Genomic DNA, 144,179 nt, shown 5'->3' with positions numbered 1-144,179 from the left:
GAACTGATAGTATTATATTATGTGTATTCAAAGCCTGATGTATCTTATTCCTCTGTGCTGTGGACCTCCCTTGGTGTCCAAAAACGATTAAACACGCATAAATTACCCCCACCGTTGCATTGGGTGACATGCTCCCTCACCATAGAGTTTTAGGCATTGTAGTTTGTTTAGAAACAGCGACATTGAACATGACTCAAAGAAATGAATTACAAAGAAGTTGTAACTAACCCTTCTGTTTAGTCGTAAACAAAATCATCTCTGGTATCTGGCTCACACAGAACTATTCCCCCGAGACCAATAATGTCATCGCTGTTATTAGTGTTTGGAGCCGTTTCACAACTAACTACTGTGCCACAGCTACAGGGCTGAAAATGTATACTTCAAATATAATAGTCGTTTAGAGAATACATTACATGTTAAAAAATCTGAATGTGAGATGTTACGTTAAGTGTTATATCTCAGAATAATAGTTGGAGTAGGAAAAATTCAACCTGGCTGTGTTAAACTGAACTTAGCTCCCAGTGTAGTGACAATCTCAATACTCATATTGATAACTATTATTCCATAACCTAACTTTTTGTGGAAATCACCCTAATCATACAAAAAGCTGTCACTGGTCATGGTCACTGCATGCTTGCATTTGTGCCCCACCCATCTCCACCAGTGATGACACACACACACAAATCTTGAAGCTTGATTGTATAGGACACCATGACAGCACCATTTTTCATTTTCACGAGGTACAGATTCTTTCAGATTCACAGCTGGAAGCCCTACATCAATTTTGACAACCATCCATAAAATGTATCTGTAAGAAATATACTGTAACCTTCTTTCATTGGCTAATTTACTGTAAAATGAACAACTACAAAAATTGTCATTGGATGATGTGATGCCTCCCTCCCAGCTCACTGTTGTTACTGGATAATATTATTATCATTATTATTTGGGGAAAAAATCATTTGAACAGCAGAATGTAAATGACATTTTAGGGTGTTTTTCTTTTCTAAGCCGAACAACAGATGACAGATTGATTTTCTTGTGTTTCATATCAGAATTGAATAAGACAATCATTAGTTTTCAGTGGTGGGTGCTGGCATACTGCAATGCCACACCTGTCCTCTTCTGCATTCCTTGACAATAAATATGCTTCACTGATCTACATACCAGTTGGACCGTTTATAAATGTGCATGTGTGTATGTGCGTGTGGGTAGCTGTGAGCATGTCTGCACACTTTTTCTGTGTCATGATAGTTTTGCTTCATTTGATGAGGTTAAGATAAACATTGAGATCCATCTTCTACAAGTGCATACACATGCACATCTGCACACTGCACTCTCTCTCTGTCTTGTCTCTCTTTTTCTAACTACTGTGGAAAAGTTTTCTTATTGGTGCTTTCCACCATTCTAGCCCTCGGGCATCCAACAGGTTGCAAAACAAAATATACTGCTACCTACAGGGACACAAAGGAATCTTTGTCCAAATAAACCTGCACTCAGACTCATCTGCATGCCAGCTATACCTTGCAACATAATCACTTTAATTTCAGATTACTCCCCTGGGTCTCCTCGGGCCCTTTTCTTTTCACACATTCATCAACCAGCGAATAAAAATAAGCCTTTTATTGGCAAACAAGCTGTATAAAAGCAATAACATCAATCTAGCTCATTTTATTTGGCTGTTTCAATCTGTTTTGTTTTGGGGGGTTTTATGGTTTCTGTGAAATGAGTGTGGACTGTTACCTTCTTCAGTAAGCGGATACTCAAGCAAATCAAAGGAGAAATGATGAGTCATACCCACTAAAAGCAGAGAAGCCATACTACTCTATTTGAATCAATAAACAAGATTTTACACATATTTAATCTCTTGTTGATAGTCATTGTCTGTCAAGTTAATGTCAAAGTAATATCTTAACAAAACAAAGAAATATCAAAATTGTCAGAATTTTGGGACTTATGTGAATATAAAATCTAAGCCAAAGTCAAATTTAGGGCTTAGCTTATATTTTTAATTATGGGGCATTTTTGTGTGTGATTAAACAGTGTTATTACATTCACATCACATCACAACAATAAACAGAGATATTTATACTGCAGACACTTTGGCCTGATGGTGACACTGAAAGTCAAAGTCTACCCCCTGGGGATCATGAATATACAGTCAATTTCACGGAAATCTGGAGATTAGAGTATAAGAGTATAATAATAATAACAACAACTTTAACCCTTGGCACTGGAGCAGAGTTACAATTTTAGTCCAGAAAACATTGATCATTAGTCTCACAGTACGCACAAAATACTGAGAAAGTAAAAACACAAATGAGTTCTTCCAACAACAACAACAACCATAAAAGGTATTTCTAACACTAAAAAACTGTGAACACAGAGGATGCTGGTCCACTTGAAAAAGAAAAGTGAATGATATTGCCTCTGTATTTTATGTTAGAAAGTAAAAAAGTCTTTCTGAACATTAAAATGTATAATGTCTTATCTAAACCTGCATTTAACTGTAACTTTCAGGCACACAAATCAGACCAAAAAACTGTTTATTGCAGACATTTTATGCAATTGGGGATCAAATCAATGCCATGCAATTGGTAAAACACTGATTCTTGGTCAGTGGTTAAGGTTAGGGTTAGGTTACAGTTAGGCAAGTAGTGGTTACAGCTGCAGACTATGCAGAACATATCTGTATAGCCTGCTTAGTTTTGGCCTGGCTGGTTATATAAGTTGTGTTTATTGGATCGAGGATGAAAGTTCTGTGGGTTTCTACGACTCTCTGACCTCATATCCTGACGTGAAGGTATAATTCCTGTCCATCTGTCACAGGACTGTGGTGCTCTTTGACACCACATCAAATGAAAGGAAAAGGATATAGAACAGTTTTGTACGAGGGCTGTGCAGGGACCCTACATGCCAAACGCTCATTATTTTCCAGCTGTATTGTATTCCTCCTTGAATGCCAGTTACAACAGATTCGAAAAGTAGGGTATGAAAAGCAAATCTCCCTGAACAAATAATCGATTTCAGTGGATCTAATCCGGTCAAATATAAAATAAAACAAACATTTTAAAACACTTTTTAAACCTTTGATTAACTCATTTAATGATTCACTTACTCAACAATTCCATCACATTAAAATATCGCTTTAAATATTAGTCTTTTTTTGCAGATGAATTATGATTAGAGCATGCTGCTGCAACAGAGATGATCCATGATGCATTATTCAGTTTTATTGCCCAGTCCGTCAAAGCTGTGGCCATTATCAGTGAAATGTGGGAGGACAAATCACAATCACAAATCATTCTTGCCTTCCATTTTTCAGACTTTTACTGAGCTTTGCAGGAAAAGACAAAAATAATTTACTTGGTGCCAAAGACAGACATTGCTCAGGGAGTGTAGTGTTTTTTAATGTGCCGCACAAAGTCAGAGTCCTTAAAAAGCCAGTTCAATCAGCAGAGACAAGTGAATGAAGCAAAAAGAGTTGTTTATCATACAGATGATATGGATGATTGAGTGTTGTCAATAGTCTTTGGCTTTTAGACTCTACAAGGAGATTTTGAATGGAGGGACATCTGTCCTGAGCAGCAGCAAGATAGATCCACCCATAGAGTCCAGACACTGGCGGTGGCTGATGACTGATGAATCTGTGAAGACTGGGCAGTGTTGTGGAGGCGATGAGGTATGTAAAAGCACCAAAGCAGAGAGGGAGAATACTTTTTTTTTTTAAAACAGCTGCATTATGATAGGCTGACAATGAAGGTGTGTCACTGTGCTATTGATTAAATGTGCTGCAGGTGATGTGAACAGTTTCTGTCTTAATTGATGCCCAGGGGCATGACAGCAGTGAGCTGTGTGAGGGATCAGTATGACCGAGAGTTTGAGCAATAAAACTACAGGCCTGAACATGTAAAAAGAAACTGTCGCTAAGCTTCATTACTCTTGTTTCCACTGTGGTGCTTCATATTGTTTCTTTTGGTAGTTTTTTAACTTTTTCAGCTTACTTCATCTCCACTCTGCAATTCTTTAATTAACACAGGTGGAAAAAGAAACTGTTGCTAAGCTTCATTAGTCTTGTTTCCACTCTGGCGCTTCATATTGGCACACATTATCTCAAGTAATGGTTCGTAATATTCTTATTTTTATTTATTACTTTTTTGGTGACATATCAAAAGAAGGGTGGTCATTAAATGATCTTATAAATGGAAGAGAGGCACCGGTCTAATGGAGCAGAAACACCAAATCCATTGACTTGACATCTGTCAACAGATCCCATTAAGTTTCTAGTGCAGTGAGTGCAGAAGATGCTGCTGCATGGTGCATGATGGATACAGCACGGCAAGTTGATGGACCAACCACTGTATCTGAATTTGCATAATCACAACTCAACCGCAGCTTTATGCAAATTAGGTCCATCCGGCACAATGTGGCCAGCTAAAGAAACTCAGGTCAAACTAGGCTGTGCTGATCAAATATGCATCAACGTTCTGTTACTGCATTGCCTATTTCTCACCTCAAATGTTTTCAGAAGCATACTTTAGTGTACGGTTTAGCTGTAAAATAAGATTATTTGTAACACAGGCGCCATGTTTAAAACAGCAGAGCAAAAACAAACCACCGCCCTACTCGCAGCACATTACCCATGCACCAGTGTGTTAAATGGTCCGGTGCGTCCAAATGGGTCCTCGCTGTGAGTCTGTGTGTCTTCGCTATACCAGTTAAACAAAAATCGTTGTGAAAACAGAGGCAATTTAATTAAAAAACACATTTAAAAAGTCTACATGTTACAACTTTTTTACTTCCTCTCATGAAGTTTGCAGGGAAGCTGTTACTCAATATAGGGCAGTCATGTTTTTCCTTCGAAAAATACATTTTCCCACAGCATTAAAAAGTTGAACAGTTCCAAAGTTACAATGTAGAGCAGTATACATTCAAACATCATATAATTAACTAATATTTTCCAGAAACAAAACAACAGACATGTGACGTGGTGGGACAAAATAAGATGAATAAAAAGAGGTGGTGACAGAACACATATATCTTACATCATAAAAGGCAGATGTGGCAGTGTGTGTGTGTGTGTGTGTGTCTGTGTGTGTGTGTGTGTGTATGCATATTTTTATGTGTCCTCTTTAGAGTGGCAGGGGACCATGTGGAGCATACCAGCAGAGTGATGAAATATTTGCTGAGAAAAAAAATAAAGCACTTCCTGTTTGAGGTGGGCAGCTTGCACAGACGGCTTCCTGAATGTCAGAGCCCCTTTGGCCAGGCTGAATTCCAAACTTACAGGAACATTAGATGGAGGGAAAAGGTCGAACAGAGTGCCATCCATCTTCATCACGGAGCTGTGAGGCGTTGTAACAAAAACAAACACTGGATTCATAAAAACAAAGGGAGAGTCTGGTTTTGCCTCAGTGAAAGTGGACTGTGTGACTGGCATCCATGTGTGTCCAGGGGCTGGCGGCTGAACGCTCCATCTTCACGGTCCATCAAGAGCCTCTGACATGTGTTTTGAAACATGGTCCTTCCCCTCTCTTTAATATTGTGATTGCAACATTAAAGTAGAGCTTATTTTTCACATTTCTGTTGTTTAAAACATATCTGTAAGCAAATCTGCATACAGCTGTGCGTGCAGTTTATGTGATGGATAATGTCTGAGTTTATTATGAAACAAAAAACTGTAGGACTTGGCTGAACTCCAGTCATCTCATTTTGGTGTGAGCGTCTACAGAGTCCACCTGCTTGTTTTCACACACTGTTGGAGAAGCCTGTAACTCTATAAGATAAGTTTGTTTAATGTTACCACAGTTGCCACAAGCTGATAACAGCATCATTATTGGAATAACACCATAAAAATTCCAAAATTCCATTTGGGTCTTCTGTAAAACTGTGTTCATTACATCTCTATATTACCTTTTTCTCCTGTGCAATTTAATACCATCATTGTATTTTCACAATTTCATTTTGTCCAACACAGGTGTAACCACTAACCTAGATTCTAGTATTGTGCGTGAAAGCTAACACCTAACTATAATAGAGACACTAATGCTATTGTTAACCTTGCGTTTTTCCTGCTACTGTATGACGAGTCAATATGTTCACAGTGGGAAAGGCTTGGTAAGCTTCAGTATCAGGCTTTATTTGTGCAGAGCCTCTTACAGGTAAGTGCAACTCAAACATGCTTCACAGATGACTGACAAGCGGATAATAATACCCAGGAAATGTCAGTAGTAAAACAATTTGACACAAACATGAGTACATGAGAAATAAAACTGATAGAAATGTAATACAACCAATAAAACATAAAAATAAGAACAAGCAACAACGACTAAAAGGAAAAATAAAAGTGTGCAAATGTGGCAGGAGCAAATGGAAACAAACAATATCAGTGCATTTTATTATCTTGACGACATGAAGTCATTAAAAGTTAGAAGAACAATGTTAAACGTATAATTAGCTCTCTGTCATGTTCACACTTGTTAATAGAAAAGTGTGCATTTAAAGGCAGGAGATAGATGTGTATCTGCAAGTTTACATCCCAGTCTTTTCCTTTTTTCTGTTTTTGTTTAATATTTAAAGTCAATGGTTCTTTTAAACACACTTTTGTTCCTGTTAATACACGTGGGAATTTTGTTGTTTGTTTCTTTTGGTACTTTTTACATTTTTTTAGATTACTTCATCTCCTCACATTATATAACTAACTCTCAGAACTATGTGCATAATAATAAATGCAGACAATTGTTGCTCTGTGAATGTTTTGGTTGTTTCTACTCCAGCTTCTCTGGCATCACTTTGTCTACAGTTGAGGTAAATCTTATCATCTGCTGGTTACAGCTACTGGCAACAACTCCCTTAAACTCCTCTTTTGGTTACTTCTATTGCTGCTGATTCCTGCACCTGTTATTTATCTTTTTACTTCATCCAGCGTGGTGAGTCAAAAATGAGCAGATTACCGTAACATAACCAGCTCTTCCCGAAGAATCTTTTAAAGTCACAAATGAGTCCAATATGATCATTTCATACAGATGATTCTCACCAAGTTTCTTGTTGAGAGATTTTTATGGTAATGGCAACACTTAAATGTTACCCTTCTTGTATCAATATTTCAAAATAAACCACTTCCTGTACTTTCCCCAATTCATCAGTTGTAAGTGCTGAGCTATAAAAGTTAAAGTGGCACATCTTGCCAAGTGTCCTTGGCATTAGATTTGCTGTCTTACCATTTCCATCCTGTATGCTGACTTGTTCAACACAGGTTTAGTTGTCTGTCTGTCTCATTTGCACAACAACAGATGATTTACTCGTTACACTGTCCACATGCTGCCAGTGAGCACTGTTGTGTCTCCAGACTCTTCGAAGACCATCACGCTGGTTAAACCCACAGTGTGAGTTATCATGTCATGCGGCCTGGCTGACCTTGCAGCGTGACCGGGGGAAGGGAAACTTCAATATTATTAGACATTGAAACATGCAGTAACATAATATGAATTTGCAGTAATTTGTATTGAAATAACGATTGCAGTCTTAATGATATTTTTTTTTTGGCCTGGTTTGTTTTTTTAACAAGGTCAGTTTGTTTTTGTAAAGGAAATTGTAAATGAAGTCATTTGTTTTTCATCCATCTTTCATTTCAAGCAGTGGTCAACACAGTGATTGCCTTCTGCACCCACACAGGTCAGCACAGCTCAGGTCAAAGGTCAAAACTTAATGTGCAGAGTCATAATACACCACATACACAACAACTTTTCTGTGATAATTTGATGAATCCTTTAGGTTATACCCTTGTGAATAGTGATGATCAGAGGTTGGGGAAAACTTTCTCATACACATTTGAATTCTTCTGACTGGTTTACATTACAGTGCATGTATACAGACCTAAGAAAAAAAAATCCTAAAATATGAGTTCATGGGTTTCTTTAAATGTAAAATCACTGGCATCTATATACTGTCAGTGGTCACACAAACTAGGACATGATCACCAGCAGCTGCCCTGTATCTGTCAACTTTTACAACCTCCAAATGCTTCATGGAAGATTCATGTTACACCATTTTTCTCACATCATTGGCACTGAAGGGTCATTAAATTTCATGTCAAAGATTCCTATTAACTCCTGTTGAAATTATTCCTCAACTTAACGGTTTGTTTGTACAGATGTTTTATGTATGTCTGGGTCAAGAAGACAAAATGCACCCGATGATCATCAGAGGAGTAAATGCCAGCTTGCAAGCTCTCTCATGGCCTACTTTCTTTATCGCCAGTAAATCCTACAAGAGCGACTGTGGACACTGCCACGTTTTTTTTCATTTCCTGGCAGCTCAGAGTTTTGTGGTTCATTCCAGGGCAGTGAGACATATTCGTGTGGCTTGGGAATAGGTTTTAACCAGATTTCTTGTAATGATTGATAGTACGATGACATTATTTGTACACAGGGATATGTGCCACTACTGTAAATCAAGTTATCATGTCTAAAAAGTTCATGCACGTCACTGTTGAGTTTTTGCAGAACAGAAGCTGATGATGGGGGGGGGGGATATAGTATGTGCTGGCTAATTCATCTTCTTATCCTGAAGACTGTCAATTTCTGTGACATTGCACTTTTTTCTTTTTTTTTTGGTTAAATCCCAGAACCATCACCAACAAACTTTACTACTACACTGTACTATTGAAACCTACACTTCAAGTCTTTATGTGTCATTTGGTGAAACGGAAAAATAAATGACTGTAGTACTTTGAGAGATAATATGGGATTTTTCAATGAGCTCTATGCACTTTGAGAATCTTTATCAGAGCCCTTCAGAAGCTGCATCCTGAGACTTTTGTGCATTGGTTTCATCTTGGAGCCAAGGTATCCTCTGGGTATTTAGTCTAACATCTCCCTATGTCTCTTCCATTAGCACTGTGTATACTCAGCCTCCACCTAATAATCACTGCAAAATTACATTAAGGCCACTATGGTCACTCACCACCCCATCCCACCACACCACCACACTCATCACCACAAATCAAATATGCAGCAGACCAATGCACAAAGCACACATTATCTGGGTCACACTTGAGAGGAAAAATGATCTGGTCGGATCTGTGAATATATCCCTCGTTCACGACTTCAACGGGATTACATAATCTTAAGTAAATCAAGAGCTTGCTGTTGTTCTTAAAGGCACCCCTCACTGTGCTTTTTTATGAAAAGCAGAATTTTTCAAAAAACTAAAACAGATTGTGATTGTGTAAAAAAGCTCGGGACATATTCTTCTTATCATCAGCATGTGTGATTTTTGCATATTCATCCCATTGTGTTTTTGTGATTCACTCACTGTTAATAAAACCCAGAGGGATACAGTACTGTGTGTCCTCTCAATGATTAGAGCAAAGTTCTTCAGTCCAGTAATTAAAGTCTATCTTGCACTCAGTCATTCAATGTCTTCATTACAGGCTGCTGACTCAGTGTGTATCCGTTCTCAGTTTGGGCATCTAAATATTTCACCACCAATTTTTCACTGGCCAGTTTAAGCCAAAAAACAACAACAAAAGCATTGTCTCTCTACATCTGGCTGCACAAAAGTAGAAAAGACAACCATTTTCTAGACAAGATAATAAATGGCTTCTTTTGGGATCTGTTTACTGGAAAATGTGATTATATAAAAATTATGAGGGAGCTGAAATCTGTGAATATCTATGTAGGTATATCTCTGCCTGGCTTACTCTTTCTCCAAAAAGGGTTGTCATCATGTGTGCAATGAAATATCCTCCTATCTCAAAGTTTGTGGAGATAAAGGAGTAATTCAATATTTTGGGTAACATGTCTTTTTAGCTGAGAGTTGGATGAGAACATTGATACCACTCTCATGTTTGTATGGTAAATACGAAGCCAGGAGACAGTTAGATGAGAAGATTAATACCACCCTCACCCTTGAATGTAATTTTGTTTATTCCTCATAAAAAAACTGAAACATCAAAACAGGGTTAGGGTTGTAGTTGGTTGCCTGGTAACAAGACGTCAGGAATAAGGTGCTCCAGCTGTTCGTAAATCCATCACAAAGTTTGTGGGTAAAACTAGCCAGTAAACATTTTAGGAATATGTAAACTGGTAAATAGGAAGCATCATAAGCCCTAAAATAACTTACAAAAATAACAGTTTTAGCTGCTAATCCTCGTGAATGTAGGTCCGATTTTGTTTTATTTATGTCTGAATAAATATTAATTAGTAGTATCCATGCAGTTATTTGACCATCTAGTCCAGTTAATGGCATGTAGTTTTGTGATTGGAGGTGTTATAATGTAGTTTGAACTGTGAACTGTGCTGGTTGCCATGATAGCTGGAAATACAGCTTCATAATATGAAATGCAGACCTATTCCTTTTAAGGTCATTTGCTATGAAGACACTTAATCAATCTTCCCATGCATACCACTCTATGGCACAAAGTGAGCCCTATTCCATGGAAGCCTTATATAAGGCAGGTGAATGAAAACCAGCTTCCTTTTGACATGTTGCAGCGTCAATGTTTCTGATCTGTGCGCTGTTAACACGTGCACACACACAGTTAGGACCACCCACTACTGTCCCTTTTGAGTGAATCGTTTCAAGGAATGTGTATATTTATCAGCAACAGTGGAACGGAAAGCTTTGCTCCCTAACAGGGCTTTAAACAGATTAATTGATAAACCCAGACTTTATAAATGCTACAAACATGCTTATATAATAATAATTAGTTTGCACTGTCGACAAATAATTATGAGATCCTTGCCTTGGGTAGTGATGGATGTGGGCCCTGAAAGATAGAGAAACAATATTGCACCATCAGGCTGCAGAGGACTCACAGACATACTTAAACTTACTATGACTGTATTATATGTCTGTATTTTCCTTTTTTAATGTATTTTTTAACTTTTAGTCAAACATTAGATGCTCTTTCAATGCACAGGTGAGTTTGGTGTTTCCTCTGCTGAACACTGATGCCTTGAAAACATGAAATAATGCTGTTTTTAAAATGTAAGTGCTGGTAAGCTCACTCACTAGCTGTTCTCCTGCATTTTCGGTCTTTATGCTAAGCTAAGCTAACTGTCTGTATTTTCTTATTGTTTTCCTTTTTTTAATGTTTCCTCTGCTGAACACTGATGCCTTGAAAACATTAAATAATGCTGTTTTTAAAAGTCTCCTCTAAAAGGAATAGTTTGACATTTTGGGAAAAGTCATTTTTATGTTGTGTAAGTGCTGGTAAGCTCACTCACTAGCTGTTCTCCTGCATTTTCAGTCTTTATGCTAAGCTAAGCTAACTGACTGCTATCTGTAGCCTTATATTTAGACAGATATGAGTGGTAGCTCATCTGACTCTGTGCAATAAAGCGAATAAGCATGTTTCCCCAAATTTCACACTATTCTATCAAATATTCATTATGAAGTATAATGCGAAATATCTAATGTGGTTTACTGTTTGTTATATTTCGATCCTCCTTCTTACAGTTGGAGTGTTTCATAGCCAAATTATGGAATAAAGAAAAAAGAATCATGAGTACAATGTATACAAATATTTGCGGAAACCCAAATTATAAGATTACTACAGATATCATTTATTTATTATATTTATCTTGTCCATTTGTACAATAAAAATTTGAGGTCAGGTTGGCTACATTCACTAAATATCGGCTTTAGAGAAACAATCCAACACAAGAGCTAGGACTGATCTTATCATTACAAACCTCTTACACTTGAGCCATATCACTTGGAATTACTAAAGTGATGAAATGTCTCAGATGCTTGAGCTCCTCAACGAGTTGTTGATTTAAAGGGGAAAAAAAGAAAAAACAATTTCAACAGCTGCAACTCATATCAACAAGTAACGAAGCAGAAGAGGCAGAGTTCAGGAAGAAGAAGAAGAAATGTGGAGGATATGAAGATGGAGAATCAGCAGAAATGAATGCATGGATCATTAGCCTGGGAGTAAATTGACACCATATTGGACAAGCTGGACAGACAGATTGAGTTATTCTATTTGGCAGAAGACAGCACTTTTAATTTAAGCAGGAACTCAGGAAATTACCCCTTTACTTTAGACAAAATGACTTTCATCTGGAAACATTCTTGCTTCTTTTGCTGGTTAACATTTAAATACCCAGCATCATGTCTTCCCCATAACTTATGAGAGGGTTACGCTAGTTTGCTGACTGAATGTTAAAATACTTTATTTCTCTGGCAGGTTCTCAGTTGGGTAAAATAAATAAATAGATCTATGTTTTCACAGGCAGCATCTTTGTCATTTTTTTTTTATAAAAACGGTAACCTGCCACAAAAAATCCGTGAGAGGTATTTGCCACGGTAACCAGTTGAGACATGAAAGGGAATGTATGCTTTGGATTTATGTTGCATAGGAATGATTGTGTAAGTTGAAAGTTATGTTCTGGAGACGTTTCTGCAGAGATGAACAGATAAAGAAAAAAAAGCGGGGGAAAGTGGAATAACTTGTCATGCAATAGCGAAAGACGAATTCAAACTATTATCTGTGTGTGTGGGGTTTTTAAGTCTGTGTTTTATTTCAGGTGTATATTAGTTAAGCAATCTAATGAGCTGGATGCTGATGTAACATACAGATTCTATTAATAAATCAGGTTATAAATGCAATGCTTCAAATATAATCCTTCTAGTTAAAGCTGCAAAGACTCACATTTTTTCATCATCAGTAGTTCAAATGAGTGTGTAATGAAAAATGGGTTGCTTCTTGTGGCAATCTTCCAACACTTAGTTTTGGCTTCAAAACTCTCAGATTAACAGTTTTTGTCAATTTCACAGAAATCCTTAGGGAGAAAATTTCATCTGAATTCTGCTGTGATATTATTTTTCTTTTCATAGTGAAAAATGGGTCTGTGATTCATTTTGAAGGTTTACATAATAGCTGTAATTTAGGTGGTTATGCTTATAATTTAAACAAGACTGGATCACCTTTGTCTGGAAATATAAAGTGGTTATGTTTCGTTTAAAAATTCCAAAAATATTTGAAAGGGAAAATATTACTGTAGCCAAAAAACATGCAGTGGATTTGTCTTGAGTTAAGTAATCAGAAGAAACTTGTGTCTGGGATTTGATGTTATTACTGTCTCATTATACTGTACTTCTCAGAAGTGAGACAACGGTTCTGTGCTCTAAATAATTTAACATTGTGCTGCAAAGAAAATGTAAAATATACTTAATATCAACAAGTTCCTGTTTTTGGTAAGAGGATTTTTGTCAGGCAAGCTGTTACACTTTTTTCCACTTTTTAAGCTAAGTTAAGGTAACTAATTGCTTGTGTTACTTCATATTTTCTGTACAGACATTACAGTGATAGTAAATTTCTCATTTGCGATCAAGCAAGGAAGCTAATAAGAATTTTTAACTCAGACTCTAAACATCTGTTAAAGACTGTTAAAACTTGAACAGCAGCAACTCCTCCCCCCTCCCTTCCCCTCTCCACGAACATGAACTGCAATAGTTTCTGATATAGTTTTCTTTTTCCCTGTGGGAGCGGCTGGAGGTGGAAGCCATGGCCCACTTTTGTCAGTCATTGTCAGTCACTACTGTCTGTTTACGGCTATCTCCGTGGGATCATGGATGTACTATAATGCCGTGGATCCACAACAGACTCTCTTCCGGGTGGGGGTGCGAGCGCGATTACGTAATGCGGAAGGGGCAAACAGTCAGGTCGCTCAGCCAATCATATCATTTGGACCGAATGATATGATTGGTCAGAGTTTTCACAAAATATGATGACAAAAGGGAATAATGATTAGTTTCTATGCCTGGTGGATCTCTCTAACATTTTAGAGTGCCATTACCTTATTAATAGCGTTTTAACCTAAACAAAAAAACGTGTAAAAATGTAATTTACCACACTATTTTATCACCAGGTATCAGTAAATTGAGGACACATTACAGATATTGCATAGTTGTCATGTGAATATAGTGTGACCAGCAGCACATAAAAAAAGACTCTGATCCGAGGAGCATCACTGCCAAATCTTGCAGCATAGTCTTGTCAGCCACTGGTCCTTGTTTCCGTGGGAAAGGAGTCAGAGCTACACAGCACTCTTCATGACCTCGACCGGACTTCGTCTGTGATCAGGATGTAAGCTTTGGTGTCCCATCCTGACCAGGAACTCAAGGCCAAATAATTAGAGTGTGATCTATTGAAGATAAAAGTTTTCCCAGAGAAAGTGGGGACATTTAATGCTTTAATAACTCCACTGTGGCGAGTATGTTTATGGGCATGTGTGATAATTCACTCCTCTTTATTTTGCACCACTGCCCTACTTTGTCTCAAGAGGAGTGAGAATCTGTGTGGGATTGCTCCTTCAGATTATCCAGCAGAGCACTTTGTTTGTCAGGAGCTGTTGAAGGCAGTCTGCCATGTGTAATGCTGCTGGAATGATGGATCAGGAGACAGCTGTATTGTTGCACAGGCACAACTTTAAAAAGGATTTCCTAGCACTGTTGGCCATATGCTGTCCCTGTGCTTTTAAACACTGCCGAGTAGTATTTATCTTAACTCTATCATATGTTTTTTTGTCTTATCATGCACATTTCCAGGTCTATATATATTTATACTCTGGGCTAGGTGCTCTGGTTCAATCAGCAGCGAAACTGTATATGCACATGAGGGTAAACAATGCATGAATCCATTTCCTAATATTGCATTTCCTGAAATACTGTAATGGCTGTTTGCAAAGGATTTGCTGTGTCATGCTGGATGAATCTGTACATTTCTGAATGGGAATCAGTCAGTGTTAGGGGCTGTATCATACACATTTTGAGGTTTATGTTTATATTTGTTGCTGTACTAGAAGATATTTGCCTGATTTACAGGAAAAATCAAACTCCTTATTCATCTCATATTCCTTTATGCAGTCCCTCCCTCAATTCAGCCTCTGTCTGAAACAGGTAGTTTCAGCTCCTGTCTCTTTAAGCCCCGCCTCCCGATGAGCCCACTCACTTCTTATTGGCTAGTGTCCAGAGATACATAAACAAATAGTAGTAGTACTAGTATTAGAATGATTTCACTTCTTTTTCTTGTTCTTAACTCAAAATATACATTTCTGAAACACATCTGTACATGTTTGGAGCTGAATCCTAAACAACCTTAGTGACAAAGAAGACAGAATGGACGTATGGGCGTGAACAAACAATCTGAGGCCATCACAAGGATAAGTAGAGAGGAAGTGTTGCAAACAAAGCCAAACCATTCTGAAAGTTTTGCTTTCGTCATTCAGGGCAGACTGAAGCCCTGGATTTTGACATAGAGGGAGCATTCACCCCACCTCAAGTTTTAGAACTTTGACTATGTTTATTATAAATATCCAACATCATAACAGTATACAAATAACAGAAAATCAACAAAAGCATGATAAGTCCCTTTTAAAACCTCAAACTGTTTCTTCCAGGGAGAGGTGCTTCAAAACTTCCATGGTGTTCATGCACCAAGCATGAATTAAGTGTGTTTACTTGGCCAAGTTACCCAAAGATAAACCGTTGCTTGTCATAATTTCCTAAGAGATTTATAGTATTTCTCTTTGTGGTTTTAATCAATTTTAATTTATCACTAGACGAGGTGTGAGATTAGAAGATTTGGTGGCTCTTTTAGGGGCATCAATATGACAAACTGCACATAGCTGCCCACTAGCTGCTCCCATGTGATGTTAATATGCGTCCTGAATTTGCCCTGACGATTTCAAAAAGCATTTCGAAAACATTCCCAAGGATGCCTGTCCCTTGGCCTTTTAAAAGTTGGCCTTACTTGGTTTTGTAAACAGTCTGCCTAAAAAACGCTGTGGGCTTGGAAGGAGGATCAGTAACATGCTGGCATCCACGCTAGCAGAAGACAATAACACTGGCCAGGCCTGACCGCTAGTGCCACACAGCCCAGAGTACACTTAGCAGACACACCATGGTTCAGGTTATGTTGAGATGTTGAGATATACACAGACATACAGAGAGTGACCTCTGACAGTAAAAATGTTTCAATGTTTAAACTGGAAGGTCATGTTTCAAATAAATATTTCTCTTGAAATTGGAAAGTGTCAATTACGCCAACGACAACACCATGAAATATCAGCTAATGACTATATATGTGTAATAAAACTGGAGGTCTTTAATGAGGACACAGAGGTTATTGCCACTGTATTTTGTCGGGGACCTGAACCGCGATTTAAAGTACCACCTAGTGCTTTTTTAAAAGGCGGAAAGTAATATTTTTTTGATTCAGTGGCCTTGAATTTTACAAAGACAAAGGAAGAAATACATGAATAAGTAAAACCATTTAATGTAATAGTATTTTCCCAGGCATAGTAGAGAACAAGAGTTTATACCTGAAGTTATGTTATTACAGAATTGTTGACTCTCTCCACAAGTTCAAACATCCACTCCTTGGTGTAGTCTTGTGTCATATAATTTAACAGTTTTGCTTGGCGAAGAAGAAAATATTAGGGTGTTCCTTCCTTTAATAGTCCCTCTGGGAATAAGAAACTGTAAACACTCAAGACAGTTTATTGGGAGACTTTTTAATTTAATTAATAAGCCTCCATACTTTGCAAAGCATAGAGGTGACTCAGCTTCTTACTACTTGGCTGGTTGGGCAATATCACCAGAGTTGACACAGAGGCTCTTCATTGTATTTGGTTAAACCCTTTAGCTGCTTCCCCTCTTTCTCCACAGCTTATGCAGCATTTCAGGGAAGGACACTTTTACCACTTTACTTTTACCATATATTCAGTCATAATGCTCACTCCCTTCAAAGAAACACTTTATTTTAACCACTATAGAACATTTATAAGCGGTAAACAATTATTACATGGTTTATAACACACTATAATGAATGTAAGCAGATATAAGGGCAGTTGTGAAGTATCCCTAATTTAATGGCTGTAATCATATCAAATGTCTTCATATTTAACATTAATATGAATTGTATAGACGTAAGCATTTATTTAAAAATACTTCCTCATCACTCTCTGTGACTGGTTCAGCTAAAAGTTCCCAGAGGAAAGACGTAAGCGGACCTAGAGTAAAGAATGTTTTTATTCAAACTGCTGTTTCAAAAGTCAAGAATGTAAATTGAAGCTCAACTTGACTTTTTTAACATTTATAAACAATGTTAATTCATATGTGTAATAAATACAGTAATAAAACACTGTGAATCTACCTGTATCTCCTTATTATTATATTGTAGTGTGCCAATAACAATTAAGCAAATGTTAAAATGATGTTTGTAAGTGCTAAAGAAAGGAATAAAGTCAAATGTTACTGTTGTCATACTTTAGCCATGGCTCCCTGCAAAGAATCTGATGGGGTTTTTTTTGTTTTTTTTTTTATCAACCATGGTTTTGGCTGGTAATAATTCACTTAATTGCTAACATACAGTATTTCAACATCTGTATATACTATGTATTTTAGTACATACAAAACTCCCGCCTCTGTTTATAGGTAATCAAAGTAAAAGAAAATGATCCATCACATTTACAGAAGGTTTCATTTACCCATTTCAATTTTCCACTTCCCCTCCTAAGTGGGGAAAAGTTCAAAACAAAGTTCACACATTCTTACTGGCATTATTTTATTATTTTCCTGAAAATATAAACTGTGAAATGATGTGTTTGTGTCTTATTTGACTCATTTATGTGTTTGTTTGACATTATTGTTTCGGTAAATGTTCGTTTTTCTGTCCAGTGATGCATGTGCTTGTCCAATTCGCTCAATTAACTTTTCAAATACTAAATTTCCAGTAAAGACCATTTCCAGACAGGCTCTATATTCAGCATCACAGCTCTGCTTAGATGTGAGTGCACCTGACCCAGATGTCAGGCCTGACCTGCTGTGACATAAATAACAAATTAAATAGAGACCTTTCCGCTCATTTCTGATTATATCAGCTTTGTGAATGTGTTAAAGAATCTCTAAATGTTTGTCAGACTTGAAATGGGTAGGAACAGTTTGAGGAAATGTAATTATAAGTCTGAAATACCTGGGAATGAAAACACATTGCTGTTGGTTCACTGGAAATAGATTACACATTTGCAAAAAACCCTGTAAAAACCCTTTGAGGGAAGAAAGATCAAAGTGATGTGAGGTATGTGTCAGTGTTTCAGATTCCCGTATTCATATAATTGGATTTACAAATGAAATAGACTCATTTTAGATCAGCATGTTGTTACACAGCTCAATATTTGTTTGTTTGGATCTCTTTTAGCTAATATCCCAAGAATCCATCTTAAAATCACAATAAAACTTTTTTCAGAATGCTAAATATACTATAATGTTTACACGTTATTATATTACACTTGCTTATACACACACACTCAATTAAACTTAATCATACACAAATACACAGTATGTACACATACACAGTTTTCAACAAAAGCATCTGCATATATTTAATCTGGTGAATAATCTGATCTGTGTACTGTAACATGATAAGAACATACTGTACAGTCCGCAACACTTCAAATATTAGTCATAATGTAAATACATTACTGTATTAAGCTCCATTGTTTGATAGTACTGTAAATAAAGGTAGGTAGGCCTACTCGATTCTGGTTTTATTCTTGGTAATGCGTCATGATTTTTATCTGTACTTCTTATATTGACTTTGGGTGTATGTCATTCCAGTTCCAGTTTGTCTTCAATACTTAGTGGTCTTCATACAAATTGTGTATCTGAATGTTGTCTCAAATTCTTTAATTTCCTCCCAGCTGACTCTTCATAATATTAAACTCAAATGAGCATCTTTTCTAAGAGGGCTGTGTGGATTTAAGGTACCAATACACTTCATCAGGAGTCACTGGTCAAAAAGCTTCGGAACCCACCCCTCCCCCCATTCACTTACTTGAAGGGGTCTGCATTGGTCCGAGAACTTCTGACTATCACGCTCAACCTCACACAGCGATTTTGTGAGGATGTGAGAAGGGTAGGGTAGGGTTTGAATCTCTCTCTTAAGTTCCTGTTTTCATTCTTTACACAACAATCTTTGACACTTCTGGTGTTTTCGACGAATAGCAACACTATGAATATCTTCCAGGAGAAGCTGTCTGAAAATGTCTTCTTATATTTAAGCAATCACAGCATTTTCCCTTCATTTCTTAATGTAGTCCTCTGGAACAGATGTAAACACTGCTGATTTCCAAAATGGGTGGACAGCATGTCATACAAAACAATTATTTTCTAGCAAAACAAGGTCCAAACCTCTGTGTAAAATATTTGGCTGTTTAGCTGGAAAAATGCCTTAGTGTTAGCTAGTCTCTAATGTAGTCTATCTGCTGCCATGTGGTGAGCATGCTGCATTCAGTCTGAGCTTGTCTTCTGAGAATAAAGACGCCTTAGGCACCTGGAAATTATACTGATAAGAGCAATTAGCTAGTTTTGCTAAAATGTGCTAACAGACCATTTATCGTAATCAAGTAACATTAAACATTAGACTTAACAAAATATTATAAGACTGGTCCCCGAGCAGAGGAGAGAAGCAGCTGAGCAAAGTATCAATCAACACCCACACAGACATCTAAGCAACCTTAAGGCTTCAAATCTTGTTAATGACGCAATCATTTCCAAAATGACCATCAGCACACTTATAGGTATTTAGAGATTGAGACCATAACGACTTATTGAAAAAAATGATGGACTTGGTATTTCCAGAGAGAAGTTGACGCTGTTTGAATGAGACATCTAGCAACTATCTGTGACATTGTACTTAAAGGTTTTTGCCACTTGATCATCTACACCTCTCTAAAACAAAAACTTGAATTAGAATTTATTGCAGTTCTGGTGTAATAAAGTGCATTAATTTGAGCTAAGTTTACAAAATAAACTAGTGCATATTGTACTTAACAATTGATTGATTGACTTTATTCGAGAATGTGCATATAATACTAAATTTCATCAGGATATAGCAAAAGAAAATAATCTCTGCAGTGACTCTCAGGAACTTATCTGAGATGGGATCCACTCCAGTGCTCAGCATAAAACTGGGACAAATAACATAGCAGAGTACATAAAAATATGTTAATGTTTATTTAATGTTGATGGCGATCAGTTGTTACCATTGTAACAGCAGTGCAGTGTAAATTAAACAACCTATCAGTTTAATTAATACCTATCTAAACTGTTTCATAGGGTAGGTCAAAGTAAAGTCAGCCAAAGGAGAGTGGGCGTATAGTGTGGTCAAGACCTTTGGATGAACATCAGTCATCCTGCTGGTGGATAAGGAGCCAGATAAGAACTGATTGGGCCTCTAAACTGACAGGAACCAGAACAGAGAGCAACATAGCAAAGAACAGCACAGTATGGAGACATGTGAGGGTTTGCTCTGTTCAGCACAGAACATCTTTCAGCATTAAAAGACAGGACCACAGGAAGGGCTGTGCTGATAAACAGGACGTATTTTGCATTACACTGGAAATTATTAGTTGTTGTGCTATAATCCTAATAATGGATAGAGCATTGAGCTGATTTATATTTAATGTTATATTGCATATCATCATTTTAAAAGGACTTTCATTATGTCTACCCCTTTCTGTAATTAATGTTAAACTATATGTCTGGCTGCATTCATTGGTTTCATAGTCGTGCAGAGCAAAGTGCACTGGTAAATATGTTTTCCATTTCTGTGGTTTGATGTAACGGGAGAAAACTCTGACATGTAGTCTTTGTGTTTTCCTTCAGTTTGCTTACATCACTAAGCAGAGTTGGCTCTATTAAGCGCTCTAGCACAGTGTGATGTCGGGAAGGGAGCTGCCATATGTGATATTATGCTGCAGGTGCCAAGTATATCCAGTCAAATGGTTTCAGTGGACTTAATGTAACCCACTGTTGTCTTAATGCTCTTGGTGAAATGGAAACAGTTGGCATGCAAAGCAAACAGAGACCACATGTAGATTCAGCACATGTGCACATACAAAAATGCACAAATTCCTTACTTTAACACAAAATGTAACATCAGTTCTAAATGCCTCTCTTACTTTATATATTAATCTTTATATTAATCTTTATTTCAAAGGAAAAGTCTATGGAGCAAATCGACATTTTGGGAAATACATTTGTTGGCGTTCTTGCTGAGAGTCACATGATAAGATCAATATCACTCTCATATCTGTATGAAACTACATCCAGCTGTCAGTTGATTTAGCTTACCATAAAGATTGGAAATGGATGAAATAGTTAGTCTAGCTTTGTCCAAAGGTTAAAGGATACAGCTGGCAATTTTCTATATTTTCTTTGCAATAAATATCATGTGCAAAAATCAACAACAAACGGATGTACGTCAAGTGATCAAGTATTGTGTGTGTTTATCCAAAGTCTGAGTACAACATCAAGAGGTTGTGATATGTAGCACAACAACCAAAGCACTGTAAAACTAAAACACAGATGGTGTCTGTCTTACAAGCAACTACTCTATCTGAAAATCACTGTTATTAGTCTTGGAGCCATTTCTAAAGAAAAACTCCCCCATGACCGTTATCTTCATGGTGAAAGAACATATCACCCAGTGCAACAACATCGTACATTAACATGTTTCTAATTCTTCAGATACACACAATACCTGTAGATTAATTCATCGTTAGTTTGGCTCTGCACATGAGAATTGTTGATAATAAATCATCAGCCTTATCCTTCCTAAAAACCGGCCTACTAACACATCTAAAGCTCACGTATTAAAATGTTATAATGCAGTTTAAGTCTTAAGTCTAAGTGTCAATATGGTGGTTTTATGGTGGGTTATTTGCGTCAAGACTCCAGGAAGTGACTGCTTTAGGGTAGCCAAATCTCACACTCATAACTCCCTGTTAAACCACACTGTCATGTTTTGATACTTCAGAATATACAAACGAGATATAAGGTGTTAGTGAGATTCAGATGTGCCGGCAGGTGGATTTTGTACTGCTGAACAAAGCCAGGCTAGCTGTTCCCTCCTGCCTCCAGTTTTTATGCTAACGTAGCTAAGCTAACCAGTGACTCGCTATAGTTAATATTTACCATACAGATGTAAGAGTGATGTTAATCTTCTTCTCTAACTCTTGGCAACAGAATGGATAAGTGTTTTTCTCAAAAAGCCCAAAACTATTCCTTTGACCTTCTGACCTTAGAGAAGTGGCACGAAACAAAAATGTCTTCACTTCCCAAAACTGTGCTGCACATGTCAAAAACTTTAATTGACCCTTATTGAGACAGAAGTACAAAAAATAACATATCCACAGAGGAGTCAGCAGTTTCCTTCCTTTGCAGGTGTCATTTTTGTTATGTTGTAGCACTACAGCACCACTCTCTGGTTGTATTTTGATGTCCCACTACAGAAGTTCAGATAATAAGCAGGACAACCAAACAACCAAGACCTCACAGACTGCACTTCTCTGTGTTTTTCCTAATTTGCTCAAAGGTCACAGCCGAAACCTCTACTCAGTGTGTACTTTCCAGGTGAAGACAAGTTTGAGCAGTTTAAGAAAGAATCAGAGAGGAAGTGCATGTTGTAATGATCGTGGCTTCACCAGGGTAAAGCCAGTGATGTGATGCTGACTCAAAAGATTAAGCACAGAGATAGCGAACAGAGCTTTCGTGGGCGGCCGTTTAAATGTTCTAACGGGTAGCTTTACCTGTGAGGGATGCGGGATGTTTATTTAACAACTTGTGCTCACCTCCACAAAGTTTAGTCATTATGATCAATGCCCACAACAGTAAGAAGAAAAGCTGGCAGTTTAGGAGAGGGCGTAGTTGTAATAACATCCTCAGTGTGTAATTCATTCAGATGTCACTTCAGGACAAGGTTGTATAGTGGAATCATGTTTCAGGTGTTCACTAAGAGTAATATTTTGGAATGCTAACATGTAAAAACAGGAGAGCGTAACTCATGAAGTCATGGAAAACACATTTTGTTAACAGTGTATCCAGTGTATGACAAACTGTCTAGAGTGATAACCAGGTTTTCTCTGCTTCAGGAGGAACACCTTTGTCCCTTTAACAGTAGCAATCAGTAGCAGTAACATCAACACTGATAACTTAAAACTAAAACATTGAAAGTGACTAAACTACGGCGTGCCACACTGCCAAGAAAAAGCAGCACAATGAAGTCAGATAATCATAATCAGATTCTCTACCCACATCTTACCAAAACACACATTTCCAGAACGAAACTAAATTTACAAAATTACAAACAGAACTAATATACTGTCAAAACTACTGAATAAACTAAGGTTATGTGTGCTATCATTTATCTGTTTCATGAAGGCCAACATCAACTAAATGAAGAGACAATATAAACTTTATTTTAAGGTATGTGATTGCAGTGGGGTTACTGATATTTAACAAACAGACCCAAAAATATTCAAGTAAAGATGTAGATACATTTATTGTCCTATTTATTCTGGCATGATATCTACAGGTGCAATGACAATTATTGTGCACTTGTGGATTTTGGACTCCATTTTTCCCCCCACTTTGCTCATTTATATGATTTGGGTTGCGAACTGGAACAGTCCTTTAAAGATACAAGCGGGGTTGTATCTTTAAAGGGCTGTCTTATATGATTAACAGCTTGCAATGTTGTGTAATTAAGCTAATATCCATGTATAGCCTTGGGCACGTTGATGTATGCTAGTTTGTTATATAGAGATGTTGTGTTTTCTGGATTTAGGGGTTTTCTACTGTGTGTTGTCCTTCCTCTGTTCCTGTACTTATTTTCCTCCTTTGCCAATCTACACACCTGCCCCGTATCTAGCCGTGTCAGTCCTGCCCCGCTCCCTGTGTTTTCCCTAACTAATTGGCTTCCTGTCTGTTATCCTGTTTCATCACCTCAGTCCCCTCTCCTGAGGTTCTCCACCCATCTCCCCACCTGCACCTCCTAGTACTGGCTTTCTGTACTGTATTTGTTGGATCCTATGCTCTGGTATGTTTTGCTTTGCTTTGTTATGTCTTGTTTAGTTCTGTTAAGTCCTGTCTGTTTTAAACTGTTTTGCTTTGCTGGCAACACTTGTCGCTGTGCCTGGACTTGGGTCCACTTGCCTGCCAAACCGTAATTATAATGAATAAAAACACAGAAAAAATTACAATGTTAAAATCTGTTTTGACATAGTTGATGTGAATTAATGCAGGTGAATAGTAGCAGTGACATATCTATAAAGTGACAAAGTGGAAGAATTAATGCAAAGTATATCAAAAAACTGCAGAGTGGCTTTTCTAAGTAAAGGGAGGAGTATAGTATAATCAGGAATACTGTTTGTGGTGTTATTTCAAATAAAGTTTTACAAAAAATGTAAGCCCTAACACTTTATTGATAAAATAAGAATGGGATTATTTTGCCATGTTCTCTATTTTACCACAAGGGGGTGCTGTCAGTCTAATAATATCAATGCCTCTCTTGCAGGATACTGGACAACTACCCATAGAGTCTCGACTAAAAGAAAATCTCTGATGCATTAACAACAGATGACATTATGAAACATTTTCTGCTGTATCATCCTAGAATTTAGTCTCCACGTCAGCAATGCAGATTTTTTTCTTTCTAAATATAGAATCCTGGCATCTGGATATTGCTCAACCACCTTAAATCAAATTGCCTCCTGGGATCATTACCAAAAAGCAATTGCACCTCACTACTGCCAATAATACCTTTTCTTTTCTCAGCCTCAACAGGAGATCACTTAGTAAAGTGCAGATTAGAGGGCTGTGTGGAGAGGCTATTGACTTTGTAGTGAGTCCCTTTGAGTGCCAGCCTTAAAAAAAAAAAATCTGACAGGCTTTATATCACACTAACAAAAGGAAAGCTTCTAGTGTTAAACAATGTACTGAATATTCATATGTCAATCTGTTTATTTTTGAATACATGTACCTAACAGCTTTGTCATGCAATAAAATGTGCTACGTTACATTTTCTGCAAATGGTTAATATACTCTAGAGCCGGTTTGGCTGTTTTAAATCTAAGCAGCCATGTTACATGCCCAGCAGTCGTCTAGCACAGACACAACAGGGTTCAGCTGGTTCAGACAGGCGCGTGCACACACACATACGCACACACACACACACACACACACACACATATTGCTGCTGTGCACAGACTCAGCTTGTCTGCAAAAGCAGGTCAGACGTTTGTATTTTTTGTCCGGCATTTTAAAATGATATGATACCTATTCATAATGTTGAACAGAATAACTTCTGGACAAGAATGAAGGGTTAAAAAAGAAGATTAAACATAGCTCTGTTATGTCATAACTGAGCATGTACATCTCTCTGTGTGCTCATATGAACTTCATTGATTGAACTCACTTCCCGTCTGCCTCTCTGCTTCTGTCTCTCCCAGTTCATTGCATGTTCAGACACCCACCCACGCACACACACTCACAAACAAACTGGTGTGACACATTGGTGTTGTCACCTCAGCAGGGTGCAGACTGGCCCAGAGAAATACCACCAAGATACCAAGCTGGGAAGAGCGAGGGACTCCTCAGTGACGGCGTGCAGTCAGTGCACCTGTACATCCCTCTCTAGGATCTTATTTTGTCCTTGACTTGACATCAAAACCTACAGTAATTTTAAGATTAAGTCATGCATGTAGACAATTTGTTTTTTCATTTTCCTACTCTCTTCGGAGGTTTGCTCTATTTTCTGTATAAAACTAATTTCTGTATAAAACATTTACATGTGATGTTGAGGTTTAACTGAATATTGCAGTACCAGAACAGTACATCTGTTTTCTGATTGCAGTTCACAATCCTCTGCACCACACCAACCAAGACACTCTTTCTTGCTTTCAATCATTCCTCTGATTTGTACATATGTCATAAATGTCAACAACAGCCCAGCAGGTGTAGCTGTTAAAGATAGCAACATGGATGTGATGGAGGGGTTCTTGTCAGTGAAAACATCCTTTACTCACTGCAGACACATGCCATTAGAAGTAGAAGTCATGCATTTAAAATCTTATGTGAAAGTATACCTAAGTATTATCAGCAAAATGCACTTCAATTGTCAAAAATACTCACATTACAGCAAAATAGCCTATATCATTGTTATATCATTGCATATTTTACTTTTGACTGATGCATTGACATTTAAGCAGCATTTCAATGTAATTTTAACTAGTTTATGCACTGCATGGTATTAAATGAAGTGGCATGAACAATCCTGACTGAAATGTAGTGGAATAGAATTACTAAAACCAAAACTGAAATACACAATTGCAGTAATTGTACCTCAGAATTATACTTTTATATCACTGGTTAGTGCACAACTGATCCAAATACCGCCTTCATTTCCTGAACTGAATAACATATAACTCATGTTTATACAGAGATGCATTGTATACAGTAAAGACCTTCCTCAAGGTGAAAACATTTACTTGTCAAAAACATGTTGGCTGCGTTTCAATTAGCTGTGCTACTGTTGGGCCCTGGTTTTGTAGATGCTGGCACTAGAATAGCCTTCTAGGTTATCTAAATAGTATGTATTATATTAATGTTATTAAATGTACCTGTGTTTTTACTACTATATCAAAGTGTGTAACTGGAATAAATATAGTAATATTTCCCTGTTTTCCATCATGCAATTACAGCATGCCATTGTGTGCCAACTGCGCACAGGAGGAGCCTGCAAGATGCAGCCAGTGGAAAGATGTTCTACCCACAAACCCACTCTCTTTGCCATGGTAATAGGGTCTTAATTGTGGGCCTGTGCCAAGTCAGTGCAGATGGCCGTCTCCGTACCAACAAATCATGAACTCAACCCTTTAGTATTATATGTAATTATGTTGCTTTACAGGTATATATGGCATTTATATTTTTCTGTCACAGGAAGTGCCCAGTAACCATGGTAGGTATTTTGATGCAATCTGATAACAATAATGTTATTTTCAAATTGATTAACAGTAAAACAGATTCATCAATAATACAAAATATTTTTCGAGATATAACACATAATAAAACCATAAAAGAAATAAAACCCCAAAACAAGTTAAAAACAGAACATTTTAGGAAAAGGTTTCTGATAAAAAGTTAATTAAAGTAATAATAGTATTGAATAGTATTGAATAATAAATACCCTGAGATGTTCAGGCAGGGAGTTCCAAAGATACAGAAAACGCTTGCCCACCCTGAATAACAAAGTGACTGGTTGGATCAATCAGGAGACCCTGCCTGAAGATCTCAGGCTGCAATGACACCATTTAAAAACATAACTAAGGGTCTGATCATGCAAAGCAAAACCTCAGTGATGCCAATTTCCTGGAGTTTGTTAAAAGCATGGCAGCAACATATTGAATCAGCTGGATGCGGGTAGCTGACATTTAGGCTGAAGTAAGGAATAGTGCAGTAGTCCGACTGTAAAAACATAGATTACTGTCTCAACAGCTACAACTGTTTTAATCAATTTGTCACAATTTTAGCAACTGTCCTCAGTTTAAGGAAACATGATTGGACTATCCTGGATATTTATTTTTTTATTATTTTTTTTCACGGGTATTTTCGACTAACCTGGATATTTGGTTGTCTAACAAGAGATGCGCACACACATACACACACCAATATCACCAGGTTTAAGGGGAATATAAAGTTGTGCATCGTCAGCATATACATGCAAATGAATGCTGTGTTAATGAAATATGTGGCCCACTGGTAGTATGTAAAATAAAAATAAAAGAAATGAACCCTTCTGAGACTCCAAAGGTTAGGAGGGCAGCGGTGAAAAAAGCCCTTCCAATTTCAACAGTGTCCTTTCTATCACAAAAGTGGTACCAAAACCAAAAGTCCTAGTAAATTTGAGAGGTTTACAGCATCAAACACAGAACCCATATCAAGCAAGAACACTAACCAGTGTCTACAGATGGCAGTGAATCATTGGCCACCTTGATGGCAGGAACAAAGGAACAAACGCTATGCAAAACAGTATACAAAACAATGGAAAAGGACAACCTCGGAAGTCGTTTGCACTTTGCTGACAGGGACGTACCTCAGTTAGACTGAAAAACACTCATACCAAGGTGCATCATATCAAATTTAATGCAAATGAGCAGCATTTGTCAGCTGAAAGAGGTGTGGCTAACAACACTTTGATATGTGAATTTTCAAAGCAATATGAGAGTACAAAGAGCGCTCTGACACAACAGGTGTAAAAATAAACTACCCCATTATTTAATATGTAAAGTGCAACAGAACTGACAACATCTCCAAATGGATAGATAATTGGTTAGAATGATAAACAGTTCATTTGAAACAACCAACAGAGATGTGTAAGGCATATACAGTGCATATGGGATTGAAATTAGATTTAGCCTACTGTAATATAAACCACTTCAGTAAAGTTATCATCAACCTAATTCCATTTATTTTTATTGTTCTGTTTATTTACTGAATAATGTGTCAGTTTCCAGACACACCCAGTACAGTACAGTACACAGTATATCTAACTTCTTTGTGGTATTTATATGTGACCTGAGGCATCACAGGATTTGATGTTTTGTAAGATCCATGAGGATTTAGGGTTTCTGAATTATTAAAATCCTTCCACGTTCATTTTTGAGCTGCCTGTCAACACACACACAATAAATGCATGTGTGCAGGCAAAATCCTGAAGCAGTCTTATCTATCACTGCTCCTCCCAAAAACAACATGTATGTGTATGCTCCAACACACACAGACACAACATGTTCACCCCATCATTGTCTGTGTCTGGAAGACTTTTGGTGGAAGCCTTTTGTATTTTTAATGCCTTCCTTCTTTCAGGCTGCATATAATGAATGTTTGATACAACCTCCCATGGCCTTGGGAGAATATGACCGAGTCCAGCCCACCATGCCACAAAGGCCCTGAAATATTCACATCCAGCAGCTGCTGAGTGGACTCCTGTTCCTGATAGTCTTTTTAAGTCAATATAACACACCTGCAGTGACCCCATCCATGAGACTGTATCACATCAATAAGGGCTTGCCAGAGGGAAATCCAGCCAGGTTTTTTGTTCTTGCAACAGTTTTGAAGTATGTCTGCTTTCACAGAGGGCAAAGTTTCAGCTGCTAGACTATCCTCACGGGGAAGCTGAGCATCTTTTATGTTCATATCATAAGACAGAGTGGCTTGTTATTCACTGCCAACTATATTTAACATCTACACATACTGTACACGCACATGCTATTTCCTTTCCTTTAAAAGATGACAGACTGGAATCTTGTGATCTCTGTTCTTTTCATTTGCTATTCATTTGTAGTTGTCCATCGTTAACCCCCACCTGATTTGATATTTCTTTCTTCCAGCTGAAATCATTTAGACTTTTCGAAGCATTCCACAATCAAAAGGGTTTCTTTTTAGTTATTCTTCAAGTGAATCTCTTGAAATGAAAGTGAACCGGCACATTAGACTGTCAGGTATCGACCTGAGGGAACTCAAAGATGGAAGACTGTGCTGTCGCTGTTTCATTCATATATTTATCAAAGATGGATACTGTGATAAGACATCCATATCTATAGTATGTGTATGTTCTCTACATACAGAATGAATGATACTGGTTAGGCTAGAAGACAAACTCTGTGCATATGGGGATATATGAATGGACAATGCATGCATCCCTTTCTTGATATTGTACTATATAAACTGTGTAAACATATACTACCTTAAAGAGATAGGATTGTTTTGATTTGCTGTGTCATGTTGGAAGAATTTATGTGCTTGTCTGACGAATTGAGCATTTAGGATCCATCTATCAATCAGTGTTTAAAGGGGACGAATCATACATATTTACATGGTCTATAATAATAACCTGGAAAAAACTCATTGGCCATTTATGCAGCCCCTCAGTTCAGTCTCCGTCTGTGACAGGTGATTTTCGCTCCTGTCTCTTTAAGCCTCCCTCCTGATGAGCCCAATCTGTTCTGACTGATTAAGTCCTTGAAGCTTCCCCTCAGCTGTAGTAGGTGCTAGGATTTCACTTCTTTTTGTTGTTGTTTACTCAAAAAGGAAAATTCCCAAATACATTTCTACATGTTTGATTTGAAATATGCAAGTGAACAACATGAACAACCTATGGAACAACCTTTATAACAAATTTGGCCCTTTGTGGGCATGTGTGAACAATCTGACTTCATCACGTCATAACATTGCCAACAAAGTGGTTACAGCAGGCTGAAGCCCTGGCTTTTGACTTGCAGGGAGCATTTTTAGATATGTTTACCTCAAGTCTAACTTTGACATCCAACATCATAACAATATAAAAATTACAAATAGACATGTCACTTTTATAAATGATGCTCACATATTATGATTATGAAGAAAAGGTGGTTGAATCTAGTCAAAAAGAATTTCAATTTCAGGAATAATGATTTTAAATAAGTGAGGTGATGATTAATGATAATTATTTTAAAACATGTTGTCAAAATTGGAAAGAACCTTTGTCTCCCCTTAATCTACATGTATGTTATTATAAACTGTATTAACTATATTCCATTATAAGATTTTCTCTTAATTACTTGGACTGCTCATACGCTGAATTATTATGTATCGAATATCAAATCAAATTAAACTTGTTTGAATGTTTATGATGCACAATGGCACCCTCAGTGCAAACCTGCACTACAACATAACATGTCACACAGAGTTTATAAAAGCTTAATAAAAGTCATTAAACAAACATGTGAAACCAGAAGCATGAAGGGTTATAGGGCTGAATTAGACTAAACCTCTAAACCTGATCTTTCTTTATCTGAATAGGTGGTCTAAGGGTAGATGGTGTGGAATATTTTAAATGATGATGTAAATGTATCATTTTCAGCTTATAACTGAGTTATAATTAGGACTTTTGTGTCTGATATGTTTTATTTGTCACAAGAAAATATTAAATTGCCCAGTTAAAATTCTTAAAATTAGCCCATTCTTAGTGTGTATGCTGAAAGCTTCAGATTTCCACATCACATTTGTGTATCATCATGATGGCATCTTGGACCATGACTGGCTTCCAGACAAAATGCTGCTTGCTGGCTCACACCATCCACTCAGATTTAATGTAGGCACAATGAAAATTTGCCCTTTCAGCAGATGTGAAAACAAAACAAATCTCTAAAGACATATTTACAAGACAATCATGCTCTGTAAAATATAACCTGAGATGATTGAGTTTGAATGCCTATGAAAACCATTGAAAAGCAGAGCACACAGTTAAAAGTAACTTATTCAGAAGACAGTATCAATACAAAACAACTGATTTTATATGCAAAATTATTACACAATACCATTTCTCATTGGGAGGATGTTCATGGCTTTACCACGAGTTTTTATTTCAGTCTGAGATGAAAAAGAGAAAGTCAGAGTACCTGCTGCGTTACAGTCCATAAAACCGTTCCTGAACATGGATTACTTAATTACATACCTCTGAGTACCCCTAAAAAATCTTAAAACCAAGTCATTGTTAGCAGGTGGTAGTATAGGATTATTTCTAATGAGCAATAGGTCAAAAATATTTTCCAAGCTGTTGCTTGTAACGAGATATTTGAATATGTACAACACAAAGCATCAAATCTCAGTGACTTCCGGAGGCGTTTGATTCGTTGCGGATGACATCAGCTGTGGAGTGAGTGTGCGAAAAAACCGGGCGCCCTCTCCTCTCCCCGGTTACCGAATATGACACAATGTCTGCTGGTATAAAAAGCTAGGGCCACTCCTATCAAGGCTTCACTTGTGTGTCTGGAGACCACTCTGGTGCTCTCACTGCTGCAGCGAATAAAAGGGAGGAGGCTGCTGTTACTGCTGCTGCTGCTGCTGGGATCCTGCGCGTATTCAGGAGACAGAGAGTGAGAGGAGAGGATGGCCACCCTGGTAGAAACTGCAGATATGGAGACTTTAGGCGGTCAAAGCAACACCGGGGCATCTCCGACATCCTCGAGCCCCGCGCAGCACTTCACTGACAGCAAATTCTACTTGCTGGTGGTGATCGGGGAGATCATAACAGAGGATCACCTCAAGTGTGCCATTGCGGACATAGAGAAAGGTAAGATCGAGCTTCGTGAGGTGGATGTAGGCCACCGTGGGCTGAACTTCACATCTTTATAACAACTTGAACAGATGTATGGCTTAGAAGTTCGCTATATAGCTCTTTTAAGTTACATAGGATGTTGATGCACCTGTTTGTAACGCGAAACTTTACGCATTTTGCGTTATGCATGAGCCAATTACGCATAGGCTATTAAAGAGTTATTAATAGGCTAATGGCTTGAACTTATTTAATGAGCAACTAGAAGTGATGTTGTTCGTAATAGAGCTATTGAACAGCCCCTCCCAGTAACATCACCACTAGCTGTCGCCACATCTGGCCTCGAAAACACGCACAGGTACTTTCCTCGCCATCCATCCACTGTGTTTATGAGCAGTATAGCTCAGTATGAGTGTTTTTTTCTCCTAGTTTATTTAATTATGCCAATAGGCCCAGTGTTGTCATTTACACACACGTGGGCCAAGTCCTCTAATAAAGCTGACAGCAATGATTCAGCAGTAAATCTGGACTATGCGTCAATAATGCAGCGTATCGCATTTCTCTGGCTCCGGTGCGGCTGTGTTTTTTTCTCTCCTGCGAGGTTTATATTCAGGTGCGTCAGGCTTTTTGTTTCAGGAGAGCAGCGGGTCCCACGCATCAATTTACAATCAGGAGGAGAGGAGAGAGGACGGGGTTTACAGCAGCAGCTTCTCTCCTTTTGTGTTGTTGTTGTTGTGAAAGGAGGCCTGTCTATGCCGACAAATCCGAATCAATACCCGCACTGTTCCGAGACTAGAATGGCTGCTTGTCTTTAATAATGGGATAATATCTATTTATTCTCTTTACTATCCTGTGAGAATATTTCTCCCTCATCATCATCACCACCACCACCATCATCATCATCATCATCCCGCATCCAGCTCTCTCATCCTCACACCGGCTGGTGGGCGTGGTTCGGTCCGCACTGCGGTCCCTACGGAAAGCCACAAGGACCGATTTTCAAACAGAACAGAGCGATTTAGAAGCACCACAGCTGCTGTAGTGGTCTGGCTCCGTGGCCTGAGTGTACTGTTTGTGTGAGAGGAGAAGGAAAAGCAGATTGTGGCGCAGTAACTGTGTGGATGTGAAATAGCTTAAAAGAGTGGGTTTTTTTCTTCTTCTTTTTTTTTTTATTTTGCAGGCAGAAGGAAAACACATCAGGATTTCCTTCTGTTGCCAAGAAAGTGGCTTTGACAGAGGAAATGTTGGCTTTTATATATTTCCTGCAGTTTTCCTCACTGACAAAAACAAGCACATATTGAGTGTGACAATGTGTTGAATGTGTAGAAATGTTGCTTTGTATAGAGAAATATGTCTACCACCTGATTGAATTTAACCTGTTGGAGTCACAGTCCCTTTCACGTCCCTTTTATTATATGATTTTTCATCGATTGTTAAAATTGGGAGTTCAATCTTGACCTTGGAAACATTTTCACCTCAAGGTTCATTTAGTTGCTATACCTCTTGTGGAGTTGTTTTATATCACAGAATATTTTTCAGAAGATAAAGTTTTTGTATAGCTATAGCTTTATTTTCTGTTTTTGTTCTTCAAATCTACATGTAACATTACTCCTGTTTATCATTTTACTGTCTTCATAAATACCCACGTTAATCATTTAAGAGCCACACCCTTTGTTTTAAGTTTAGACGTTCTATTGTTATCACCTTTTTTGGTAAGAAATAAACTTTTATGTTCAGCTTGGTGTGCAGTTTACCTCAGAGGGGAAAACAACCTCCTTTTCCCCAGTTTATGTCGTCCCCTAAATTCACAAAGCCCTTCATTAGGCCATTACTTCACATAATTATGGAGAGACAGATACCACCATGACTCAGCTCAATGGAAGCTACCAGTGTGTCTGGCCTATGGCAAAGCAGTATCAGGGCTATAGATATTTCCTATTATAGATTACTTTTCTCATGCCAAAACAGTAACAAGTCTATTCATGTTGACTCTAAGATTTTCCAGTGAGCCGCAGGCAAAAGATCAGTGATATAGATGTGTGGGTGAGAGTGAGACTTTGTACATTTGCAATAGTTTGGACCTGTTGCCAAGTTCTCCATGTGCAATACCCACTGCGTGTATTGATACATTTTCAGACAGTGGAGCTAACATATGTGTCTTTTTGCTGTTGTCTTTTCTTTTCTTTGTTCTTTTTAAATTTCTTGTTGATTTGATTTATGTGTTTCTGTTTTGTTTTTTTGTCTTACAGGGATCCGATCTTGGGATACCAACCTGATTGACTGCAACCTGGACCAGGAACTCAAGCTGTTTGTCTCCAGACACTCAGCTCGTTTCTCTGCAGATGTCAAAGGTAAACTGGGAATAAAATCCTCAAAATTAAAGCAACGTAAGGTAATGGCACTCTAAAATGTTAGAGAGATCCACCAGGCATAGAAACTAATCATTATTCCATTCTCATATGGTTCTGTGAAAACTCTGAACAATCATATAATTTGGGCCACGGCTTCCACCTCCAGCTGCTCCCACGGGGAAAAGGAAAACTATATCTATATCTTCACTATTGTAGTGCGCGGAGGGGGTGGTGGTGGAGGGTCTGATAATGTGGGGGTGGGACATAGGAGGGAGGAGGGGTTGTTGCTGTTCAAGTTTTTTCAAAACGCTGTGTGAAATGCAAGAAAGGTAAGAGTCGCTTTAAACAACCTAATACCATATTTGATGATGCACTCCGTGATGGTTTTTATTTTATCATAAGACATCACTATTGTAAAGGTCTGGTTATGAATAGGCACAAAAACACAGGTTAGGTTTAGGGGAAGATAGTTGTTTGGGTTCTTTATTTTTTTAAATTTCAGATTAGTTGATAGGGACGATGCAAGTTGATATAGTACCACTTCCACTCATTAATAAGTTGAAATACTGATATTCTGCATACAGATATTATAGCTATTACTAGTTTCCAATTCCATTCCATAATTAGGCTTTTAGTAATAGAAAGAAAGAAAGAAAGAAAGAAAGATGTTAAATATTTAAATGATCACTCTGTTAAGGCCAGAGAAACATTGGCATGGATTTAAGTTACTATGTCCTTAAAGTTAAAGACTTTTGTTGCCATTTCAACAATAATAATCATGGGGTTAAGGTCAGGGAACAATTGTAGTTACTGTCCTGACATGCAGCTGTAAATGAGACACTAACAGACACACAGGAATGAATATTGGTCTCCTGTGGAAAAGTCCACTGTTAGGTTCTACCTTCCATCCAACAGTCCTCCTCCAGATGAAGTCATACTTGGGCAACTGATATTACAACCTTTTGTTTTTTTGTTTGTTTTCTTTTTTTCATTTTTCTTTGGAGGATAGCCTCAGTAGAACATTTCTGTAGCTGATTTTACTTTGATTATTAACATATGTTCCCAAAAGCTTTCATTGCAATCTAAAAAAACCCTGCAACACACACTTATCAGCAGCAGCATCGCAACATCACAGTCAACCCTTACTTCCCCTGCAGTATACTGTAAGTAGCACACAGCTTTTATTACCGATCCCTGGATACGCCCTGTCAGCATTTTGTTGCATGGTGCTCCTATAGCTGTATCCGTTGATAGTCGAGATGAAGGAGCGGCTCTACAAAGATGGAACAGATCCAGGGTGGCAGGACATGTGGTCTGCCAGTGGGCAGTATGGCCTTGACGGTCAGCAGCAGTTAAAGCCTCTGCTTGGATCTGCTCCATATTGGATATGACCAGCAGGGTTTCATATTTGGTTAGATTGACAATAGATTGATCCGGGCAACAAAAGCTGCTGCAGATTAAATCAGGCAGTTTTATTTTAATGCCTCATGATTCCTATGCAAGTAGTATTGTAGTAGCATGTAGTAGCATTCAAAGAGACTCTTAATCCCTACTCCCTTTTATCTCACCTTGTTTTGGATTTTCTCCCATCCTCCATTGTTCTCTCCCTCTCTTCCTCCTGTGTGCAGTTGCCTTGCAACCCAGTAGTAGATGCACAGTTGATTTGGGAGTAATTAGCAGTGTAGAATCCCCAATGGCAAGTGTCTGTTCATGAAAGTAAAGAAGGGAGGGGAACAGAGAGGACTCAGGGAACAGAGAGGGTGAGGGGAAATGACTGGAAGAGGAGGATGAGAGAAAGGCAAACAACAGGAGCAAGGGAGGAGGGGGATGAGCTAGGAAACAGCAAAGCATATGTTAGGAGAAGAGAATTAGGCAAGGATTGATGTGAGTGGTAACTAAGGCGCGACACCGAGACAGAAATGCAGTTCTGATAAGAGAATTACTGAAGTTAAGACATTGAGAGTCGATGCTGCGTATGCGGTACAACTGGAATAATGTTATTTTATATTCAATGCCTCAGGCTTGCCAAGTGCTTCTCAAGGGTAGCATTTTCATTGTGTTTTGAACTTTTTATATATGAACTGCCTAATGAAGGACTTCCTGGAAAACTACAGTATTTGCCTTGACATTGACTAAGACTTTTGTGTTTAAAAGATGGATTCACAATTTTTCAAATCTGTCTTAAAACAACAGTCAGGTGCCAAAATAAACATTTGCAATTTTTTTCCCACTGAAATCCTTCCTTCTATTCATACTGGCCATTAGAAGATCCCTGCATAATGCACTTTCAAAGTAAGTGATGGGAGACAAAATCCACAATCTGTGCAAAAATACATTTGAAAGTTTATTTGAGGATAATATGATGTTTCAGCTTTCCACATTGGTAAAATAAAGTCAACATCTTTCAAAGTCTTTTTAGAGCCAAATTCCCTCTTTTTTATCACAATGTTTCCACTGCAGCTGAACAGGAAAACACTGTCCATCGAGACACAAAGAGAGATATTTTTAACTAAAAAGACTCTAACTGTGGAAGATATCAATTTCATTTGACTAACTCAGAGAAATGAAGTCTTATACTACCTTCAGATAAACTTTTACAAAAAATACATTCTCAAAATGAGGACTGTGTATTTTGTCACCTATCACTTTCTAAGCACATTTCGAAGGCCAGGATGAATTAGATGAAATGATTCTGAATGTTTTTCTTTATGCTGTAACCATTCCTGACTGCTGGTTTAAGACAGACCTGAAAACTGTGAACCTGTCCTTCAGTTACCCTGCATACAATTACAATTGTTTTCTCATCTTAAAGGTGTTCATATAAAATTGACAATAACCTGGCTCTGTATGAAGGTAATGAAATCCACCTACATATAACATCTCATAAGCCTCTCTTTTAAGCTAAATTAACACATTAGCTATATCTCTTCTATTTAATCCTGATGATACAAAAACAAAGTCCAAGAACCATGTGTTGTGGTTTTATGGGACGTAATGTGAATGGGCATTTCACAAAATATCATGAAGCACACAATCACTGTGTTTTTTCAGGATAAAGATAATGGATTAGGGAGCTGAACTGCTGGCTTTATGTACAATACATCTCATTTCAACATAAGCATGTAGTAAAGATCAATAAAATCAATAAAACATCTTTATATGGAGGGCCATGTTAACTGAACTTTCCAGCACATGTCACATTACTGCAACGTAACCAATCTGATTCAGCCTCGGAACATTTAAAAAGCCCAAGAAAAAAAAAAACTTTTATATGTTTAGGTTTTTATGTTTACAGTGCATTCATTGGTTTGGGCTGAGTGCTTACTGGAAAACACTAACCAGTAGGTGGTATTGGGCAGAGGAGGACAAATGCAATTATCTGTCTGCTTGATAGATGACATGCTATCCATCATACTGCGTTAGTGCATATCCACACAAACGGTAAGGCTGGACCCCACAGTGAGGAGGAATAAAAAGGGAAAAAAGAGGCCAGACAGGAGACCCCCGTTGTGTCTCTTTGATGGATATATGATACTTCTGGCTACATATTGATTTCCCAGAACTCTGCCTTCACTACAGACGGCACTCAAGCCTAAAAAGCAACTGGAGAGTTAAAAGGCCGTCCCTAAACCCACAAATCCATTATTGAAGACAATATTTCAGCTTGTGATCAATAGTAATTAAGACTTGTGTTGACTTTCATGAATGAGTTTGTCTGAGATAAAGATCCTCCTGATAACCTCAACAGTTTTTACAAATACGATAGTCGTTTTCAATTGATGTCTACAAAATGGTCTGACCTGACTGGTCAGTTCTGTAGCTGGAAATCAGAAGATTAATCGATCAGTCATGCATTATTCAAGCTGGATTACCCCTCATATTTGTAACTAAGAGACATGCCCCGCCCCCCAAATAATAACCCTAACCCTAAGATTTTATGACTTTAGAAATAGTTGTCTGTTTTCATTCTATTGTCTATTGAGTGTTTTTACCATCACCATCTATCACCATCTTACCTTACAAGGCAACTGGATTCACAAGACCAGGCAAAATTCCTCATAGGATGCTGATAACTTGAAGCCAGTGATCTTATGAATCCAGCTGCTACCCCTCTCTTGTTTAAGCTTACTTGGTTCCTTCCAGCTAGAGAACACCATGTAGTAGCAGTGAATGTGAAGCTAGTATGAGGCTTTGGCCATCAGAATGAGTCAAATAAAGTTGATATCTTTCGTCTTTTTAGTGCCAAAATCCTTCTTTTGGTTACAACCCTTCCACTGCTGCTGAACAGGAAAACACTGTCTGTCTGTGGGAGATACTCACTTTGTTTTGATAACTCTGGCAGCTGAAGCCCCATATTATCTTCAGCTAAATACATCTTTGCGTAAAATGAGGACTGTCGATTTTGTCCCTCATCACGTAGACTGAAAACACATTAGGAACTGATCTTTTAATGGCCAATATGGACAGGGGGAATGGCCACAGCAAGGAAAACCTATTTAAATCTTTAATTTGGACACCTACCTGTTGTGATGAGACATATTTGAAAAAAATGTAATAGGTTTGGTTACTTAGTTTAGTGTGAACATTAATTTAGGCTTTGTGAAACTGTGCCAGGTCCAAAATATTGACTGAATGCCTCCTCAATTATAATGTCATCACTATTGCCTTTCTCCTGCCAGGTTGTCATTGGGGTTGAGAGGTTACTTCCTAACGATAATGATTGTAAAGGGTTTAAAGCCAAATGTCACCACACCAGTGATTGACTTTTCTATGAGTCAACCAGCTTAACAGCAAAGTCAGTGCCATTAAGTTCCATATGTATGCTAGTTCCCCTTTTAGTCCAGTTGTGTGGGGACACGGGAGAAAGTGACATTGAAAATTGTGCTCAGGGGCCCCAATCTTTGGCACTGAAAGTCACAGAGGGTCAATTATTCTGTAATGGTGGAAAGGGGATTGACAGAGAAGAAGGACAGATTGGTGACACATGCAGGGGATCCACCTAAGGAGCTAAAATTATCATCCTTATGTTCAAGGTCTTTTCTGATCCAAAAGGAAGGAGGCACCAAATGTAGTTGTTCCACTGATCTATTCTTGGTGCAGTGCCATCCACATCGATGTTCCCCTGTCTGGTTCAGCCTGTGACAGGCAGGCTATACCAGTCTTGCACTTTCTATTCAGCCAGAAGGAGAATGCTCAGTGATGCATGTTACATTACCTCGTCTCCTGCAGAGAGAGAGACACAGAAGGCGTTAAGGATTTTTATATTGATCAAGGTAATTGTCAGGGTCAAGCAAGCTCCAGTGAACAATCTGTCATTTTTTGACGAGGCAGCCTAGACACACAGCAATTTGGATTGGGTGATGGTGGTGCTAATGGTGGCTGCTCTGTGTTTCATGTAGGAATTGCAACATTTTCTGTTTCACCAGACAGAAAAAGGCCAGTACTGTGTGAAGGGTGTAACCCACAGGGAGACACAAAGAGAAACAAGATGCCTTTCTATTACATTAGCAATTGCAGATATGGCTTGTTTACAGTAGCATAAGCAGGAGGAACAATAGATACATGATTGATAGTTCTCCCGTTTCACAGACCACTGAGTACTGTTTCCTCAGTGTTGTTAGAGGAGCTCTGGTCATCAGTTTAAGACTGCTGCCTCTTCAGAACAAAGCTCAGCAAAGCTGGTTTCTCCCAACTGGGATTTTGATTATCTTGGTATGATGCTGACACAGATATCTACTTTCAATTGCTAATAAAGTGCATATGCAAAGGGAGTAGGCTTTCATGAGGAGCTGAGACTTGTTAAATATGATGCCATAAAGGGAACAAAAGGTGCAACACACTGTCAAGGTCAGTGAAAATGAAAAATCAAGGCATAAGATTTTGGTCGTAGTGGTAGTGATATGAAATAAAACTAATGCAATCACAGCCTTTTTCCCTGTAAAGCATATCACAAAATTGTCACTCAACACCATCATTTCATTTCATAGGAAAACAAGTAGACTCAGAGGCTAAATTGCTGTTAAAATATACATATATGTATTTTTTGTGTTTGAATTTATTTTTTTGCTTGACACTTTAATGTCAAATGACTTCAAATCTGTGGCACCTTCATTTATTGTGTTGCTTAAAACAGACCTGTTACCTGTTACATTCACTAGTGGTCATTTTTGTAAATCAATATTTAGTTTACTGTTATTAATTAAAAACTTGAAACTTGAAAAAAGAGAGAGCTAAAGATATTTTGGTGCAAAACATGCAGAAAAGAAAGAAGAAATTGCAAAAAACCTCATCTATAAAAAAACACACATCAAAAGGATGATGCCTTTTTCTCATTAAAGTACCTGTCGTGATATTAAATTTATATGAAAGCTCAAAATAAAAGTCATACTGAAAATATTTTTCCTTTCGGATAACTAACTCCATAAAATAAATGGAGTGCAATATTGCAACTGCTAAAGGGTTGACATGTGGCTAGAAAATAACGACACTAAGAGTCATTATGTCTACCTCCACTAAACTCCCCAGAATATTAGAGGCTAATAGTCATACTGTGTGCATGCCGCTTCACTATTAACAGCACTGAATGAAAGACTTTTTCCATATGGAGTGACAGCCCACTGGGAGTAGGAAGCAGCCGGGTTAATGGCTATGCTCCATGATGAGAATTTGCAATATGAAATATGTATGGAGGAATTGGCCCAGCAGCCAGATAACTGCTGCAGTCGCACATCTCTGGGGATGAAGCACACTCTGTCTTCGAAAATTATGCTTCTGCATTTAATGATATCCAAGCAACACTGCATTGCCCTCTGAACCTGACATTGAACATATCTTGTTTTTGTTTTTCTTATTCTAAGAATCCTGGTGGCAGTATTTTCTTCATTTTTACCAGCGGAAATGTATCTAAATGAACAAATTCACACGTGTCTTCTGTCACATTTGTATTTTTAAAATATTAATGCGATAACAAGGAGAAGAAACGAAGACACACTGAGTTTGATGTGTTGATGAATCATGATGCTCGAGATAACCTGTCAGTACCTCCTTAGGGAAAGAATACCTCCTAATACACAGAGACACAAAAAGTCACACAGTGGGATCAAAGTCATTATCATAATCAATGATCTAAAACCTAATACGATTGATTAAAATCCTGTCACACGCCACTGCTCACGTTGCGTGTGGTAGACCAAACCATTCTCCATTATACAGAGACCAAACATTTGCAGGTCTTACAGTTAAGCAGACGATCATGATGTCTCGTCTCATCTTTTTTGTCATCTCATAGGCAGTCAGTCCAATTAGAGAAGTCAAGGTTTATTTGTTTTTATATCTTTTATTTCTGACATCTGACAGTTATACCTAGTCTTGTTTTAAAGCTGTGTGATCTTCTATACAATGTACAAATATGTTAAAAAAATAGTACATCTTGTAATGATTTCTAATAAGCTAATAACACTGCTATAAAGCTGTATTAATTAATATTTTTATATTTCATATACAGGGGCTTTACAACAATATCGTTGCATGATTTAGAGTTTAAAAAACTTGACAAGCCGTTTTGGCTCATGTCTCTTTAAGGCCCCCTCCCTATGAGCCCATTGTGATTGGCCACAGTCAACTTCTGGTGGTTTTGCGGTTACGTAAACAAACAATAGTTGTCAGATATCAATTATTTTTCTTGAAATGTAAACTTCTCAAATACATCCATTTATATTTGAGCCCAAATCCTATCCAAAATACAGAAGTGGACAACATGAACAACCCATGGAACAACCTTAGCAACAAAGGCTACAGAACAAATGTCAAAAAATCTGACATCATCACCAGTTTTCAGGAGCACACAGCTGTGCTAAGAACCAGACAGCAGACAGTCAAAGTTAACAATGAGAATTTAGCAGCTAATGGCTCAAATATTTCCTTTAAGAGCAGCTGGAGACACTAAGAAAGATAAAAGTGAATACTGTCTGGATGTTTATTTTTTTGGTGGCCTAATATGTTTAACATATCAGCTTTACAAGGTGATAAAGTCATTGTTTACAGCATTTTGTGTTGCACTTAGTGTCCACAAATCAATTGTAGAAGATTTAAGTTCTTGTGATTATCTCCAGATAGATATTTCAGTTTCAATAAATTAATAAATAATAAACGAATACAGGAAATATATTATAGAATTTAATTAAGCTAAAAAAAATCCTGACTATAATTTCAAAACACAGCGGTATGGAGATAAGTTTAACACCGTCTCATAACAAAGAAAGATGGAGGAGGAATTTAATCTTGAAAAAGGTTTCAATGCCGAGTAGTGGGATTCAGGGTATAAGGAGGTTGTTATACTCTCATCTCTAGGGATTTCATATCCATCTCAATGATAAAGACCTTTACCCGGCAGAGACCATTAACATTTACACAGCCATATTAGAACTGCCAGATCGTCTGTGTTTGATGAATCGGTTCATGAATTTGCTGAGCCCTGCACCCTTACAGGAACCAGAGGAGCTGAGAGTCATTACGACTTTGTAATCAGACATAATGAGGAATGATTCCATCCAAACAGAGATTAAATTCAGATCTTGTGTCAGTGTACAGATCCATACTGACTAAAACTGAATAGAAAAGATGTACCAGGTTTTATAAAATTGCTGTTTTCCACTCACAGTCATACTTACTTATAGTAAGTGAAAAAAAATTAAATAGTAAGGAAAATTACATACTAAAAGTGTACAAAATACTATGGTAGTCAACAGGAGTACACAAACACATATGAGAATGCTTCAAAAGAAAGTGAATATTGTATGCTTTTCTGTATTTGTGTTTTATGTGTGTGGTTTTGAGTTCAAATAATTAACATATTGTGATATTTACTTTGGTCAAAGTCATACTAGAAGGACAGAGGTGAAATATGAGGATATTTGATATTCTTTGTGATGCTGATGGTTTGAAAAAAAGTGAAGAATGGCAGGTCCAGACTGACCAGAAATTACTCAAAGTCAAAGTAATTCTATTTGATTGTGCAATGCATCATGTCTCCAGAGAAAGATTTGTTGAGTTTTCATGTATTCATATTTGAGGCAGGGCATGTATCATATTTCTTGGTATGATTAAATTATGTGTCCATTAACTTTTTGAGTTTTTTTCTTTTTTGTTTTACAGGTCAGAGAATTCTTCACCACAAAAGTAATGTCCTGGAGACGGTGGTACTCATCAACCCTTCTGATGAAGCAGTCAGTATTGAGGTAAAATGATAAGTCATTCTATTATAACCTCTGTTATTCTCATAAGCATTTATTTTTTCTAATATTCTTCTATTAGCGAAGAATGACTAACAAAGATATTTGTGAAACTTGAAAAGGATTATTATTACGCCTTGATAGTCCACCATGTTTAGCCAATTATCCATCCTTGTAATGTGAACTGCTGATGGTTGGAATAATTAGAAACCCAGGGGACCAGACTAATGCTTAATTTTCTCTTAGAATAACAAGTGAAGCCTTTTACCTTTTTATTACTGCGGTAAACCTTTGGCTGCATATTGATATCAGATATGAGCAAACATGACGCAAAATGTTCTCTTCTGTAACTACTTCTTTTCAGCATTGCCTCCAACCACCAGCCATGACTGCAGTCAATCTTTGCATTACTATCTCACAGCACAGCAGGATTGACCTGGCCAGCCGCCCAGAACAGCTGATGTTGCTAAAGTGAAAAAAAAACAAAAAAACAACAGAAAGGGCTAGGAAGGATAGAGGGATAAAAAGGAAATTTAGAAGAGCGGATGGCAAGAGAACAAGTCAACTAATTAGCTAATGGATTAGAGTGATGTGAAACTGATGATATTTCAAATACACTGAATCATTAAGCTGATTGCTGCAGCAGTAAAGCATTGTATCCCCTGTTTCCGCATATATTGACTGATATAATTATTTTATATTTTTCCTTTTTTTTAAGCAGTTGCAATAAATACATTGTTTATTTTTTCCAACTTTTCTTTGATTTTTTTTTTGGTTGTTTTTGTTGATTCAGTTTCAGCCTCTCTGTTATACGAAATGCCGTCATTTTCTGCTTTTCATTTTCAGTCTCGTTTGATGATCTCAGACTCTGCCAGACACAAACTTCTGGTCCTCTCAGGGCAATGCTCTGAAAACACTGGCGAGCTAATTCTTCAGTCTGGATCTTTCTCTTTCTCCAACTTTATAGACATATTTGCTGACCAAGAGGTGAGTCAACATAAGGTTTGCTTTTGCAAGCACACTAAATTTTCCACATGACCTATGATGTACCTATGATTATATTTTCCACATGTTGCTGCCATGAAAAAACCAAAACAATTTTGGTGGTTTACTTTAATGGAAGGCTTCCATTATCTTCTAATTAGATGAGGATATTTTAAAACCCTTTCGTGACATGTTGAATAAATTAAACAGGCATAGTGGTTGCACTACTGAAAATCTACCATTAGACTTAAGAATTACTGACAGACATACTACAGACATACATATATACATATTGAATAATTGCATTGTATCATTCATTTCATTACTGACTCCAGTAAGTTAAAAGTCACTTCACTTTTCTTATGTCCAGATTGGTGAATTGCTCAGCACTATTCACCCAGCAAACAAAGCCAACCTTACACTCTCCTGCCCTGAACAAGGTGACTGGAAAAACTCCAACTTGGACAAACACAACCTACAGGACTTCATTAACATGAAACTGAACTCCACCCTCATACTCCCTGAAATGGAGGGTCTCTCAGAGTTTACAGAGTACTTATCTGAATCAGTAGAGATCCCATCTCCTTTTGACATGTTGGAACCACCAACCTCAGGCGGATTCCTCAAACTCTCCAAACCCTGCTGTTACATTTTCCCCGGTGGTCGTGGTGACTCCGCTCTCTTTGCTGTCAATGGCTTCAACATGCTGATTAATGGTGGCTCGGACAGGAAGTCATGCTTCTGGAAGCTGGTGAGACATCTGGACCGGGTAGACTCCATCCTCCTGACACACATCGGGGACGATAACCTGCCAGGCATCAATAGCATGCTGCAAAGGAAGATTGCAGAGCTTGAAGAGGAACAGTCACAGGGTTCCACAGCCAACAGTGACTGGGTGAAGAACATGATTTCACCAGATATTGGTGTTGTGTTTGTGAATCTTCCTGAAAACCTGGATAACCCTGAACCCAATTACAGAGTGAGGAGGAATGTTGAGGAGGCAGCATTCACTCAACAGTTCCTCACCAAGCTGAATTTGAGGATAGAGCCTTTGCAAAAACCTGTTGGAAATGCTATAGAACCCATCATACTTTTTCAGAAAATGGGTGTGGGGAAGCTTGAGATGTATGTTCTTAATCCATCAAAGAACAGCAAAGAGATGCAACACTTTATGAAACAGTGGACAGGTAGTGAAAAAGACACCGCTTCTATTCTGCTGCCAAATGGAAAAGAGTCTGAATTCCCCGTCTCTTACTTGACTTCAATCTCTTCACTCATTGTGTGGCACCCTGCAAATCCATCAGATAAGGTTGTTCGTGTTCTCTTTCCTGGAAATGCCACCCAGCATCACATCTTTGAAGGTTTAGAAAAGTTAAAGCATTTGGACTTCTTGAAGCAGCCAGTTGTCACTCAAAAAGCGATGTCCTCTAATATGCCATCAACACCGACTCTAAAGCAAGCTAAGATGAAACACAGAACAGACAGCAAAGAGAGTTTGAAGTCTACCCCGAAACCATCACCAAGCAAAAGCATCAGGAAGGATTCAAAGGAGGAAGCACCAGAAAAGGCAAAAACAGATGCAGAATCCTCCCATGAAAAAACACAAAAGACAGAGAAAAAAGAAAAGGCCCCACTGAAAAGGGAAAAAGCAAAGGCACATGAGAAAGAATCAAAAGCAAAGGCAGAGCAAACCGCTCAAAATGAAACCCCAGAAAAAAAGAAGCCCGAAATAAAATCAAAATCTGAAAAGGAAAGGATTACAAAGAGGGACACCAAAGTATCTGTGGAAAAGAGAAAGGAGGTTAAAAAAGAAGTAACAAAGAAAGATGATACACCCAAACACGAAATTAAAAAAGAAGACAAAATGAAGAAAGAGGAGGTAAAGAGAGTTATAAAAAGAGACATCAAAAGAGATTCTCCTCTGAAGGAAAAGAAGGAAGAAAAGAAAGAGCTAAAGAAAGATGTGAAAAAGCCCTTGAAAGACATAAAAAAGACATCCACTGCAGGTGAGGAAAAAAGTCCAAAACCAAAGCCCCTGAAAAAAGACGATGCCTCAAAGAAGGACGCAGCAATCCCATCAAAGTTAAAAGAGAAAGGAAAGGTGATAAAGAAGGAGACAAAGAAGGAGACAAAGGTGGATAGTGTTAAACTTGCAGCTACTGCAGCTACTGCAGCAGCTGTAGCGGCTGTTGCAGCTGTTGTAGAGGATCCAGAAGTGGAGAGATCTCTGATGTCCTCACCAGAGGACCTCACAAAGGACTTTGAGGAGCTCAAAGCAGAGTTTGTGGAGGATGATGCAACTGTACAACAAATTAAGGAGGAAGAGTCTGTGATGATCCACCATGAAGAAGTAATCCAGACTAAAGAGTCACCTGAGGCATTAGAGTCTGTGGATGAGGGTATAACCACAACGGAGGCTGAAGGAGACAACGGAGAGACTCCAGATGAACAGGTTCCTAAGGGAAAACTCAATAGCAGTGTAAGTGAGAAGTTTGAAGATGAAGGCACTGTAATGGAAGAGACATCCGAAGGAGGGGATTATGAAGAGAAGGGAGAAATAGAAGAAGTTTATGAACCACAGAGAGTGGAATCAGATAAAGAAAAGCTTACACCCACTGAAGATAAACACATTGATGAAGTTAAACCAGGAGATAGTGCTAAGGACAATGATGATGTGACAGATGAAAATGCAGAAGGTCAGCTTATACGTGAAAGAGAAACTGAGAAACAGAAAATGTTTGTATCAGCTTCACCCAAAGTGTCCTCGCCAGTTTCCCCAGCTGCATCTATCCATGATGAAATGATTCCAGTTGGCTTTGAAAGCTCAACAGCCTCAGATGACGAAAATAGAGATGAACCCCATGAGGATTACACCATCACCTCTGCCCACACTCAGTCCACCATTGAGATCTCAAGTGTGCCTACTCCTATGGATGAGATGTTAACTCCAAGGGACATTATGAGTGATGAAATGAATATGAATGATGAGACTGAATCTCCATTACAGGATGTTGGCAGGTTTGGTACCTCACTATCTGGAGAGTTTGATAGGAAGAGGATCTCTCCTCTTCAGGATTTGGTGGGATCAGATCACTCTCAAAGTGATGCAACAGAAGGCCACGACTACAACCACTCCGCTTCCACGATATCTCCCCCTTCATCACTAGAAGAGGATAAATTCTGTAAGGAGTTTCCCTGTGAAGGGAAAGCTGAAGGGTTTGCTACTGCTCAAGATACTACTGAGAAGTTTGATGCGGACTCAGCTAGACTCACTTCAGCTTCCACAACATCACCTCTTGTACGTTCACCCTCAGTAGACAGGAAAGACATGTTTGATTCTACATCATTGTTTGCTGCTCCAATAGAACTGTCCACCACTCTGACAGGGAGCACCAAAGCAGCAGCTGAGTCCTCAATCAGCCCAGATGACAAGACATGGGAAGGGGCAAATTCTCCTCAGTCATCTGGTCACACACCTTACTATCAGTCTCCAGTAGATGAAAAAGCAGGAGGTCTACCACATTTGTCAGAAGACAAAGCACGGGGTCCAGTAATTGTGGAGGTCACAAGTGATAAAGAGGACTCCTCCAACAGGGTTACCCCAGAGCCTACTGAGCCAGAACCAGAGAGTTCCTTCCCAGCAGAGAGAGTAATGTCCCCTCTCTCAAAAAGTCCCCCTCCAACTGAGCCTGAATCCACAATGAAGAATGAAAAGTTATCCTTTGATATAGATCACAAGAAAACTGAGGAAAACATCCATTCAACACTAATGACCAAACAGGAATCAGACACCAATCCTTTCACAGCATTCAAAGAAGAGAGTAAAATGTCCATTTCAGAGGGTACCACCTCAGACAAGTCAGGTACACCTCTGGAGGAAGTGGTAGCAGAGGACACATTTTCACATTTAGCTTCAGCGTCCACTGCCTCCTTGGCCACCAGCTCCTTTCCAGAGCCCACCACTGATTCTCCTTCCCTCCATGCTGAGGTAGGCTCTCCTCACTCAACAGAAGTAGATGACTCTCTGTCTGTCTCTGTGGTTCAGACCCCAACCACCTTCCATGAAGCCGAGGGATCACCATCTAAGGAAGATAGCCCCAGGCCCATGTCCATCTCCCCAGACATCTCACCAAAGACAAAAAGTAGAGGACAGATGCAAGATACAAAATCCCCAGAGCACTCTACTATGTCAATAGAGTTTGGCCAAGAGTCCCCTGACCACTCCTTAGCCCTCGACTTTAGTAGGCAATCTCCAGAGCACCCATCTTTGGGAGGCAGCTCACGTGCTACGGAGAATGGTCCAACTGAGGTTGACTACAGTCCCTCAGATGGAACTGATGGAAAACCATCTAGAGAGACAATTTCTACAGTGGAGAAGGCGTTGCTTTTTGAAGATAGTGATTCAGCCCGTGCCACTTCTGCAACGCCATCAGATGCATCTCAGTCCACTCCCTCTGTTACAACCCCATGCCAAATGGCAGAAATGCCACCTGGTGTGGTTGAGCAGACAGAAAGGTCTCCGGTCACCCCAAAAGCAGCCTCTCTCACCCACTCTCCCCATTCCAATGAGTCATCCCCAGTGCTGGGAGGTCCCCCGGGTAAAGATAGCACCAGCCCAATTTCACCATCCATGGAGAGCATTGCTTATAAATCTGACACACAGCAAAAATACGACAAGTCACCCTCACCTCCTCAAGCCACTTCCCCATCATCCTCTTTTTCATTTTCAAAAGAAGGGACTCTAGCCCAGGCAAAGGAGACTAATCCCTTTAAATGTGAGGATTTTACACTTGAAGCAAAATCCCCTGTGAGCCCCAAAATTCCTTCCCCAACATCCCTACCTCTCTTCTCTGATCTGTCTAAGTACAATTCTGCGTGTGGCTCCAGGGACCCAGATTCCACAAAGAAGAGTCCCTCAGCTCCATCTAGGACAGATGTCGACCTCTGCCTAGTCACTTCATGCGAGTATCGTCACCCCAAGACAGAACTCTCCCCATCTTTCATCAACCCCAACCCTCTTGAATATTTCATCAATGAAGAGAACAACTTGCAAGAGGGGAAGCCTCTGGCCAAGTTAGGAGGAGGGCCCCCACCACCAGGGGGTAAGCTGTCTGCCAAGCAATGTGAGGAGACCCCACCCACATCCATCAGTGAATCTGCTCCCTCTCAAACTGATTCAGATGTTCCACCAGGGACAGAAGAGTGCCCCTCCATTACAGCAGATGCTAACATTGATTCTGAGGATGACTCTGAGACTCTGCCTACTGATAGAACCCTTACCTACAGGCATGCAGATCCTCCTCCAGTGGCACTCAGGGATTCTGCTCCATCTTCAGGCCACCACGATGTCTGCATGGTAGATCCAGAGGCCCTTAAAGCGGAAGAAAACCTTCATAATGCTAATGCAGATGGAAAGACCAAGAAGAAAAAGCTCTTGAAGAAGTCCTCCTCTCCAGCCAGGAAGACTGGTCTATCAAAAGTGAAGGACTCAAAGACGGCCTCTCCTAAGAAGAGTGTCGGAGAAGGGAAAGATGCCAAAAATGCAACCAATACCTCTGCATCCAGAGGTGTAAAAAGTGCTACATCAGGTGAGTACTATTTACTAATTGCTTCATTTATATTGCTTCTTTCCTGCATATTATTTGCTTATATTTCTGCCTTTTTCAGGTACTGGCAGTGGAAAGGTATCAGGCGGGGCAGCTCTGCCCAACTGTCCTCCCATGTACATGGATTTGGTTTACATCCCCAATCACTGCAGTGCCAAGAATGTGGATGCTGAGTTCTTTAAGCGTGTGCGATCTTCTTATTATGTGGTCAGTGGCAATGACCAGACAGCTCAGGAGCCCAGTAGGGCTGTTCTTGATGCTCTATTGGAAGGAAAGGCCCAGTGGGGAAACAATATGCAGGTAAATAACCAGTTTTTATATGATAATTATATGCAATAATATGATACTATTTATCTATGCAGAGTTCCATATGCATTCTGTATACATTGCTCTTTGGACAGAAATATTATTTGTTTTATTTTGTTTGACATGAAAACAGTGAGGTTACACCTTTGACCTTCAACTCAAGACTTTTGTCTAATTTTGTCTTCTATACTTAATAGGTTAATAAGTTATGAACTGATTCTGCAGAGTTTAATTAAAACATGTAAACCTGAATAAACCAGCCTAAAATCATGGTCCTGCCATTGATCTAAAAGAGTGATATAAATAACTTTTGTTTCCATTTCTCCGTGGATCCATGGAAGTAATGCTGAATTATTGCTGGAATCTGTGTGCACCCACATTATAGTGCCATTTCTCAGTCAAATCTTCAAACAGCTATGAAATGTGTATAGGTTTTTTTTATATATTCAAGAGGCTACTGCCATGAAGTTATGAGATGTGACATTATGTGATGTGATGTGATTATGATGAATGATCAAGAAACTGCATGATCAGCATGACAAGACATCTGGAGGGAGGGGGAGTAGGAAGAGGAGGAAGAAACATAAGAATAACTTTTGTTGAAAAATGATTTTCTGAATGCTTGAGCTGAGGAACCTCTTTCTCTCTGATTCCAGGTTACCCTTATTCCAACCCATGACACTGATGTGATGAGAGAGTGGTACCAGCAGACCCACGACAAGCAGCAGGAGCTGAACATTATGGTCCTGGCTAGCAGCAGCACTGTTGTAATGCAGGATGAGTCATTCCCGGCTTGTAAGATAGAGATGTAGGCCTGTTCAGCAAGAGATTGTGGATCAGGACACCTAGTGACTAATAAGAGAGGGATCACTATTTGAGGAACAAAATAAATTTATGTAGCATAAAACCTAAGCATACACTTAAAACACTTATATGCTAAAAATTGATACTCCTTGTGTACTAAACCCCAAAAGATAAATATCTGCAATGAGGACTAGCACTATAACAAATTAGCTTTGAGGGGCTCCTTAGTGTTTTTTAGAGTAGCCATTGAATGAAATATATGAAGTAACACATCCTTAACATCCTCAAAGTGTTTAGGTATAAATGGATTGTACTGGAAGGAAATTAGAAACCAAAAAACCAGCCTAGCTATGATTGTTCAATTATACCAACTCTAGAACAGCTCAAGTAATGATGTTGTTGATGTGCTGAGTTTCTTTTACATCCCCACGTCAAACTATATGAGAGCTTTTAATCAATTTTAGTACTTTAAAGGAACAAAATGTCCCCTCTTGCGGTATTTTCTTACATGACGGCTGTTACAGTATCCACACCAAAGGATAAAACAACATGATTTCTGTTCTTGCCTTATAGGTATGTCAAAATGAATGTATAAGAACTGATGCAACTAGCAGGCAGGTAACTCAACCCCAAAAGGACTGTTAAATGGTTACATAGTTGAATCATGGTGAATATAAATTAGTTTGAAGGGATACTCATCGTTGATTAGCATTAATATGATGTCCATATTCATTCTGGGCAAAACAGAGTGCCCTAACCATTGTAAAACTGTTCCTTATGGCTGGGTTTTATTTGATTGACAAAGGGTTTTTTTCTCCATTTGGCCTGGTTTACGTTATTGCTGATGTATGAATATTTATTTACTATATTAACTTATTGTGCTTTTTGTGCCCAGATAGCCTTTTACACTGTTCAAAAGGATGTTTTTCTCTTTTTTTCAAATGCCCTCCCTTGCCTGTGTCTCATCTGTAAAATGTTATCATTTTCCACAATGTAAGCTTCTATTTTTGTTTGTTTGTCGATTGAGTTTCATTTCAAATTGCGTGTTTTATTTGAGTTATTTCAAAAAGAGACAATGACGTCTTATTTCTTATACCTCTTTTTATGTAATCATTGAGCTATGGGGGAGTTAGCCTTTTCCCATTGTAAAGCTGGTGAAGCAGGATATTTTCATAAAACTTAAAATGTCTTGTTTTTCTAAAGCATTGTACTATAATTATAAATAGCTTTGTGGCCAGTGGAGTGGTTGGAAGACATGTGCATGAGTTATGACACAGTAGGATTTTCTTTTTTTTAAGGGGGATTTTGCTCAAACTTGCATTAAGGAACAACAGGGCTATATAGTCTAAATAAATAAATGTAAGGAGCATTTTATTATTTTTGCAAGTTGTGCCATGACATTGTATACTACACTAACTCCAGCGGTGCCCATGCACTGTATACGAAACTTGATTCTGAGAGCAGTGCAGTGCAGATTTTCAGGTTGATGTGAGCATTTAAGGGAGGCTGAAAATGTATTGTGATATGAGAGTTTCTCTTCTTCAGGCAGGATGAAGGATGAAGAAACAGCTTCTAGTAGAGGCGTAGTATTGAAAGGGGCAGCACACAGAGGTGCAAGTGAATGACTTGTGTGTTTTAGATGAAAGTATGTAAAACGAATACTAGACACTTTAAACACAAACATGACACATACCAAACAGTACAGAGGCCACAGACCAACTTTGACAGACCAGCTTCTGGACGAACATTTAACAAATCACCACTCGATGATTACAGACTTTGGTAATTTGGGTTATTCAATCGACTCACCAAACTCACCAGGCATGTCTTAAATGACGTAAAGTTTTCATGACACCACTATAGACCAGTTTTCCATCAGGGGAAACAAAATAACACCATGACCATACTATCAATAAACAACAAACCTACGAACTTTGAACCGACATCTCTCTTGAATTGACATCTCTCCTTTTTCTGTCTTCTTTCTCTATCTTCTCTTTCTCTCTCTCTTGTCTACTTATCTCTGCCTTTTTCTCCTCATCTTTCTCTTGGGAGATCTTTAATAACGTTTGTCTGCAGCTGTATGGTATATTTGTCTTGTGATCTTGCATCCTTTCTGCCCTTTTCCCAAACTCATATGTAACCTATAGCAATTAGTTTCAAGTGAAAGTATTCCTTAGTGCTTTCTGATGTTTGTGTGCAATATTTCCTCTACCCATATGGAGAATCTGATGTAAGAGGAACCACTACTAAAGAACAAACATTCAAAAAACAACCACAATAAAATCTGTTGTGAGAAATAAGGATTTGTGTCTTTGTCTTCTAATCTACTTATAGAACCCACTTCCATGATGTGGGTTCCATGATGATTCCATGTATTATAAAGCCTGTGTGTTATTTCTCATAATATCATAGTGATATTGAAAACAATGCAGCCTTGCTTTAGGTTGTTCTGTTGAGCCTGGTTTGTTGCACAAAAACTGTAAAAGTCCAAATATCTCCCTTAGAAGTGACCTTATAAAACCAACTTTACTAGTTTCTAATCATAGTCTACAGCCACACTACTGCAGCTAATTTGAAACTTCCAACATGAGATCATTTTCTCTTAAATAATTTAAGTTTCAAAAGAAGCACCATATTTATTACCCATGCATGAGGGCCCCTGTTCAGCAATGCTTTCATCTAAATGCTAACATGCTGATGTTTGGCAGGTATTATGATTTTACCAGGGTTAGCTAGTTAGCATGCTAAGATTTGCTAGTTAGCACTAAACACTATGTACAGCTGAGACTGATGGGAATGTCATTCATTTAGCAGGTATTTGGTCATGAACCAAAGTACTGGATAAATGTTTTACCTGATGATGGCGCTAGATGGAAAGTCAGGAGAAATTATTATAATTCACCCTGAGGGTGACATGAATGTCTGTATGTACATTTTATAATGTGACAAAATTCCTTGCAGTAGTCATTGAGACATTTAACTCAAACACAACCAACCAAGAATAAAGATCACAGGACCACCAATATCATGAGGCTCCATCCTGTGGGAACCAGGATTGTCAGCACAAAATTCCCTGACAGTCCGTTGTTTTTATATTTCAGTCTGGATCAAAGCAGTCAACCAACTGCCATTGCCAACCCTACAGCCACTAAACTAAAATGTTTTAACAGACTCAATGTAAATTCGGATGGTCATTATGGTTCTTTTAACAGAAATTCAATAGTCAAAGAATTTATGTTGTGTTCATGGCACAGAAACAACTTAAGTACTTGCCTTGTATTCTCAGTTAAACCTGCCCCATATATTATTGTGGACCAGAATACAGTAAACCACAGTATTTGGCTTATAGCCAGCATCTCTAGCTGGCCAGATACAAACTCCCCGGTTATAATGATAGAGAACAGAATACTGACTGCCAAGTTAATGTCATGTGCACATGGATGATTGGCTATAGGCGATAACGTTGCCCAGGAGGGAAGTCATTTCTTTTGGCCTCCTTGGTGACAAGTGTCCCTGAGAGCCAGACAGGACAGACGGAGGGATTTATGTTCCTACAGAGAGATACGGTAAGGACAAAGACTGGAGGCTCGGTTTTTCCTGGTTTAGTCCAAGTGATGTAAGTGTGTGTTAAACAAATATGTGGTCTTCTTTCAAATATAATTCCTCCTTGGAGAAGCAGAAGTAAGAAATGAGCAAGGGATATTATAACACACTGAATCATTTATAATAATCCCTCTTAAACTTTAAAACATCACAGAAAAGTAGAGGAAAATATTATCATGTTTGCATATTAAGAGCAGCTTAACTAAGTGTCTGTAATAATAATAATCTCTGGGTTTCAATATCTTTTCTGTGTTTCATCTTAGCTACTCAGGCTCAGCAGAGAGCCACAATCCAGCACCTTTGAGGCACCTCAATAGTATTAATCAATTAATCAATCAATCAATCAATCAATCAATTAATCAAACAATCTTAATTTGTATAGTGCCAAATCAGAACAAAGTCATCTCAAGGCACTTTACACATAGAGCAGGTTCTAAACCGTACTCTTCAGGTAGTACTAATTCATATTTAGGTGTGGGTACCAGGAGGAAACACCTGCAAAGGCAGAAAACTAATTTCTCCCATAGCGGCTGAACCCAGGACCATGCTTGTGAAGCAGCAGTGCTGAGTCACCATGTGGCCAAATTACTGATACTAATGGAAAGGAAAAGTAAAGCAAAAAAAAGAAAAAAACATTCCAAATAAATAAAATATATGCAGTTCATAACAAATGAACTCATCTAAAAATATATAAGGATATCTAGAACATGCACTGTGTCAGAGGGAAATGAGAAAATCAGAAAAATAAATTTGTTTTTGAATGCAAAAATACCCTGTTGAATTTAAGGTCAAACTTCCTAGAGATAAAAATGCTTGAGTTTAAAATGAGCAAATTTCTCTTCCAGCACGATGAATTTTACTTGCTAAGATGTCTAAAAATAAGTCAGGCTGTCTGACATGATAGCACATAAAATCTTGAAATTAGATCAAAAAGACTAATTTCAAGCAATCTAATTAAGCCTTGTTAATACAAAATAAGCCTTTTGTCACTCAAAACAAGCGTCCTTTTTTAAGATCCAAAGTGCTTATAATGACATTTCTGAAATTCTTGTTCTTAGGGGGCTAAATTAGATCACATGTTCTTGAATTAAGAAAATATATTTTCATTAACAAGGACCTGGAGAAAGATAGAGCAATTCACATGGTCGTTTCTCGATAACTGGTTTTTAACAACTGCTTTAAAATGTTCTGCGTCCGTGACTAACAAAGTCATCAACATTCATAAACCAAAGAACTGATGCTAATGTTTCCCCAGGGAAACTCATTTCCAGCAGACAGACCATTTCTCCGAACAGTCCTGAACAAACAGGATCATTTTTGAGAATAAATTGAAGAAATAAACCCCAAAGGAATTCAAAATGTATGCGTCCTTGCAGAACTAACAGCTACTGGACATGGATTCAAATGTATTAATGTAGTGAACAAACCAAAATAAATTAAAATTAAACTAAAATGATCAGTCAGCAAACCTGTGGATTCTGCTGGGAGGACCACACTGGTGATGATGGGCCACATCTGGACAAACATATAAGAAAAATGAACTCCAGAACTCCAATGATGTAACGTTTTAAGAAGTTATCTGTTCCAAAAACAGGAGGGTGCTGCAGAAAGGAAGTGATTCCAGCTGCACTAAGTGAGGAGAAGTGGGAAATATATGCTTCCCAAACCAACATAAATTTCTCTTCCTTGCCATCCCTCAAATATCTTTACAAGATGAATGTTGTTCATTATATCGTGCACCCAGTTAATATGAGTGGGTCGACTGAGAATTTAAGAGAACCAACCATCAAGCTATTAGAGCGGAGAAGGCAAGAGCATCCTTAAAAAGGACTTGAGAGTTTTGTGTTTTTTAAAAAAAGGCCAAAAAGTGCAATGACTGGAGACAGGCTGATTGACAGGAACTCAAAGATGCGATAAAAATAACAGGAATTCAAATCATATATTTAGCTCCTCCTCAGTGTGTAGCAGACTGAGGAGCAGACGCCTCAGGGACACCGAATGAGGAGGCAGAAAACACTGAGAAGAAGTAACAGAGAAGAGGAGGATGAGAGGACATGTCTCCACAATTCAGCATCCTTTTGTTGTACGGTGAGAGACAGCTAGTCTACATGTTTGATGTCTCTCAACAAGGGAACAGTGGGTTTGTGAGCCAGTCTCCTAGGACTGTTTTTGTACATATGGTATAAAGCACAGCAGTGAGCAGGAAGATGTATTTTTCCTTCCATGTAGCCTCCCATTAATATACACAAGCTATGCAAATGAGAGAGCACGCCTATTTATCTAAACCCAACACACAGACATCAGTAGAACATCACTCAGTCAGTGAATAGGCATGCATATAAAAGTATATCCAAGTCTTAGATGGAGGCTAATCTATTTAATTGTTTTTCAAGGGCAGTGAATTTATACTGGGATACACAGTCTGACACTATATTCAGTGCGAGATTTATTTTGTTTTGTTCTGGGAGGTTTTTTGGTGCCAAAATGGTTTCAGCAGGGACATTTATTCATGTATTTATTGTTTTTGCTTTCAAATATATATAACAAGAGCCTAAACACTAACTTAGCCTACTATGTGTTTCTTCTGATGTTCCCTTTTCTTCTCTTTTAAAGTTGGTAAGGATATGTAATTAAATTACGTTTCCATGTCCTTCTTATTTTTGGAGCCTTACAACTGCAGTTTAGAGTAAAAATTCTCTGAAAGCTTGATTTGATTCATTTGCATTTGATCATAAGAAGCTGATGCGGCACTATCATATATAAATGATATTGATTTTTCTAGTTGCCTTAGTGTCAGCATTTTACCTGCTCTACTGTATCACCAGATTCAAAACACTTCCTGGAGGGTCTGAACAGTGCAAATGCTGTCTCCTCATGAATAATTGAGTGCAGTTCTGCTTTAAGAATGAACATTGCATTTCTTTAAGTCTTATATTACTTGGGTCCAGTATGTGATTCTTATGTCTTAAGTTGTAATATTTTTCTTCATCATCATTATTTTCTTTTTAGCTGTGGAGTAGCTTATTATCTGTCCTCTACAGGTTGCTTTAAATGCTTCCTATACTATATGTATCCAGGGCACAGAATTTAGGTTAGCATGTACTCGGCTATTTTCTCTCTCATCAAAGACACAAACTCTTCATTAAAGCAAAGAATTGTTGAATCTCCGCTGCTTATTTTTATGGTTATTTAAAGAAAGAGGTTGCAGGGGTGACAAAGTTGCATGCTCAGAAATGATGATATTATTAATGTTATTCATTTTACAATCAATCACATTCACCTCCATAGATCATGATAAAAGCAAATAATCAATCATGGAATGTGAATGTGAAAATAAAGTATATATTTGCAAGCATGAGGGTTTACTTCATATGTCAGTCATGGCCAGGGTGTTCTGTGAGTCTATAAGTGCAGCCCCTTTGCACCATCAGATGCAGATGCAGTACCGGATCACTAACCAGATCACGGTCTCCTCCCATAAATGTTGGATCTGCAGCAAGCTGGGATAGCATCACATTAAACTTGGATAGAAACTTGACTTGATCAATATTAGGAGCATATAAATTCATTAGTGCATTTAAATTTTGTAGAAAAACTGATATTTGCCATCTTTTACAACTATTTTTTGAGAAAGTCTAAAAGATATCGTTATTAAGATGCTGACACCCCAAGAGGTCTCAGTGCCTGGTGCTGAAAAGACCTGGCCAGTCCATCTCTATCTCAGCTTAATCAGAGACTCAGCATCCTTCAGTAACATTGTCACATCAAAAAAAAAAAAAAAAAAGGATTTCAAATGAGTTATAGTTTTATATCTCTTTGTTTTTTCTCCCCCTTTTACATTCCAACGTACATGCTTAATAATAGCCCCATAATAATAATAACCCCTTTTTACCATAAATCACAACACACATTAATTTGATGTAAAAACAAAAGAGAGCAAGTAAAAAGCTAAGAAACAAAAATATGCCCTGGAATTGTCAATGTTCCACAGCAACATAAAAGGGAACAACGGGGACATTTATTAATGGTGATGGGACACCTCGGGCACTTTCCAAAACCAAAGGGAAGTGCATGCAGGGATAAATCAGATGTAAGAGCTACTATCTGTTGGCAGAACCTGGCTACTTGTCAGGGGAAATCACTCTCTGAGTGCAAGAATAGGGGATCTGTTATCAGTTATACAAATATTTTCCCAGTCAGTTTTTGTGTTATATGATGAGCCGGTACCACACACTCAACTCTCAACCTGTAGCTGTATATATAGAAATAAACTCTGAATGCACACACACACACACACACACACACACACAGAGAGAGAGAGAAAACCCCACAGAGACACATATACCTTGCAGGATACCATAAATTATCCAGAGCCCTGTGTCTGATTGGCTGAGCAAGCAATCTCGTGGGCTGCATGGGCTGATATCTTGTTGCCAAGGCAACAGTGAGGAACCTCCCTGTCCCAGTCCTATTTTCTCAGTGTGAGATTGTCTATATAGGAGTTACTTTAAGAAGCACCTTAACCATTTGGGATATTTTTACAAATAAAATAAAATAAAACATATATACAACTTACTTATCCAAATAGATGCAGGTTTAGCAACCATGTTTCCACACAAGTCTACCCACCACCTGTGTTGAAAACTCACATTATACTGAACAATAGATGATGTGATGGATTTGACATGTGCACACTGTACATTTGTGTATGAGAAACAGCTGAATAAGACTTAACTCCTGCAGTTTTGACATAATAAAAAAGCAACCAGCATGGGTGCAAGGAGCTATGCTGAATCTAGCATTTAAAGATTTGAAATGTATGACCCCCGTGTGACCTCCACAGAAAAAATGCAGCAGAACTCTTTTTTTCTCTAAGGATATACTGTAAGTCCTTGGTTATGCAATGCTGTGTAGGTCAACGGGTGCACTAAACAGTGGCAGGCCTCCTATACTGAAGTACATTGGTGAATGTGAATCTTTTCTTTTTTTTTTTTTTAAAGAAAAAGGTTCATGGTTGCATAGTGTTTCTGTGTTTGTTTGGACCAAAAAGCAATTGTGTATGTGATTCAGTCTGGTGTGATCAAATAGTATCAATCTGATGCAAATGCGTTGTCAAACCACAGTATTTGCATTCATGATCAAATCTATTTAAAAACTAAAATGTGTGACAGTTCAATACTTAAAACACAACAGACAGGGTGCTTGTATTGGAATAAAACATGTTACAACACAGGTCACCAACCCGTCGATAATGATCGACTAGTTCAGAGTTTATCCCTGTAGCTCACCAAAATAATAAGAAAAATAAATATACAATTGCAATATGCCTGATTAAAGTTTGGTTTTACAATCCCATCTCCCATCTCTCTTGAACCAGCTGTACTATTTGTCACTGTAGCATGAAAATGACCAATGAGATAAGAAAAAACTACTTCTAATAAGATAAAAGAGGAGTAGCCTAGTGTTGAGGCTGGAGTGAGCAAGGACGTCCTCCATCCTCTCATCTGATGCTTCTCTGTCTTTTGGCAATAATTCAGTATGAATATGAGCTGAAGTGATTTCACATGATGCTTAGTTGTCTAACTAGTTAACTACCAGCAATTTCCTTTCAAACATATTAGGCAAAACATTTCAACAGTTTGAACATCTATCTAAGATCTTTATTTTCTTTGTTTATACTTTTTTAACATAAGACTGAGATTGTAATGGTAGTAATGGTATTATTTCTTCTTCTTCGTCGTCGTCGTCTTCTTCTTCTTTTTCTTCTATCATCATTAGTAATATTATTATTGTTATTGATTTCTTTTTGTCTGCCAACAGTTGTTCCCAGAAAGCAAGCCATGATAATTCAGAGTAATTCATTTCCATGTCTGTCAGTTACTGTCCACGTCAGAGTCACATTAGAATGATATATGTAGGAGATTAGTTGTGTGGCGACAGTGGCGAGGAAATACTCCTTTTAACAGGAAGAAACCTCGGGAGGAACCAGGCCCTATGGGACAACCCCCTCCTCCTGAGGTCTAGGTGGACGTCCTGTTGTTTCAGGCCACGATAAATGACAACATGAATCTCCATCTTCTGTTCACCACCACCCAACCCTAACCCTAACTACCTATGTGTTAGTTCCCTTGGCCACTTACCTGCAGGAGTGATCCTCATCCTCACAGTCCCACCATCCACACTACCACACTGCTCTACATCTGAGAAAAGAGAAATACATTTGCAGTCAGTACAGAGTCATGGTTGTCTGTGTGTGTGTGGGGGGTGGGGTGGGGTGTGTGGGGGGGGGTCACTGTCTGGAGAAACACTTCAAATCAAACATCAGAGTCAGTTTGAATTCAGGAAGAGACAGTTTTGTCCTCTTACCCGTCTCTTAGCATTATGCTGACGCTGCTCGCAGACAGAGACTGTAACTCTATGACCTGTGCATCATAGTAAATTAGCCATCTGTCAGTGGGGTCATCGAGCTCCATGTCGGGGTGAACACCATCACTAACGTAGTGACCTAGGAGTGACTGTTAGTTAAAGCATCTTAATGCGCAGAGGTTATGAAGGTCAACTGATGGTTTACAAAAATGCTCCAACAGATAAACCAGTTCCACTTTACAGCTGCTCCGTTCCAACAAGGAGAGTGCAAACATATTTCTACCTCTGATGGACAGTAATGTATCAATAATGTGTTGGAGAACCTGATAAAGCACTACAGAAAGTGACAGCGTGACTTTAGTGTCTAATCACCTTGCCTTGTTGTGCCCTGGAGCCTGAGTGACTGATGATGCTCACCAGGCTGTACCATCCGTCACCCTGAGGAGAAATACAGTCAGCAACACACACACATACAACAGCAGTACACACAGACCACATATTTACTTTGTATTTGAACTAAGGTGATGTGTGTTGTGTTTCTTACCTGTCTGGAGGTCACAACCAGCTCTCTGAAAAGTTGGACTGGATACTGTAGCTTCTCCAGCTGCAGGAATGAGGTGTAGTGGAAACGCTTTGGCTGCAGCATCAGAACCCTGTAGACATAAAGTAAACACAAGAAGAAGAAAAGACATGAGAATGAGGAGATGAAGGAACAAGTTAAGTATGTGTGTATATGTAGTTCAGCAGGTCTTTTAAGGTCAGTGGACCACAGCTGGATATGATGTCACTCACCTTGGCAGTGTTACGAAGGTGGACTGCTGGCCAGATGTTTTGGCTCCGCAGTCGCACCTGAATTCCAATTCTGTCTCCAAACAACAGACAACGCGCTGTCACCAATATACTGCACAATAAAACATCAATGATGATGTCACTGAAGGAGGAGAGGTGCATACTGGAGCATCTCCTAGACTGAAGCTGAGAGTGGTTGTTGAAGTCCTCTTCTCTGGAAGACTTGGCTTCGTATCTGAACATTAATAAATGGTTCATAAAATTACAGCTGGAGAGGTCATGATGAGGTGTTATGATGTAAGGATTTAGCAGTGCAGCTCGGAGTAATAATATCGCAGACATTACGACTTAATGTGGAAATCTTTGACAATGTTTTTGTAGTTATGTATCATTGAAAATATGTGATGTAACATGGCATATATACATAAAAAAGACTGTATGAAAAGTGTGCTGGGCTATGTCATTATGTGTCATGTGTTTCTCTGTGTGCTTTTACCCCTCTTCCTGAACACTCACTGTCAATTAATTTATCCATCTCTAGTGTATGTGTGCCTGTGTGTGTGTGTGTGTGTGTGTGTGTGTGTGTATGTTTGCGTTCATTCAGTTATGAGCAGTGTGTGTGATTTGGTGATAGTACTGGGAGTGTTTGTATCCACCAAAATCGTAGGGCGGGTCCTGACAACGATACTGTATTTTATTGTTTGTTTTTTGCTCTCATTTATTACTTCAGTACCTATATTTTCGCTCTCTTGCTGTCTTTTATTTTTATTCTGGCAGATGTTAATTTATTTTACTTCTTGATGAGGGTTTTGTGAGAGTTTTGTTTGTGTGTGTTTTGTTGATATTACATTGATTGCGTGTGTTGTTTAGTTCTTTTATTAATCATTATTTATGATTTTTTTTAATTAATTTTAATGGGTTTTTTTGTGCCAGAGGAGCTCTTGAACACGACATGGTGCAAAGAGGTTAAGCTTCACATTTAAATATCAAATAAATAATTTTGAAGGTTAGATGTAAACGCCTGAGGATTTCTTCATTTGGTGCCATCAGGTCAGATGAAATGATTTGTGGCACCTTTCAATGACGAATGATTTTACTCATTTGTTGCCTCGTCCACTTTGTTCTTCCACTGCAACACAAAGTAATAACCACTGTAATATTTTAGCAATAATTTTGTTAACTGAGACAGATATTTCAGAGATAAAACAATAAAAGAAAAGAAATGAATCTCTGCACACCTGAGTATTGGTAGGTGCGTGGGAGGAAGGTGCGATCAGAAAAAGGAATAAAGCTCCTGCACACTGTCTCACTCACTGTTGTTTGTTTGATTAAGTTACTGCAATGTTTTTGGTATCTCTGACCATCATCAAGAGATAAAACAATACAAACTGTATAAAAATCTAAAACTAAACGTAAAGTTTATGACAAGCAATAAGCAAAATAAGTTGTTTCTGCTTTATTAGTCCCACAATGGGGAAATTTACATTATTGCAGCAGCAAAGTAGACAGGGAAAATGGAAGGGGAAAAAAGAATAAAGAACAATAAATAATAAGTAAGTAGAAAAGCAATAAAAACAATAGCAGTAAAAATATAGAAAAAGAATAGTAATAGTAACATTATGTATTAGAGTTATATTGGTGTTGAGTGATATCTGAATTTGATATTGTTATTGCACAGATTTAACATGGGAAAAAATACACATTGGACAGAAACAATGAGAAGTACTGACAACCTTTACTTACCACTACAATAATGTAACAACACTCACATTTTGACTAAAAGTCCCACATTTAAAATAAAAGTGAACAAAAAATTCAGCTAAATGTAAATGTAGAAAAAATGGTCCCTGTGAGTGATACAATTATTAGATTGTTAAAAAGTACCATTTTACTGTTAGGGTACTACTGTTAGGGTTTTTTAGTGCAATGTTAAGGGGTCAAAAAGCAGTGCAATAGCCCCACCTGTTGGTTAAAAGACGACCCTTTTGGCTGCCTGGTTGGTCAATAATTATTATAAATAAAGGCGTTTTCCATTTCTGCCAATGATAACAGCATTAACGCATGAAATGAGCACAGCTTTGTGTCACTAATTGAAAAAGTAAATGGCAATAAAATATAGAGTAAAAGCTTGTACTCTTGAGCCTGATGCTGGAAGGTTCCATTTGCAAATCGCATGTAAGAATAGGAAAACAATTAGTTAAACATATTGACTCGGTCGGTAATTGATTTATTGATTTATTTATATTGTTCAGTGCATCTTAAAAATACATTTAACTATACTGTATGTGAATCAGCGTTTTAAAACACGACAATATGTCCAATAGCGTCCCCTGTGTTTTCAACATAATGGTACAGTCCGTGGCAATATGGCGCTGGCCAGATATAGTAAATGTTGTCGGTCGTTACTGTACGAGTCCTCTAACGGAGTCATTTGTCGTGTTTTACAACCGGGCTGGATTGAACGTCGTGCAGGAGGTAAGATAAATAAAACTCGTAAAAAGGTGTCATGTGTGAAACGCGGGTGACTTATTTTTATTAACTAATTTACAGACTGCTAACAGAGGCTAAGTACATTAGCACATCTAGCAGGTCATGCCCGTGTGATGATGGGCATTACAGTCCCACCTCACCATGTTTACCTGTCTCTTTGCTTGCAGAATTAGCAACTGAATGGGGAAAGGTAACTAAATACATATACTCAAGTACTATACTGAAGAACAATGTTAAAGTACTTTTATTTTACTGTAATATTTCCATTTAAAACTACTTTATACTTCCACTTCTCAACATTTCAGAGGGAAATATTGCACTCTACCCCACTGTAGTATTTGGCAGTTGTAGTTACTTTCCAGATGAAGATTAAGTATCAAGTAAACAACATGGTAGGCTTCTAAATATCTAACACATAGTTACAGGGGTTAAAGCTCTCATGCTCCCTGTCTGATTTCAAGCATAGAGGAGTTTTAAATTATTCAGTAGATATTCCTTTATTATTCCCACGATAGGGAAAGTATTGCAGTAGCAAAGTGGACAGAAAAATAGAAGAGTGTCAATAAAAAATAATAAAGAACAATAGATAATGATTAGTAAGAACAAAAGCAATAAAAACAATTGTAGTAAAGAATAATAATACAATTATAACATTATATATCAGATAATGTACCTGAGTTTGATATTGTTATTGCACAGATTTTATGTGAGAAATCCACTTAAGAGACATTTCCCCCTCTAAACTTCCATGGTGTCATTTCAACAGCAACTTGATTCACAAAAAAGGATAAACTTTCCAAATTTTTGTAAAAAGATTGGAAATACAAACTGTGTATCAGACCGTCCCTCCCCCACCTCCCATTGATCATGTCACGACCCTTCAGATTTATCTGGTAGCCTTTTGGAGGGGCCTGACCCCAAGGTTGGGAATCACTGGACTAAGCTAGCTAACTGTATATAAAGTAGTTGGGATTTAATGGAGGTTTGCAAACCATCTTCTAGGGGCATTACCACCACCTACTGGGCTGGAGTGTGGGATAGTGGCAGAAAAATGTCTCTCTATCATTACTGTTACTCTTATTAATTAGTCCATGATGTCTTCCTCATTGGGATATTGTGTTTTTCACCACTTAGTAATGATATTAATTCCTTTCTTTCTTCATAATGGTTTACCCAGTGTTCACTACTTATTAATACTTTTTACCACACAATACTGACACACCTGGATTTTTGTTTTCTCTGCAGCGAAAAGGCATCTATTGTCAGAAGATGTTATCAAACTACAAGACTTTCAGCAGAGGAAGCTGGCCGTGGCTCACCTTGTCAGTGGATCGAAAGGTGAAGTATTTTTTGTCACTGGAACTAAGCTGGAGTTTTATATTACTTAATACAATACAGAGGCTTATGTTTTCTTCTTGTTTTTACAGGAAATTATATTGAGCTGTTCAGTGAGAAACTACAAAAGAATGAGCTGATATTGCGAGATGAGTTGAAACTTCTACTTCACTTGTGCCAATCTGCAGATGATATGATGATAGCCAAAGACGCCATGTATAGGTACATTACACCAAAAAACTGTTCCTATCCTCTCTGCTCGTCCTCTGACATTTAGAGACACAAGTGGGAAATAAATGACAAAAAATACAGTATGTCTTCATTGTGGCTTTGCTTGTCACCATGTGATACATTTCTGAGTTTCGTAGTGATGATCCTTTAATTTGCGCTCACAAGGTATCATGCAGAGAACCGGAATTTGGCATTTGGAGAGTTCAAGTTTGGTCCTGTCTTCATGAGACTGTGTTATGAGCTGGGTCTGGAGGAGATGGCTGCTGCTACTCTCACTGATGAGGTAAAACATTACATTACAGGACATGTTCACAGTGTTTCAAGTTTGTTTTAAAACATTAGTGAGGTGCTCAAATGAACACTGAAACATGTTTTTTTTCCACTGTTAACATTCCTCCTGTTCAGACTGACCATTAAGAAATCCTTGATAATGTACTTTAGGTCTGCAACTAATGCTCATTCATTTTATTATCAATTAATGTTTAAATTATATTCTCGACTAATTGATTAGTCCATTAAGTGTCAGAAAATTATGAAAAATTTCTATTTCTATTTCCCAAAGCTCAAGGTGACGTGCTCAAATGTCTTGTTTTGTCCTGACCAACAGTCCACAACCCAAAGAAATTCAGTTTACTAGCAGACAGGACTAAAGAAAACAGCAAATAGTCACATTTGAGAAGCTGAAGTCAGATAATTTGGATTTGTTTTCCTCAAAAAAATGACTCAAAAACAATTAATTGATTATGAAAACAGCTGTTGATTCATTTTATAGTTGGCAACTAATTGACTAATCATTGCAGCTCTAATTCACTTTCAATGTAACTGATGCGGGTTATTTGAAGCTATTATAGCATGCAAGTTAATCAAATCAAGTCGATTAACTCTGATGGCTGAAACCTCATATAAGCCAGCTGCATTTAGAGGAGATCTTCTAATGGAACAGGAGGAATGATTATAGTGAGCAAAGTCTGTTTCAGTGTTCATTTGAATGCTTTACTATGAAACATTGTGATCGGACTGTTGGCAATATGACAAGATGAGACTCATATTTTTGGACTCAAACATTTCCTCTCATTTCCCTGAACAGACTATGAAAGGATTTTTCAATGACGCCACATCCTTCAACATCGCCATAGACATGTTATTCACAAAAGGCTCTTATGAAAGTAAGTGACAGATTAACCTTCTAGTGTTGTGTTTCATCTGACATTATGGTAACGTGTGTATAATAAACTAAACTCTGACCACTGTAGATGCTCTGGAGGTGCTAAGAACCATGAGGAAACACGGTGTGCCATTCAATAAGGACACGCTGACCCTGGCATCTGGCACCTGCTATAAACTGGTAACTGTCAAATGAATGGATTATCTACATAGATTTGAATGAAATGTTGTATTACAGCACTGAGTTCATGTTTTAGTTGTTCACTGCGAAATGACGTCCTGTTTTATGTTGGTCAGAACACGCCGGAGTCCTACAGGATCTTCATAGCTCTCTTGGAGGAGGGTCAAACCAAGGGGAACTTTATCCCCCGACATGCTTTCTGCTTTGCTGTAGCATTGGCACTTCGACAGGTTAGTTATATATTTCTATACTCTTCACTCCTGCAAAAAGATGTGAGGAATATTAAAATATTACCAGTTGTCTGTTTTATCTTTCTTTCCTTTTGGTTCCAGAACGATGTTGAAAAAGCGCAGTCCTTGTATTCACAAATAATGAGTACAGATAGCAGATTATGCCAAAATTTGAAGGTAAGTTTGCATCATACAAATAAAGTGTACACATTTTTCTCCACTGTTTTTTCATGTTTTTTTTTCTTGTAATTTAGATTGTACTATTTGCAATGTCTGGAGCAGTGACAGACGCCATTTCCGTCCTCTCTGAAGCAATTGTGTCTAAAAGCCCTTCTTTCGTGAAGAAGCCTGAATTTTCTCAGGAGGTGGTGAGTTAAACATCTGACTGTTTGTTCTTTGCTATTGTGTGATCTTATACAAAGTCCTGTCAACTTGGCCATATTTTAATCAATGTTTTCTCAGGTTTTTTGGTAGTTCACACAGATTATAGAATCTTAAAAAAGTACCTGCTGTTCATGCTTTTGTTTTCTTCTATCTGCATTATTCTTAGCAGGTGTTTTCCTGCAGTAGACATGATTTATAGGCAACACAGAATAGCAGGGGGAGCACAGGTGGCTTAGTTCAATTAAATGTGAGCTTGAACACCAAAATAGATTATAATTGTTTTTAATGGTATTAGTTGCACCTGTGCTTTTCTTGCTGTGATGAGTCAAGATGTCCACCATGAAAAAGATCTAGCATTTAAAGTGGTTGCATTCTGGGGCATAAGTGTTCTACATTTCTGTACTATTTCTTACTACTTCATACAAAAAATAAAGATTTTAAAACATTTGGAAGTGAATGTTTGTCCCAAATTTCATGGAAATCGATCCAACCATAAAGGGGAACCTCACGGTGCCCAAAGTCCATAGGCTCCATCTTCTCAGGACTATGAATTTCTGCACACAGTTTCATGGCCACTCATCTAATAGTCATTGAGATATCTCAATCTGGGTCAAAGTGATGGGCAGACATAGCCACACTGCTAGAGGGGCTAACACTTTGCTGTGAATGAGTAACTAGTCAACTCAGTGACCTCTCATGACCTCTTCCACAGGTGGATTTGCTGCGTTTGCGAAGTGAGGACAAACCACAAAAGGCGAAAGTGGAGCAGATAGTTTCTCAGCTTGAGCATGCTGGTCAGGTGACTCAGCTGACCCTCGATGACATGTTGTGCTACACACCCACGGGGAAAAGGAAACCAGCACCAATGGTGGACCAGAGGAGGACTAGTCGAAGGACTCTGACACCACTACAGTCCACTCTGCTGTCAGAGTGAGGCAACCTGCCCTAACTCTTTCCCACAAAACTAGTGTCATATGGAGCTGGAAAGTGTTGGTCACTTAAACGCTGGCGGCTCTGGCTACAGTTGAACTCGTCCCAGTTATCTACCTCTCCTTAAAGACAAACTCATTCATCCCTCTACCGATTGGACTCCCTTTGTAGATGTCTCTATCCTGTTGCACAAGTTCACAGTATTAGTGTGGTAGGTACTTAAAGTAAGCAGAGAATGGCTTGTTTGAGAAAACACTATCTTAATTGGTATACATGTTCCTTTAAGGATCACATATGGATGACATGAATGATTTGGGAGAAATGTGTACATGAAAATGTAAATGATTAAAGCTGAAGAAGATATTTACAAAAAGATTCTGTCTTGCTTTGATATGCCTGGTTTCTGGTAACATACTGATATTCTGCTGTTTCTTGTATTTTAAAGGGGAATTCCTTTGGTTTAGTGTTGTACTTCAATAAATTTGGGGCACTCAAAAGATGATTTTTTTTTTTTTTTTTTTTAAATCACTGCAGCAGATATATCATGACCCTATGTTTTGTGAAGCTCCAAAAATACATGATACTACATTTCCCATGAAGCAACTCATTTTCTTGTATTTGAGTCTCCCTCACTGATAACTCTCCACATGCTCAGTTTGAATGGTTTTCCATTAAATGTGATGCATACGTTTGTAGTGTACATGCTGAGACAACACTGAGTACATCACTGTGACATCATCAGGGTTATTTCCTCAGACTTGACAAAATAAAATTAATGTAAACCAGTGTATTATTAACTTATTAAGTTGACAATCATGCACCTCATGCCACAGAGCAAGGCATCTTTTTTCATAGCGACTATTGAAAGATCCAAGTTTAAGTGATGGTCAGTATCCATGAAAAACACCTGAACTTAGATTTTGGTGGGCCGAAGCAATCAATCAAATTTTATTTGTATAGCACCTTTCATACAGACCGGTGTAGTTCAAAGTGTTTTATAGTTATTTAACTGACAAGCTGATGAGACGGAACAAATTACAAAATTAAAAGAGGGAAAAATAACAACAATAATGGGTAAACTTACCCTATAACAGTTGAAAATGTTTGTTAAAAGAATGGAAAAGTAATCAAATGTAATAAGTCACATTATTTTGATTTAGTAATGTTCTGGCAATTTTGTATTAAGAAGCACAAAGTCCTTCATTGTATTTATTGTTTATTCTGTCGCCTACAGAATTCCCATTACAGTAATCTAAATAGTTAGGTTACTTTTATTTCCAAAATAACTTTCCCAACCCTGATTATGAAGGTATCTTCTAATGGCCAATACCAACAAAGGAGAAACTGTTTCAACCACAAATATGTTGTAATGTGTTACACATAAGTTCAAAACTAATCATCCCGCCGACATATAAACAAACCCATGTAAACAAACCATGACGCGCATGAATCCTCTCCCATAATGCACCGCTCACATCGGCTGCGCAGCCAGGGTGGAGAACAAGGAGAGCCAGATATTAGTATACGGTTAACAAATAGTAGGAAAAGGAGCACAGCATCGTTTCTGTGTATTCATATCGTTACTACAGTGTTGGGGGGACGGATGCAGTGGTGATATCGACTCCTAAGCGGCAGCTGGTGGCAGCTAGCCGGGTTAGCTGGTAGAGACTGAGGCTGTGTGGATGAACTGCTGGCAACATCAGCCTACGCGAAAACACAAAGAAAAGATAAAATACTTTTTTTTTTAAGTTTAACTTACGTATAGTTTCATTTAGAAGGGACTAGTCGTGTCTTAATAAGATAGTTGTTAAGTTTCTTGAGGGCCAGCTAACTTAGCCACATCTGTAAATACTGGGTTAGCTTTAGCTAACTTTGCCTGAAAAACACAATGAGCTCTGAAGAGGCTGCAGCGTCCACTAAAGCCACCCCGGAGGATGATGGCATGACATGGTGGTACCGATGGCTCTGCAAAATAGCAGGGGTGCTGGGAGGAATATGTAAGTGGTTGTCAAAAGTTCATTTCTGGTGTTTTGTTTAATAAGAAAGTACTGTCAGTGTGCTGTTTAATGCCATGTAGTATAGTGTTATTTCACGTTGAAGCTGTGGCAGGCTGCTCGATACAGTTCAAATTGTTGACTCCTTAACTCTGTGTTACTTTAAGGATGAGAGCAGAAGAATGACAGTAAAGGCATGACATTACTATTAAGGAAAATATGTGACTGAAGTCATCTCCAGTTGCTCAACCAGGTTAGACAAAAGCTTTGTCACTGCCCATTGTCCCCACACTGCAGCAGCCACCGCCTGTTTGCCTGGCTCACACACTCCATAATATCTTATTATTCCCATATTAACCCTATGATATGATATGAACCCATCATGTCTACATAAGGTTCTTGAATCATTCCCTTAGGAGTCAGTGTGGGACAGATTTATTGCTTTTTAATGCTGGCTTTGCAGATTTCCAGCAGCAGCAGCAGCATTGCAGCCCTCCTGTGTCTCTCTCTCTCTATCCTTCAGAGTGACACCAGAGTCACAGTAGCTGTATCACATTAACCACCTGGGGCACTGCATATTCAATGGGCTCTGTATTATTAAGGAGGTTGGAAAGGAGCAGGGTATGCATGTATGGTAGTGTAGACAGCAGTCATGTTTACCGTCTCTTCCCATCTGTTTGCCAAGTTCAAAAGATCATACTAGGAACTTAAATGTGATGAAGTTTCTATATCGACAGCTGGTTCACACACGTGGGCAGTTTTAATATATATATTTTTAGGGCTGTGGTGAAATTTTGAGCTATGTGTCACCAGAAAATAAAGTAAAATGATCAATTATAAATAATAAGCATCAGTAAATAAAGACATTTTTGGACTTAGTATTATGAATTGAATATGAGGATGTAGACTCTTTCCTCCTCAGTCCTAAAACATCGCACACTTGCATGTGTTGGGAGTAGAGGTGCAACTTTTACTAGCAGTTTCTCACACCTGACATTTTGATGAGGTGTTAAATATGCAGCACCAATTTGCTCTTCTCTATGTGTTTGTGTAAGTGAGCTAGTGTGTTCATTTTCAGGGTAATGTCACCGTTATTAATCTTATTGAAAGTGCTTGTGTTTGACAAATCAGCCTGCTGTGGAAATAAGATATTTCCCTGTCATATATCTGTATTTCTTGGCTACAGATTCAGCATTTAAAGAGATTATTTCAGTAATTTCAACCTGAGCCTTATGTTTCCATTTTTTTCCAAAACAGATGATTATGTTGCACACACAGGACTGGTGGTAATTTCCAATAATAACCCCAAAAGCTGACAAATTACTATCATTATTATTAGTATTATTATTATTATTATTATTAGTAGTAGTAGTAGTAGTATTTTTAAATAAGCCATATAAACACAGCATCTTACAGTTTATATGGTTGAATACTAGGACTTATATGACTGGTAACATTGGTTGATTTACTGCAGTTGTGTTAATTACCTTAGCTAACACACTTCCAAAATGTGTGATGATGCCATATTGCATATTATTACAGAACCCACCCGCACCATTTTTCACAGCTGTTGCACAACCAGTGAACTCACAGTCAATGTATATTAGCCCATGATAGCTCAATATGCTTGTATACCTCACCTCATATTTTAGCACTTACAGCTGCAATGAGTAGTTGATTACTTGATTAGTTAATCGACAGAAAACTAATGGTTATCTATTTGAAGAAGAAGAAGAATCTCAATTATTATAGATTATGCTCTTCTTTGTCATATATTATAGTAAACTGAATATTTTTGGATTTTGGACTCCTGGTTGGACAAAACAAGACATTTAAAGACATTACCTTGTGCTTGCTCTAATGCCTATTTCTGAGTATTACTGACACAACAAATCATTGGTTGCAGCCCTAATAACAGTATACTTATATTTTCAGACAATGGATAATGATAGGTTCCTATTGGCTCTGTGTGTGCAGCAGTGCTTCCTGCAGCATGTAGTTATTAAAGATCTATAATGAAATAAGATATCAAACTTTCCACACAGTGAATCAAAGGCCATGGCAAAAGCTTAAAAATACTTTTAATTGAAATACTCATCTTTATCATTTAAGGAATCTGTCTGAAATGATCTTGTACATGGAAAAAATGTAGTCTGCTTTGATTTTGACACGGTGGTAATTTGTGTTTCAAATCTGAAATGGGGAAATTGATTTCCAAGCCGAGCCATGTTTCATAATAGCTCTTACATCTAAATATGAAAGCTGGGTTTCCGCATTTTAATCAGTGTTTTTTTTTCTCCAGATATTCTATTTCTTATGATATGGGCAATTTAAATAATGTGTTTCTCATGACAGACATTTATCAGTGTGCTTGTTGTACATTTGAGTCTACATGTGTTATGGAAATTCTCTCAAAGAGGCACAGAGTCGTTTCGAGTGTCTATTTGTCTTGCAGCAAGGAAACAAGCCATACACAGCGGTACAGAGTTATCTGACTAAACACATGAAGCAATAGTTCTTTTATAGTCTTAATATATGAAGCTGTGACAGGCGTCCCTTCGATAATACAATAATAATTTACGATATGCAGTCATACTATATTTCATAACGGGAAACACTAGCTGGTCCTGTGATGAAACATACATTTCGGTTGTTTTCCAATCCTGATGAGTAGAAGTTCATACAGAGTTCAAACAGTCCCAACAGAGTATAGGTGGTGCTTTTTTAACTGTCATATTATATATGCTGCATATTTTCCACATTGCTGATTTTATCACGCAAGCCGTCCGGAAAATGACTACAAGTGTTCATTTATATGCTTATTTAACACTATGTTTAAGATTTAGGGCCCCTTCTTGCAGACGGCACACAGAGGATGGCGGGCGTGGCACATGTGTCTTTGTTAGTTTCCCCCGGCGCAGCTAAATAGCAAATGCACTTGCACCAGTCTGTGCGCCTATGGGCGCTATGTTGGTCTCAAAATGAGGTGTGGTCAGGCGCATTGGTGGCGCGTTGCTATTTTAAGGCAGAGGAAAGAGATTGCGCTACTGACCAAAAAAACAGGTCCTTTTATATGAATGAAATGTGAGGTTAGCAGCTCATCAGCCAACTATCTTCTCAGCAAAAGTAACTCATGTTTTATTATTGAAACACATTGCTGGGTAAATGTGCTGTTATAATAGCAATCTGCCAATGTGACAGCGCTCCTGGATATAAAAGGGAATGGGAGATGACCCTCTGATTGGTTTACCGCGTGTTACGCCTAAAACACACCTATGATTAATGAGGGGACTTAAGTTCATCCCCTTTAGACCATGCGCCTGGCGCAGTGACCATTTATCCGCCGTTAAGATAGCAAAAGTGGATTTGGACACGCCCCAAAGGCACTTGCGCCACACCTTCGAGCCATGCAGAAATAGTCTCCCCCACTGAGATTGACTCTAACATTGTTTCTTTGATCTTAATCCTGCAGCCTGTGCCATCTCAGGAGTGTGGAACTGTGTCACTGTGAACCCTTTAAACATCGCTGCAGGAGTATGGATGGTGTAAGTCTTTAACACTGATTTACTTACTTTTATGTAGCATTTATTCACATTTTGTTATCTTATATTTTTATATGTTGCTGCTGGTATAAATGCACTATATAACTACTTGCCATTGTCAGAATACAGTCGCACAAAAATCAGATTATTTAATCTCGTGAATAAACCCACAAACGGCTATTCGTCAATTTTGTTGCTTGTTTCATTGGATTTGGCCTTGAACATGTATAGATTTTTTAAGAGACAGCTTCCTGGAAGGTGGCCAATCACAACAGAGTAGGCTCACAGGCAGAAGGGCCTTAAAGAGACTGGAGCTAAAACGGCCTGTTTCACACAGAGGCTGAACTGAGGGGGCTGCATAAATGGCCAGTAAAAAATAAATAAGGAGTTTCTTGAACTGTAAATTATGCAATGATGCTCCAGTAGATCCCCAGAGTATAAATATGGACCTAGAAAGCGCTTTATCATTCAGATTTCAAATTTTTGAATTCCATGAATATGCACTTGTATTACATTCCTATATACAGTATGGCATGTATTAGCTTACATCGATAGAGAGCAGCAAATACTCTACTTTAGTACATGCCCTAACAAATGATGATATTTTGTCATTTTTATTCTTTTAAGCAGACAGATTGTCCAGAGATCAGATTTTGCTGAACAAACATGGTATTGAATTTGTCCCATTCATTCATTTTAAGTCTTACAGGCACTGCATATGCATAATTAGGTGACTGTGCACAACTCTACAGAATAACAAAGGCTGAAGTCTTCATTTAAAAAGCCAGAATGACAGTTTTTGCTGTTTTTACAACTGTAAATATTTTATCACAAGTGTTCCCGCCCAGTTTGAATACCTTGAATGTCGACACGGTTCTTCTCCTAACCAGCTGCCTTTTTTTGGAAATTCCTCCAGTGATTTGAGCCAGAATTGTATTTGTGATAAAAGTGCACAGATTTGATTTACTCTTGCATTTGTGTCCTTTCTCCTCCTGTCTCAAGGTTGAACGCTTTTGTTCTGTTCCTATGCGAGGTCCCGTTCTGTTGCCAGTTCATAGAGTTTGCCAACGCTGTGGCCGCCCGTGCAGACAAATTCAAACCTTGGCAGAAATCTTTCTTCTACTGCGGGTGAGAAAAATACACACTTTGTCACTGGAGAGAGTCTGCTTCACTGTTTGAGAAATGTAATTTTTGCACAGAGAATTTTCAATGGTTATTAAAATTGCATAAGAGGTTGGACATATTTTGGGAATGTGGTTCATTTATCCACAGCATGCTTGTACTATAATATGATTTACTGACTTTTGTTTTTGTCTCTTGTCGGCTGCCCTTCGGTTGCTATTTTCAGGATGGCTCTCTTTCCCATTTTCTTGAGTTTCTCCTTTACAACCTTGTTTGGAAATGCCATCGCCTTTGCAACAGGAGTCCTGTACGGCCTTGCATCTTTAGGCAAAAAGTAAGACATCTGTCAGTTGTTAGCACCTTATTTTCACTATCCGTTTGAATAAAAGCTGTTCAACACAGACATTTTGTAATTACTTTTATCTCCCTATGCCTAACCCATAAAAACACTCCCAGATACCTAAATTAAATGCATTATGTCACATTATAATCAGTTAATAAGATTTTTGTTTTATGGCTTTAAGTCTTAACAAGTCTAATGAACCTCTTTATTCATACAAATTAACTTTTGACAAGGTGAGCCATGTAATAACCTTGCAATTAACATCTGTCATTCCTGCGTCTCCTTTGTTCCTACCTCTCCTCACCTCACTTCTCCCCTTGCCATAACTTTTTTTATTACCATCCCTCTCTTGCAATCTTTCTTCCTTCCTCTTTTTCCCCTCTTCCTTCCTTCTCTCTTTCAGGGGAGACGCCGTGACTTACGCCAGACTGCAGCATCAAAAACAAGGGGATGAAGAGAGGATGACAGGAACGATCGGGGCTCCGGAGTGAGGCGTCCACCGTCCCACCCTCAATCTACTTCCTCAATTTTCTTACTGAGGAATTTTTTCTCCCTATCCTCCGCCCACCCTACCTCTTCCTCCATTGCCCCTTTCGCTCTCTTCCATTTCCGTCACCAAATAACAACGTTACTGAGTTTATTTATTTAGTTAAACCGCTGCATTCTTGTTCACCTGACCTAATAGCATCTGAACTGACCGGCGTTGGATTGACTCCGTTATTTGGTACCTGGCGTGTAAATGGAAGCTGTCATTAAGACATGATACTTTAGATTGTATGGGTTTGTTTTTATGTTTTTAATCATGGATTGTATTTATTATATGTTTCCCTTTTGTTGTTTTGCTGCTGTTAGTTGTAAACCCCCTCTTTTTATTGTGAGGAAAAAGTTACATCTTTGTAGCCCGAGCCTTTCAGGAAACAAATAGAAAACAAAGACAAGGCTGAATGAATAGAAATTGTGATTGTAAAATGTACATATTTTGACTTCATGTCATTCACTTGGACTTTCAGGCTGTGATTCAGAGTTGTCTGGGAGTGAGGGAGTGCAGTGGGTAAAGAAAGGTCAAAGCATTAGGAACTTTCCCACTGAGGCCCCGTTCATGACCAAAAGTTCCAGGTAATGTGGAACCAGAGGAACTCATCTCAGGAACTAAAAACTCGGAACTAAATGTCCCTGTTGTTACAAACCAGTTTACGTCTCCATCGCATCTGTGGAGCCAAGTAGATCATGCAAATTAGACCCATGAGGAATTAAAAACATCATGGTAGCGCTTGAAATATAGCATTCACACATACGTAAAAATGACATAGATTTGTCTTGTTGTTCTTTGTATTTACTGCTATGTATGAGTTGGATGTAATGAGCAACAGTCATTTGGACCTTTGGGATTGGAAGGTAAAATAATCGTCTTAAAGCTTAATTTAGACCCTGTTCCCCCTGAGGAAACACAGGTAGAGGACTTCAAAGGACCTATAGAGGCAGGATTTGCAGGGATGATCAACACTGATTGGTCAAACACAGACAACATCATTCACAAAACAAGGAAGTAGCTAGTGTCCATATTAGGATGAGAAATAGACATTTTTCATTGTTTGTTAATGTTTAAAAGTAAAGTAAGGACTTTGCAAGGAGTGTGAGCGAGACTTGAGCTGTGTGTGTGTGTCAAATATACTGATACCAGGGCTTCACACAGCACTAACCTCATCACTATTGGGTTTGGGGCAGTGAGGCATTTAATTTGAACAACTTGTCTTAAAGATAAGAGGGGAAGGCAACAGGGAAGAAAAGTTCTATTTCCAATTCTAATTAGGGATCTTTTTAAACCTTAAAGTCAGCACAGACTAAGCATGAGACCTGTATGTATTTCCTTGTTTTGTTTTATTGATGGTCTCTGTTGATCAGAAGAGTAATTGATCACCAGTGTTCACAATAATGTGTTGCGTAGTAGTTTTTTTCCCTGGACTATGTTTCTAGATTTTGAATGGCTATTTCTGTTGATAGGGATAATATCTGAGATTATAGTTTTTGTTAGGAATTAGTTTAATTTATTAAGCACATCAGGAGGAAACTCTAGTGTCTAGGTTGTTGAATTGTGGCAGTTTGATTTTGTTATCTTGAATAAATCAAGATTTTTTAGTAGGTGTTAGAACAAAAGATCATGGAGTATTAGCTGATAAAGAATTTCCTTTGTATTTTAATTATTACAGTCACACACACACACACACACACACACACACACAGAACTGTATTTAGGAAAAGTTGTCAGATCAGTTGTAGGTTAATTTCATCCAAAAAGAACAACCAAAAGATTTTGGTTGCTTGTCTGAAAGTTCACTTGCTCAAATGATAAGTTTGAGATCTGAATACCAATCAAGTGACTTAAGTGTTGTAGGTAATGTACACAGACACCTCTGAACTGCAGCCTGAATGCATTTTTAAAACGTACCCGGGCATTAGGGACCTTTTTAATATTGGGGAATGTACATGGTAAACCCAAAGATAAGGATAGCTTCTTCTCTTTGTTTGCTTTTATGCTTTCAGGTATTCTTTTCAGTTTGTTTAAGCTTTTGCTGATGTCCGCTTGACGTATTCCTGCACTCGACCTTTAGTAGCATTTGAAAGCTTTCAGTGAATGGGTGAGAGGAGAGCTCACCTTGTTTATGTTTCGTTCCTCATCATCAAGCAGCCAGTAGCCAAGTTGTGGCAACAGACACATTATGTAACGAAAAAACTGGAATGTGCGCTTATTTGATCTCATTTTTTTTTTTTTTTAAATCTGTTACTGAATATATCTGCCGATCGCTCTGTGTTTATTAGGAGTCTAATTAGAGCACTCTACTCCACCAGGACACATTAAAATTTAATGAGGGACAGTGTCTCCATTCAGGGACTAATTGGCCTGTATCCCACACAATCATCAGAGCCACGGTTTGCCTTTGTCACTCAAATGAGATATGCAGTGGTCAGCCATGTAGGATTTTTTGTGTTTGTGTTGTTTTTGTTGCCTTGCCTCTGTTGTGTCATGGTTAATAAGGATGCTTTGGGAATAATTGTTTACACGTACCTCTTACAGCTATTTAAGTCTATCATTGGCTGGTCAGTGACTGCAGTGATTATTCACACATAACCACCAGCTCTCAGGTATCATATTTAACAATGAACAGCATACAGATACATTTTGGTGAAGTAGTTAATGCATAGATCATAGGTACAGTTTAGCATAAGCATGACTATGTGAAATCACTACCGTTATATAATTTGAGCCAATGGAAGAGCATTTGTGAAACATGTAAAACGTGCACAACCAGCGGTCACAAGTGGTGCAGCACCACATACACACCAGGGATATGCTACAGTCTGACACTACCCAGTCTTACACTACAGCTTTAATAATAAGTCTATGTGATTACCTAGGTCACTTTCCACAGCCGTCCATCCACCAATCCATTATTTTATTGCAATTATGTACATCCAAAACTGACTGTATCCTCTGCTGTAAGGGATATGTGTATTATATGTGTTGTGATGTGAATCCTGATCCTGTCATTAATTAGTGAATTAAACAAACTTGCTACTACTATCCTAGTGTTTGCTTCTTATGTTTTGTGGGGTTAAAGCTTTACTTGGACAGTTTCACAGGGATATGGAGCCAGTAAGTTACTTTTTAGAAATGAGTACTGTTGGCTGTGATCTTTTTCAGTTGAGTTAACTTACAGATGGTCCAGTTTCTGATATTGAAAAGTAGTTGTTTTAAGATAAACATAAGAATCTCCTTGGAATAACACATTGTATCTGATATAGTTTTACCCCAAATGTTTAAAGGTTGAATATGTAGAATATTTATTAAAAGCTATATTTTTTTTTAAATAATACAGCCACGGGGCGTTTTGAGGGGTACAGAATGAAAGTATTGCTTTTCCATAAAAAAAAATATTTAGTCTGAATTAATATTTTTAAAATTTTTTGACGGGTTCGACAATGACGTTCTGACACTTTCTGTGTACATTGTACCAGCCAATTTGCGGGTTGCCAGGGTTGTCTGTTGTTCTGGTGCAGCTACTGTAGGCAGGCACTGGGTGAAATGGAGTTGTAAACAAACACCGCCGTGTTGGACTCACTAAAACCAGCGTTTTTTGATCTCAAGTACAACTTTTCATCACAAAACTTCGAAGGTAAGACAGAATATCTGTTAGTCACTGTAAATAAGTGGTTGTTTACCTTTGTATGCTGCTGGTTCACTGAGTTTTTAGCGCAATAATAGTGGTACTGTTGAACTCGCCAGGGTCTTAGCTTTCATATGAGATGCTATTTGTTTGTGTACCATGAAGTATCAAAACGGTAGCAATGGAAATGTGGAGAGTGGGTTGACTTTCTGACGCTATTCGGATTTTGATATTTGATCATTAACCTCTTAACGCACGCTGTTCCATTTACGGGACGGGACGGATGTTAGGAGGTAGCCACACGGTCTTCTGAATGTTTTAAACACCAACCCTTAAACATATATACTCATGCCGTACATTGTTGGAAAGCTTAGATTGTTCTGATTCATTCAAGACCACTCACGACTTATATGGTTGCTCACAGCCGTAATAGTATTACCGATTAGCTCGGCTAGCCACTCAGCTAAGTGAGAAAAGCTATAATGCCTACATACCTTCAAAGTCTTCCCTTTATCCACAACGATCATCTTATGACTCAGGACTTTCTGTACAGCTCGCCAAGTATCCATTCTTGTGAAATATGAAATCCGTTTTCATAAAACCGGAATATTTTCCTCAATATGTCCATGTATTTAGTCCAACACGTAATGTAATAACACAAATAGCAAACCATATACGGTCCGTTTACGTCATTTCCTGACCTGCGCGTCCATCTCAGACTACACGTGACTAGATGTTTACGACCGTGAGCCTCTTCTGCTTCTGACGACACCACACACAAGCCAATCGGTGTTTAGGATTAGGCAGTACATGCAGAGACATTGCTGCTACTCCCACTGGCGTTACAATGTAATGTACCTCGGTGGTTTCAAGTCAGCTACAGCGAGGGTATGTTCGCTTCCTGTTTTCAAAATAAAAGCACCAACTCTATCGTTATGGTTTTCTTAATAATAAAAGGCAACGGGTGTTTTATTTTGTGAAAATGACCGGAAGTGCGTTACTCGCTACGGCTAACTTGAGTGGCTCCGAATTCGCAGGAACAAAACTTTAAGCAGATGTTATTTGGAGAAATTAGCGTCACACTGTGGATCTAAAGGGCTACTTTCTCGCCTAAAAAGGTTAGACATGTGGATACAGTGGTATATTTACAGAGTTAGAGCTAAAATAAAATCCGGCACCGGACCTGGCAACCCGACTGCTGGAATTACTTTTTGGTTGTTGCGACTACGATCTCGAGACATTAGATGGCGTTGTTCTGCTCATTCTACATATTCTACCTTTAATTATCTTGTTAAATCTATGAATGTACAAATATTAATTTCAAAAGTTAAACTGCTGGACACAAAATATCTCCTACTTTACAGTAAAGTCCAGTGTATGTGCACTGGAGGCTTCAAGTTTCTATATTACACCTGTTTAAGTTGTATACTGAACCACAAGTGGCTCCAAAAGTTGTGAGATCACAAATCCTGCATCAAAATAATGAACATAGCCCATTGGCTTGTGGACTATATTTTGAAGCCTCGAGGTCAGTATTTTGACTGTAGCTAAATTTTTAGAGCCAGAAGTAATGAGAAGTGACTATATTTGGATGAGAGGGTTGAGGTGACCCTAACACTAGCTACTAGCCATAATAGCAGCACCACAGTCTGTGGTTTGCACGGTGTATGTACAGTCCATGGTTACCTGTGATAATGCTAATGCTAACTTTTGCTTCAAACCATTAAAACAAAATGTACTTAGCCGCAAAACTGAACATGTGACTCCTTAAAGGATCTTTTAGTACAACCAATCGGTGAACAAGACATTTTAATTTTAAGGCACTTCCACATTGGCTTCACTTGTTTCAGACCTGGAACTAGCCACAAGGGGCACACCATAAGCTCAACAGTTTAAGAGAGTACAGAGAAACTTTATCTCTTTAACAGATAAATGTGAAAACAGCTCTCTAGTGTCAGACTCTGCACAGTGAAGCTCAAACATCCAATGAAAGGAACAGAAAAAACAAACAGAACATCATTAAAAACATAAAGGTACATCATTGATCCCTCTGATACATTGACCTGAATATAGGCTGGCATTTCCAAAAACTCACAGCGGACTTGTATAAGCTTTTATAAGAAGCAAATAACATCTAATTCCAGTGCACATAGGACAAAGCCTCAGTGTGATATGAATCAATGATGTAAGCTTTTAATATAAAATAAATCATGTCAGTGTGATTCATAGCCTTGCTGTTACCTGCTATAAGGTTTTGAACCAAATGTATTAAGTGGTTAAAATAATGACATCTCTTGTTTCTCCCTCAAAGAAAAATGCAGGATCTGTAATAATATGTTTTGTTTCAAGTTGATGAGCCAAATCTGAGTATGTGTGTTGATGGTTCCTAGTCTCCATGTCACGTTTGTGTAAGTCGCATACTGAATCACAAATGAGTTCCAAGTTAGTTGTGATCACAAATCATGCTCATAATTACACATCTTAACGTGCATTGAGGAAAGATAACATTTCCCTTTTTGGCTGATGAATGTGAAAACAGTTTTAGTGTCAAACTGTACATACATCATCCTGCACAGGGATAGATCTGAAGTAAAACACATTTTGAAGTGCAGGGGGACTTTTAATTTATCAGATTGGTGTTTGCTTCTTTTTTTTTTATAACCAATGTACCTGTGATAAGTGTACAGATGTGGCCTCTTTGGAGCTTTCTTGATTTATTCTCTTGTGTTACTTAGAAAACTTGCACATCAAAGTGCTGACTGTGTAATATACAGTATACCACTAATTGGCATTCAACCTAATATGACACTCAGTGTTTGTGATTAAACCACATCATTATTTTGTCTCCCCATTTGTGGCATGAAATAGTGCTTGTGACATGGATGCCCCTAAAAACCGAACCAGACAGGATGTACAACCAAAATACACGCAATTAAAGTCATTCCTTTACTGATGTAAAAATGTAACCGACAGTTGTGTTTCATGATGATGTTTGTGAACCGGACTGTTTGATGTACTCATTAAAAATGTTTTTTTTATTTACAGAAGACCTTTGCTGTAGCTCAGCCACAAATTCAAATAAACGAAATGCATTATAACACATATTTAAACAAATCACCCAACATAGTACAGAAATACCCGACTTATGCCAAAAAGTAGGAGTAAGACTTCATAAGTCTGAGTACTTGCACAATCTTCTTAAAGATTTATACATCTGGGTGTCAAGGATTGTCTTTTTTTTCTTTTATTAATGATCAAAGAACAACGACTGAAAGAGGATTTCAGTTTCATCACAGAAATCCAGGATTCTTTTGGGTTTCCATATTTAGTTTGCTTGTTGGATCGTATCATTTTGTTGTGTGATTCATATTGATATTTAGATCTATGTGAGTTTTTCCCCCACATTTTTTCCCCTTTGGCATAAAACAGAAACAGAGGAAATAATCCTCTGTCTCTTGCAGTTTTTGAACCAGTCATCACTCAATCATTCACAAAATGTGTCATGTCAACCTGTTCTTGTCTTTTCTTCAGACACTTCTGTCACTTCTTTTTAGGCGCTAGTCATAAAATCATTTTCCAAACTGACATATGACATGTGCAACTAAGCCCTCCTCTTCACTTCAACCCACACAACCTCACTCTTACTGTCTCTCACTTTTCTTTTTCTTCAACTTTCTTTCCACTGTCCTGTCTTAATTTTGTAGATTCAGGTTCCAATGGACTGGTGTTTTTAAAATGGCTCCAGATGTTTCCTTCAAATCAAATGATCTTACTCACCACAGACCGGCTCCGTTCTAGCAGCTGTAATAATCAGATGGTGAGAGTGTAAACCATGTAACTCCACTGCAGTGAGAGATGAATGTGTCGTTGCACTGATACAGCCAGATGGGAAGCCAGGCAGTGCTAATAGATAAATGACAGTCAGTCTCTCATCATTAAACATGTTTTCCAACATAGAGAAAACTGTGTGGCATCATTATACACAGCTAGCGGGGCGTAAAACCACTTAGTGGATCCGCTTTTTTCATGTGCAGCAAAGTGGATAACAAATTTTAATTCTGACATAAATTTAATGTTTTCAAATTGAGCGTATCCATCCAAAATTAAACTGTAAACATCGATCACACAATGCTTTACTCGCCAAACATTCATGGCTATTTTGGGTTTTATTAGGGTGACAACATCTGAGGTTGTTTCCAGTTTCCTTCCATCCATTGGTTATTTGTATCAGTGGTTAAATGGGTCTTTTAGCCCAGTATGTATGTATAACTCAAACTAGTGCTTAAGTTAATCTGTGGTTGATTTGAACACATCCACTACTTAAAGGATAGCTTCATAGTTTTAAAGGTTGTCCTAAAAAAAAAGAGTGAGGTGCCCAAATGCACACTGACACATGTTTTTCCTGCTGTAATCATACTCCTGTTCATACTGGCCATCAGAAGATCCCTAACCCTTACACTTTAAGTGATGGGGGCCAAAATCCCCAAGCTTCTTTCTGTGCAAAACTGTCTTTAAAAGTTTATTGGAAGCTAATATGTAGCCTCTGTTGTCCAAATTAGTCAAATCGTGTCAACATCTTTACATGTTTTAAGTCTTTGAAGCTCCAGATTCCCTCTTTTTGTTATGATCCCTCCACGACAGCTGAACAAGAAAATACTGTCCGTTGAGACACAAAGAGGGAATTTTTAATAAAAAGACTGTTACTGTGGCAGATATCCACTTTATTTGACTAACTCAGACAGCTGGAGCCTCATATTATCATCAGATTTCCCTTTAAATACATTTTTGCTTAAAATGAGGACTGTGGATTTAGACTGTGAGCACATTTGAAGATCTTCTAATGATCGGTATGAACAGGAGGAGTGATCAGAGCAAGCAAACCCAGTTTCAGTGTTCAAACAGCCACCTGACTGTTGCTTTAAGTCAGACTTGAACAATTGTCAACCGTAAACTAGTTTTCTACTTCCCACAGAAATCATGTTCTTAGATAATAAAACATAACCCAGTGGGCTGGACTACAAATATGGGTTTGAGTTGAGTTCCTTACTTAACTCTTTGGCTTAAACTGCCCAAATTAGAAAACGCTTCCCTCTTCAGTACCAATATCTCTACATCCAGCCTGTTTGATTTAAAGATTCCTTTTCAAGTTCTGTGTATTTAAAGGAAGAAACCAGATGATTAAGTTCTATGAAATGTGCTGCAACTTGATCTTTTTTACACCATATAATAATTTCATGCTCTGCTTCCACATGGACAGATGTATAAATCACACTCTTTGTGTGGCATAAAATCAAATCAGATCGTATCAAAGAAAGCAGTGTTAAACTAAACTCATGCCTCATCAGTGAGGCTGAAGATTGTTTTTTTTTGCTGGTGATTAATGCCTGTTTAATACATTAATCCAAATTAATAATCACCATCTCTCACCATTTAATTAAAATTGTATTAGGCCAGCATTAGCCTCACTTGTCTTAGCAGGGGGGATTTTCACTCACCTGTAAAGCTGTAAATCTTTCAAACTTATTATCTTGCCCTTTGGGTGCAGATTAGTGGGATTTAGTTGTGGCCTCCTCCTATTAATTTTCATGGATTTATCTCACCTGCTTCCACTGAACTGTAAGATTATATAAGGACCATATGCTATATACTTTAGAAATGCACATTTTATATACTCTGTTAATTTTAAAACACATTTGGAAACATGTGGAAATTGTTGTTTCTCAGTTACTTATAGTGAGTAACCAACAGAGGGCGCAATTGCAGTATTTCAGCAATATGTTTTGTAGTTGAGTATTAAGCCAAGTATTCAATCAATTATGTGATAGTAGAGGTATTAGCATAGGTGTAATGAAGGGTGCTCTTTTTATGCAAAGTAAACCTCTGATGCTGCAATTACAGGCTTAGCATTGGCCTGAACATGAATGATCATTAATATTGTTGGCAGCTGTAATATGACAACAACATGATAAGCAGTGAAAGGAGGATAACAGCTGTGTTTTCTGAGTGGAAGCTGTGTGTTAAAGAGCATCATGCCAACTAACACTCCATCATTTTCCACTTTATGTGCAAACAGCCATTTGTCTAAAACTCATCTGTCATTTTACAGTCATCAGGACAATTTGTCATGCAGGTACTAATGGCTGTTAAGTCACTGAAGTCTTGTTATCTACTAATAGACTCATCGGGCTCCGGTGGGAAAACTCCAAGGACGATAAAAAAACAAGCACTGCAGGTTTGACTGTGCGATGAATCTTTTCCATTTGATCAGCTTCCTGACTCAGTAATGATGTTATGAGGAGCAAAATAAAACCTGAGAGAGGTCTTTTATGTTGAGAAAAACAACCCGAGGCTCATGGCCTCAAGTGGAAACACTGCATGAAACAATATGAAAAAATGTAGCCTAGATTTAAAGGAAACAAAAGAATAATAAGTTGTTTCAGTCAGACAATGTTTGTTCTAATCTATTAAGACCTTTTTTTGGAGAGAGACAGTGGTGGATCAAGTGCTTAGCTTATCAAGAAAAAAAACAGTAACACAATTTAAAAACACTCAATTACAAGTCAAAGTCATATGCAGTATGGCCCCTGTCAGTGTATCATTATATTATTATATTATTAGGTTTTATTTATGCATTAGTATCTGCAGACATACATTCACTGACCACTTTATTAGGAACACCTTTGCATTCCAATACAACAGCTCTGTCATAAATGCTACTTCTAGGAAGCCTATACATTTTTAGTTTTTGTTGACAAGTCTTCCTAATATCTATTATTGAGGTTGTAGTCGGTGGTGTTGTACTGGAGTGCATTGTATTGAAAAGTGTTTCTAATATTTAACAAAACCTGACACTTCACTGATGTAGGATTTATGACAGATCTGTTGTATTGGATTGCATTAGAGGTTTTCAGGATGTACCTGGCCAAGGTGAAGGCTGTTTTTACATTCTCTTGACTAGTTAAATGTATAACATACTGTTTATGCTGATCATTAGTGAAGAAAGACAAAATCTACAGTCATCCTTCTGTGCTAAAATGTATTTAAAAGTTTATCTAAAGCTAATATGAAGCTTCAGCCATCCAAATGAGTCAAATCAAGTAGATAACTTTCAACATTACACTCTTTTTAGTGCCAAAGTCCCTCTTTTTGATACTACTTGCACTGCAGCCCAGCAGGGAAACACTGTCAGGGGAAACACAGAGTGGGAATTTGAATTTGCTAGAAAAGACTGTAAATGTGGCAGACATCCACTTTATGTGACTAACTCAGACTTCTGAAGCCTCATATAGCCTACTGTAAGCTTCACATCAACTTTTAAATGCATTTTTTGCACAAAATTACCCCCACCACTTACATTGAAAGTGTATTTTATGGGGATGGGATCTTTTAATAGTCAGTATAAACAGGAGGAATGATTACGGAGAGGAAAACTTCATTCAGATTGTGAACCTATCTTTTTTATTTTAGTGGAGTACTATAGACCATAAGTTGCAGAAAATAGGAATACTCCATCACTGCTGTAGACTACTAAGAATATGACATTTCAAATTGAATATGTTTAATGGGCTACAGCTGAAGTTTGGGGTTTCTGTGATTTTCTGCTGAATTTCTCCCACACTTCCACACTTCCGAGGAACAAGTGTATTTTATCTCCAGAGGGGAGGACCTGCCTCCCTCCCTGCTCCCGGTTGCATCATGCTTGGGAACTTTGCTCCAATGAGGGGGCTTTGTGCTTTGTGGAGGGAGAGAGAGAGAGAGAGAGAGAGAGAGAGAGAGAGAGAGAGAGAGAGAGAGAGAGAGAGACGGCTGCAGCGTTGCCACCAACAGGACGGGATTAAAAATAAATAAATAAATAAAAAATACCCTCAACGAGCAACATCACCTGCGGAGAGACACACCGCTGCTTACACTGGATGTCCCCGGTGGCTTTGGAAAAGACGCACACTGTCCACGATCCTGCGTGATTTAAGAGAAGTAGAAGGAAATCCTGGAGTCTCTCTCTCTTTCTCTCTCTCCCTTTAGTGATATATTGTCACAGGAGAAGGAAGGGGCGGGGGGGGGGGGGGCAAATCTGTCCCTCTGCTGAGGACGGGACCTTTGAGGCTGGAAGCAACAACAATGGACTGCGCTTCCACTGGGAGCTCACACTTGGAGCCTCGCCGTACACACTCAGGGGATTTTAGTGCTTCTAACCCGGCAGACATCTGTGTGTGTGTGCGTGTGTGTGTGTGTGGTTGTTGAATAGTGTTTACCGTGTCGGGGTGTTTGCTGGGAGCCCGCGATGCCCGCTAGGAACAGGTACAACCTGGTGGATGATGTGGGGGACTCGAGGGTGCCGCTCCACAATGAGGAGGCTTACCAGCACGGGATTTCTTTCCAAGCCAAGGTGAACTAAAGACTTTTCCCTCCTAATCTTGACACAGTGTCGTTTTACAGTCCGTTGGCGTCTGCATTAGGCTGTATTGTGTTTCTTTGGAGCGGAGTGGCAGGTGCACTGGACCCTTTCTACTGGGATCCAGCGTGAAGTTTGAACACATGGCGCATGTAGTTTAGAGCTTCAAGTGGAGTAAATAGATTTGCAGTTTATTTACTCAGAGAGGAAATATTGTAAAGACACAGTTTACTACAGTGGTCCATATTTTTGTTGCCTAATAAGTGAACAGAACTGAGTGTATTTTCAGATTTTCCTCAAACCAATTCATTGAATAATTTAGTGGTTCTCAAAGTGGGTCCTAAGGGGTCCTTGAGGGATTTCCAGGGGGTCACAAGCAAAAACGGGACTACTTTATTCCATCCACTTTTCTGTGGTCTGTGGTCTAAATTTATGTTTAGGGGTCCTTGATGTGAAAAAGTTTGAGAACCACTGGAATATAATTCACCTCTCAGCTAGACAGTATTCAGCTTTTAGTGATCCTAATTACAAAATATGGCTCTAATAACTATTATTTTTATTATTGATGAATCTATTAATTATTCTCTCACTGTCAACTCACTGATTTTGTGTTTTATCACGATATCCTACATCTGAAAATGACATCAAAATGTAGATCTGGAGAAAGTAGTGCTTTAAATGATTAGTCAAGTAAATTAATTAGATATGATTTTGCTAATCAATTAGTTGTTCAAACAGGATGATGACAGTTTTGGATTGTTTGTTGGACAAAACAAGACATTTTGAAGAGTGAACATGAGCTGATGGACGTTGTTCACAATTTACTGAACCACATGAATAATCAATGAATCGAGACACTTACTGGTAGATTAATTGACAATGAAAGTAGTTAGTTACAGCCTTATTAAAATTCCCTTTGTCCAACCAACATTTCAGAAGCCAAATTTATTCCGTTTATAAAATATAAATCAATTAATTAACTAATGTTCTGTCTTTTCAGCTGTAAATCAGTCAATTAGTGTAATTCAAAAACAATAACAAATAAAACAGACAAGGATGGAATAAAACATTTTAAAACATGAACACAGTAAAATAAACATGAACATATTCCAATCAAAAATCAGACTATAGCAGCAAGTGTTAAGTTCATGTTTTAAAGTATCACACACGCAAGTCTCTAGTCTAACCTAATCTTAGGGTTGTTTTCGGTGCGCTGCATTGATTAACTGCTGATTCATTTGGAACAAAACAACAACATAAGAGCACAGTGACAAAAAGGGTTCAAACATGGGAGTGTCACCGGTCCAAAGTTGAAGCACAAGGCTACTTGTGTTTTATTTACTCAGCTGTATAGACTGTATCTGCCTGGCTTCTTTAAAACAGCTCACCTCAGTGTATGTTATGTTCTTATATAGTTGGTTGGCTGAGCATCACCACTGACAAACACCTTTTGTCTTAAAAAAGGTTCTCCATAATTTTGCTGTATAGAGACACTTAAGTGAATGTGAATGGAGTTGAATAAGCTGTATTATACACTCTATTATACACTCTATTAATATAATTGATTACATTAGTACTCAACCGAAAATTAACCAGTAGCTATTTAGATAATTGATTCAAAATTCTCTGTTTCCAGTGCCTCAAATGATTATAATATAATATTTTATCATTATTTTCTGGTTTCTTTAGGCATCACCAATAGTTAACTGAGTATTTTTGGATTGGTGAATGTTGATTTGGATAAGACAAGACATTTGACAACATCTCTTTGGGCTTTGGGAAGCATTGATCATCATTTTCCATCATTTTCCACATTTTATTGACCAAAACAGGAAAATTTGAACCGATGATATAAACTATGTAAATATCTGTTTAAAGCTGAAATGAGCTGTGGAGCGACTGATGAAAACGATATCTTTATCATATGTAATTTAATCATGCAGGTGTGGTGTGGGACAATATCTCTGACGTTCTTCACATAGGTTGTCTGTGTTTGTTTACTGCAGTATGTGGGAAGTCTGGACGTGCCCAGGCCCAACAGCCGGATGGAAATCGTGGCAGCCATGAGGAGGATCAGGGTAAGATGAAAACATAACGTCACATGTGTTTTGAAGACCAGAAATACACAAACACACACACACACACACACACACACACACACACACACACACACACACACACACACACTCATCTTCAGCCTTGTGGTGACTTTTCCATGATGTATTTAAGACTTAAAACCATCTTCACAGAAATCCGGACAATAACACAGTACTCACACACACACACACACACACACACACACACACAACCACACACACACAAACACACACACAATAACAATGTTTGTGCTGCTGTCAGATGAAATTTGTATTGAGAATATAATGACTCACATCCTGGCTGGACACCGGATCACGACCTGTGTGACGTTTGGGATAGCAATGCAGGGATGTGTTTTGTAGAAAGAGAAAAGAGCTGCGGTTTGTGTGGCCATCTTTGCTGACTTGTAGCATACGTTTGTGTTGACGTTGGTGCCTTTAGTTAATCTGAATCGACGGGCTGATCATTATTGTGCGGTGTAGAGCTCAGAGTCTATTAGAAAGGACAAGAGAGTTCCTCAAATCAACCTTTTCTTGTACTTATAAGCTTATTAGCCTTTCTATTTCATCCTGACTCCACTTCCCTCATTTTTATTCACACTATCATATCATAGAAAGCCTTGATGTGTTTTTTTTTTCTTCCATGAAGCTATAGCAGCAGTGCTACTATGGGGATCATGTAATCATTTTCCCCTCTCGTTGTCCCAGTAGGCTAGCATTTTCCTCCAGAAGGGAGCAAAGAGCCGTATCAGACAGCCTGGGTGGTTCTATAATCTAAGTGTGACTCACTAGACTAGCTTAGTTCAGACATGACAAGGCTCTTAACCCAGGATGAGTGAATATGTTAAGACGAAATGTGTGATTTTTTTTTTCTTGAGCTACTTAAAAGCCATAACGTGCATTTATCCTCTGAGAAAATGCATCAGTTTTTAGACCTAAAAATCCAACTTTTTTGACACATTTGAGAAATCACATGTTATTTTTTAAGACTTTTATGTTGTTTTAATTCATCTAGTGTAAATGTATGTGGCTGATGTGTTGTTTTAAGTGTGTATTTCTTAGTGTGTATGTGTGTGTGTGTGTGTGTGTGTGTGTGTGTGTGTGTGTGTGTGTGTGTGTAAAATCAGAGGAACCCCCTGCTGTCAGGAAGATATATTTTAAGCAAACCAAATTCATCTCCAAAAGTAGGTCTGTAGAACAGAGACAAAGCCAGACAGTTTATGAGTCTGTGCTCCTGTGTGTGAATGGGCTGAGAGAGTGCATGTAGCGCCTGTTATTTCCCATACTGACAAATCAATACGGTTGTAAAGTAAACACGCTCATCAGGGTGATACACAGCAGGCATAAAACAACAATCGAGCAGGTATAGGCAGGCGGAAGATTTTGATTAATACAAGAAAAACATAACCTCTGTGGAAATATACACGAGACAGTTGTTTTTACATCAAATCCAGATCTGTTATCAGGCATCTATTTATGTGATGTTCCCATTTAATAATACACACAGTGCTTCATTAGTACTTGTTTACATCTGATCATGTGCTCACATATCAATGCACACATGGTGGGTTTGTGTATGTGTTTATATTAAGTTCCCTTGTGGTACCAAAGAAAGCCGTGAATCAATAATAAATGAGTTGTTGCTCTCAGCCTATTGTATAGCATATCCTTGTATTTCGAACGCTGCCTCGCCGAGTCCCCTGTGACTATGTAAACTGGAGAGTCTGGTAGAAAGGCAGGAGCGATCTATAAAAAACAACCTCTGACTTATTAATTTGTCATGTGTGTTTAAAATAATCTCTGCTGACAGTGACTAGAGAGATGTTACTATGAATAGACTTGCATTATTACACTGACCGGTGGATGACATTGCCTTCATTTTTACTGCGCCTTGGCAGTTGGGGTTTCCACAGTAACTCCACCCGGTTTAATAATCTGGCCAATTAGTAGTGACAACATGCTTTTTCCACTGTTTGGCCAGCAGTGACGTATCTTCTTATCTCACAGCTGGGTGGCATAATCAACATCCAGGTCTGTAATGTCTGGGCAAATACACATAATTGGAAATAATTTATAAATCTCTCTGAATCTTACAAACTCCTGGTGAAATATCTGACTTTTTATTTTATCAGAATTTGATCCAAAAACATTTGGAAAGTTTAAATTGATGCATGATTGAATTATTTGACTTCAACTATTTTCCCTATTTAAATGAGCGGGAGTGGGGGGAAACCAGACGAATGCCGTATCAGTGGGATATGTGGTATCTGTAGTTCTCTTAATACAGCCATGCTTTCAACCCACAGAGGCCAAAACTCTAGTGTGGCAACTCTAGTGTGGCAACTCTAGTGTGGCAACTTATGATGAACAGCAGCCAAAGTGGTTACAAGTGCACCATATCAAATTGTTCATGATAATAACAGCATAACTTTTAAGGTAATATAATTGTATCATATAATATTACATATAACAATATTACCACATGTTATGTTTGCATCATGAGTGCATACAGCAGCAGGATTTCGGCCAGACAGCTTCCCTGCAGTGAAAAGCCAATTACAATCTTTCCTCCCACGCATGATCATGTTTTGATTTAGAGTGTGTACATAGAGGAGGGTCTACACAGACGATCTGCTGTCACAGTTGTTTTGAGAGAGAGAGAGAGAGAGAGAGAGAGAGAGAGAGAGAGAGAGAGAGAGAGAGAGAGAGAGAGAGAGAGAGAGAGAGAGAGAGAGAGAGAGAGAGAGAGAGAGAGAGAGAGAGAGAGAGAGAGAGAGAGAGAGAGAGAGAAACAGAGACAGCGGGTCAATGAAATAAGATTTTACCCAGTTTGAATAGTAAAAAAGTAGACAATCAATACGTGGCAGTCAAAATCAATGCATGGGAAACAATCAGATATCTATCAAGCGACTAGCTAGCGAGTGGTCACATCAGATGTTAGTAAGTTTACAGCAGGAAAACTTTCCCTTTGTACGAGGACCATTGTGAGGTTTTTCTTTCAAAAGTTTCATGGTCTGGTTTTAAAGTGCGTCTCCCAGCATTGCTAGTCCACCTGCTGTTTGTGCTGCTGCTGCTTTCAAACACACGGGAAGTAAGAGGCTGTTTTTTTGTTTCAACCTCTTCTTTTTGGGGGTGAACTCTCACTCTCTGTGCCTACGATGTGTGAATGCAAACACATGAGTATTTTAGAGGGCAGGCGTGCGCTTGTAGGATTTGGTTGCCAAGTCAAATGTAATTAGCTTTGTGAGAAGAATATTGACTGTCCTTCCTGCCCCCGCAATCCCCCCACTCTCTTCACCACCCACCCTCATCTCTTTTCACTAAAGCAAAGGCCTTGTCTTTAATTTAGAAGCACAACTCTTTAGCAGAGGGGCCGTGCAGTGACTCAGTGGAGTGGAGTGTGATTAAAGGGAGTCAGGAATGAACTGATGGCAGTGGGAGAAAGACTTTAGAGAAAGTCTCAAAATTGGGAAGGGTTGCGTGGTGGATGGCAAAGGCGTAGTCGTTTCATCTCCCTCGGCTAATCTCTTTAGTCTCAGTTGATGTGAGAAAACAGGAGCAAACATGAGAAGGGAAAGAGAGAGAGAGAGAGAGAGGAAGAGGAGACAAGGCGGCCGGATGATCTCAGAGCAAACAGTGAATCTGGGTTTGACAGGGCAGAGGAACTGTGCTAGTTGAGTCAAGTCTTCAGCAGGTTTACAAACACACACACCTGCGATTCCCACAGCGAGGAAGTGGAAAGACACAATTTCGTATCCTGTGGATCTTTTCAGAGTAGTTGTTTGTACAAAAAAAACAAAAAAAACTCCTCCCATTATGGCTGACTGCTCCTACTGTGTTGATTTTTTAAGAATTTGTTTCATTCAGTTTGACCAGTGGCATAGAAACCACCTCAGTGTGGTGTACAAGTGTGTTCACACTCCCAGTTGTAAGCATAATTGTGTGCGAGCTTCAGTGCTCCATAATAGCGAGACCCCTTGCATTCTAACAACCTCCTCAATCGATTAACGAGGCTGAATGACAAAAGCTGGTGGTGATGCATCCGCATGAGGAGATTTGGTGTAGTCATCCACAGCTCACTGCTTCAGAAAAGGTGTCTGTATATACTGGAATTCCCCCTGAGAAACAAACACACACTACTTACAAGAGGCCACTATCTCTCTACAAAAGGAAACAAGTTTAAGGCTATTCTCTCCTCCCCACCCCTGTCTATTTTTCTATCATTCCCCGCTCTTTCTTTAGTCCCTCATTTCCAACTCCCCCCTCCCTCCAATGCTGTTTTCTTTCCATCCCCACACTCTTCTCCTACCAAAATAGACTGTCTCGATTTAGACCATCTCTGGCTATCTACTCAGTGCTGACAGGAATAGATTGTAGGCTGAGGGCAGGCTATGCTTCCCTTTGAATTTTGATCGGCTCTAATGGGATTTTAAGCCTCCCTCACATGTCCGTCAGGATGCAGCCTCCTTCCTCGGACTGCCAAGAGCCTCTCTGGCTCCCTTCTCTCTGGATTTGTCCCCGTGTCTGTCTGAAGCATCTTGTGAGAAGATCTTTCCCTCTGCCGTAAGGCGAACTTTGTGTTTCTGTGGTTTCTGCCATTTCAGTATAAGTCCTCTGAGTTGCTCGCTGAACTGTCATGACTGAGTCAGTCAGGAGACAGATGTTTGGATGTGGAGAGAGATCCAGTGCAAAGACATGCAACAGAATTTTCATGCATATTATTTACTTTCGGTTTACTTTGTGTATCTTCTTGGCTTCAGACTTTGCGCAAACAGCAGAAAGAAAAACGGTTTTAGGATTTGAAAAGCAGTGGCAGTTACGTAAGGGTAAATATTGGCAATGGCACACAAATATTGGCTTTACATCTTCCAATTTCTGTGCCCGAGGAATCTGTCAACAAAAACTTTTACAACTGCCAAATCAAAAAAGCAGGGTGAAGGCAAAGCATGTGTGTTTGGTGTTGTCTAGTCAAGTTCCTTTCCTCCATGCTCATGTGATCACCTATCATACAGCGGTGTGGCAACAGTCAACTGATTTAGCAGCAGCAATTATAACATCCACAAGCGAAACAGAGAAATGTCCAGATTTCACTTCCCCTTGTTATCCTTCCTGTGTTTTTCTCTTTCTTTCACTCAATTTTTCATGGTCAGATTTCGGCAGCTAGCCATAACAAATGCCTACCCATGCCTGAAGGCTGCAGAACCCAACCCACACAACACACAACAGATTAGTGATACCAGCACATATGACTGCAACATATTGTAGATCTTAGGAGCTAGCATAAATCGGTGCTAAATATTGGTGAATCACAATATTTGCATAACAATAGCGCACCCTGCATGTCCCAGAAAAACCAGGAATGAGAGCACAGCTTAACTCCTGGGGGGTTACAGATCTTTAGCAAAAGTGGGGGCGGGTGGTCTGGTATTCTATGTGCTCTCCAATGTGTGAATGTGGGATATGCTGTATTTAGGGAGGCATGACGCATAATAGGGGGCATTGTTTTCACTCTGTATTCATCTTAGCTTAATGGCAGATGTACAAGAGCATAGTGGGTGACCTATATGTGTACTGAATTAGATGTGATCTCATCTTTAAAAGGATGCAGTTACCCTATCCACCCCCCCCCCCTTCCCCCTCCACCTCCAGAGAATGGGGGTCCTATTCTTCTTTATTAGCGAACAGTCATTTTCCCTATCTGTGATCAATGCTTGAAAGTATATTTCTGCAAGATCTCATCTATTAGTTGGAACTCTCTGAGTAGCAGTTTGATCAGATTTCACTAACAGACCTCAGAAGAAGTGGATAGTTTTATTTGACCTTCAAAATGTGAGTCTGGTGGTTTCCATGACTCCGAGCCTCAGCTAATGTAGGAGTATGCCAGAGTTTTTTGTTTCATTCAGCAGAAGACATTGCTTTGCTTCTGTTTCCTACTGATGGTAATGTCGTCATTTGCTCCATCAACTACTTTGGCCAAAATTTAAATATCTCAGCAGCTAACAAATAGATTGTCATGGAATGTTGTAAAGACATTCATTGTTTGCAGAGGATTGAGCCTAATGACTTTGGTGATCCATTGACTCAAGTGCCGCTATGTGGCTTTGTGTGACTTACAGCTGCAACTAACAATTATTTTCATTATTGATTAATTTGTTGATTATTCTGTCAACGGATCAGAAAATAGTCATATTGAAGAAGCTTGAAGTAGAGAATTCAAAACGACTCAAAACGATAAAAAACATTTTTAAATGACTTGTTGATTCATTGATTGTACATTGATTAATCAACTAATTGTTGCAGCTCTAATGTGTTTCTTGACAACTGTTGGATGGATTAACCCCTAAACTTCTTATCTTTTCTAATGCATTTCATGTTCAGTGCAAATTCGCAAGTACTAACATGTAAAATTCAGATAGTAGTTATTACCTGCTAAACATCAGCATGCCAACATAGAATTACGATATGGGAGGGGCCCATGGTTTCAGAAGTGGTTTCCCACTCAACAATCTCCTCAAAAGAAGAATACCACAACACCCATGAGCCTCAGCCACCATTGCCATGAAGAAGAAGCCATTGGTGTTAATTGGAGCGTAATTAATTCAAAACACTTGTTGTACTTGTTGTATTTACAACACAAGTTGTAAATAAAAGCAATGGATTTTGAATTCCTCAGCCATTTAAACTGAAGTGATTTACACTATAGATCAGTTTTTTTTGCACATGACTGAATTTTGAGTTTGACTGTTTTTTAGCTGAGCTGCACCTTGGGAGTCGTAGTTAACTTCTACCCTGTACACAGTCTTGTACCTTCAACATATTAAAGAACACAGTTGTTTTTTTTCCCTTTTGTACTGATGATTTAACTGAGAGATTTTCATGCTGAATAAGTCCTCAAACTCTGAGTCATGTAACATTGTCTATGGGGAAAGTGAATGGGATTTTTACTTCCACAACGAACCTAAGGCAAAATAGCTTTTCCCACTTAACAACTCTATTGTCATTGTGAGCATGTTAGCATACTGATTTTAGCATTTAGCTCAAAGCACTACTATGTCTAACTATTACCTCACAGAGCTAGCAGGTCTGCAGACTCATGTTTTTTCTGCACTAGTGTGTAGGATGGATAAATATACTGAGGGGACAGCAGGTCTTTGCTCACATGGATGGACTGACAGGTGGTGAGTGGTCCCTGCCTCCACTACCAGCATCATGCCGCACGCATAGACAAACCCTAAGGCTATGACATTTCTTTCAGTGCCGTGATTAGATAAGTCTTACACACTCTGATCCCCCCACGCTCACCCAGAGGAAGCTCCATCCCAAGGAAAGCATTTCTAAAGCCATGAACTCTATTTTCCTGCAGAGCCTCAAGGCACCATTTCTTCATAGACATTCCCTGCCCTCTCCAGCCTCAGCACGCAAAGTTGGTGTAGTTGTGATTTTCCTGTATCCATTAAATAAATTAATATTCTGTTTATAGTATTTCCAGACTCAAACATCTTTATTTTCTAAAAATAACATAAAACAGATGTTAGTAGACTTGCTGTATAAGACTCATTTGACAAAAAAATTCAAATGTCACCCAGACTGATTAGGATTGACATTTGCAACGAGGTCAGCTGTGTAAAGACAGTGATTTTTACTCTATCTGGGGGTATTGCAATATGTCAGCAAGTCCAAGCTTATAGTTACGTTACAGTGAAAACGTCCCTGGAGCTCAGCCAGAAACTCATTTGACCAGTCCTAAAACCTGCTCCTAACTGCCTGCTGCAAAGCTCTCTACAGCTAATCTCAAGTACAAACACTACTAATGTCAACAGACCAGGAACTGGACATGTGTGTTTGTCTGTGTGTGTGTGTGTGTGTGTGTACTGGGTGGGTACTGTTTGTGTATACGTGTATGTAGGTGTGCTCCTGCACCTGGGCAGCTGCAGTCTTATGAGCAGTTTTCCATCAGGGTGCTCTTATGTCCTTGTGTTTGTACGTAATACTGTATGAGAGTTATATAAGCCACAGAGCTATGGACATTTACAAATGATGGACAAAATAACAGGAACATCTTTAACTGCAATGTCTGTAGTGAAATTACTGTGTGCAAGTAAGGGTGTCCATACTGAATGCAGTCTCTATAATCATAAAAGTAAATCAATAAAGATATAACATTGCGTTGTACCATAAATTAGTTCTTGGCAGATTAGCCTATAATTACACACACCCAGGGGTTTCAGTGTCATTGTGTTCAGGGACTTGATGGGACTTGTTCTTAACGGATATGAATTTAGTTCCTCAGAGACACCTGATAAACACTTAATACCAATCCATTTAAAGGGTCAGTTCACCCCCCCCCCCCCCTTCTTTTATCTCTTGTAGTATCTCTCTTTAGTCTATTTGTCAAGGTTTGGAGGTTACTGTTTCTGGAATTGTTGCCTCCATGCCAGTAATGTGGCTCCTTAACAAAGTTTGTTTGTTAGGTTAATGTATGTAATGTATTTTCTGTAGTTTTTTTACTGTGGACAAATCTCTGCACTGAAATGTGAAGAAAAGTAAACACTAGAGAAAGCTACATTGTGCTGCTATAAAAATAACTTGACTGCCTCTATCCTTAATACATATGACCTGTATGCATCTATTATGTGCTGCGCCATATTTCTCCTTCTCGCCTTAAGTAGACTAAAGTTTTATGGACCAAAAATATTTGAAGCTGGACTATTTGTGCTTGAAGCCCTGAAACATCAGCCCAAACAACACCACTGCTTGCATAGATGTGTGAGTGAACCTGTGTAAATCAGACATCAGTGCATGGCACATAAAGTATAGAGAACAGACCCAAAGCCATGGCATTTGCGCTCGAGTCGGTGTTGTGCTCACTGTTGCTGGTTGATGAAACACAGCAGGTTTTCTGTGAATGATACACGAACAGTGCATTGTGGACTCGGTTTCATACTGAATATTAAGTGAAACAAATCAGCTTTCTTTCAGCTTTTAGGGGAATCTGGTGTTGTCTCATTTGCAAATGTATTGGGAGGGGAAAATTCCACATTTCATATATCGGGGCTGATGTTACCAACCGTCTCCCGTGGCGATAACGTGCCTGGGTTACAGCTGTTCATAAATCTATCATTAAGTTTGAGCGTAAGGTCCTTGCTAAGTTAGTACTTGCTAGTTTCAAATTAGTGATTAACTAAACAGGTTGCACTATTAAAACATGTCTTAGCTTGTAAACCCTTTAGTAAAATGTAAACCACTTACTAGGAAACATAGACGCCAACAAGAAGCATCAAGTATAAAATAAACCCTAACATTATAACATAAGATTCCATACAAGTGTGATTCATCTAATTTGGCTAATTTAGAGTCTACTGCATACAGCTCTGTCTTACTCATGTTTAGTAGGAGTGTGTTTTTGTTTTCGAGGAAGTGAAACTCTTTGCCATCGTCTGTATCTGTTCCTCTCTTCCTGTGGCTACTGTTTCACATGTTTGACCTTAAACACCACAACCACGTGTGGTTTCCCTTCCCTGTTTCCTTTTGTGTATATGTAATTTTCTCTTCTGTGAATTTACAAATCGGTCATCTTGATTGCCTTCCAAACAGTCGATTGATAGAGCGATTAGGTTTGTTCAATGGCATGGTTTGCCTCGGTTCGTCTTTTGATGAATGGTACTGTTGTGCTCTCACTCCCTCTCTATTATTCCGCAGCTCTGAATGAACCACAAATGTCAGGCCGCTCCTCAGGTCTCCCTGGTAACCAGCCCTACCGCCAAAAACACGTCTTTCTCAACTCATCCTCAGGTTTGGGATGGGCTCAAAGTTTGCTGCGGATGTTGAAACTAAGCCTGTTGGTTTTGTTATGAATTTACAGTATGTGTAAATGATGTTTTCAATTATGAAAAAGCAAGAAGATGAAAGTGTTTTTAATGAAATTCACACAAATTAAACAAATTAAATGCATATTAGCAGAAAGTTATTCAGCATATTACTTCAAATAAACATGTGTCAGGTTTGTAAGCGGTGTACCTCTGCCTCGAGGCGTTCTTTCTTAGCATGAGTAGGCAGATAAACTTGGCCTGTTGTATTACGGTATCGTTTGTTGGATAATGATTGAGGAAAGTGCTGCAGGCTTTTGAGCTGGCAGACAGGCTGCCCTACTTCTAAATGTGATTTAGAGTCGTGTGTGTGGTGTGTGTGTGTATGTGTGCACATTCATCTCACTTCTCTCATCTTGTTCCAGCGTGCTACATAGGAAGCCTCAAGGTCTAATTCTCCCGCTCTTATCGTTCGACACCCCCACCACCACATTCGGAACCTCATTTTGTTTCATTCCTTCATCTGTGCTTCACTGTAGCTACATTTACACTTCTCTGCGCTCTCCCTCTCTTATCTCGCCTCTGTGTTGGTTTAAACATGCAGGAAACAAGTTGAAGTTAAATTGTTACAGACTTCTTGGTGTCAACACCTCCATTGACCAGGTACCGACTTCTTACATTTGTAGCTGTGACATCTTCCTGCTGAGCCTTTATATAATAGTATTATGTCTTCATATGTGGATACACAACAAAAACATGGCATAATCAAACTAATAGCAAACAGACGTACACAGTGACTCAGGCTGGCAAGAGTCTAAATGGGTCAAAGTGAGTCACCTGACCTTCTTCTGACTTGGGTTAGACACAGGTTGGCAAGTGAATGGGTTTCCATAAAGGGGGACATATGTTTTGTGATTTTCTGTTATTTTTATACTGTTACGACAGAGGACGAGCGGCTGCATAAAGGGTCAGTACAAGATAAAGATATTCTAGTTGAGCCCCCGAATATAAATGTAGATCTGGAAATATGCACGATAAAGTCCACAATAAACAATTCTGTGTAAGGCATGCAAGAATAGCCACCAGTCACAACAAATATTAGGGATGGAAATTAACTAAATCATGTTGACTTTTTAAAGTAATTTAAGTAATGCCCTGAAAGGAGGGAAACAAAAAGCCACCAAGCTGAGTGAGAGAAAAGGAGTGTGTGTATATGAACATAATGAGACCCGTGAATCTGAAAACTAACGTTACTAATTCTAAGGTTTGGTGAAATCTATTGAACTACGCTACAGTCTTGAGTCTCTGCTAACAGTGACAACCAGAATGGCAGCTGTATCATATGAAGGATTCTAATGTGGGGTTGCAAACATGTAATTACATATTTGAAGGGTTGTTTGTTTTTTTGACACTTTGGGAAATATGCTTATTTGCTTTCTTGTCACGAGTTAGATAACTACGATGAAACCACTGTCATGTCTGTGCATGATACGAGTATACCACCAGAAGGCAGTTAGCTTAGCTTAGCACAAAGAAAAGAAACAGGCAGCTAACCTGGCTCTGTACAAAGTCAAAAACTCTGTCTACAAGTACCCCAAAGCTCATTAATTTGTAGCCTATCTAGTTTATTTAGACAATGTGTAAAAATGTTTTATGGAGGGGGGTTATGAAATGTTTTTTAGCAGTGTGGAGCAGCTTTTTGTAGTTGATTTTAGTGAAAGTGAAACTTTTTGCCAGCTGCTTTTGTGTTGCTGAACACCTCACGTTTTTCAGCTCTATGCGCCTCATGTGGTTTGCAGGAGCGCCCTGAAATGCCTCGAGCTGAAGAAAGTTGAACTCAGAGCAGATAAATGGCAGATATCATTAGTTTTTTTCCCCATTGTTCAATCAGATGAAGTGAGAGGCGTGTCTTATGTGGTGGTGATAACAACAAGTGGAGACATCAGACATGGAGGTCAAACTAGTGGTGACTATTGTTGGATACCTGAAGCTATTACCAGCTGTAGTTACCGTGACCTGAATTACAAAAACAGCAGGTCTGGAGTGAGTTTAATTAACAGTAAAATAACAGTTAAAGACGTGGCAAGCTGCTCTTTATTAAAGTGTAGGCGTGCCTCGCGTTTTGCAACCAAGCGCTCTAACTGATTGGGGCCATAGCCAGGCACAGGAACTTCCTGGAGTCTTGTCGTTATGGTGAATTTGCCAAGAAACCAATGGTGACTCCAGGAAGTCACAGCCCTGGTGTGAAAAAGGCCAGATTTCCCTTTTTCCCTTTTGTTTTTTGCATTTTCATAGTTATCAGTTTAATGTTGAATGATTCCTTTAATACTTATAATAACTTATCTTCTTGTACTAAAAAGGAAACTTACTGAACCTGTGGTGTAGCTAAATTCACTCAACTCTGAACTATGCACACCTTGGATGAAGCTCTGATTTATTTACATACATTTAACTGTGCAGTATATGAAAGATATTGAATAATTCTCTGTACTGAACTTATAATACATTTCTTATGTAATCTTGATAAATAATGTTATAGTCTATTGCAAAGTTTACAGTAAGGGTTATAGTCCTGCTATATATAATATTTCAATATGTTATTATTTTTTAACAATGTCAAAATATATTGCCTCTGTAAGGGCCAGTCAATTAAGTAAATAGGACCTTTTCATTCATTGGATATATTTCCACAGTGCACTCAAATTTGCCATTTTGTCTTTCTGTTGTCACTAAAAGCCTCATTTCATCTGCTGAGTACAACTCATCGATGCTTTCAAGAATCTAAGACTTGACAAAAGGATTGTGTTTTGTGCTGGAGTCCAGTGGAGGAACAATGCTCGCTGCCTATTATGCTCTAATTGGATAAATGATGGGAGCAAACTGCTGTTGTTCATTTTTTGGACTCCAAACTGCTTCAACCAATGCTGCCGTCCACACAGACACTAACAAGATAACGTATTCTCCGTTATCCAGATGACAGGCCAAATGTGTCTGTCAATCATACTAACAGCATCTCATTCTGGCAGAGAGCCACGTCCCTGTCTGTCAAACCTCCTATTCATTTAATGTGTGTCTGTTAGCATTGGTTTTCATATAGATACCTGTAGATACAGCAAAATAAGTGTTTTTGGTTGTTGATTGAACAGAGTACACTCTTTTTTAGATTTTTTGATGAAGTTAAGTATTGTGTAACAGACCGTTGTGCAGTTCAAGTTTGAGAAACTGTTATGCTGCTCTCTTTGTTATCTCCACTTGCATCAGCCCATCAGGGCAGTAACACTGACTCGATAATGAGGGAAGAAAAAGCCCATAAGCCGTCTGATCATATGCACTGGAGACATTAGCATATTTTTTGAGCGGAATCTCAATTTCCCAAACTGTTACTTTTTCCATATTTTCTTGTGTTTCTTGTGAATAATTGATTGCATTTGGGTATCGGCGTAATCTTTGACTGGTCTGCCTTCTCACTGTCTCTCTGTGTTAGGGGGGTTCAGTTAAAGCCTGAACTCCTCAGATCTCTTTTTCTTATCTTTCCGTCTCATTGTCTCTATCTCCCCTTGCTGTCACCTACGTCAGGTACATCAAACGAGTGCAGGAGTGTGTCGTGATTACCCAACATTATCCTGGCCCCATTATCCCAGCTAACAGTGATACTGAACTGACCTTATCTTACTGCAGTAACAACCTCTGGACACGGTTAACAGTGGATATCAGACACTGAGAGTTCTATCACCAAACTGAATGTGATCATAAAGTTTGGCCAACATTCATAAACCTAACATCCTGGGTTTCTCTTTCCCAAATATGTATTTGGCACAAAATAAGCTGTACCTGATTAATTAAATTCAATCTGTTGGCAGTTTCCTGTCAAATATTGTATGAATTGCACCACCACTTCTCTTAGGTGTGATTTCACATTTGTGTCAAATTTTGGAGACAGAAGTGAATGCAGTCAGCAATAAGTAGAGTGGCGGTGACTGTCATCAATCAGTGCCATGTGGTGGCACACATCGCCCGACCTTCTGTTGTCAGATAAGTTGTCGCCGGTGTAGCGGGCGACATGATGAGCTGTCTGTCTGTAAGGATTTAAGCTACTCATGATAGAGCTTTATGAAAGGCTCTCACACACTCTTAAACCCTCTTCCAAGGGGCTTTTTGGGACATGTTTGCATGTAAGGCACAGATGGTGCCCCTGATTTACACCCCATGTTTACCCCCGTGAAACGGGGTTAACATGCATTTAGCCTCAAACACTATCTTATTAAATGGTTGGTCATCATACTTAACTGTTGCTTTCTTTGTCTTTTCTTCTTCTCCCGGGTTTCTTGTCATCATGTTCCTCCTTTTTACCACCTGTAGGCTCCCCAGGGTGCTGTCTGTTCACATTTGTGTTTTCCATTTGCAGTGGCAGACATGTAGAGCTACAGGTTGGAAAAAGAGATGTGTGCCAGTAGTTAATCATATAGTACAGCCACTCCTAACTGCCTTGTTTTTTGTAGTAGATGAATTAAATTGCTAATGGCTCTGTGGTTCCTTTTTTCTCTAATTCAAGAAAAATAAATAGGAAAATATGATATACTTTGATCAACTGTTGATCATCAATTGCCATATTTTTTGATAATTGGTTAAGTCAATTTTCAATCAAAAATTCCAAAAATGTCTTGCTTTCAGGTTCTCAGATTGTATCATATCAAGTCTTAATTAATGTCCTAAATTACAGTAAATGAATATATTTGAATTTCATACTGAAATGAAAAAACAAACATTTGCTGATGTCACCTCGGCTCTAGGAAATTGTGATGATCATTTAAGTATTTTTTTGCTGTTTTATAGAGAAAACAATTAATTAGCAGATTGATAATTAAAAGAACCATTAGTCGCAGTGCTATAACCAATTAATTTTGTAGTCTATGTCCGTCCAACACTCTGAAAGTCAAAGATATTCAGCTGACAATAATGTGGAACAGACAAAAGCAGGAAATCTTCACATTTGAGAACCTGCAACCAAAATAGTTGCTAATTAACTTTCTGTTGATCAACTAGTCACTTTTTAGACTCATTGTTTCAGCTCTTGACAATTGTTCACATTTTCTTTCATAACTTTTTCTTCATCAAACAAAAAATGCAGAATTTGCTGCTTCCCTACCTTGAAATTGCCTCAATCACTGCACAGTAGCATAACCTAACCCTAGCGTAACTGTGTTTATACAGTATGAGTGTAGATCAGTGACGGTTGGCCCCTGTTCTGGGTGCTAAGGGGATTTTAGGGCCTGTGATCTGACAGCGTTCGTTTCAGTAATCCTATTACTCTGACTGCTGCTTTTCCAGACTACTGCATCGGACAGATCCATACTCAGCATCTCCACATCACTGTAGCGTTAACCTCTTGATGCTCTGTTGTCCCTATAGCTTACATCATTACCTCAGCCTGCCTGTCTACATTCAGGCAGTTTCTTTCCAGTTTTGTTTTAAAAAATGTATCATAACCTGCACAGACACAGTAACTGAAGCCAAAAAGGCTTCTTTACTGTGATATATACTCTTGGCTGAATGAATCCTAAAGGGGATCCAGACAGCATTGCTTGTTGAGCCAATGAAGCACTTTAGAAATGATATGACACTATTTACTAGCTCTAGAAAGCAGTGGCACGTGTCCCAGTCACAGAGCACAGCTGGCAGATTATCCATCACCAGCTTAGCTTTATGGCAGTTGTTGTTGTAAAGAAGGGCTGCATCTAACAATAAATTGATTGGTAATTTGGTCTATAAAATGTCAGAAAATGGTGAAAAATGTCGATCACTGTTTCCCAGAGCGTTGTTTTTTCACAGCCCAAATATACTCAGTTTACTATCACAGAGGACAAAAGAAACCAGAAAATATTAACACTTCAGACACTGGAAGCAGCAAATTTTGTCATTTTTCAAACCATGTCTCAAGATGACTAATCAGCTATGCAAATGGTTGCTGATTAATTTCCAGTCAATTGATTGTAGCCACTGTTATCTTTTTGACAAATGCTCTTGTTAAAAATGAGAAAAAAAACAGAACATAATCTGATTTAGCTGTTCATGCAATCAATCAAATTACTCCATATTTCATTAGTCTAGTTAAACTGTGTTCATTACATAAGTGAACTGAACACACATACAATCACATACACACATAAATGAGGTTACAGGCAATGTGAAGGAAAGAAAAACACTTGTCAAAGATGATTATATCATAATCTGAGCACACATGAGGTACTTGCATAATCTTTTTAAGAATCCAAATTTATTCCACAGGTCTACAAACCCTAAATCATTACACACATGCATCTATATCTGCGTAACTAAACCAAGAACCACCTAAACCAGGATTAGGTTTAGAGTTGTTCTATATAGTCGTTTAACTTACGTAACATTTTCCAGTTTAAATCATCTCACTTTAGCAACAGTACCACAGAAGATAAATGAATCACTGACTCCAGCTGTAACAACAGTGATCTGATAATTTCAGTGGAGTTACATGTGACTCAGATCAGGAGTCACTGCTGACTCTTAATTCAGTAACCTGTTTGTGTCAGACTGTCTGCAGGTGTAGTTCTGCTTGTCCCCTATCTTTCCAGGGGTTAGGACATGCCTACTTGATTCACCAGTTTTAAAACATGTCAAACCCCATCTAAGTTGTTTTGTCTGAACCACAAATGAGATTAAAACTCAGTGTTTGGGATTTTGGTCAGTTATGCAGTAATATAAATAATAACCTCATGCCTATATGTCCATTCAGGGACAGTCAGTTTGTCTGTTGTCTACCGAGTGCACACGTGGTATTTAGAGTGTGTCTGTGTGCACCTCTCTGCCCGTGTGCCACTGAGAGCGAATGTTTGGCATGCTCAGGTTGTTCCTTTGTATTTACTCTGTGTCACATGTGACTAACCCTGAGTAGCTGAGACTGGCTGTCCTCTCACTGCGCCTGTCAGCGACTCACTCAGGCGTAGGTCCATTCTCACTGCAAGGGCGCAGACACTCGAGGAGTGCCTGCCTGGGCCCGCATTGGGGCTTAGCCGCTTCCTCTGACAAACCTGCATCAGGAGGGGTTGATTCCTCTGCAGAGGTACAGGTTTACTCATCTCACATCACATTTACTGCTTTCTTCCATTGCAGCTTTTCTTCCTGACCTTGCTGCTTTAATTTTAGATGAAGGACATTATGCTGATCAATTAAGTGCACCACATGATGCCTTGTCATGGCTGCCCAGAGTTCGGGGAGCTTTGATTCTTTCCTTGCTCCTGTGCAGATGTATTAGCACAGGCCAGAATTGATCAATTCTGTCTGTCAGCTATAAACACACTTGCGGTGTAAGTAATGAAAGTCATTTATCTAGAAAAGTCACAGCTGTAGCTCCCAGACGGAGTTGGCACAGTGTCAGTGTCAGCTGTGTTTGCTTATCTGTGTACCAGAAGATTGTCACTAAAATAGTGTAAGAGTAAATAAATTCAAAACAAAAAAGCACAAAAGAAACAGAAGCCCTTCAATCAAAACTGCTCCCAACTCTACTCAAAAAACATGTTCGCTTCCCAATAAAAGCTCCACTTCTTCTACACCCTGCCATTAAACTCCAGTGTTGCGTGTAACCCCACTGTCACGCTGAAGCCCCCATCAAGCAGCCCTGTAAGTGGGCTGTTTCCTGTTAGCACCTCCTCTCCCACAGGAGACAGACTGTTGCCCGCTGGTGGCTGCCAACAGACTAGAGCCTGGGAGTCCAATCCATAATATCTGCACTCATGTAGAAGCTGCTCACGTAGGCACCAGCATACAAACGCACACATGTACACACATTTTTAGTTTTATTAGCCTAGCAAGCCCTTTTTTTTTCTTTTCACACACAAAACAGCCAACATGCACAAACACGAACTCCCGTCTGTTACTGATCTAGGCCAAGGTCATTGTCTGTGGCGACTCTCAAGGTAATTGCTCTCTCATACACACTGCTGACTAATGATGAGATGTGCCAGTTCACTCTGGAGGTCCGGGCCTCTCTGGTGTCATGGGAGGCATCGCGTCCTCCCTATTTGGCCGTGGGGCTCAGACGCCTGTCTGAAAATACTACTCACAGGGAGAGAGACTAGTTGGGTAGCAGTAATTAAAGCTCCACTACATTGTTTAAACTAATGGGACGTTAAAAGATGCATCTGCTCGACTGTCAAAACATGTGATTTCCTCCTCATAAAAATTAGCACTCACAGTTGGAGTTGAACATAAATAAACATGCTAATTTTGCCTTCAACTTGTTTGCTTCTACTCTGATTTCCAAGAAGTCTCTTTTCACGTTAAATGCTGTTGTGTTTCTCAGCTCAGTTCAGCTCCCAACAGTCATCTCTTTGTGTGCACAATTGGGGGTAAAAAAAGTGAAATTCCTTGGAAGTCCCCAAATCCTGGGAATTGTAATGAAGTGGTTGCTAGGTTGCAATGTATAGGTCCTATTGTGGACTCCTGTATGGATTCAATGGTACTACAGGGAGCATCAATGACCCACAATGCACCCCGCATTCCTCTGCTTTTCAGGATCGTTGAAGGGGAGTAGGGGGGTTGCCTGTAATTTCTTACTTTGTGATTTGGTTTGCAGAAACATAAATCCTGCACATTTATTCACATTAAAAATATCAATGAACAGCAGAGGAGAAAATAAATGTCCTTTTCCAGCTTTTTATGTAAAAAATTCTGGAGCCAGAGGTTAAATCTCTCAACTGAGCATGTAAGACTCACTGACCTAAGATTAAGAGGTTGTTGACAGGTGCCTTCTGGAGCCAGGAGGTTTTATTTAGAGTATCTGCAGTACAATTACTTCCATATAATGACTCGAGGGCCTTGTTCCTTGAACTGCTCTCCCTCTCGGAAAGAGGATGTCAACATCATAACACAAGAGTGTTCTCTCTGGCTCAGCGGCCCAAGTCCAATAAGGATAAATGACCAACATAATCATTATCGTACAAATGGTATAAGCTGGAAGTGAGTATTAACAGTTTTGATCCAAACGAAATGGCATTCTTTGCAAGCCTGCCTCGCAGTGCTAACAAAACACCACCCAGAACACTTTAATTGAGACAGTAGGGCTGTGATCCGTGATTATTTCCATTATAGGTCAGTCAGATCAATCATTTTCTTGATTAACTGATTAGTCAATTGGTTTACAAAAAGTGAGAAAATGGTGAAAAATGTTCATCAAATGTCTTTTTTTGTCCCAACCAACAGTCCATAACCCAGACATATTCAGTTTACTATCACAAAAGCTTAAAGACACCAAAAAATAATACCATTTAGGAAGCTGGTGCAAGAGAATTTTAGTATGTTTTTCTCAACAAATGATGTAAAATGATAAATTGATTATCAAAATAATTTCTGATTAATTTTCTGTCAGTCAAATCAACTAATAGCTACTTCTTCTTTCCCGACAAAGCTAGTGACATCTGCAGACACAGTACTGATCCAATACCACTACTGTTTATTGTCCAAATCTAAAATCTGTATACCTAATTGCGTGGACCTCGCCGCAATCATTTCTATGTAAGGTGAAATGAGGTCAGGGTTTGCTAAAATCTGTAACCTGCATTGACTGAGTAAATGAGTCTTTTAATGACTTTAACAAAGAAACCGTGTTTAATTCATGTCATGCTGCTGAATTTTAAATGTGTTTTCTACTAAATACTTTATTAACAACTAGCCTGAACATTAAGAAGAGTTATTGTGGAATAACAGTCTGAAACAGTATGAATGAAACAGGTTTCCGTGATAGAAGTGGAACCAAGTGAAGCCCAGCATATTCAAGAGCTTTATTTTAAAGCTCTGGTGGACTTCCTGTTATTAAATAGTGATTATAGTTGCTCCATGTAGATTATTCATGCCACACTGAGAAACTGCTCTGAAACTGTCACAGCAGATTCTATTGTCTTAGCTTGTTCAAATATTACTAATAAAAAGTGAATGGTCTCTCCTCTCTCCTCTGGTTTGAGCTTCTTCATCTCTCTTATAAAAACAGGCTAACCCCCAAAATTTATAACACTGGGCTCAAAGAGACAAATTTCCTTCGCTCATTTTGTACACATAGCAACAGCCATCACTATTCTGTCTGACGCTTTCATAATAGATTGGGGAGCAGAACGTTGACTGAAATTTTTTACGCTGTCTGGGAAGACTGATGAGTCTGACGGCTTAAACACTCACATCCAGACTGGGGGAAGATTTGAAATATATGCTCTCACTCTGCTTGCTTTAAGCTTGAATGGTGCTTCAAACTCTCAGTATTGGAAGCATAGTTTTAAAGCTTTGAGACTGCATCTTAGAAGGTAAAGCCCATGTCCTAACGTGTCTGTTTAATCCACATATTAGTCACACACTCATTACAACTAATGCATTACTCCTAAAGTCTGTCTTCCTACATTTCTCTAACATTATATAGACGTTCTGAGATCCCATAACAGCAAACTCAAGCACACTAAGCTCCTCTAATAATTTTATGCCTTGCTGAAAGTTTTCTAACCTGACATGCACTTGGGCTAATTGTTTGTTGTTGCTGTTGAGAAACCATAGGAGAAACCGTAACAATGCAAGTGCATTAAAAGCCTGAATATTTCAAAACACTTTGCACTTAAGCAAAGAATATATAAAATTTTCATACTTTGGATGAACTTGCAAATTCCCATTTTGCTTCACCATAATGCTGGCATAAACGCTGAATAATGAAAGAGCTGTGTGTGTGTGTGTGTGTGTGTGTGTGTGTGTGTGTGAGTGTTTTGACATGGTGTGACTGAATGTATTTGCGTGACTTTGCAGGTGTGTGTTGGAGCATGTGTTGTGAAGATCACCAGAGCGGCAACTGCCAACAATTAAATTAATATACAACTTTTTTGATGATCAATTAATCATTTTTAGACATGTTTTCTTTTTTCTTTTTTTTTTAATGTCCACATTTTCTGATTCCAGCTTCCCAATTGTGAATATGTTCTGGTTTCTCTAGTCTCCTATGACAGCAAAGTGAATATTTTTGGGTTGTGGACTGTTGGTCAGGACAAAAGAAAATATTTGAGGATGACATCTTGGCCTTTGGGAAACAGTGATGGATATTTTTCACTATTTTCTGACATTTTATGGAGCAAACAACTAGTTCATTCATCGAGAAAAAAAAAATATTTTTAATTAATGCATTCAGTCTTTTTTCGGTCTTCTAACTTATACTGCCTCCTGTCAGTTGTGGGGCAGGTGGATGCCCGAAAATCATTATTCTATTCCGTCGCCTTTCTTCAAATATACTTCATCTCTTTATTAGCCCCAGAAATTGATTTTTGCACAGGTGTTGAAAGGCCACCACAAGACACAAAAATAAAGCTGAGCACCTGTATTATGGTTTCATTCTCGGACTTCTCCTTTCATCTCACCACTGTGACACTTCTCTTTGAAGCATGAGCAATTATCCATTCCTCCTCTTTAAACTCGGGTTAGCGTCGCTTTCCCTCTCTCTGTGGTCTGTTTCCTCTTCTCCCTCTCTAAACCTATTCTCTATTTAATCAGCTCTCTCAGGACTCAGTTCTGTATAATTAGAGACTGAAACTTTAATCACCATGGATCCAGGGCAGGGAGAGCAGGCCATCTGAAACAGACACAAGCAGAAAATTAGCATGGAAGAAAGTATGGAAACATAGAAATGAAAGTGACAAATATGGGCTTCATTAAGTCATGATATTTATATTGCTGTCAATCTGCACTCATGCACAAACAGTGGAGACATATCCTAAGTTCACATAAGATTAATTAAACCCAAACTACCTAATAATCGTGTCTGCTAGGTCTTGACTTGTTCATCATGCTCGGCTAATTGTGCCATCGCTGCATTTGTGTAGCTGGATTAAAAGGTCACAGTTTGCAGGAGGTCCTTACATAACAATATTTGTCTCCTCACCTCCTCTGCTTCTGTCTGCTTCTATCTGTTCACGTCTCCTTCCATCTTCTCTCCTCTGTTTTTCCATCTTTGTCTTCTTACCTTTAACTTGTCTCCATACTTCAGGCATTCATTTTTCACGCTTTCTCAACATCTCATCCTCTCCTCTCTTCTCTTTCCTTTACTTATTCATCTGGCTGAAGACTTCACTTATGCTGTATATTAATATTTTGGCAGATTGTGGAAAACAGAAGGCTGGAAGCTGGCCTCCTGTGTATGCAGCAGGACTGGGAAAAATGTTAAATTATCCAAACTTTTAAAGTTTACCTCTGTGGTGAACACAAGATGTGATTAAAATTCAAGACCTTGATGTCTGACTGTTTTATATGAGCTTCAGAGAAAAAGATGGAAGAAATTGTGTTCGTCTTGTGCCTGTGAGTTGTGGAATTGTGGAATTTAATGGATTGTTTTTGCAAAATATATTAAAGTAATAGTTCATTTTGGTAAATGTGACTGTTCTCTTTGCTTTCTTATCCAGACAGAAAGCAAATCAAATTTTCTGGTGTTTTTTTTTTTTTTTTTTTGCCAAAGTACAATTTTACATTAGTGCAAGCAATTGACGCACCAACACTGTCTCGCTCTCCTTTTCTCTCTCCTCTCTTTGTCCGTACAGCACGTATCAAGAAGATTCCTAATGCTTTGTTCAAATTGAAACATTTTCAACTGGCAAAGATGATTCTTCGGGTCAATTTTCGCTGCATGGGTCAATTCACATCTAATCACGTCTTTCTATTGACTAAAATGTGCTTCTTGTTAGGTCTAAAAATTGTCATAGTGCCTGACTGGTTCAAAGTGAAAAAAAAAAAACCTGCCTGTGTGGATTAGACAAATGAGATGTGACATGTTTATTAGTGAGATCTACTAGTTCTAGTAAGCAGATTTTTTTTGCCTTAGGACAGAGTGACGCTAACTGTTTGCCTCTGCTTCTGGTCTTCATACATAAAGACATAAGAGCGGTATTAATCTTCTCTTCTAAGTTCAGCAACAAAATGAAAAATTGTGTCAGGGATGCAACTAAAGATTATTTTCATTAGTTATTGACTAATTTCTCTTTGTTAGAAAATGGTGAAAGATGTCGATCACTGTCTCCCAAATTTTAAAATGTAACCTAAGATGCCTTCTTTAATCCAACAACAGTCCATAACCTGAATTAAACTCAGAAAATATTCATATAATATATATAATATTCATTTTAGCAGCTGGAAACAGAGAATGATTGCATTTTTGCTTTTAAAACAATTACTCAAAACGATATTCAACTATCAAAACAGCGTGATTAAAGGTCCATCAACTGTTTAATTGATTAATACACTAATCATTGTAGCTCTAAAGTGTATTTCCTAAAATGTTGAGCTATTCCTTTAATTAATTAAACAGTCAAGGCTCTTTTTCCTTTTCAAAATGACAACCAGAGAGCTTTTTTTCCATCACAGCTGATTTACACGTCACATTGCTGACATATGCTACAGCATGAAACCAGCTTAAAGTCTAACAAGTCAAACACCTGCATTCTGTGTCCCTTGATAAATGAGTGAGGCTTTAAAGTCACGCTGTGGGCCCTCATAGCTGCTAGCTAACAATAGTTGGACCCTTCTTCATGTTTAAAAGTGACACTAATGTGAGCAGACATACCAGACTCGCTAAGTTCCTCAGCTGAGAGCTCGGCCAGCTGACGAGGTGGAAACGTGTTAGTCACTCAGTGCAGACACAGCTGTTGTGTACCACTCAGCAAACAGAATGGAAAACCCATATTCTAGGGACTTTTCACTTAAATGTTGTTGTTAAATTTAGCTAGGTTGTTTAGTGTCTTGTTCCTGAGAAGCAGAAAGAAACTAAGTCAGCAGTTCAGTATAACCACATGATCATTTCCTGTCACCTTAGATTTATAATGTGATATAATCAGCCATGTGACGGGATCTCAGGATTTGTATTTTGGAGGATTAATGAGATATAACTGACAAATTTAATGTGATTACCCTCATATAATGAGAGTCAGGATCCAGCTTAACTGCAGGTATTTTTGACCTTCTCTGTTTTGGTTGTGGTAAAGTCTCAGTGTCCTTTCTCTTTTTACTGGCATCACAGTTCTGTGGTTGGCTTAGCTTCTTATACTCACCATACTTTATCACTACTCTGCCAAGCTTTTAAGGATACTGATATATTAAAGTGCACTGCAGATCATGTTTTAATACTGACAGATTGTTCCTACTTATGCCCTTAATTTTGTCAGCATGCCAAATGTGCAGCAGGACACACTCAGGTCACTCTCACTGCAATGGAGATGTGGAATGCATGATTTATCACACAAAATAAAAAATGTGTGATCAGGTGCAACCAAAATTATCTCTTTGAAACCAATAAACCTACAGTATAAAGGTATCATTTACAGTCATGCAGGTTATTGGTTCCTGCCTGTTACTGTATGTATTACATACGAAAAACATAAAATACTATTCACGTGTAATGCTTATATTCTAATGTTTTTTTCTTTTTCTCTGTTTTCTTAGTATGAATTCAAGGCCAAGAACATCAAGAAAAAGAAGGTCAGCATTGTTGTGTCTGTGGATGGCGTCAAAGTGATTCTGAGGAAGAAACAGAAGGTAAGTCATTAGTGATTATCTCTAAAAAAGGATGAGAAATAACCCTGTTCCTTCAGACTCAGAAAACAAATACCAGAGTCAGCAGTCAGTTTTAGTATTGTAGTAATAATAATTGTACAATGTAACTTGTTTTTTGGTGTGAAACTGCTGCTTTATCACAATCATCTTTCTCATACTCAGAGAAAAGAATGGACGTGGGATGAGAGCAAGATGATGGTCATGCATGATCCCATTTACAGGTCAGTCAGTCTAATTTCACATGTTAAACAAATATAACATTTCATTATCTCTTTCATTTATACATCCAGTGTCTAAACTGTGACTATGTGTGTGCAGTGAGTATACAGTGGATGGTATATACTGTGTGTCTCTCAGTGGGAATTATATCCTCTAACTTGGCTTCTGTGAATGGAGCTGAAGCTTTACCATTCAGGACTAATGTACATGAGTGTACTATACATGCCAAATGCAGTTACATTCATTAGGCAGCGTAATGAATAATCTATAGCTTTTGCATGTAGTTGGGAGAGCATATGTTTGTATACTTTAATGTATGTTAGGTATTCTACAGAGGCCCCCTGCTCTCAGATTATATTCATAGTAATCTGGTATTTTCAGAGCAAATGTGTAACATTCAGACAAATTGCTGCTTCCTTTAAATTGTGAAAATTATTTTAAATGATGTGTTGGATTATGTAAAATGACAGTTTTGCCTAAAGAACAAAATGCATTTATCATGACTTCAATGTCTCGTGTGCGTGCGTGCGTGCGTGTTTAAATTATGCATATATCTGTGGGAGGATCTCATTTGGCAAGGCCACACCTCATCAAGGGTCTTTGTGTGTTAAATATAATTGTGGGTGTGTGTGTGTGTGTGTGTGTGTGTGTGCGTGACTGTTGTGCAGTGGGGATACACTGTATAGCACTCTCTTTGTCACATGACTTTCAGTAGTAGGTTGGTATAATCTGTTTGGCTGGCTCCCAGTAGAGATGTTTTATAGGAGCGCAGCTACAGATGGAGACGCAGGTCTGACCCTCCACTCTGCCAGTATACTGCAGAGTGTGTCGGTGCAGGGTTGCTGGCAAGTACAGAACCAGACGGGACAGTAAACTTATACAACAGATGGTGTATACATTACAGTAGTGTACTACCATGTCTTTGTATACTATACTGTATCCTTCTTTCTTGTTATTTATGCCTGAATTAGATCAGTTCTGTCATTAAAATGATATTGATGAAGGTCCTTTATATTTAACTTTGTGTCACTTAAAGGGGACATATGTTTTTTGCGATTTTTTGTTATTTTTATACTTTTATGACATCAAATGTCAATGTTAAACATGGTCAATGGTCCAAAACTTGAGATAATGTATGTAAACATGTTCCCTGCAAGTCAAAAGACAGGGCCACTTCTACTTCCTCCTCATGATGATGTCAGATTGTTTGTGCATGCCCACAACTTGCCATCTATTGGTTACGTTTGTTGCTAAGGTTGTCGCTATGGTTGTTCACATCGTCCACTCACATATTTTGGATTAGATTCCGGGTCCGGGCATAGATGTATTTAAGTAGTTTCCATGTTGAGTAAAGAACAAGAGAAAGGAAATCTGATTATTTTATTTAAGTAGCCAAACCACCGGATGTCCTCTCCTGGCAGCTGGCCAATCAGAAAAGAGTGGGCTCTTTGGGAGGGCCTTAAAGAGACTGGAGCTGAAGGAGCAGTGTCAGAGGCTTAACTGGCAGCTGTATGAAGGGCCAGTATAAGATAAATAAGGATATTTTTAAAAGTTTAAATCATGCAAAGATATTCCAGTTCAGCCCCTGAAGAAAAAATGTACACCTAGAAATGTGCATGATGCATGGCCTTTAATATGTTAATTCTTTCATCATATTTTCCAGGATTTTCTACGTGTCTCATGACTCCCAGGACTTAAAGATTTTCAGCTACATCGCAAGAGATGGGAGCAACAATTCCTTCAGGTGTAATGTCTTCAAATCCAAGAAGAAGGTACAGTTTGAGTCATTTCATACACCTCCTGACTGTGGACCTTGGGGAGTAAATATCTGACCACAGATACTCATATTATTTTATCATTAAATCATAGTTTTAGGGGAAATTCTGCACTGCTGTTCTTATGTTTCATCACCCATGAGAACTCCTGTTTAAATAACCGAAAATGCATCTGGTAATCAGTAGTCATATGGGGAGAAACCTGTCACAGCAGAGAGGAGAGCAGGATGATATATCATTTTTATCAAGTACAGCCGCATCAGTAGGCATTAATCAAATGCAGCCATGAGACATGTTGCATTTTAAGTGACATTCTTGCTTCTGTAAACTTTTTCCTTTGGCTGCCATATTTGTTGCTACCATTGCTCCTTGATGTAAACCCCTCATAAAGGTGATTTGGGTGTTACTAGGTACAGATATCTGTGACTGAAGGTTGAATATAATCTGTGTTTTTCAAATTTCACCTTCTGTTAAACTATTAATTTCCTGATTTTGTCAGCTCTGTTCATCGATTTTTGGTTTTAAATATCATGATAAATTAAATTTCCTGTGGCTTAGATAATATCCTGTAGTTTAGCACTGATGATCCACAGCTTACAGTGAATACAGAGGTACAAGGGTTTCAACTGCATATTTTATAGAAGCTGAACCATTATTAGCTGTGTCTTTAACTTTGCTCAGTCTGAGCAGTAACTTAGAACGACTGCAGCAGTCTTGGATCTTGGATCACAGGTCTGGCATTATCAGTCATCTGTAATGGGGATTGTACCACAGAAGTGATAGCATTAGTCTGTGAAGCTGGGGCATTCAACCATGGGCTAAATTCCAGAGAGCCTGCAGGTTTTCTGTCCATCCAAAGACTGCTGATTAACTCGTCTTAAAGCAGGCAGTAGGAACTGATCAGGGAATTTACCTGCTGTGATGTTTCTAAATGTCTCTACTCCTTTCTCTCTACCTCTCTCACTCTCTTTTCTTCCCCTGTCTCTCGTTCCCTGTCAGACGCAGGCCATGCGTATAGTGCGGACAGTAGGTCAGGCCTTTGAGGTGTGTCATAAGCTCAGTCTGCAGCATGCAGAGCAGGATGCAGACGGACAGGCTGATGGAGAGAGTGACAATTCTACAGAGGAGTCCAGCAGTAATGGTAAGGCCTACCTTATAAGATTGTGTTTTATTTATAATATTCAGGCTATATTCAAATTCACATGGACAAATAGACATTTTGGATGACCTCTTAGCTGATTTTCATGACTACAAAGTGTAAAAATGTGTAAAAATATAGCTCAGTGTTAATGATTATTCAAATACATTAAAATAATATATTTAGTCAGCAATAAAGTCCTAAAACACTTAGTTGACATTGAACTGAAACATGGGCTCTGTTTACATTAAACCTTGTGAGCCAGAGTCTCTTTGTACAGTTTAGTTTCTGTGTTTGAATTTCACAATGTCCAAACACCTGTTGCTTGTCTGATTCTTTCACCTGTGAGATAATACACCTCAGCTAACAATACCTAGTAGGTCAAGCCAAAGAAATACTGTGAATATGAACAGACTCTACTAACTATTTGTTGCTGGACTGCTGAAAGAGTTATTAGCTGGATTTTTTTAGTATGTTCTTCATAACACAAAGTGCTAACTTTGACCTGTTAGTTAGGTAGTGCTAGTGAACATATCAGGAAATCATCATAGTCCTCAGGATTCATCCTCTAGGGGTCATGAACGTCTGTAGAAAGTTTCATGGCAATCCATCCAATATACGCTGAGATATTTCTGTCTGGACCAGAGCTTCTCAACTAGCCAATCCACAGACAAACTGACTTCACTCTCCATATAGATCTCCCTAAAACTCAGTACAAAACAGTCGCTCTTAAACTTCCAAACACATTTTGGGTTCATATCAAATGAGATTCTTGAGATCCATAAGTGAACATGATGTGGAGAGTTACATTTTTTCCAATGGAGAGAAAAACAGAACAACAGTGCATTCAATATTTTATCCCATTACTTGATAGCACAATGGAAAGAAAATATAATAAAAATGTGTAGCAACCATATTTTATCATTCTAATAATTGTCACAAAAAAGGATGAAAATATACAGAAAGCTTTTGTGGTTACTGGGATGTGTTGCACCCCTGCCCTCTTCACTTTTTAGGTGTTTTATAAAGTAAATCCCATTACGGTTTCTCACAAAAGCAATAACGTAACCATTCTCCACAGAGAGGAATATCACTTTATTAAAAACTTCATAACTTTAAAGTCTGGTCTGAACAATGTTATGGCCGAAAACATGGTGTTTGAGCCTTTATTTTAGTCATTTTGATCAAACAAGCACCATCTCTGTCCTCCCTGAATCTTGACCTTGCCCCTGTTTAGTGTGATTACATTTCTCTTTATGGCCTAAATGGAACCGTCAAACCTCACTAATTCAGAGCAGTGATCAAACAGTGTCAACACAGATGTCTGGTTACAACAGGGATGAACAGATTTTAGGGACAACATCGAGCCAGGAAGCCCCATGCTGTGTTTATTTCATGTGGGGACGGGGGGCAGCGATGGGAAAGATTCCCATGATTACAACTTTCCCGTCAATGGACAACACAAGAGGGTGATGTCAGTTCGTGTTTCCAGTAATGAGTGTAATTTGCACACTCTGAATGGGTAGTTGTCTCGCTTTGAGCTGCAGTTGTGTGGCATGCCGAGCTGATCATGTGGGGATAGAAAGCTATGTGAGCTCAAAATAGCATTAATTTAGGGTTCTAGCTATCTAAATTAAGACATTTAGACATCTCTGTGTGTATTATCTACTGCTAGGTTGGATATATCAGAGCTTTCAGAGGATGTTCAATTCCAGAAACTGTATAAGCTATATTTATATTTACACTCCCCCTCAAATATACGTTTTCTTGTTGTTTAAGTTTCACTCTGTATATGTAATGTGTATTTATTCTTATTATTTATGACAGAGAAGAAGCAAAAGTCATTTTAAGGATTTTAACAAGATAATTGAACATATTCTGAATACTTCAAAAGTTAACAAAAGGAGACAAAAGGAGTAATGGGGTAATACTTTGTTGTGTCTCTGTGTATTCCTCTACAGCTCGTAAACTGACAGGAGCAGAGCAAGAGGAGGAGGAAGGCAAACAAGAAGGAAGACATGGAGGAGAAGAGCCGTCAGCCGGAGGCACCTCACTGTGTGAAAAGGCAGTCAGTGAAATTCTCCAGAGTCTGGCTGAACTAAACGTGGTTAAATCTGGACAGACCATCATAGTAAGATACTTGAACACACACACACATTGGATATTTAAGGGGGGTTGATGATTTTAGAGATGATTCAGCAAGTACACAGTAGTGCTTATAGCCCTGCCCTACATTATAAGGGCAAACAGGTTTTAAATGTCAAAGGTCTGAGACTGGATTTAATGGAAACAAATAATGGTTATTGTTGTGTCCTTTCCACATTATACAAAGGAGGAGGTCTAGCTAACGTTAGCTGTCTCTCTTTCATGGCTGCATTTGGTGGTAGAAAATGACTTTTAAAACTCCAGTAATGAGCACTCTGTACATCTCACTATAATTCATATCACAACACAGAGTAATTAACAAACAGAGAAATGTATGCAGTGCTCAGTTCACAGATGGGACTAATGCACCATTCAAAAAACTATTTGTTATCATAATTACAATTTTAAGACTAAGTGTGAGTCAGTCAAAATCCAAGCTGTAATTACAAGTGAAACTTTTCTGAAAGCTCTGATGTACTGTATCTGAGCCATGACTTAATAATACAAAGTGCCTGACAACCAATCTAACATAGATACTTAATATCAGACCATATTCAATGTAATCAAACCCAAATTGGATGGATATATAGTATTTTAAACCTTCACACAACCAACTCAGTGATTATACCTTCTATTGTTGTCAGATGATGTAAATGCAAATCGTTATCATTGGCGATCTTCCCCATCCATCCAGCGTAGATTGAACACGACATGAGCAACAGCTGACAACTTTGGCCAGCTGGTTATCTGCCTGTGTGGCAGTTGGAATTTAAGTGATTAAACAAACTACACCAATTATTGCACCAATCAAATTACAGCTCTGACATTGTAAGTCTGGCCCGAAATGACTCTAGTGTCCTGCTCTAGTGTAGCGGGTAATGTCACTACAGAAAAAAGATAAAGATAAGATAAGATAAAATGTCTTCGTTTTGGAATTTCCATTTTTGATCACATATGTGCACACGTCAAAACAAACACCAACTGTACTGTATACAGGTATACAACTTTTTAGCAAAAATTTAATTTTAGTTAGACTTTAGAAGGACCAGTGTGTAGGATTTAGTGGCACCTAGTGTTGAGGTTGTGGATTGCAACCAAGTAAATAAATGTATCCTCCCCCTCCTCTGCCAAGCAAGCAGGAGAAAGTATGAGGCCGCAAAACTTACAAAAAATGCAAAACGCCCTCTCTAGAGCCAGTGTTTGGTTTGTCCATTCATGGCAGAATAGTTCTCTATGTTGATATAAAGATCTAATTCTAAGTTAACGAAAACATAACAATTCTTATCTTCAGGTTTTGACAAACTAATCAAAACATACTCATACATGCTGAATATGATATCTTTCTTTATATGATGTCTTTCTTGTTGAGTGCCACTAAATTCTACACACTGCACCTTTAAGTGATGCACGCTCTCTATTTATTTATAACATTTGTTTCACTACTCAAGCTGCTGTATTGCATTTTTACTGTGAAGGGCAATACTTTGATTTCTCTCTGCTCCTTGCTGTGGCTGTATTTCTTGTCATGGTCATTGGACAGCCAAACCTTGCAACAGCAAATTGCATTTGTAAGGACTTCCTCACATAAACACATTTGTATGAGGTTTTTTTTCATCACTGTTATAGTAAATTTTCCCCTCAATTACTGACGCCAGCAGTGGGGAGAGAGTAGCAGCAGCGTCCACATTTTAATGATCACAGCTTTCTTTGCTTGAGACAGCTTCTATCTTTGAGGCTACAGGACATTGGCTCTGCCATGATTCATTTCTTTGGCTACAGTGGTGTTTTGATGCCATTATCTGAGCATGGAGCTGCCAAATGGCTCATTGAACTAAGGAAATACAGTATAGTGCTTTGTCATTGACTGCAGTACCTGACCAAATCATTGACTGTAGCTCCAAGTTGGCAGTAGATACTGTAACAATTGTAATAATAATGATAATAGTAATAAATTGTATTTGTATAGCACATTTCAAAAACAAGCTCACAAAATGCTTCACAGACTTAAAAACAGAAAATACACAATGCAATCAAGAAATAGAAAAAAAGATAAAATGAATTAAAGTTCAAACAAAAAGAAAAAACAATTAAACGGCATTTTATAAAAACACGTTTTTAAAAGAGAACACTGAGGTGCATGTCTGATTCTCAGTGGAAGATTATTCCACAGTTGTGGAGCTCTTACAGCAAATGCACTACCCTCAATCTCCAGCCTTGCCCTGGGGGCCGAGAGCAACAACTGGGCTTCAGATCTCAGATTACAAGCAGGGATCAAAGGGGTGAGAAGGTCGAAAAATGTAAGATGTGTTAGGGCCACTCATTGATTTAAAAACAAGTAATAAATTTAAAAAATCAATTTCTGAACACTACTGGTAACCAGTGCGTTGAGGTGAACGTAGGGGAAATTCATATTTTCGAGTTCTTTTGAGAACCCTAGCTGTGGTATTTTATAGTTGGAGGCGGTTGATTGATTTCTGGGGCAGCCTGGCAAATAATGAGCTACAGTGATCTCAATGACTGGAGACAGAAGCATGAATGAGAGTTTATGCATCACTGAATGAAAGTAATCTAATCTAAAAAATTCCTCATTTGATAGCTGATTCAGTGTCATGGCTAAAATGTTTAGAAAGGTCCAGATCCAAGTCAAAGATTACTCCCAGATTTCTATCCTCATGGTTGCACTGCAAACCTTTGGAAACTTAAATCTGGCTTACCCATTCCTGTGTGCTTTGGGTCCAAATGCCATCACTTCTGTTTTTATTCCTTAGCATTAAGTTACAGGCCAACCAGGATCTTATGTTTGTAGGACAGGCTGTGAGTCAAGTAATTGAGGGGAGGTCTGATGTATTCAGGGACAGATAGATTTGTGTCATCAGCATAAAAATGGAAAGAAATATTGGAGTTTACTGAACAGTAAAGGGCCAGGAATATACCCTTGATGAACACCACAAGTGATATTTGTTTATTTTTGAACAGTTCCTGTCATTCAATTCAGACTTAAACCAGTCTAGAGCAGTCCCAGTCAGGCCTACCTAGTTTTCTAGTCGATCAATTAATCTTCCAGCAGAGAGGTCCACCAACACTAAAAAAGAACAGAAGCCGGCACCTGAAATGATCCTAATTTAGAAGTGCATTTTCTGTATTGTGATGAATTTGAAAACTGGATTGAAACATTTCAGAGACTAGGTAGCCATTAATAAATGTTATGATCTGAGAATATACCACTTTCTCCAGTAGTTTGGCAAGAAAGAGTCATTTGGATGCGGGTCTAAAAATGATAAGATTGTCAGTAGGAGTTGAACTACAGCTAAATTAAAAACTGGAGGAACAACCCTTAAAGATAAAGACTTAAATTTTGTTAAAATATCTGCAGATGAAAGTTAGAAACCCCAACCCTACAGTAACACTAAACCCTAACCCTTGTGGGTTAAACATCTACAGGAAAGAATGAAACATTTCATGCCATTAATCATCCTCATTTATACTTGGACACTGAACAAAAGAATAAAAAATCTGATACACTGTGCAGTAGACTAAACAGAGATGGCATGATTTGGACTCTAATGCTGCAAACTCTATCAACAAAAAAGGAAGGAAATGACTCACATCTCTATAATGAAGAGACTTCATTGGATTCGGGAGAGCGGTGGAGTTAATGGTCCTAAATAGCAGTTTGGGGTTGTGATCATTCTCAGCAATAAGATGTGAGAAGTAGTTTGACATGCAGTGTTGATAGACTTGTAACATCAGGTATACTGTAAGTATGAAATGACCTGGTCACTCTGTCTTGAGGCTCATTTTTGTTTCCCTGCGTATTAGATTTGACAGGCTTTAAATTCTTATGGGGTCAGGAATTTAAGATTATCTTTCACTAATATTTTGACAGTGATAGGATAAAAATATGCAAACATGCAGGCTTTGGTGTGTCATATGTTGGATTTGTCACTGGAGTGAGTGTGGTTGACATGACTGTTATCATATTGCTAGAAGAGTGGGATTGGGGAACCTGAATATTCCTGCTGGCTGCGAAAGGGGAACACCTAATCCCAAAAAACCCAGTCTGTTTCCTTTGATATTTGAGAAACACCACCATAATCCCATTGAGGGGTGCATGAACATCTGCTCTATTGAGATAAGCAAGGAGCGAGGGAAGGAGTTAGAGAGAGAGAGAGAGAGAGAGAGAGAGATGGAAAGAAAGAAATGGAGAAAGGAATAATAAGAGATCACGATAACAGAAAAGAAGACTCTCCAAAAGACTGTGTGGTTATTTTAGTTCGGTGGTTATATTGGGTCTGGGGGGGTGGACAGAATAACAGAAACACCTCAGAGACAATCTGGGATATTGAATCAACTCAGAGATTCTTGTGATCATATTCTGAAAGGTTGTTAATGATGATTATTTTCATCATCAATTAGCAAACAGCAAATAGTAACAAAAAACCCCCCAAAAAATCCAAATATAATTTCCCAGAACCAATTTTAAGATGTCACCTTACAAAAGTGACGTCTTTTTCTGTTGACAACATTAGAAGTTAGGAGTGTTATAAAGCAAATATCCTGGTAGGTGTTAGTGTTAGGTATCTGATTAGGGTGACTGTTCATACCTAAAAGATTGCATCATCTAAAGTGATCATAAATATGTTTTTATACTACCAAATTACTTAAGTTAAAAATGAACTTTCTTTTTCCATTTATTACAAATTCTATTCTTATTTGGAAAACCTGATACCGCCTTAGCCTCATTCTCAGATACACTGACATTGAATGTGAATTGTGTTGCAGATACAATGTGCTACTCTGCCCTCTACAGGTGTGTGGTAGGAGTTACAATATACAGTGAACTTCTCTACTAGAGAGAGCAGTTTGTTTGGCATGACAGCAGCAGCATTATGTGAATTTACAGACCTACATTTTATGTGTTTTTGCTTTAGCTGAACTGTCCCACCAGAGCCATCCACACACACACATTGAACCCATTTCTCTTGTTCAGTGCTGATATCCCCGCAGACAGTAACACACAATGACTCTGTCCCTACTATGTGAGAGAGGCGGGTGAAGTGAAAAGCTGCTTAGGGAATGTCCTATTTCTCCAGGAAACATTTGTGCTACCCGAAGATCATCTAGAAAATTATCTAAAAATCGAGAGAGATGAGAGAGGAGAGTATGGTTTGATAATGACTTCAGAGATTATTTCAGTGCTGGTAAGAAGTTACTGCAGGGCGCAAAGGGGACTCCAGATCAGTATGTTGCAATCCTGATTTCTGGGACTCAAAGGACTAGGGGGTTTCTATCCTGCTGGTTTGTTAATTACATTCGTCTGGTGTCCAGTGTCTAAAAATAGGATCTATTATACAGTATAGCTAAACTGGCAGCACTGTGGGTCCTGTGGGCTGATGCCTTTGATGGTTTTTGAGGGTACAGTATGTGTCGGGGGAGTATGACAAAGAAATGTACCCTTCATTTTTTAAAGTAATTACTACTCATATATTGCCTTAGAAAGTAAATGCAAGCTGTTTTCATGTAGAAGCATGTTTTCAGATTTACGTATATTGTTTTTGGTACTATTTTCCTTCCATCAATCAAACTTTTATCTATTTTTTTCTGCGTGTGTTTGTCTGTGGTTAGGACTTTGATCGAAGGTCCCTCTTCACTGTGATATCCCAAGGCATTACTCCCAGCAGCCCTTGCTCTCCGTCTATCACTCCGCTGGCATCGCAGCACTACCTGCAGCTTCTTCAGCAGCAACTGCAGCAGCAACAGCAGCACACACAGGTGGCGGTCGCACAGGTATGAAACAGATGCTGACAATCATACACATTCTGTACATTATATTCTCTTTTTCTGCACTTTTATGGATGGAATTATCATTTCTCATAGTGTTTTCTCTTTAAAATCTCCCATCGATAGGATAATTTAAAAACAATAGTCTCTGCTTAGAGAGGGGATCAAAAAAATACATATTAAATTTCCCCTGAACAAAATATTTTTTGTTTATTGTTCTTGCAGTTGGATATTTGAACTTCACGTTGCAGAATGATGTATGTGTAGAGTTCGACACTGGAAGGCTGTTTTTCACATCCATCTGCTGAAAGTGGAAAGTTTCAGTTCAGTTCAGAGTTCAGCATTTTAGCATGTACTTACAAGCATGGTTTGTGACATCACAACTAGTTTGGAGCCAGTTGTGGGCCAGTATGCAACTTGCACTGATGTGATGTGTAAACGTGAAGCTTCCAGTACACAAACACTGAGAATGGACATTTCAGTGACTGAGACATCCTGTGTCCCACAATTAAAGTTTCGAAATGGAAATTTTGACCAAGGGAGAAAGAAGGAATTTAACGAGATAACTAAACCTTTTTATAGAAAATATATATAAATAGACACAAGTTATTATTCAAAGTAGAGTGTTGTATACACATTTTAAAACCTGGCTGGAGGAGATCTAAATAAATGAAACACAGTATCTGACTGCAACCTGACTAGTTTCAGTAGGCCTAGTCTGACAGCCAGTTGATCCTGACTCATATTGTTGATTTACCTAATAAAGCATGGCCTGAATTGTTAAACATTACTTAGTTTATTCAGTAATGGTAACTTGAATGCTTGTTCTGTTGCACAATTTCGCTCACATTGAGAAAACCATCATGGAGCAATGGCGTAAAATTAAATTGGAATTATTTCATGAAATAGACTGGCAAAGCTTGTTTCCATGACGGCTGCACACATGCACATACATATACTTTTTGCTGCAGTCACAATATTGACATTTATTTCACTGGTGCCCCCTAAAGGATGCACAGCACTCATGGTACACTGTTATCTTGAGATTAATACACAATTTGATTACGTATACAGGAGAAAGTGTTTGGGAAGTGATTCAGACTAATTAAGACAATTAGACACACATAGAGGTGTTGTTGTCTTTGTCAAATGTCAGTCGGTCATTCAAAGTCTAATAAGGCACTAAGTTCTCTTACTTTACAGCATGTCTCTTACTTCTGTTCCACTAGGGGGCAGCACTTACACAGTTATGGAGGGACAAACGACAGCATTGAAAAACACAATCTGTGCTGAAATAAATGCACCAACATTTATGTTTCAAAGTATCTCAGTGCCATAAGAGAGTCTGCTATTTAAAATCACAGCACAAATGTATTTTTGTTGTAGTATTTTATGTTTGATGTGGCTCATTGCTCCAGCATATAAAAATCGAACCCTGCATTAATGATGTACCTAAATAGCCATTCCATCATTACTTTCAGATCACTCTTGGGATTATTAATATGGATATGATTTGCCCCCATTATATCATGAATCAAAAGCATGTGGTGTGTTTTTATTATGAATTGTATTTCTACTGTTACCAATTTCATAACTATTCTACCTGTAATAACAATAACTACGTGTAAACTAATAAAATAATATAAGGTGATTGGAAGTGAAGTGTGAAACCGAAAAATGTGTAGAATTCTCACAAAGTTTGAGTTTCCATTTCAGTTCAGTGCAGTTTTTTCTCTCTCTATGACTCACCAACATTTAATGGATTTAGTGTCTGGGTCTTATGAATAAATCTATAATAATCAAATCAGAAGTGCACACACACAAAAAACACCTTGTCCATTGTTCCCTCTACAGGTGCAGCTGCTGAAAGATCAGATGGCAGCAGAGTCGGCTGCTCGTATGGAGGCTCAGGCCCGTGTCCATCAGCTGCTGCTGCAGAACAGGGACTTACTGCAGCACCTGGCCCTACTCGTGCAGCAGCTGAAAGAGCTGGAGGACCGATGCCCAAAATCATTACAACAAGGGCAGCCACAACCAGATCCTCAAGCTAATGGACACAGTAAGTGACTGGTGGGAACAGTGTAATCCCTCAGACAGACTAAAGTCAGGTCAGGTACCCCCTGTGTACTGCAGACCCTCTCACTGCTCACTGCTGTGTTGGCCTGGGGAGTGTGTGGACAGTCATGACACTAATCATCATCCCTCACTGGCTTCCTGCCCGAAAACACTGTTAGTTTGTTTGATGGGGCAGAAGCCCTCCTGCCTTGGATTGAACCCCGCTCTGCAGGTGTGGGGCGGGTGCTTCTCCCTATGCACCACCTGGGTGTCCTTAAAATGAGCATTTCACTTTTATCTGTACCGGAAGATAAAAAAAAACCTATCCTATCTTCCAGGTGTGAGCAGGACCACTTTAAAGCAGTCCTGTAGATGCTATTGAGGTTTTTTTTATGTTGAAGATGTCTTGATCACAGTATCAAAGGAGGCACTTAAGTTATGGATAATCAGGACTGATTCTAATGCTAAAGAGCATGAGAGAAAGTGAACAAGAGCGAGTCAGTGCTCCAACATGTTTTCTGATGAATTTTTAAAGAGTCTGTGCTGTATAAAGCATCTATGAATTCCCAAAATTCCATCTATTTTTATATTGCTAAGCTAATTTCAGATCTTACTATCTAAATGTCACACATTTATGTTTCATGTTTTATACTATTCATCTGTGGAAAACAAGTTGAATATTATAGATGGGCTACAAAAAAAGAATCAGCAGCTATTTTGATAACTATATAATCGGTTTAGTTGTTTAAGCAAAAATGCAAAACATTCACTGGCTGCACTGTGTCATACATGACAGTAAACTGGATATCTCTGGATTTTGAACCAAACAAACCTTGGGCTTTAAGAAATTACAACAGGCATTTTTCATCATTTTTGACAATTTATAGATGGAACAGGATAAGATATGCCTTTGTTTGTCCCACAGTAGGGACATTTACATTATTACATCAGCTAGTGGATACTAAAAATAGAAGAGCATCAATAGAAAGAATAATAACAATCAATAATAAGTACACAAACAATAAAACAACAAACAATAGTAGTAAAAAATATAGTAAAAAATAGTAAGATTATGTATCATCAAGAGAGTAATCCTCAATAATGACCATAATCAATAGTTGGAGCCCTATATTATAATATTATATATCAAAAAGACTCAGCTGGTAGCTCTGTGATGTGAGCCTTAGGCATATAGTCACATACTCACAGATGTTTGCATGCTAACATTTGCTAATTAAAACTAATCACAACTACAGCTGAGGCTAATGGAATATCATTAGTTTAGTTTGAATGTGTGAACCAGATTTCATGGCAATATATCCAATAGTTTCATTAATAATCACAAATGTCAGCCTCATGGTGTCGCTACTAGAAACTACAGGGGATCACTAAAGTAAGTAGGTCTTATCATCTGGGGATCATGAATGCCTTTCGACTTTGAAATAATTTTATCTGAGCCTGACAATTAAAATAGAGCCACGGTCAACCTCACAGTGTATTTCACACCCCACTCCTTTGTGTGCCAAAATAAGTGTAATGGTATGTTACACAATACACACAATAGCATCTCTTTCCTTAACTAACAGCAGATCATATAATCTTAGTGGATTTAAAACTGCGCTGTCAGCATTATCTTACATTCACAGACATTGTGCGCAGTGAGAGTTCAGAGGACATTACATTGACCTACATTAATTTCCTGTAGACTTAACCTAACCCTAACCTTAATGTAACACTTAACTTACCTTAACTTTAAACCAAGTCTTCACCCTAAAACTAGTGATTTACATTAAGGGGATTTGTGTTTGTCTCCATAAGGGAGGCAAATCCCCACAGCATGAGGAATACCTGGACCACACACACACTCTCTCTCGCACACACACACACACACACACACATTTGTCTTTGTATTCTTGATATAAAGCATTCCCTAGTCTAACCATAACCATCACAACTAAAGGCCCAAACTCAACCCTTACCCTTAACTGAACCTAAACCCAACACTAACCTTAACCTTAAAACCAAGTATTGACCCTCAAATTAACCTTTGAAGTGTCCTCATAACACAGAATTGTCATCATAAAGCTGGATGTCAACTGAAATTGACTCTCTGAAAGATAGAAAGACACACGCATGCACACACGCATATACACACAGTAGGCAGAGTTGCGTATGAGTTTGCTTATGTATGAATCAATGTATATTGAATGTGTTTTTCAATGTGTGTGTTTGTGTATACGTCTCTAAATGGACTCATCATGCTTCACGCTTGTATTAATCATGTTAGTTTTCCTGATAGAAAAAGCTGATCTTGCTAATCTGAGACATGGCTGGCTAAAGAGCTGCAGCTGGAGCAGCGCCAACACCTTTCTGTAATGAGAGTCAGCACTTACACAGATCTTTAGTAAGACACAGAGGGATAAAAACCTACAAAAAGGCAACAAGTTGGTTGTGGTTGACTCTTCTCGTTATCTTTACTTGCTTTTATCTGTGATGTTCTGTTAATTTGTGTTATCTGTCTGTTTCTAGACGGTGAACAGTCTCCTTGCAGTTCAGTTTCTACATCAGTGAGGGCTCTGTCTCTGAATCTGAATAGTCACTACAGCCAGACCCCAGACCAGCTCATCACGTCCACGCCTGCATGGCCGCTCCAAACTTCACCCCTCTCCCCCAGCCAGGTGGACTGTGCCGAGTCCTACCTGAACCTGCTCAACCTGGAAAACAGCACCAAACCGACTGCCTCGGTCAACGGAGACCTGGACCCCTTCATCAGGGCCAACGGGGTAGCTGCTGGAGAGAGCTCCTGCAATGAGATTGTCCCGTTCACGTCAAGAAACTCCGCCAGCATGGATGAAAAGTAAGATTGTCTTTTCTCATATTTATACGCAGAGATAAAACAATGTTAGTACTGTCACAGCCACACAGAAGTTAACACTAGGCAGATTATTTCACTATGAAGCCATTAAACATTGAAGTGAGCACACACTCCTAATGTGGTACCAGTCAGTTTGTGTTTGAGGTAACCAGACTGCACAGTGACACACACAGGCTGTAGCTTTTAGTGTTATTAGTGGAGAACAGCGCAACTCAGCAGAAACAGCCTCCAGCTAATCAAAGTGCGACTGTAATCAGGGGATTACAGAACATGGGGAGAAAGGGGTTGAGGTTAGACAAACAAAGAGGGGATCAGGTATGAGGTTGAAAGAGGGAAACAGAAAAAGCTTGTGAGAGAGGGTGAGATTTAAGAAAAAACACAGAAACTCCATCTCAGTGTTTCTACTTTTTTGAAATAACTCATTTTGAGAAGCCATTCAAATAAGCGTAAAGAGGAAAAAACACTGTAAATGGAGTGATTTTCTTCTTTGGAATAATTTATGTATGAATGAGCTTTTGCTTTTCAGGCATGTTAAAAGTTCTATTTCTTGCTGTCTTACACATTTTTATCTTGTAAAGTGCTTTCCATATTGTGCCCTCACTAGTTTGACTTGATGCCTGAATTCTCTGGCAGGCATGCACAAGCTCAGCAATACACAAGCTTTCCTTACCTTGAATGCATATATGGAGTATGTAATTACTTTTTAATGAGCTTTTAATCTCCTTAAAGTCATCATAAAAAACAGCTATAATGGGAGAAAAAAACATTTATGACATAAGATCAAGCAGGACAAACTCTTAAGTCCTTTTCCTTTCATCCCCCCTCCCTTTCTCTCCCTTAATTTGTCTCTTCTGTTGCCTTTTTTTCCATCTCTCTATGAAAGCAATCCTGAACAAAATCTCCAAGGAGAGCATGTTAAAGTTGATTTCAAAACAGACAAGGAGGAAAAATAAGGAGCTGGAATCGACTCGGCTGTGCAGTGTGTATTTGGCGTGCTTGTGAATGTTGTAATTTTGTATGTCGCCTTTGTTTGCGTGTGTTTGTCAGAGTCTGCAGCTTAGCCTCCACAGCCAAACTCACATCCTGTGGTTTCCTGCAGCACAGACTCCCAGCCAATCCCAGTTCCCATCCCTTCACAACCTGAAATCCTACCCCACTACATATGTCAGAATTTTTTTTTTCACATAAGCACAGAGGGAAAAAATAAAGAGGAAAGACAAAAGGGGAACTTCAAATCCCTTCCAAAAGGAGGAATCTTGTTACTGTACATTTCCATCTGAACATTAGTTTCATATGGGAGTGTGTTGTGTGCCAGTTTTCCCTTTATTTGTGATTATGTAACAACCAGCATCTTCTAATCTTTTCTGTCTGCCACTCTTCTTCTCTCTTTAGCTTGTCTGTCCCACCACATGTTCTATTTTTCTGTCTCAAAAAAAGGTGGTTTAGCTCACAAAAGTCCTATCAGGTTATTTATGTTCTTTTTCTAAAGCAACTTTCCCCTTTCTGTGCCATCCTCCACCTCTTCTTCGCCATTTTGTTTGCTTTCTCTCCTGAGTGACATAATCTTTATCTAAATAATAATCATCACATGTTATGCTAGGGCTTATACGCAAATGGCATATTTAAAAGAATGAAAAATCAGTTTAGAGTTGGTATTGATGGATCTTTTCATCTCACCACAGCATGGAAGAGAAAGAGAAATGGAAATTTCAGCTCTTTTGTGTTTCCACCAGCCAAACTCTTGTACATTACCGTTGATGCAGTCTGACTCCTGTACCCGCCCTCCCCCATCGCACTGCAAATTTTATTGCTTCCATTTGCTTTTGTTTTCTGGATTTCCCCTGCAAATCAATGTTTACAGCCTGAGTGTCCTTCTTTTATGTTCTACAAACTGCCAGGCAGATATTTCTCTGCCATCCTATCTCACCATCTCTCTTCCTCCGTTTCTTCGTCTTGCCTCAGCTGACCCCGCCTACACCTCATGGGTCCCAGGTTATTGTTCATTTTTAGTGTAGTTCAGCTTTAAAGGGGACATATCATGCTTTTTGTGATTTCTGTTATTTTTATAATGTTGGATGTTAGGGTCAAATGTCCCAAATTTGAGGTAAACATAGATATATAGAAATGCTCCCTGAAAGTCAAAAGCAAGGGCTTTAGTCTGCTCTGAAGTTGTTCCATGGCTTGGTCACATTAACCATTTGCATATTCAAATCAGATTCAGGCACAAACATGTACATGAAATCCTATTTCTACTTCTTGTTTATGTAGACTTTGGAAGCTGGCCAGTCAAAACAGAGTGGGCTCATCAGGAGGGGCCTTAAAGGACCAGTGTGTAGGATTTAGTGATATTTAGCATTGAGGTTGCAGATTGCTACCAAATGAACTCAGACTCCCCTTCAAAGTATGTAGGTGTGGCCACGAAACTGTAAAAATGTAAAAGGTGCTCTCTAGAGCCAGTATTTGGTTTGTCCATTCTGGGCTACTGTAGAAACATGGTGGTGCAACATGGTGGCCTTCATGGAAGAGGACCTGCTCCCTACATAGATATAGAGGGCTCATTCTAAATTGAGGAAAACACAACAAATCTTATCTTCATGGGATTATACACTAATTAAAACATATTTATGAATATTACATTCCATCTCTGCCAAATCCATACTACCACTAGATGCCATTGAATTCTACACACTGGCCCTTTGAGAGACAGGAGCTGTTTCAGACCAAGAGCTGAACTAAGGGTCTACATAACGTGCCAGCACAAGATAAATGAGGAGTTTTAAAAACTGTAAATCATGTAGAGATATTCTAGTAGCCCCCCAGAATATAAATACAGACCTGAAAATGTGAATGATACGTGCCCTTTAAATCATACAAGAAATATCCTCCAACATGAACCAAACTATAGCCATGTGTGCTCTCCAGATGCCTCTCAAGGCTCCACTCTTACATGAACATTGCGTATCTTTACATTGTATTGAACTAGTCATCCAACCAAGTATTGAATCACAGTACACAACAAACCCAGAAATCTAAGTAGGATCAAAACAGGACAGGAAATTATAATGGAAAAACTGAAAAATACACTTTGAGGGCATAACTTTGACCTGTGACATTGTGTGAGTCGTCAACCTCTTTATCTGACCCATACCCACACAGAACAGACACATATGGCGACCAGCTTTCAGTATATAAACACGTAACTATATATTATTCACAAGTGAGTCATGTTTTCCTCTGGTGTTATAGAAACTCTTTCTCTCAGTCAGTATTGTATGTTGCATAATGAGATTTCCTGACCTATCTTGTGATCGCCCAGTTCCATCTCTCCATGTTTTCCCCTGTCTATCATTAATATTATCATCTGTATGTCAGACCTGCACCATTCGCCTCGACAGCCAGTAATATAATAGCACAGATATGTAATGAGTGATGTTTTCAAGCATTTGGGCGGAGCTGGTTCTGTCAACTGGATTTACAAACTGCAACATGCCATTGTTCGGACATAGAAACTGTTGATTTAAAGAGGTCTGTTGCAAGATTTATCTGTGTTCTCAGCCCGACGCCAGACTAAATGTGATAAGTGGAGAGCTGGAGAGTCAGCCTGTCAGTCACTGAATAATGTAAGACGGACTCTGTCAAGGCAGGGTTGCTCTTTAGAATACGAATGCTTGAATTTTTAAGTTTTGCAGACACTTTGCAGTTCCCGTTGTGCTCTTGTAGGCTCTCATGTTCATCCACCTACATGCTCAAACATCCCACACACACTCAGATGGGTGATGTGTGTTAATTTTTTTTTACAAAAGAAAGATGCTTTTGCCAGATATTAGTGAAAACCTCCTACTTGTTTCTTTCATACCATGTTGCCCAACACAACTATTAGTATGCGTGTTTTTGTCCTTTTGTCTCAAAGGCTCACGTGTAAAAGAATTTATAGATAACACTTCTTTTCGGAGACATAACTAAACAGGAAGATAGAGATGTTTTACTAACTCCTTGTATTTGTCTCCAAGCTCCTGCTAGTTGTTCTTGAAATAATAAGGTGTTTGCTATTTTTTCATGTCACTCTGTTGATTACTCTGCTTTGTTCTTGTTTCTTGAAAGGTGAAGTAACAAAGCATGCTGAGATTATGAGTCATATGTAGTGTGCTCACCATGGGAGCTTTGTCTTAACTTCTAAAACACCTTGCTGCTTTGGTCTCTATATTGATTTCCATGTAACATTTAATTAGCCCAAGAATAAACAAGTGTCATTAGTGAATAGCCCACACGTCACAAATCTCTAAGATTAAAAAAGGTTCCATCGGTGGTTCTGTTTTCATCCACCAACTGCAAACTAACATACCCAAGATAACATTAATTTGCATTAATTCTAGTGAAAAAGTCCAACGCTAGAAACCCCCTCACAGTAAACATTATTGCAGTGAGTTGTGTTACCATCTTGTTGTAATAATGCAGTAGAAAGTCTGCCCTTTTTGGTTAATTTAGGTGCTTGTTAGAAGTTCTAACATCTGAGACTTGAGAGTTGGCAGCAAAAAGCATTGCATTTATTATGTTATCAGAAAATAAAACCTGGTAGACAGAAAATAAGGAGACACAAATGTTATAAAAAAAATAATCAAGTAAATGTTGTAGTTTCTTTCATTGAAAAAGTTGTTGGCAGAGATATTAGAGTTTCTTGTAAAACCAGCTGGAATGAATTTGTAAATGCCACTTTGACACTGGATTTTCTGTCACTTTACCCCTCTCTAAATTAAGTTTTTTGGTGTTGAAATTTGTAAAAACCAATGGAGAGAACGATATAAGTTACAGAATCATTGGGAAACAGTCAGCAATAATGCTGATAATATTAGACTTGACATTAAAGCCATTATGTGTAGGTTGTTTTCTGATGGCACAAGTTGTAGTTTGTAGAAATACTAGACAAATCCTAGTGAGTATGGCAGCAGTTTACACTATATGTTGCTTTCAGCTCCTGGGTTTAAACAGTGGGAGGGGTACACAACATACATTAAGACAATTTTTTTTTTTGATACCTCCACTGGTGCAGAACTGCTTTAAATGAACAGGGTCGTTGAAATAAATGCATTGTGAAAAAAACAGTGAAGCAAACACATTTAATCCATTAAATTTAATAGAAAGCTGTTTTCTGTTATGAAAATATGAATTAAAGTTGGAGTGCAGGGCTTTTACATATAATTGAACATTCATTTTATTCAAGCCCTTGCCTATCCAATTCACACAATGCTTATGATCATATACTGTATATGGGCTAAAATGGTCCTTACATTCTGTAGCTTAATGATCCTCTGTAGTCTAACTGTTGCCTCTCTTTGGTACAGGTGCGAGGACCCTCTCCTGCTCATCCTCTTCCTCATCTAATCATCCCTCATTTTCCAATGAAATACCAACAATTCATTCTGCCCAAACAACCAAACTGAACCCCAGAATAACACCTAACCAGCAGCTACCGCTTTAAACCCACAGTTCATGCTTTCCATTGCCCCATCCCCTTCCCTCTCATAGTTCGCTGCACCAGCCTGCCTCTCCCTAGAAGCCTGGGGAGCTCTCTGCCACTGCCTAGCCCCCTTCCTCTCATCTTCCTCCTCCTCCACCTCCTCTTCTCCTTTCTGCCCCCCTTCTCCTCTCTCTATGTGAGTATTACTCATAATAACCAGCATGTGGAACTAGTGTATGTGGCACAAGCATGGTACTGGGCATGTGGTGGGTGAACAGTGTGGGTGTTTGCTGGCTCGTGTGTTGGTCTCACCAGTGATTTCTTTGCTAATGACTACATAATAACCTCCTTTTACATGCGGATGTGGCTCTGTGTTGTAATAATCAGTGAGTTGCACATGACTCAGGCACGGTAGTACAGTCAGTGTTTTACACACTTTGCTGGACAGTGATCTCTTGTTATGTCTCTCATACTTTTGTGAGAATAGAAGAGATGTTCTTGTTAAGATTTGATATTATATTGTCTGTGGAGCTTCAACCTGATCAGTGGCATAAAAGAAGCACCTTCTGAGGCACACTCACTGTGTTACAGTGGAGTGTGTTTGCGTGTGTGTGAGTGTGATTGTGTGTGCACAATCACGTGTGTTTTTGTCAAATGCATGTTTTGCTTTACCAAATTACCATCTTCCAAAAGGAGAATGTAATAAAGCTGGCCTCTGGCATACGGTATCTGAGGTCTCGCATACATTTGATGCATGTTCGACCGACAGCCAGTAGAAGAGCGGTATATGGGAATAAACTTTGTGACTGGTAATAACTGACAAGCGTAGTGTTTCAACAATAAGTTATTCAAATCCTACATTTAATCACAACAGAACTGTCTTCATAAAATATAAACCCAAAAGACAAGCAAAATACAAATGATGTAAAAAAGGATAAAGTGACTTTTTTGGCCTGTTGTTACACATCTTGTTGTTCATTTACTTATTCTTAGAGCTTCCCATTCACCATGAAGTGCACCTATCTAAAAGGCATGAAATAATCTTGTTTTTTTTAAGTATACCACAATACCACAAAAGTAATGAAACCCCACTGAATTGCTCACTATGACAGTTTTTGTTCCGTACTGAACTGAAACCAGTGGCTGCCTAAATGGTCGATGTAGGAATTTAGAAATGTTTCTTTTGCAGTAACATGAAGTATACATGAACTACTGTACATGTTCTGATACAGACAAGCTCCTAATAATCTCCTTAGTGTTGTATACCTTCTCATGTTATAATGAGCACTGAAAGATGAAAGTACTTTGGGCTACTGTATATCATTATCAAAAGTATGATCGCAGTCCTTAACCTGTCTTTCAGTCTGAGGATTTTAAAGACTCTGCGGTCTGGAACATAAAATCACCTTTTTCTAGTCAAAGCAAGTAATATGATATCTATAATATTGCACAGCTCTATAGAGCATACCAAAGAAAGCCAAGTTTAGATGTTAAATTTCAAAATTCACTTTGTGGTTATTTGTCACTGAAAGACTACAACTTGTACAGTACAGTATATATCTGATAAAATGTCACAGGCTCATTTGTTAAATAGCTGTGTGAGACAGAATTTCCAAAATAAATAGCATGGAAAAGAAAAGCCAAAGGAAAGACACCAGTAACTGAGATGCATGACAGGTAAGACTGAATGAAACGAGAGAGAGATAAATAGGGAGACAACGATGGAGTACTAAAGGGGGGAGTAGAAAAATGGAAATAAACTCATTCAACTCTGCCTCACTGCTCTATCTACAGGAGAGTGAGATAGGGCAGTGAGGCAGAGAGGGGTGTCAATGTGACAGAAAAGTGTACTGCTGAGTCAAAGTTATGATAATGAGATTGGGAAGGAAAGAGGCAGGCTGCTCCTTGATCCAGCTGCAAATTCATCTTTGGAACACCACAACTTGGCAACACACATATACAACAATAAGCACAAGAAACCACAGCAGAGTCAGACTTTAAACTGTACTATATAAGCCACAAAGAAACTATTACCCAGGGGGAGAAAACAATAGAAGTATTCAAATATATCTAAGGGTTTCATTTTGCTTTAAGGGGCACAATATGGGCTACTCTATCAGGCAATGTCACGTCATTAAATTCCTCAGATTCAACAAAAAATGTGTTCTCATGCAAAAATGTAAATGGGAGAACAAAACTATGACTACACACCGATTTACAAGCATAGTCATTGAAAGCATGCAGTATGCACAGTGAGCTTCAACCGAGAGTTAAATCCGAGCAATTCAATTAAAAATTAAAATGTCTCCATGCAGGCTTGACATTACAATTGTCTTGGTGATATTGTCTTTTATTTGTGAGCTTGTTTATTTCATTGTATCAAGTAGCTACTTTGCCAGGAGCCTCTAGTTATTTAGCTAACTACAGTACCTAAAAATCCATCTATTCTTTGACAAATTATTTTCCCTAATTATTTAGGATAGCTGAATATGTAGAAAATCTTTAATATCTTTTCAGTGTATCATGTCATGTAAGCAGCAGACATATTCATTCAGCAGAGGTGTAATAAATAATAATATACAATGGCTGGCTAATAATAATAACTGTATTTCAATCAGGTGTGCAAGTACACGCTGCGTCGCTACGGCTTACTGCAAATGGTATCATACTAGTCTCTTCCTGCTGAAGTTTAGAATTAGAAAAACACCTTACAAAATTAACAGTTTTACTTGTAGTTTGTAAGAAACATTTTTAGGTAACAATTTAAATCAGACATAAGACAAACAAGAATAAGAGAGAGAGAAGAGTGTGCTAGAGCTAGCTAGAGAGTGTGCTAATGGATCTATAAATGTACTTACTGTTGGTACAGCAAGTCTACAGCGCTTAATGCAAACATCATCAACACACTGTTAGCGTGATAAGTGTAGCAGATATAATGTTTAGCATGTGCAACATCTTAGTTTGGTGTTTTAGCATGATGTCATCTGCCAATTGCCATTAAATACAAAGTACAACCAAGGCTGATTGGAACGTCATTAGTTTTGCAGGTATTTGTTGCATATTAGCATTTACGTTGGTACAATATATTTTAAGTGGATTATGAATGCCTGTACCAAAACGTGACAGCAATCTATTCAGTAGTTGTTAATAGCTGATAAACAGGTAGTGATATTTCAGTCTGGACCAAAGTGGTGGACTGGCCAACCAACATCCTGAAAACTAATGATACAGCTTGTGAAACTGGGGTCAATGGAGGTTGACTCAACGCCATAGTTCTATGTGTTTTTCTTCATTTGTTAGTGTGGAAAAAGAGTGTAATTGGCTCTGGAGATGGTTTCGCTGCACCATTACAAGAAGCCTGTAGTTGTCAACACCATCGTCATACAGAGACAGAACCAGTAAGCATATCACATAAAGCAGGTCACATACATTCATTACTGAGACCAGGATTCAACCACAGAACAGATTTCACAGTGGAACAAAGTTAGCAGCCACCAGTGTAAATGGGAGGAGTCTGGGAGGAAGCGAGGCTTGTTAGCGGGTGTGTGTCAGGGCTCATTTTCCAACAGAATGACTGTGATTGTGCGTGCATGTGCGCACTGGTGCTTGTCATGGCATTACAGCGGTACAATCAGGGAGGCTGCAATGTAGCTATTTCTGGTGTCTGTGTAAAGAGGGGAAAGCCTGCAGCTCTTTTCTCACTTCCTCACCCCCCCCCCCCCCCCCCCCCCCCCACCACTCTTTTTTTCTTTGGCTCCCTTTCTTTCCCCATCCCTCTCCCCTCTCTTTTCTCATCAGGGGAGCTGTGGGATGTAGATAAGTCCCCAGACACCCGAAACAACAGGAAGCCAGAGAGAAAGAGAGAGTTACTGTCTTGTCTAGTAACAGCTTACGTCAGAGTGCACTCAGTTTAATGGGTTATAATGTGAAAAACAGCTTGAGGCTTCATGCTCCTGCTTAGTAGAGAGAGATGATTAGACTGAATCTTAATGAGCAAAATAAGGACATACTGTACAATTCTGAACATGTTAACAAATAAGGTCCTTTTGTCAGACTTCACTAACCAGTTCTCCTCTCTCACTGACAGGTGTAATCAGACAATTCCCAAACTCGACCCTCCTCCGCCCTCTATGAACCGCAAGCGGGCCAGCAGGACCTTGTCTCCGGGGTCAGACTTCACATCAGTGCCCATGCCTGGAGAGGTCATCACTAATGATGGGGCTCCCAGCCGTAGCAGCAGCCTCTCGTTCCCAGATATCACCCCCAGCTCGCTGTCATCCACTGATTTCCACTCCCTCAGCAACGGCGAGAGCAGCTCCTGTTCGGCCAGTGAGGACTCGGGCGTCCGGTCCGAGACCAAGTCCCTGCTGTCGACCTTGCGTGATGACGATGACCTGTTCGGGGACCGCGGGACATTTCTAACAGCTTCGAGTGGCTGTGACAGTCCCCTGGAGGAGACAAGTGAAGCGGTTCTCTCTCCCACTGAGTCATATTCCACCGAGCCCCAAATCCTCACCTCACATTCAGACACGAATGAGCACCAACTGCCCTTCTCCTCTCCTTTGAATGATACCTGCCTTCACATCAGCTTTTCTGAGGAAGAGCTGCTGGAGAACAGCCAGGAAGACCCTAATGTCCCACAGCGAAGTTAGGAAGATGAGCTGATGGTCCCTTTGAGACCTCTCACTATGTTTTTCAATCAGCTTTTAATGCAATACTTACTGTCAGATGCTCCTTTCGTTTGCACTGGGCTCCATTTCAGGACCTTCAATTATTCTGTCCACTCGTGACACAGTACAGACATAGCATATACCAGTTACTGAAAAATGATCTATTGTGTAAATTATTAGCCAATGGACAGATTTAGTATTTTTGTAATGAAAATAATGATCTAATTTACTTTTTAGTGACTAGAATGTTAAGCAGAATACATGTAGCAATTCTTGCACTGTTAAGAGTCACGTAATTTACTGTAGAATTCAAAGCCAATGAGGGAACACCTTTTATTTTTGCTAGTAGTCAACATTAAAACATCCTTTTGTATGACGCTTTGCTGTTGTTGCAAACTGTTGTGGAAATACTGTAGATTTCACTGAGTGATACGCGACTATCATGCTTCCACATAACGCTGAGTGATGTTGGGAAGAGCCTCGCCTTCTGTAGCACCTGATGGGACGATGGTTGGAAAGAAAGGAAAAAGAAAGTCTGATAAAGGAAAAAGGGGCAGGATAGAAGTGAGCAGATTTTAGTTATTTGTTGGTTTATACACGTCCATGCTTGGCTGTGTATGTATTTGTATTATCAGAGTTAAGTGGGATTTAGAATGTTTTATGCAACTTGTTTTTTGGGTTTTTCAGACAGGTAGGCGTCAAAGCAGCACTGGAAAAGTCTGTGTAATAGCCAAAGGGATTTAGCACGCTGTATTACATTGATTCTGTATGTAGTGGTACAGTGGTAATCCTTCAGAAAAAAAGGAATTTTAACATTACATTAAAAATATTTTAGTTTTGACAAACAGCACAAGCTGACAGCAAACCCTTAAAATCGACACAATGTAGGGTTCATTATTTTAATAACTGATTCATCTGTTGATTATTTTTATCAATTAATCTATTAGTTTGGTCTATGAAATGCTATAAAATACTGAAAAATGTTTATCACTATTTCCTGAAGCACAACAACACATCCTCAAATGTCTTCTTTTGTCCCGACCTACAGTTCACCATATCAAAGATATTCAGCACACTATCATAGAAATCAGAAAATATTTTTAAAAAATTTAGCAGTTAACATTTTTCTTTTAAAGAATGACACAGAATGATCAATCTATTATCAAAATAGTTGGCCATTGATTTAAATGTTGGAAACTAATCGATGAATGCAGGTCTAACACAGTAAGCTAATAACCATGGTTGCTTTGGATTGCACCTGTCTGAGTTGGGGGTCTGAAACGAGCCCTCACACTCAATAGGAAGATAATTGGAGAATCAGAGGTTGACTGATTGATTTTTTTTCTTTTCTGCTTCACTCCGTGTGAAATTAGGAATGACCATCAAATAATTCACAGTTCACAGGATAAAATAGGCTGATATTGTTGCATGCATCACATGCAGTATGTAGTGCTTTTGTGTGTGTAGCTTAATCTAAACATGGGTAACACTGTTTAAAATGACTTGATGTTCAGTATATCAATATAATATATTGCTAACACAACATATCATTAACCAACAACTGCCATTGTAGTTAAGTTTTCTATTATATTATTGACTGATAATTCAATTTTGATAAATCGATTAATAGTTTAGGTCATTTTTTAGGCAAAAAATGTGCTAGTTGCTAGTTTTCAGAGATTCTTGGTTAGACAATATAAGCAATTTGGCAATTTCTAACTTTTTTATATCAAGTGATTGATCGATTGAGAAAATAATCAGCAGATGGACCGATAATGAAAATAATCATTAGTAATCATGTAGCTGTTCAAGCCATTTATTTAGTCTTTTACAGGCATGCAGCAAGATTATACTGGGTTGTAAATTTGTCTGTATTCAGTGAAGTGCTCTGGTATAACCTATGACAGGTAGAAGTGACAATAAATGGATGCGAGAAGAAAAGCAGCTGAGGTGTAAAGAGAGTGATGATGTAAAAGGTGCAGGTGTAAAATGCCCACAGAGAAGAAGCTTTTTACACCCTGAAACGAGGCTTTTCTCAACATCACATGTGACCGGGAGCCATAACAGCAATAACACATGGATGGAAAAATAATAATAAAGAAGAATAGTTGAAGAAATTCACTTATGTGTTCTTTCTCGATTACTTTTTACCCAATTATGTTTGTATTAGAAGCAGAAAACCACAGGATTAGACATTTATGTAAACTGTACTTTTCACTCTAACCTTCACTGTCACAATTACCTGTCACTGCAAGTATTTCACCTGTTAGCCTCTTTGTTGATGCACCTGTTCTTCTATGTCATTTTCCATAATTGCAGCACATCATTTTACCAACTGACAGAGCTGAATGCACTGTGCAGAGATCAGGTTTGAAATATTAAAGCCTCCACATATAGTATTCAAATAAGTGAAACTAAAGTCATAATAACCAGCGGCTCATAGCTCTTTTCACACCATAGAATGACAATGATGCAGAAGCACCATTACAAAAAAGAAACTGTTCACTTCATCTCCTCAGTTTGAATTTGAACAAGCATTATCTGTCTGCTCTGCCCCTGTTACTCCCTGCATTACTTTATGTCTTCTTTATCATTAAAAATTCATGTCTCTCAAACTCTTTCCCTCACATGTAACATTTTCAAGGCCCGTTGAGACTTTCCGTCACGTCCTCGGAGTTGCTCTGTTCCTGAGGTGTCTTTCAAAGGTGAGCACTTACTTCTGTGTTGTCCCCGAGCCTGCGAAACTCTCTCGCCTCTGCAGTGTACACTGTCGCTATGAGGCAGGCACAGGTGACTGACAGGCTTAATGTGTTCAAGGCCTCAGTGGGATACGGTAATGAGAATAGGAAATTCTTCAGCTCTGAGGTGTTCCGAGGTGAGCTGTTATTTCCCCTGCACCACTCTGATCTCAGGAGTGCAAACACCACTTCTGGTACAGGCTAACCAAGAGAACTGGGGAAGTGCTTTGTGTGTTTTATTTGTGGCACAGGAGCCCTCGTTCAACTTGGAATTCCCCAACTGACTAATCAATAATGCAGGATGTCTATGAGACTCAGGAAAGCAGAAGCTACTCCTGCCTCT

The 144,179-nt window shown here is 38.6% G+C and overlaps 4 protein-coding genes across 4 annotated transcripts; all 4 read left to right on the top strand.

The window, feature by feature from the left end:
* The first annotated feature begins 31,782 nt into the window (after positions 1-31,782).
* map1b (microtubule-associated protein 1B) lies at positions 31,783-51,237 on the top strand. Its single transcript, XM_053340094.1, has 7 exons — positions 31,783-31,966; positions 34,198-34,299; positions 43,453-43,535; positions 44,376-44,516; positions 44,884-50,105; positions 50,191-50,419; positions 51,082-51,237. The coding sequence occupies exons 1-7, from the start codon at positions 31,783-31,785 to the stop codon at positions 51,235-51,237; spliced, it is 6,117 nt and encodes a 2,038-aa protein (XP_053196069.1).
* Positions 51,238-64,353: 13,116 nt separating this feature from the next.
* On the top strand, positions 64,354-69,256 carry ptcd2 (pentatricopeptide repeat domain 2). The gene is made up of 10 exons (XM_053339735.1): positions 64,354-64,465; positions 65,726-65,818; positions 65,908-66,037; positions 66,212-66,329; positions 67,134-67,212; positions 67,300-67,391; positions 67,508-67,621; positions 67,724-67,798; positions 67,876-67,989; positions 68,718-69,256. Exons 1-10 carry the CDS (start codon positions 64,357-64,359, stop codon positions 68,937-68,939), a joined length of 1,146 nt encoding a protein of 381 aa, XP_053195710.1. The 5' UTR covers positions 64,354-64,356; the 3' UTR covers positions 68,940-69,256.
* A 1,190-nt stretch (positions 69,257-70,446) lies between these two features.
* cacfd1 (calcium channel flower domain containing 1) lies at positions 70,447-77,085 on the top strand. Its single transcript, XM_053339736.1, has 5 exons — positions 70,447-70,932; positions 74,402-74,474; positions 75,474-75,599; positions 75,820-75,927; positions 76,340-77,085. The coding sequence occupies exons 1-5, from the start codon at positions 70,824-70,826 to the stop codon at positions 76,425-76,427; spliced, it is 504 nt and encodes a 167-aa protein (XP_053195711.1). The 5' UTR covers positions 70,447-70,823; the 3' UTR covers positions 76,428-77,085.
* Positions 77,086-88,159: 11,074 nt separating this feature from the next.
* si:dkey-34e4.1 (carboxyl-terminal PDZ ligand of neuronal nitric oxide synthase protein) lies at positions 88,160-143,622 on the top strand. The gene is made up of 11 exons (XM_053339734.1): positions 88,160-88,485; positions 90,498-90,569; positions 114,875-114,967; positions 115,148-115,206; positions 116,868-116,976; positions 117,979-118,120; positions 120,079-120,248; positions 125,888-126,049; positions 127,898-128,102; positions 130,628-130,955; positions 140,516-143,622. Exons 1-11 carry the CDS (start codon positions 88,381-88,383, stop codon positions 141,078-141,080), a joined length of 2,010 nt encoding a protein of 669 aa, XP_053195709.1. The 5' UTR covers positions 88,160-88,380; the 3' UTR covers positions 141,081-143,622.
* Positions 143,623-144,179: the final 557 nt, after the last annotated feature.

Source organism: Scomber japonicus, chromosome 19, assembly GCF_027409825.1.
Source record: "Scomber japonicus isolate fScoJap1 chromosome 19, fScoJap1.pri, whole genome shotgun sequence".
NCBI lineage: Eukaryota > Metazoa > Chordata > Actinopteri > Scombriformes > Scombridae > Scomber > Scomber japonicus.
Note: the sequence above shows the minus strand (reverse complement) of the source record. Positions and strands in the feature narration are given on the sequence as shown.

What these genes read in the sequence shown, in the direction of transcription:
- map1b (XM_053340094.1), top strand. Translation starts at nt 31,783, where the DNA reads ATGGCCACCCTGGTAGAAACTGCAGATATGGAGACTTTAGGCGGTCAA. An exon ending in ACATATTTGCTGACCAAGAG is followed by an intron (nt 44,517 to 44,883) that starts GTGAGTCAACAT and finishes TCTTATGTCCAG; the next exon opens with ATTGGTGAATTGCTCAGCAC. An exon ending in AAAAGTGCTACATCAGGTGA is followed by an intron (nt 50,106 to 50,190) that starts GTACTATTTACT and finishes AGGTACTGGCAG; the next exon opens with TGGAAAGGTATCAGGCGGGG.
- ptcd2 (XM_053339735.1), top strand. Translation starts at nt 64,357, where the DNA reads ATGGCGCTGGCCAGATATAGTAAATGTTGTCGGTCGTTACTGTACGAG. An exon ending in GATTATGCCAAAATTTGAAG is followed by an intron (nt 67,799 to 67,875) that starts GTAAGTTTGCAT and finishes CTTGTAATTTAG; the next exon opens with ATTGTACTATTTGCAATGTC. An exon ending in CTGAATTTTCTCAGGAGGTG is followed by an intron (nt 67,990 to 68,717) that starts GTGAGTTAAACA and finishes CCTCTTCCACAG; the next exon opens with GTGGATTTGCTGCGTTTGCG.
- cacfd1 (XM_053339736.1), top strand. Translation starts at nt 70,824, where the DNA reads ATGAGCTCTGAAGAGGCTGCAGCGTCCACTAAAGCCACCCCGGAGGAT. An exon ending in AGGGGTGCTGGGAGGAATAT is followed by an intron (nt 70,933 to 74,401) that starts GTAAGTGGTTGT and finishes TTAATCCTGCAG; the next exon opens with CCTGTGCCATCTCAGGAGTG. An exon ending in GCTGCAGGAGTATGGATGGT is followed by an intron (nt 74,475 to 75,473) that starts GTAAGTCTTTAA and finishes TCCTGTCTCAAG; the next exon opens with GTTGAACGCTTTTGTTCTGT.
- si:dkey-34e4.1 (XM_053339734.1), top strand. Translation starts at nt 88,381, where the DNA reads ATGCCCGCTAGGAACAGGTACAACCTGGTGGATGATGTGGGGGACTCG. An exon ending in GGATTTCTTTCCAAGCCAAG is followed by an intron (nt 88,486 to 90,497) that starts GTGAACTAAAGA and finishes TGTTTACTGCAG; the next exon opens with TATGTGGGAAGTCTGGACGT. An exon ending in ATGCATGATCCCATTTACAG is followed by an intron (nt 115,207 to 116,867) that starts GTCAGTCAGTCT and finishes CATATTTTCCAG; the next exon opens with GATTTTCTACGTGTCTCATG.